The 123,018-nt window shown below is 45.8% G+C and overlaps 2 protein-coding genes across 17 annotated transcripts; both read right to left on the reverse strand.

The window, feature by feature from the left end:
- Positions 1–3,131: 3,131 nt before the first annotated feature.
- Positions 3,132–32,211, reverse strand: ZNF326 (zinc finger protein 326). Of its 2 annotated transcripts, XM_064515935.1 has the most exons (13): positions 32,056–32,209; positions 31,499–31,573; positions 24,292–24,418; positions 21,834–22,239; positions 18,879–19,077; positions 16,638–16,672; positions 14,310–14,397; positions 11,728–11,842; positions 10,552–10,699; positions 10,144–10,243; positions 8,656–8,786; positions 7,559–7,654; positions 3,132–3,859 (listed from the first exon to the last, which is right to left on the reverse strand). In XM_064515935.1, the coding sequence occupies exons 1-13, from the start codon at positions 32,069–32,071 to the stop codon at positions 3,695–3,697; spliced, it is 1,701 nt and encodes a 566-aa protein (XP_064372005.1). In that variant the 5' UTR covers positions 32,072–32,209; the 3' UTR covers positions 3,132–3,694. The 2 variants fall into 2 exon arrangements, with proteins under 2 accessions (XP_064372005.1, XP_064372007.1); XM_064515937.1 differs by lacking the exon at positions 31,499–31,573 and having other exon boundaries at positions 32,056–32,211.
- An 18,187-nt stretch (positions 32,212–50,398) lies between these two features.
- On the reverse strand, positions 50,399–108,245 carry LRRC8D (leucine rich repeat containing 8 VRAC subunit D). 15 transcript variants are annotated; one of them, XM_064515939.1, is made up of 4 exons: positions 108,139–108,214; positions 92,971–93,273; positions 91,404–91,538; positions 50,399–55,581 (listed from the first exon to the last, which is right to left on the reverse strand). In XM_064515939.1, exon 4 carries the CDS (start codon positions 55,577–55,579, stop codon positions 53,009–53,011), a length of 2,571 nt encoding a protein of 856 aa, XP_064372009.1. In that variant the 5' UTR covers positions 55,580–55,581; positions 91,404–91,538; positions 92,971–93,273; positions 108,139–108,214; the 3' UTR covers positions 50,399–53,008. The 15 variants fall into 15 exon arrangements, 13 of the variants coding, with proteins under 13 accessions (XP_064372009.1, XP_025972292.1, XP_064372008.1 ...); XM_026116507.2 differs by lacking the exon at positions 108,139–108,214 and adding an exon at positions 100,827–101,590; XM_064515938.1 differs by lacking the exon at positions 92,971–93,273 and having other exon boundaries at positions 108,139–108,245.
- Between the last annotated feature and the right edge of the window lie 14,773 nt (positions 108,246–123,018).

Genomic DNA, 123,018 nt, shown 5'->3' on the forward strand with positions numbered 1-123,018 from the left:
AAGACAGAAAGAAAATGTATAATTAATATTTCAGCAGGCTGAAAACTAATTTAATTTATTCTTAACTGCCTGCATAACAGGAAAAGCCAAGGCAGGAGAATCTACAGGCCCATTTCAAGACTTCAGTCCTCTCTGTAGCATGAAACCAAGTCAAATATCACATGGGTGTAATGCTAATGGTTCCACAGTTAGCCAGTGTAATCAGAAATGAATGTACACAAAAGCCCAGTGCATTTTGGCTGGAATATTCTTAAGACCATGTACATGTGGTAGTCTATCCAATGTACATAATTGACAAGGATTGGTGCCTATACTTCTTTCCACTGTATTCTACCACCTTGCAAGCTCAACTGTGAAATAAAGGACAAATATTTTTCAACATTCCTGAGAACAAAAAGATTTAACTTCTAGTTCCAGAAACAAGTAGTTAGAACATGAGGTGAGCTGTGCGCTTTCTTCAGCATGATGACTATAAACCACCACATCATGCAGCAAAGTTCCCTAAAGTGTTAAAAAAAAAGTTAGCAGATCCCATGCAAGGTGTTTCCAGCAGAAACAGAATAGCATTAACATCACTGTGCAAGTCAAATCTTTGCAATTCTTGTGCAGACTAAATCCTCACCTGAAATGTTCCATGCGGTTTGGCTACTCAGATCACAGCAGTAGTACACCATCTCAGTTGAATCCAGTTAAGATGCTAAAAAGAGCTCCACAGCTCATGCTCTAGAACAGGATTAGAGAAAGATCTTGCCCATGCTCTAGGGCAGCCTTTTTGGCTCCCCAGCAGATGTTTTTAAATATCTCCAGTTACTTAACATGACCACAGCAAAAATGGCTTATCAAGGGCCTCAATTTTGGCTCCAGGACAGGACCTATATCTACCAGCCGCCTAAACTGCATCCAACTGTTTTTCTCCAAAACAACCACATCCCCAAGAAACACTATTAGTAATCAGCCATCACCTGGAGCATGAATCATTAACTGCACTTTTAAGTCCAGTGGACCCACTAGTTTTCCCACCCTTCTTTCATTTAGTTCTTCTGGTCTGTAGTAATGGAGGATACAGTTATGTTCCCAAATCATTTGTAGTTTTATGAATAGTATCACTTTGGGTAGGCAACATTCCAAAAAGCTCCTTTATAAACAGATCCAGGGAAAGCCATAAGCCATTGCAATCTATACTTGTGAACAGAGTCAGGCAGTTGACAGTCACAACCAGTCTTTTGTAAATACAAAGGAAACTAGAAAGGTCTCTCAGCAGGAGTGTGTAAATGTACCTGTATGCTCTGGCAGGCACCTACATCCAAAACTGCCTAATATTTTCCAGTTTATCACTGAGATTCTGAAACAAATACATGCATCTCCACTCAGTTTGGAATAACTGGGCAGGTGCACAGTCAGCCTTCGATCACTCCCACTTCAGTTAATTCCATATTTTTTCTGATACAAGAATTTTTTTTAAATGAATCTGATGAAACATTAGCTACAAAAGGAACTCAAGGCTCCATTAAAAGCTCCTTCTAAGCCTACAGAAAAGAATAATTTTCTTCTCTGTATTACAATCAGCAATTGCCTCAAAATTTTCTCACCTAGGTTTAGGCTGTCACTTAACATATTTCACAGGTGAGAACAGTCTATTAGTATACAAGAGAAATCAAACGTGGTTTAGATCACCAGTAAAGCCAAGAACACCTAAAGTTCAAAGATCCTGAGGTCGCACTGGACAGTGACTACAAAAACAAAAATAAAATAATGAGATCTCAGGTAGAAGGGCTTATCCTATCTGCTTAGAGGCAACTTAATTTTTTCCAATTGGTAGAGGAGTCACCAGCAAAGACAAAAAAAACCCCAACACTTACAGAAATTTGGGCAGCATCTCAGTTCTCTTAGCTATCTCAGAACAAGTTCTAGCATGTTACTAAACTCTTGCCAGTTTCTAGAACACTGCTACAGTTCCTGTTAAGGTGTCCTGTTAAGCTTCTTCCTCTTGTAGGGCAAGAGATCTACAAACAGAACACATATAGAGTTGAGTGACCAGGTTGTAAGGCAGAAGGGAGATTACACCTAAAAATTAATGTATCTTAATCCTAGCCTTAAAATGGAGAAGAGGAAAGTGAACGTTCAGACCTCTAGGAAGTATTCTCTTTAAACTTATACATCCAAAGGAACAGAGTTCAGTTGGCTACAGGACTGACACTTTTCAGCCAATCCCTGCTAACTTTCAGTTCAAATCTAAACTACTTACAAGTATAACAGCTAGGTCTACATTGTGCTAGTTTTTTTAAATTATGCAGGAAACAAGAGGTCAAGACACCAAACCCAGTTTCCTCTCTCCTTCCTCACTGTGTTGTATTTTCAACTCTCCCAGCTATACTAAAAGGCAACAACAAAATAATTACAACACACATCATTCTCCAGAGCTGGCAGCCACTGGTCTTTTTGATGGCCTAATATCTAAATCAAGTATTTCCCCACAATACTCTCTTCCCAGTTCTACAATAGATCATCCAAAAAGTAAACTCATTCTCTTTTGAGGTGAGGAGTCTTAATTCTCTCTAACATCCCTCCACTCTCTGTTTATACCATCTGTATACAGTTATGGCTATAAATTAACACAAAGGCCCTCCAAAGGAAACGTGCAAAAATTCCATATATGATGAGATTTTGAAACAGATTGACTTTAATGATTGCAAGGAATTGTGTGAAGAGTTACTCCTGTTAAAAAAGTACCACATTTTAGTGAAAAATGAGGTAAGTTACTTATTGTACTTAAAAGAATTTAAACCAGACCTACTAATTCTCATTAGTCAAAAGCTAGATTAGAAGGGACTTTGAGGAAAAAAATGGTGCACTGATGTAATTTCTAGAATAGCCAACTGTAAACAGCATCTAAATATACTGAAAGCATCCTTCCTCTAGACACACAATGAAGGCTAAAGCACAAGTGTGTCCTTGTAGGTGGAATCTGAATTCAGCAGTAAATAACATTAGTTGCTAAAATAAAACTGTTTATTATTTAAAATAATTATTTAAAGTAATCATAGTATCAATCAAGAAAAATGTTGGAAACCAAATTTGTAGTCAAGTGTGGGGAAATACTTGTAACACTTCACTGTAGACACTTTAAACAGTAACATTTCTTAAGTATTTTATTGCTACAAACTGGTACATCTTATCACAAAAAGCTACAAGGCATATTATAACACATACTCTATTACACAGAGTGCAATGCAGTCCCAAGAACAGCCACACTCACAGCACAATTTTTGAAGTATACTCATTCTGTACTAAGAGGTAAATATTATAAGCTTATACCATAAAGCATTTAAAATATTTACCTCACAAACATTTTTCAAGTGATTAGACCAAAAATTCTTATTATATCCAACTTTCAATACACACACCAAAAAAATAGGATGCTTAAAAAAATATACAACACGATGTTTCAATAGGCTCTAACAGTCAGTTTGCTATAAAAAGCTCAACTAAAATAATCTTAATTTCATTTTAAACAAAATCAGAAACACATAGGAATTATATAAACAAGTTCTCCACAGAATGGAATGCATGCATAGGGTGGGGAATCTTACACAACTCTCATTTGAGACTGTTAAAAAGTCTTCGCCACTTTAGAACAGAAATAAAAAGCTCTTTCTCCCCCCCCCCCCCGATTTTTGTCTTCATTTTCTTGCACTTAGTTATCTTCAGTGTGGTCTAAAGTGAAGTCAGTTTGTTCTTCAGTTTCTTCTTCCTCTTCCTCCTCTTCCTCCTCCTCCCCCTCAACTGGCTCATCAGCTTTGTCTTCTTCTTCTGTCTGCTGCTCCTGAGCCTGATCACTAATTTCAAAAGGATTTTCACCCTGAAGCAGAAAAGCAAAAACAAATATTTTGATGTTTCAACCATAAAATAAAATAGTGCTTATTTCAGTGAATGAGAAGAGCAGCCACTGAGAAATGCTATGGAGAAAAACTCCTGAAATAAATGCTAGAAGCTTTATATTGCTCTTGTGACAAGAAATCAAAACACATTTGATCTAAAATTTGATTTAAAATTGATAACATCTCATTTTTATGCACACACATAGTCATACACCATTTTTCAGTGCTAGAAATCAAGATTCTAATGAACTGTTTTAAATGAAAGTAGAAGTGGCATTCAGAAAAATCCAAGATGCATTATACGCGAACTTCAGTTTAACTTGAACACTTGGTAAATTAAAATTGCATGTTTAAATTTCAACATCATCTTTTTTTCTTTAAGAATTCTAGCTGCTTCCTTTTTTTGCCCCTGATTAAAACTAATCGAGACTGAAAAAAGTTCTTCTGTTTTTCACAAAGTCAGTTTATTCATTCTGAATAATTCTGTCAAAAAAATAAACTCTTCAGTAAATTATAAAGCAAATTAAACTTGGAATCAAGTTATATTAACTAGCTTGAAATTCATTCCATTGGTGATTAAGAAAAATATCAAGCACATTTCTCAGAGTATTTTAGTATGTTGACACTCTAGTTGAATGGTTTCTCTAACCACTTCATAAGATAATTCAGCACAAGATGTACACCAGCTTTCAGTTTGTTTCATATGTTCAAGAATTAAGAATAATCAATAAGCAATAAAGAAAGAGTAAAATGAAGTACTGAGTTTCTTTCCCAAAACCTCTTTCATGTTCAAACAGCTGATGGAACAAGTCTGATCTCTCAACGTGACACTAATCACTAACCAGAGTTGGACTGGGTTTCCAAGAAAATTATTTAAAAGATGATCCAAAAAGAAAAACTGAATACTAGGCATCTCATCCTTTTTTGCTTACTTAGCAAAGAAACATCAACAGTTTTGATTTTATTTTTTGGGTAGGGTCTTCCAGGTGGCCTAAAACCACTGAACTATTAGAAAGCTGGGAAAGCGTTTAACAAATACTGCTAAACTCAAAGGATTGCCATCCTTTTTATTCTAACTTCAAAAAAAAGAAAAGGCATAAAACCAGATTTAAAAAGTGCCCCAAAGTGCGCAGAATTCTTTGAGACAATGTTATTCCAAACCCCATGATAAATCTGTGCGTGCACTTCACAACTGTCAGCCTACAGCTCTTATTAATGAGCATAATCATCTGATTGCCCAAAGTTGTAGCTACCACGTATACAAACCCCATGAATGAAGTAGTATCTTATAGAACCATAAATATTATGTTTGGCTTTTTAAAAGTAGATCCTCATACATAAGGATTAGGTATATGGAGAAGTAATACAACTTATCTGGGCCCTATAAAAACAACAAAGCCCCAAATCTCACAGTCGAAGTTCGTGCTTTCTCAGGTAAGGTGTTATTACTGTCAGGGTTCCAGTAGGCACCATGGGGCTGAGAACACCAAAGAGTACTTTGCTGAATTAGTAACAGTTCAGTAACATCTAATAATGAAATACCAAGAATATCTATTAGCTCAGTAAATTGGTTCATGAAAGAAGTGTACTGAAAGATGAGTGCCTGTGAGCCACTCCCTCATTTTCGGTCAGATATTAGCTAGATCCTTCAATCCGGCAAAGTCTTGCGAAATGCAGCAGGCAGCAAATATCCTTAAAAACTGAGCACCTACTATCTGTCAGCCAGCCAATCATCCCCAAGTACATTAATTTGTCATCCTCCAAGCAGTTACTTAGCATCTCCAAAAGGCAATCAAAATGGCTTGTGCAGAGTTTTTCCACAAAACACAGCAAGGAGGAGGGTGGGTCCCAAATTCTGGTTATGCCCTCTGTATCAGAAGATGGTACTTGCCCCCATGGAAAAAGAACTTTCCCTAATTCAACTTCAGTTGAGCCATGCATCTCTTCTAGACCACACATTTAAAGTATGAACTTTAAGTTGTGCAGAGAAATCCAGCAGTGTAAGAAGAAGAAAAAAAAATCTTGTTTGCCTGTGTCAAACTATCAGTAGGGGTTGTTAAAAATCACAAGTTGCAGACTTGCAGTTTTGTTGTCCCTTTGTCAAAGAGATTTGTGATGTTGATGGCCTGCCTTTGTAATTTGGTACAAACTGACACAACAGCCTTTCAGGTCTTCCTTTCCCTGAAGTCCTGCTGCCTCGGCACATGACAGTGCTTTCTGAAGCAATGATTCCCACCCTCCCTCCCCCAATCTCGTCTGCACATCAACTCAAAACAAGCCATTTTCCACCGTAACCAGGATCTTCTCTTCTCCTGGAGGACTTCAGGAACCAAATGTAACCATCACATGCACTGGTTCACCACATGCTGTATAAAACTACTGGATTCCTTCAATCTAGTCATACTGCATCATTACTTGCAGTTGATTATTCATTTGGATAAGGACTAGAGGTATTTACACAGCCAGAAGCCAGATACATTTCACTGACTAGGTGCTGCCAAAAGCATATTAAGTTCAAACCCCCCAAGAAATATCAATGCTAGGCAGTCTGAAAATGGCAACGGTCTCCCTGTCAAGACAATCTTGCAAATTCTGTTCCTCAGTTTCCCAACTAATGAACAGCAAATTTCTGAGTCCCCCTTTTTCCAGTCACCCACTAGGGGGCTGCGCTGGACAATGAACTTGAACAGCAGGTCATAAGGAATACTGGGAGAGATTACCAGAAATACATGCAAATATTCTATTTTGTGTATTTGGCCATTTGTCATTTTCTGTAAACACACAGGAAAGCTAACAGAACCTGATTCATGCACCCAACCATATGCACCTTTGCATGACGTGACTAATGTGACATTTAAAATCACAGATAACTGCTGCATCAACCCGTACCTTGCCATAGTTATACAACACAACTTTTTTTTTTTTTTTTTTTTTTTTTTTTTTAAGACAAAGCAAAGTATTGTTTTGACATCAGGCACAGGAAAAAATATAAATCAACTGAAGGTAACTGCCAAAAATAGCCAGCAATGGTACTAGACAGAAGTCTTCTTAGCCGGCCCAAAAGAAGAAAAAAAAATGCACATACATTTTGCAAGAAATACATTCACATGTATTTCTAAGTCCATGCATTTGCAACACAGGTTGTGAAGCCTTTTAAATTTTCTAATCATGATAACAACTGCCGCTGTAAGCTTCTATTATTTGTATGCTGTCATAACTTCTAAAAATCCTATGGAATAGAAGTAATTGAGTAGTCTGTGGACAGTACTTTAGTACAAAGCCACATGCTGCAGCCTTTGCTTCTAGAAATAAAGGTTGGACTCTACAGTTAACTATTATATATATTAATGATACTGCCAATGCTTTCCCAAAACTTGATCTTGTACAAGAACGCCAGATCAAAAACTGACCAAATATACATATGAAAAGAAAACCAAAAACGAAAGGTGGTAAATCTGAAGCTGGTAATTTTTTCTTCAAATGTAAACTAAGCTATTTGAGACACTGACACGAGACTGGCAAGACGTGTTAAAGTGAGAATATATTCTATGTGTTAGCCACCTAGAAGGCAGAATCAAAAGACAGAGCACTCAGGTTAGACTTGCTGTCAGTACAGAGGAAATAGCGATATCAGGAACACTACAGATGACAATATTCCATTTTTACCATGACCACCTTACCTTGACGTATAGTTCATATCGTGCCTTCACTATTGGATTATTCAAGATACTGGTAGCAGTAAGAACACTCTCCCTTTTTATTTGCTCTCTGTAGGCCTAGGAAACAGATTTTATAGTGAATAACTATTATAAACGTATTCCATTTCTCCCACAAATTTGAACTTACGATGTACTGGTCAATCATTTTCTCTAAGGCAAATTACGGGCAAATTATGAACAAATTCATGACATACATGACATACTCATTCTTGGCATTTAAATCCAAACCACATAATAAACTCAGTTAAGTCAGATACAGTTTATAGGTTTAATCTGACCAAAAGTTATATTCTGATCTCGCTTCTATAATGAACTACAACTATGCATCTCTTTTCTCCCATACCTATATTGAAACATATGGTGGCTTTCAAATTATATACACTTATTGTTCTCATCTACAGAGAACACACATTTTTTCCCCATCAGAGCCTAATAGATTCCATAGTTATAAAAGCTCATATATAAGTAAAACCTTAGTTTGGACATCTTATTTTATTATGACAGCTGGGTTTTTTCTACTCATATTACTCTACCAACTATTCTACCAACATAGAAGTTTATCATTTTAAATTGTAACAGGAATCAGTTCCACACTACCATTACTTCTAAACTGCTCTCATTTGTCTTCAAATTAAAGAGATAATTGAAATTGAAAGAGACAGTCTTGTTATCTTGCTGGAAATGTGTTATATTTTGCAATTGAATGACAAAATCTTTCTGACACTTAGCAGCAGTAAGAAAAAGAATTTCCCACCATTAAAAACTGAAACAAATCATTCCCAGTGACTTCCTCATGATTAACTATTGGCAACTATTAAGCACATCAACATTTCATTAACTGCGGGTACATAAGGGCTGTCTATTTCATGAGGCAATATTTTTGCAAAGTATAACAAGGACTTCCTAGCTTTCTAAAGAACAAGTCATACCAGTAAGAACTTAAAGATGACTTGCACCAAGTACCATAACATTTTTCACTTACTACTAGTCTATACCTTTAACACTTCATAGTACAATCAACCGATCGTTATGTTTTTTTATAATGTGCCACATCTTACTTGTTTTCCTTTTGTATGATCAGGAGATTTTAAGTGCTGCTGAACAGAACTGTGTAATGCAGGAACATATATGCTGCAAGCACTGCAGTGAACAGTCTCAACTTTCATCATATGGTCATCAGCAGTAACCCCTGCCAAAAAAAATGAGACATATAATTAACACAGAATGTGTTGTGGATGGGAGGGTAGGGGTTGTTTTGTTCTGGGGTTTGGGGGGGAAGGGGGAAGAGATTACAGATTTAAGTATTAGCTTGCCAACAGAACACACTGATTGTAAGCACAAACACAGCTTCCAATACTTAATAAAAACACGAAAATAATTCAGGAAATTGTTGAGATGTTGGCTGTACCTGTTTCTAAAGTAGCTTTTAGTGTTTAAATTCCAGTGAAGGCAACATTCAAATACAATTTTTGCCTAAAGTACATAAAAGATGTCCCTTCCGGCACACTCTAGGGCATCTTCTGAAAGCCCTCAAGCAAAGGACAAAGTTGAGAGGGTACAGCAAAGACCAGCACACACAAAATGCTGTAGTAAATTGCCTGTAGGGCAGTGAAGGGGAAGAAATTCAGGCCAAGCTGCACCTTGGGTAGCCAAGCACTGCAAAGTGCTCAAAATCCTCCTTTTGACGCAATGTCACCAGAACACAGCAACTATCCTCTTTATGCATCTAGATCATTGCCATCATCATAGAATCACAGAATGGTTGAGGTTGGAAGCCACCTTTAGAGATCATCTAGTCCAACCGCCCTGCTCGAGCAGGGTCACCTAGAGCACGTTGCACAGGACTGCATCCAGGCGGGTTTTGAATATCTCCAGAGAAGACGACTCCACAACCTCTCTGGGCAACCTGTTACTGTGAGGGTGATTGAGCACTGGAAAGAAGTTTTTCCTTAGATTTAGATGGAACTTCCTGTGTTTCAGTTTATGCCCACTGCCTCGTGTCCCACCACTGGGCACCACCGAAGAGAGTCTGCCCTGTCATTTTTACGCCCTCCCTTCAGACATTTATAACACATTGATAAGATCCCCCCTCAGTCTTCTTGTCTCCTGGCTAAACAGGCCCAGCTCTCTCAGCCTTTTCTCACATGAGAAACTGTCTGCCATTTAGACAGTTTTCAATCCACCTCACGGCCTGCTCATCGTACGGACCATTGTCATGGTACTGCTTTGTTACATGCTCTCTCATGGATTATGCTGAGCAGGACTGTGGCAAGGTCTTCAAAATTCTGTTTGTCAAGTACCTAGGATAGAAGTATCTTGTTCCATGACAAGGCTATCTAGATAGCCAACACATAAGGTTTCCTGCCTCCCACTTTGCTTTTACTCCACATAATATCAGAAATGAAGCACAGAATCCCAATCAGGTGGGGAAAAAGCAAGGAAACTAATCATTTTAAGGCAAGCATTTTATCCAATTCAAATAAGAATGGAGAAAAGAACAAGCAGAGCTCCACAGTATGAACTTTCACATAAGGAGCATTACTCACCTTCCATTATGTCTTTTTCAACAGCTTGAGCATTTTCTGTTTGGTTACTTGTCTGCTGCTTACGCATAGCTGTTTTCTTGAATTTATTCACCATACACTCCTACAGAGAATCAGGAAAAAATTATAACCTATCTTTGATGTATGATTGTTTATATTCAGATAGGAACCTACATGTAAACAACAGAAAACCAAAATACATAGCAGTTAATTGCTGTTACTTCTTAAGGCATTTGTGTAAAAGTTACTATTTTAAGGACTCTGAATTTGCTTCAACTTGTAACTGCATATACTAGGCCAGAAGATTTTTTCTGAAAGGAATAAGGACAGATTAAGCATATTTTGAAGACTAGATGGTACAGTAATTACATTCCAGTGTAAAATATATAAATCAAAAGTTTGCCAGCTTACATGAAGAAACTCCATCACCACTTTGTCAAATTTGGTTTGTTTTTGGATATGATCCAATGTTTCCTGGTGAGCTGCACTCTCCAGATGTGATTCAATTTCTTTTTCTTCAAATGTTCGAAACTTGCAAAATGAGCAAGTAAATGCCATTCTAGCAAAAGCAATACATTAAACAACATTACCATTTAAGAAACATTCCTCCCTCTCCACTCAAAATTAAGACTTGGCAACTTGACAAGCCTAATCAGAAGCAGAACAGGAAAAGCATTCCTTAAAGGAGCCTAAATAAAAGAAAGTTGTTTCCAGTATTTTACCCTTATGAAGCATAACTGTCACATAAACCAAATATAAAACAAGCCAGTCTCGGTCTGATTATCTGCACAGAAGATGAATATTGCTAAAATGAAAAGTTCAGCATTTGAAAACCACAGAATCTGCTTTTTGAGTGCATGTCTCACAGTGCTCTAGTTTGCCCCACCTTTTGTAGTACTCTTCAGAATCAAGATAGTCCATGATTTCCTAACTAGAAGTAATCAAGAGAATATATAAGCAGCAAGATGTCATTCTAAGTTAGTTTTCACACACAAAACAACAACAACCACCTAACACAGCTTCATAAGAAAATACTGGCCTCCCCAACACAGCTGTAGAAAAGGCATTTGTGCTATGATCATATATTGCACTGACCTAAGATAATAGTCCTGTACAGTGCTAGCCATTGGTCTGCTTGGCTGTGACAAGAATAATAAAAGTTACAGATCTATCTACTTATTCTTACTACAAAATAGCTCACCATACATATAAAACCAGAACAAGGTCAATTTCTGGCAGCTTATTAAGACAGCATGAATGTAAATCTGTTTAGTCAAAACGCGTATTATCAAGGTAGTACCATTCTAAAGCTGCTTCTCAAGTGTGCACTGATGCACATTCAGGGGAGAAGGAGATAACAAATGGTGTATTCTCTGATACAACACGAGTCCAGTGAAATATCCAATCCTTTAAAGCCACAGGGGGGTTGGTTTGGTTTTTTTGAGGTTGTTGGGTTTTATTTTTTTAAATCAGTCCAAAGGGACTTTCAGGAAATAGAGAATATACTTATGCAAGGATAAAGGGGGAAAAAACAGGGGGGGGGGGGGGGGGGGCACCCAGCACACAAACAACAGTTACAGCACAAACCTGTATCCATCACCATATTTTTCACTGTTTTTCTCCCTTCTGCGCCTTTGCTTCTCTCTTCTGGCCTCAATTCGTCGCTTTTCTTCTTCTTCACTTTTGACGTCTCCTTTGGCATCTTAACATACAGCAAAAGGATTTAAAAATGTTATGTTCTAAAAAAAATGCAATGTGACAGGAAAACTAATTTGTCTTTCCCCCTCTCTTCCATAAACACCTTTTACACTGTGTCAAAATGCAAAGAAAAAACATATCAAAATGGTTCAATGGCTTCTTTAAGTGCCACAGAAAGTTGTGAGGGTTTTCTCCTCCATTAAAAAAGGCAGATTTAAACACTTGCTTCAAACATCACAAATTTAGTTAAGGGGTCTGGATTACACTCATAGAAGTGAGGCAATGCAGAGTTAGAGCAAAACTAGCCCTGTTGGGCCTAGTTATTAAAGACTTCAAAGTAAGTGACCGGGAAGGGCACTAGGGGAAAACAAAAAACAAAAACAACAAAACAAAAAAATCCCACGTATAACTCTCCAGTTTTAGAGCACTGGTGCTACAATCCTCCTACTTAGAAAGAGGCTCTTTAAAGCCAGCTATTTCTTCTGCTGCGAGTATTGTTTCCAAAACCAAAATTAATGTAAAGGTTTTCATAAGGGAGACAAGGCAGTGCTTGATTAAGGGCACCTGAGCTTGAATTTTAACAAATTTCTTTCCCCCTTTCCAGCTTGACTTTGCTTAATTCCACACAAAAAAATCTTTCTGAGATTTTCTGCTGAAGAACTGAATCAGGGAAAGAAGAGCCTTCTGAGCAGAAAAAAATCTTTAACAAAGAACTTCCATTACATATCACCTAGCGTGTACGAGGGTACAAACAAGTAAATGACTATAAATTAGTTTTACAAGATCTAAGATTTCCAATTATGTTGACAATTTGCTTGCCTTTCCTATTTCTGTTTTAAAAGCCTATGGACAAGGGGAAATGCTTAGAATACTATTCAGCCAGTTGTTCTAAAGCAGGAAAAAAGGCATCACTTAGTCTTCCTTCACAGTTCAACCCTAGGACAAAGGTCAGCCTCAGTGAAAGCCTTCTCCATCCAAACAGCAATTGAAAGGAGCATACAGCACCATAATGTAAAAGGAAGTGTCACTGAGCACTGAAAATGTTTCCAGTGACTAACAGCTCACATTGAACTCCTGACGGACCCCAAGTTTTTTTTGATTTGTAGAAAAGAGTTCCAAAAATTACTCTGATCCAGACAGAAAAAAACTCCTGCCAAAAGACTTTTCTATCATTATTTCTTCATTAAAAAAAACTAAAAACAAACAAGCAAACAAAACCCCTCACACTTCCCACTGCTGGCCTCAGGATTAAAATTTCATTTAGTGCCCCATCTCCAAGCCTAGAATGGATAACGGATCCCTTGTTTAACTGCTGCAAAAATCATCCGGTATGAAATTCTGTGGAGTGAAATGGCCTGTACCTAAAGTGACACATTTTATTGCCCATTCTACTACAAACTGGGGAATGGAAGCCTGAGTCTATATATAAACTGGAACTCCCCAACAGGACTCTCACTTTCCTTCAGAGCACTTATGCGAATGCCTAAGTGGATACAATTTTCACATTTATTTATTAAATTGACATTTCAGATGGATCCAAAGACTTGCTTCCCTGACGCAAGCTTCACACAAGCTTCCCTGACAATGCGCATCTGCAAGACAAATTAATTGGCAATCTATTCTTTACAGTGTACTTGAAATGAATTAATAATTCACTCTATATTTTCCATAGGTTTCAAATGGAAATCTTAGAGTTCAGCAATTTCAGTTGGCCTTGTAATCAGAGTAACAGCACAAAGGGTGTGCCAGTTTAACACAAAGGCCATTACCCAACAGGAAGAGTGTGCTCGGTATTTCAATAAAAGGAATTCCAATCATTTGACTGCAATTTTCCAGCATTCATTATCAAACAAACCATATAAGCAATAGTAAGGCAAATAAGGAAAAGGCGACTAAAGACCATTTTGGCTCCAATACTGAGTTTCCTTTCTTATGTGTTTGAAATCACTACAGCTAATATACGCTTTAACTGGTTTTATGTAAACTAATAATTAACCTGTTTCAGTAAGACTGCATGTGAAATATATCCCCATTCTTGACAGCAACTTTCTCAGTTAACTAAATCCACTTTTCTTAAAAGTAACTCACCTAGAGTGAGGTTGATCAGCCAGTGGGATAACTGATAAGTGTGAGGAACTGGTGTGATAAACAACATTTAAGTGATGGAATGTCATTAAGTACAGAAGACCATTTACACTAATTTCACAAAAATTTTAACAAGTCAAACAAGTACGACATACAGAGATGATCAGGATGCAGAGACCTGACAAGCATATGAAGCAGAAGACAAGTAATAGATGCTTGTTACAGCCAGTCTCCTTCCTCATGCCCTAAGTTTATAAACTCTTTAAAAATGATACAATACTATGCAATTACTATTAGAAGTCATACACACAGGCTTACTAAATCTATTCAAAGTCAAACAAACACAGTATCTACAAAGTTTTACCTGACAAAGCAAACTGGCTTACCTCCAAAGGTCTGATACCCAAGATCATAAGCATCTCTTGTAAAGTCTTCATATATAACAACTGCACCACTTGTGTCCACTTCAATATCCTAAAGTCAAATCCATATATTTTGTATGAAAAATACAATATTGTTCTAAATCCAGGATGAGACAGTGCAAATTACTGTATCTCAATCTGTTACTTATTATTTTATTAAATATGACAATGGTAGAAAGTGAATTAAGTATCTAGTTAAGACTCCATGTATAAAACACTTCAAGTTATGCAGTTTCTCTCCAATGCCTCCAAGTCCTTGTAAGTTAGTTTCATAAGCAAAATTCTAATTGGCTTCTACATAAACAATCTGACTTTCAATTCAGACTTCTAAATGCTTACTTGAGAATATTTTAACACTTCCACCCAGCAAGAAGCAAAATAACATTTTAGTCTCTCAACATGGAACCAAGATTTATATGCTTAGCTTAACAGTTACATTTTTACATATTGTTTGCAACATTGTTTGAGACTGATCTTTCTGTAGGTGGGGACTAATCTTTGTATCATACCAGAAAACATCTGTTAATACTGATTCTTTCATTTACCCCCTTTCCTTAATGCCTCGTTTCTCATCTGCTCTCCCTCATTGCTTTTTCATAATCTCCCTCTCATTCTGTACTTAATTTCTCAAACCACACAAGCAAGTAATAGATTTACGAAATCAAGCTGATTGCCTATGACATGAAAAGTGTTCACATGACAGCTCTCTGTATTACAAAAATAGCTGGTAGGTCTACAAATACACTTTGAAATTAATTAAAAATAATTAAAAATAAACTAAATGTAAAACTGTTTTATAGCACTTCTAAGCACTAGGAAAAGGATTTAACTGGGAAAATAAGAGCTTTACAAAATTTCATCATCACAAAAATATATACACATTCTTCAACTGCATACTGAAAAAAAAATAAGTTCTAAAAATCAGACAGCTGGATAGAAAAAATAAGTTGGCCTCCTCCACAGTAGTAAAGCATTAGGGTTATGGTATTCACATAAATACAAGCAAAATCCTTCACTGCTGCTCTAGTTCTAACAAAGGCTACATGCGGGCCAAGATGAAAAAGTTGAAAATAAATTAAGCTATACTACTAAATTAAGCTATACTAAATGAAGAAAACCTATGAGATCTTTATAATTCACACAGACCAGTAGTTCCCAGATCACTACCCAGAAAACAAACTATTTTAAGATGTAATCCAAACTCTGAAAAATTCCAGAACTCTTGACTTTGGCCAAGTGAGTGTGGGTTTTAAACTGGCTCTGACAAAACACACTTATGAAATACACTCCAAATTATATATCAGATTATGTAGGATTTTTACATCCTGAATCTATATAAATAGTATATAAACACTAAAGCAACAATGTAAAAATGCTGCCTTCCCCAAAGAAAGTCCTTGGCTGAGTCAGATCAACATTTTTACCCCCTGTGACCAGCAAGATTTTAAAAAAAACTGTGATTTATTTTTTTTTGATCTACTAAACCAGTCAAGAAACAAGTGACAAGGTTTGTTTTCTATTCGGATCCTCAGAGTTGCTTGGTTGGTTTCAAGCAGCTGACCAAAACTATGACTGCCCAACTCTTTTACGAACAAGATACACCCAAGGACAAACTAGCAGGCAAGAGAACCGCACAGACAGTTTTCTATTATTGGAACAGTGAAAGATGAATTCAACAGTTTGACTCAGATTTCAGTTTAAATTTGCAAGGCTATAGCACAAAGTGATCTGTAAACAAGATACTCCTGACAGCAAGAAGTGATTCAAATACAGAATCCCAAAATATATTGTGATTTGTTGGAGTTTGGGTGTTTGGGGGTGTTTTTTTCTTTCTTTTCTGTTCTTACACAGCCACTTCATAAACAGTAACTGTTGCACTTCACAGCACAAGTTTGCAAGCTGAGTAAGAAACATGGACAATTAAACAAGCTATTAGTCCAAGTCAAAAAGGCTGGTCTCACTAATGAGACCACTAAACCAGCAAACTCTGTGTTCCAACATCAGTTGCTCTACTAAACAAACTCATCCTCAGGTGTGGGGGGGCAGGATGCCTATGAAGTACTTTTCACTTCATATCAGTAAGGATTTCAGACTGCCACCAAAATAACAGTTTTAGATAAAATGAATAAAATCAATTTACTTTAGAAACACTGAACTATTTAAGTGTTTAGTTTTTATAACTCTATCTTAATAACTCTGAGAAGAATATGTGAGAATTATTCATCTTAATATATACTGTATGAACTTGTCCTGAAACAATCAAACGGTATTTTCCAATACTGGGATCTTTACCTCTATAGTAGACTCCTGGAAAGACGTCTTCATGTCTATAAGCATAAAAAAAGGGAAGAAATTTAAATAATACAAAACTGCTCTCCAATATCACTGTCAATCCATTTTAAAGCCAAAAGATATTTGAGAAAAAGTTTTGACTTTATGTGCAGCTAAGACACTCTACATCTATGATGCATCATATCTTAATAATAATAATCAGACAACCTTGGCAATATGATTTAAAGTCTTTTATAAGCAGTCACTGATTTTTAATCTAACACCTCAAAACAAGAAAGTCAGTCAAAACTGAGAGGATACTACCATTTTCAAATATATTTTCATACATATATAGCATACGATTGCATCCAGTTTTGTTAGTTATTTTTGGGTAAGTTTTTAGCTTTCAACTGCATGATACTGCTTACAGCATTTTTCACTACAAATCTTAGAAAATTACAGTAAGCCACTCAACAGTTCTTCTTTCCCCCACTCAGAGCCACAGGACAGGCTGACTAAAAGCACATTCTGGTAGGCACTATCTACTCCACTTCTTGAGGAAACTTCAACATTTGGTACATCAGTCCCTAAACTGTGGAAATCAGTGAGGGGGATCACATATTAAACTAAAAATGTTCCATCTTAAGATAGTTTAGGAAAGGGGAAACTAAGTAATGAAAAAAGAAGTCGCCTTCAGGAAGCATTACAGTATAAGAAAGAATTTTCACTTCTCTGTGCTGAGCACTTCATTGTTCAGATCTTGCTACAACTGAAAAGAGACTGGGGGGGGGGGGGGGGGGGGAGAGGTGGCACCAGACTGGACAGCAGAAAATTTTGGAGGCACTTTGGGGGGTGGGGGGTGGAAAGAAGGAATAAGAAAGCTTTATGGAAATGAAATTGAAGAGTGAGATTAACCAAACATACAATACTCAGAGTAACAACTCTAGATTCTAGCTGCAATAACAGCACCTTACCAGTGAATTCAGAGAGGAATTACTTCCTTCATTGAGACTTTCAAATACAACAAAAACATTGTCTTATTTTCCTTAAGATCTATTAGCCTAAACCTGACTGAGCAAAAACCTTTCTTAAAGCACACATAGGAAAACAGATCTGGTAAGAAATGTACTACAGAGAGCATTAACAAAGTCCCTCCCCAAAAAGGAAAACACTTATTCTCTATAAAAGAGCAATAAAGGAAAACAGAAGATTCTTCACATAGAAGTCAAGTCTCTCCTTTCAGTCATTGGCTTGACTGGTGTCATTAAACTCATCTTCAAACTTAGGTAACAGATGTTTTTATAGCCCAAATAGAGTAATTTGAGGTAAGTTCTGTTTTAACTGCAAAAGTCTTCCTGTTACAGAAGCTGGCAATGCAACTGTCAGAAAACAGCACCAAAACTGAATGGATACAGAGACCAAACATCAATCCCAATATCTAAAGTTTGCCAGAGTCAGCATACCCCCCCCAGGTGTTTGCTATTTTTGCGAAGTTTCCAGCTACCCTTCACAACTTATTTTGCATTACACCTCTTCATCACGACATCTTTCACTTTTTAAAAAGGAAAGAAAACAACCAACACTTATTTCTACAATACCACTTATCCAAGAACATACTTTGTTTGAATTTCTAACAGCAAGTTGCCTTCAAAAATGTCTGTTCAGCACAAGTGTGCAGGGCAGCTAAGCAGATGATCTTTGAGCTGCAAGTCTTTGATATACCTGGATATGTGTTTTATGTATATGTTTCATAGTACCAAAGTTGGTGAGTAAAGTATTAAAACAGCCTATACAAAAGGCAGAGGAATGTCTTCTACACACTCAGTGCCTGAAAATTTTACAGTACTCTTAAAGTGAAAGTTAAGGAAACAGTTTTTTAGTACACAGTAGTGTAACTAAGATGACAAGGTTGCCCAGGAGAAGCTAAGAGACACCTTAATACCTTTAAAGTACATCTTCAGAAAGTAATTCCCTCAAAACTAACATGTATTACTTGAGTATATCTGGTATGAATTTTCCTATTATTTATTGATCCATAGAGCTAAGTCTCCATTCCTCAGGCTTCTCAGGGAAATAATCTTCAGCATTACATATTTAAACAGCTCACTATACTCAAACTCAGCAAGTTATCTTTGCAACGAAGGAGCTAAAAGAATCAAAACAGCGCACACACCCTTCTCTCTGAAGATTAAAACTAAATAACTTCTAATAAATAAAAACCAAATAAATTTTAACTAAACAATTTTGGCACCAATTACTTACTAGGTGATTTTTTCTGAGTCAGCTTCAAAATCGGTTTTGTCAGTTTGGGTTTCTTGATAAATGTCCCACCAGGTTTGTTATAGGGCTGTGGTATCATTTTTCTCTTTATTCCTCTTGCAGCAACTGCTGCAGGACTGGGTTTGTTATGATAGTCAACAACAATTCCAGGTCTGTGCATTCCTCCAAAGTCTCCCATATGCTGGAAATTTGTGAAATCAAGAAAAAGATATCAGTATATGAAATCAACAGAAATAAAACAATTACACTTTAGTACACACTTTTAAATATTTCACAATAAAACTGTAAGCTGAGCAAAATCTACATTCTGGAGCAAAATACAGGAAATTTATGCTTCCAGTGCTTATGTTGTTTTGTATAACAACTTTGTGAGCATTTGTCCAGTAGAACGAACATATACATACAAACTGTGTTTCTGCTTATTCAGAACCATTGTCCAGACGATGAACATGCCCAGAGTTCATACCTCACCCTAACATCTTGGCTCCTCTCTTCAGATTCTCTAGAGGAATGATATTTTTTCCTCTTTGGAAGAACAGAGCTCACCAACCAAGTTTTCTATACTTAGGGTAGTAGCCATGCAAACAAACCCCCCCCCCCCCTTTGCAAAAAACAGTGATTTTAAAATTGAATAAAGAAGGTTGTCCAGTGTGGAACAGTATTTAATCAAAGGAAGCTTGGTCTCTTTCTTTTAGTAAATCCTGCAAGGATACTGCGTGACAGTGAATTTGATAAATTCAGAATTTAAAAATTACCAGTTGGTCAAGGTAGGGTGAGAGTGATATAAGAACATGTCAGCAATAGGGATGAAAAATTCTGCTGAAAGACTAATCCTTTCCTTTCTATTATTTCTGAAATGCTGTACAGACATTTATGGACACCTCTTCATGCAGGTAGCCTTTCTAGAGGCATGGATTGAATGAGTAATCTGAAGAGGGAGAAGTTAAGTAGCCGTAATTTTTTCAAAAGCACTAACCCATTTCTTCATATTGACTTATATGATTAATACAGGGAAGAAAAGAGCCCATTGACTGGATGGGTGAATTGGATAAGCAGAAATATTTGTACTGCCACGAAAACAGCATTAGTATTATACTACCAAAGTTAGAAGTACATGAAAAGAACTTAGATGTACTGTGTGAAATGTATAATCATTTTATTAGACAGTTTTGATAATACCAGACTAGAATGTACTAAAATAGGCACTTTTTCAAATTAGAAGTCCATGCACAAGATCTCCATGTTAATTCATTTAGCTGAGATATAGAACTACCTAGCATGTACATTTACACTGTATGTATATAAACTTGACATGAAGTATACGCACTTGAATAATTTCAAGTACTTTTTCTTTAAACAGTCACTATTTCCACCATCTATCTATTAAAGGTGCAATGCATTTTAAATATGGTAATTAGCTTAGCCTTTACATTGTCCTTTATTACATGAAAAAGACTAAAAAGATTAATTTCAAAAGAAAAAAAATAAGGACACTCGGTTGAATTTCTGCACAAAACTTTCAGATCTAAATAAGTTCTGAAAGGAGGGCATCCAAGCTGAAGAACCTAACACTTTCAGCTTGTCAAGGATAGAAATAAAGATTAGAATCTATTTCCAATACCATGCTACATGCTAGCTAGTAGCCATGTGCAAATCTGCACTAAATTTGAATATGGCAACTACATTACCCAAGAATGCTGCACAGTAAGCCTTCTGAAACAAAACCACCACGCAATTAGGCATTTAAAAAGACCCAGAAAAAATAATCTTCATCTACACTTCAAGCTACAACCAAGTTATATAGTTTAATATTAAATAAACTGCTTCCCAAAGAAATATGGCACACTTCAGAATTTTAGAAGGTAAGTTACATCTAGAGGCATAGGCAGAAAAGTGTTCACTGAACTCTTCATGCTTAAAAAATAATAATAAAATAAGAGCTGGGATTATTTAACCACGGTAAAGGGACACCATCAACTTAAAGTTAGTACTTTTAGTAGTCAGGATTTCCTTATTCTCTCCTGCTACTTTTTCTTCCTAGCTCATTTAACATAAAGCATTACTTCTCCAAACTCTGTGATCCAGTGCTTTTTGTGTACAGTTACTTTTGCTCTTTCTTGTATATGTAGTTTTTAGATCCTATGCTGGAGAGGAAACCATTGAAAAGGAGTTAGAACATGTTTGCAAAACAAAATGAACACGAGTAACAGGACTAGGCACACTACCTGAAATTAATCTCAATTCTGTGACAGGACCTGATTTCAAGTTGATGATGTCCCTTTAATCATGCTTTAATTTTAAATAAGAATAACTGCAACTGCTAGCCACCTACCTTTGCCATTTCCTTCCCATCACCCTTCCATACACAAGTCAGTAAAAATTAAGTTTAAAAGGAGACTTGATGTTTGATAAAGCATGTGTTTAACATATTAAGGATTTAGCCAGAAGTTTTACCTGTCCATATGTAGAAAAACAAAACAAAAACTACTCTGGCATTCACAACCTACATTTTATTTTTACTTATACATTGCACCTTTAACCTACTCAAAACTTCAAAAGGGTTGGAATTAAACTTTTACAGTATTCAAAAATTTCCCCACCAGCAGCAAAGATGCTAGTGTTTACAAGGAGAAATGCAAGTCCTTTTAATCCCTTTTAGACCAAACCTATTACATTTATTTCACCTTTCAAACAAAAGGAGAGATTTAACAAACCTTATCAACTAGTCTTCTGTTACTCATTACTTTCAACAAAAAGAGGGACTGGGTACTACTTGAAGACAGCTTCAAGGGGATAAACAACATTGTCAACCATGATAGTTTGCTTGGACAAAGAAAAACACACTGTATTGAACAGTGTATTTATTTTAAAGCAGTGGTCTTGAAAGGGTTTAAAAGAGTGTCTAGTGAAAAGAATCTGAAAAGATTCTGTACTTACTCCTCGGCCTCGGCCTCTGCCTGTTGATGGTCCTCCAAAAGCATCATAGTTTCTGCTTCCAAATCCACTTTCAGGATAAGCAGGCGTTCCTCTCCCCCGAGAGCCTACAGGTGCAGGCTTCATATGGGGTGAAGAAAAACTGCTGTAGGAAGAGTAACTCTCTCTTCCTCTGTCCTCCATAAACCCAGGCCTCAATTTTGAACGGGAGTAAGGTGCTTCCCAGCTAGACCCGCCCTGGTTTCTACCTCCGAAAGAGTCAAGGCTATTCCGGTAGGAGTTGTCAAATCGACCACCATAACTACCTCCGAAGCGGCTTTGTTCGGGTTCATTATAACCATAGCCAGATCTGTACAGATCTCGCCCACCCAGAGAAGACCCGGAGTCGTAAGACTCATAAGGTCCAAACCTGGAAAAGTTGCACAGTGAGGAGAAAAAAAAGTAAGCTTACTAGTGTTATACATTTCAAAAGACAAGTTATCAGTTGACATTTATCAACTAAAATCAATTTATTACTATACTGGTCTGTACAGTTGCGTTACTGTTTATCTTGATTAGGGCTGGGCAAGACACACTATGACCAGATAGAAAGCTATCTGAGCCATTTTTGCTATAAATAATTCTAAAGTTCAGTATGCCTGAACTTTGTTTACTTAAATTTTCAGCAACGTTTACTAAAATATTATTAGAGCCCAGCCCTAGTCTCACAAAAATAATCACCTGCAGACATTCACAGGCTAGTCAAACTGTCCTTTCTTCAAAATCACGTCCTCATATTTTAACATTTAAACAGCAGTTAAAAGGCGGCTTAGTTTTCAACTGAGAAAAATTGGACTTTTTTTTCATAGTACAGTTGAGAGTCTTAAACACCCCACAATTCTAATCTTAAAGGAAAACATAAGTGCTCTACCATTCATATTTATACTTTCTGGAAAATTTCCTCCCTGTAAATCTCTGTCTCCCAATCAAAGAATTAATGTTCACGACCTGCAGTGTATCCATCTTTCACTTGCAGACCATTAAGTCTAGCAACTCGGAATTTTGAAAATCTAACCCAATTTGTGCACAGTGCATATGAAAACAGTCCATGGAATTTCAGAGTAGGGTAACACAGAGCTGAAATATTTAGTTATTTATCAAGAGTTTGCTTTGTTTTGGGGGGTAGAGGGACGTAAGGCTAGATATCAATGCAACCGCTTGGAAGGGAAACACATTAGTGTCCCTATAGGGTTAAAATAGGGTGATTCAGCAGGAGTTGGGAAAGACAACCCCTTGACTGGTAAAATATAACCTTAAGCAGACCTGTACCTATAGTAAACAAAATGCCTTCATTTTAAAAGAGATTACTCTCAGAAGACTCAAAACTACACAGAAGTGACACTATCTACAGAAAGAGTCCATGCACAATATTAACGTAACATGGCAAGAGACATTTCAGTGTTCAAGTAGACATTCAACCTCAATCATATGCAGATTACTATATGGTAGGTACAGCTCATTCCTGAATCTCTGCACAGACTTTTAAGTCAATCTTAATGTTCATCGCTGAGCAAATTATACTTAACTAGACGTTTAAGAGAACCGTGCAGCAAAACGCAACATTTTCTCCAGCCTCCCTACTTAGCACTGTCCTTATCCAGTGGCACTACAGTGGCTACAAACAATAATCATACAGTAGTCTGGCTACAGCCAGACAAGAATTCAAGGGCGCAAACAAGAAAACCAACAGATTATCTAAGTTTTCTTCACATTTTATTTCCTCCAATATAGAATCACTACTCTGAAAAGCATGCTACTTTGAATATGATGTTAAGGCCTAAATCAAATCAGTTGCTCCCTACTGTTTTTTAACTGAAAGAGCACCAGGAATAATATCCTAGCAGTAAATACACAACTTTAAGACCACTGCATCAAAATTTTCATTTTTAAACCAATCCATCTTACAAAGTAGCCCAGAACATGCACGCAATTTTGAGTGTAATCAGTACCTGCCAATGAAATAATCTGGACATGACTTTCAGATTCAATACCCAGGATCATATGAGCATTGCACATTCAAACCAGAGAACACATGCCCTAAATGTTCCTTGAAAACGGAATGTTGATAGATTCAGTCTAAGACACTAAACCAGTCAGGTCTAGTCTGCTATGTGAGGAATGATATGTCAGGCCAATCAGCTACAAATTGCTAACCATTACCAAAAAAGAAAATTTTTTCCATTTTCATTCAAAGACACACTGTTTCACTGTCAAACTTTTCTACAAAATTGCTGATTATTACAATAATCTAGCTCTTACAGTTTAATATTTGCCAGTCTTTATTGCACATGAAGACTCGGAACAAAAATGTTCATACAAAATCATAACAACATGCCTCAGGAACACTTAAGTTAGAAAATAAAATATTTTAAACTTAAATCAGATTTAATCAATTCTTGGGACAACTGAAGGATTATTTTACCTGTTACCACCACCACCACCTCCTCCGCCTCCACCTCCATGACTCTCCATCCCATAGGATTGGTTAAGGTAAGAGTCCATGGATCGTGGGCCACCATAGCCTCCATGTCCATAATCACGGTCCATGTCTAAAAAAAGAGCAGAAAAATGTTTATAAAGAAAGAAAGCAAGAACTCTTATTAAGTAATCTAGCTTAAATTCTTAACTTAAAAGTTTACTCTTTGCCACAAAACTTACAAACAAGACAAAATTCTCAGCTGCAGACCATTTTTGTCATTGCACTTAGGGAAGCGGTGCATCTTTGTCATCAGCTGAGCACCTCTTAATTGAAATCAAGCTTACATTTCTTCCCAGTGGTGGATAACTCAAGATTATTGTTCCAACAATTGGAATTCAGACCCAATTTAAATTAAGAGAACTAATGGAGAAGTCCTATACAGAATGTTAGAAGTTAGCGGAGAATTATGACCACTTGCCTCCCTTTAACCACTCACATGGCTCACAGACATCCTCCTTCTGTACCCAGTGCCACAAGAGATCTTGACACATTGACAGAGGCACTGGTTCAAGGTTACAACCTGTGTCATGTCACAATACATACACTGTATATAGGTTCCAACCAAATAAAAGTATTTTTCCATTCTAACACCAACAAAAATCTATGAAAATCAACACCGAGTTGCAGCTGACTAATTGCACTAGAATACCAGTATTTAAGAGTTGAACTGATAATTTAAAGATATTTCTGTATCTTGTAATGAGGTCTGGAAAAAGAATCAAGTTTTTTCTCAATGTTGGAAATTCTACATTAAAGTTCTGGTTAAACAACCACTTTCATAACTTCAAAGCACTAAGATCATGCATCGGATCTGCTTAACGAGTATGATCCACAGCCTTCCTGTAATACACACAATTGACAATTCGCCTGCATCCTAGTGACCAAAATTTTTCTCCCAGTACTTGCTGACATTAACTTTTGGGCAATACAAAGCCTGGCAAGTCAAACCTCATGGAAAAGTAGAAAGGGAAAACACAATGAACATTGCAAGGATAAAAATCTAACCAAATATTTCACCATCCTGATAAAGCATTTTATACATTTCAGAGTTTCTAAGTTTGAACCATGAACTTTCTCAGAAGATAATAGGAAAATAAGCTCCTTTGAAGTCATAAGAAATTTTCCTGCATAAAGAACATAATAATTGTGTGCATATCAGACACAAGAAAATAATTGCAGGAGGTGAAAATAAGTACACATACTACTTCCTGTTTGCAATTGCTTATTGTTAGCACCAGAAAGCCACTGTGATTTACATTCTTATGTCTATCAACAAAAATTCTGCAAATGGTATTTAACTATATCACTGTATCACACAGATGTTCTCAGCATGCCCGGATAGAGTCTTACAGAAATCAAGATCTCCTGCTGATTTTTATTTTTAATGATCCTAAGTACTTTCAAAAAGTTCAGGACAATATTTCTCCAACATTGACCACAGAAGCCATAATGCATCTTTCCACATTCGGAAGATACAGTAAAGATTCTGCATCAAAGTAGAAAAAAAAACTTTTCAAAATATTAATTATATAGCATCACATGACATGAACTTAAACTGCAAAAAGTTACTCTTTAAAGAAACTGCTCAGCCTTCTAATGAAAGCATCTAATATTCCTCTCTGCTGTGACCGAATGATCTACCATATGACCCAGGGGAAAATGCTGAAGATTGTCTACATAAAAATGCAGGCCAATAAAAAAAAAAGTAAAGTACTCAATAAAATAACTTCAGTTTCACAGAAATTAAGGTCACATGACCTCATGCTTAAGCTCAGATCCAAGTTATTTCTCTCAAACACAACAGATCAAAAGACACGTATATTCTGAAAACAGAAATATCTGACCTGAAAGCACTCAAAAATTCACACTAGTTTCTCCTGTTCCCTATTGTCCACAGACACTGTGATGGCACAGAAGTAATTAGACTAAGAGTTGAACAGGTGAATCATACCACTCAACAGGGAGTAATGCAACGCAATGACAAAAATCACTGTCATTGCAATTTGATTCTGTTACAGCATAGCAAGTAGAGGCCAGTGTTCTTTACATGCTAGTAGTTTGCTGTTAAAAAAAAAAAAAAAATCTTTCACCTTTACATGCCAAAGAACTCTTCCAAAAATGTTCTGAAGCATACTTTCGAAATAAGTTTTAGACTAAGATTTTTGGCATGAAACCAAATACCAGATGTTTCCACTCCCAGAATAACGTCTGGTATTCACTCCTGCACAATACTCTCCAAGGTTTATGTTAGGTAACATCAGCAGTGTTGCAGTAGAGTTGTCAGTCCCTAAATCCTTAAGTCACTGCCTTTAAGAAAGCTCCTCCTGTTCCATAACAGCAAACAGCTTATTCCTCCCCAAACTCCCTGCACTGCATTAACCTATTTTATAACACATTCCTGTTGGAAAAAGTTCAAACAGGAGACAAGGAGAGAGGGAGACATAAGGCACAAAAAAAGGTGAACAGGGATATCACTCACATGGTTTTCTAATACAAGAAATAGGAGGCAGCAAATGAAACTAGGAAGTACTAAGTTAAAAAATGAATCAGATGCTTTTTCCACAAAAGACACTTAAGCCATGGAACCTCTCTGTGACAAGTTGTTAATAAAAATTTACATATGTCTCACAAGGAACTGGATAAGTTCACTGACAAGAAATTCAAAGGATGCTGAACACAAAGATAATCTCTGGTTTAGAAAGTCCCCAAGCTGCAAATCAGTGAAGGCATATAAACATACCAAAGTAGTATCTCTGTAGGTTTCTTCTATTTTTGTTTTTCTTCTGCATTCCCAAATGGACAGAGTGGCATACAGAATATTTGCGAGATGGGAAAGAGAGGGACTTCTTTTATCTGACCTAATACAGGTGGTCTTACATTCTCCTTCAGACTATTTCATTAACTGTTCCAGATTGCTGAGCAGTAGCCTATCATCCCAGTTACTGTCCTCCCTTCCAGTCATTTTGTCAGCTCCAAACTTTACCAAGGATGGATTCTACATTCATGCCCAGAGCTTGACAAAGATATTTCTTCAGGCATAGAGCTTTTCTTTACTTTGGAAGTTGGTTTTCCAGATAGGCTTTATCCTTAAAAAGGGGAAAAAGGTACAAGAATCCAGAAGATATTCACTAAAGTGAACCAAAATAAAAGGAATTCAATTTTTGGATTTGGTAACTGAATGATAACCACTTGCAGAGTTTTAATTACATCATTCTCAAGGTAGCCTATTAGCTGAAAAACCTCACAATCACAGACATCAAAATCCTGCCTACACTGTCCTCTGGGAAAGTATGACATTTTAATGCTTTTTTCTACTTATTAGAGCAAGACAGACAGAGTACAAAACAGTTCACTTAGCCTGCAACCTGCTCCCTGTCCATTGTTACGTTAGCTCTGGCAGAAGCCACTGGTGGAGAAGCACAGAAGTTGATTATCAGCATAAACTCGCCAAACTAAATATGAAACATCTTCCACGCTAAGAGAAGATGTACTTAAGAGCTGGAAAACAACAGCCAGAAATTACACTGCAGTTTCTCAAACTGAAAGCAATGTAGTAGTTTGGATACATCAGCTTCATTTAAATTTACATAAAAACTGTTTATCAAACCTTTAAAGAGATATTTTTCATCCTTTTTAACACTGACCAAAATTATAAAAAGATATTACTAGGTTTTAGTCCTCAAAGTATCAATATGCATCTAAATGTAAAATTTAAAAAAAAGGGTTTATATAAGTTTTTCCATCTTTCATCCAAAATATTTATTTAATAATACCAAATACAATTAGAAGACCAGCAGCTCAATTTTTAAACTATTACCTGGCTTGTAAATGAAACATTCAGGTTTCAAGTCTTTCAAAGAGGACACCACTTATCCCCCTTCACATAAGCACAATTTATAAATAGTAATGAAAGTCTTGTCACCTTTTACGTCATTAGAGAAATGAATCACTTGTGTCAACACACAGATTCAGCTTGTTTTGAACCTCCTCTTTGGAAAGCGTGCATTTTATAAGGCATAAACACACAGAGACATATATTCTAACCTGATGTTGCTGCTGAATTATTTCTCTTCAACAAACAAAAACACCTATAAAATTCAGATGAAATAAGCAAGAGTTGCTCAACCTTCTTTCCTACAGTTGAGCAAGAACAGTTCTTGTTATATGTGGGGTAAGTCAAGATTAGAAAGAACAGACAGGAAAAGAAGAATATAGGTGTACAATGACCAGTGCTCCCACAAGATGACACCCGACCTGCAAGAGTTTGATTAGACTAGTGGTTTTTAAACTCAGAAAGATTTGCTATTAAAAATGATAACAACAAATCAAGGTATGATTTTTTTAATCAAAAAAAGATATATCACTCTTCACAAATAAATGAAATGAAATGAAATGTAAAATTCAAAACCTGATGTAGACCCTAGGCAGAGGAAAAAGTGGTTCATATTTGCTAAAGTTAAAAAAAAAAAAAAAAAAAAAAAAAAAAAGCAAGTCTCTGAACTGATGGAAGTCACCAATAAAAAACAAGAGCTTGTTGGAGGGATAAACCAGTTTTTGGTATCTATAGTCTCTTGCACGAACAGTGCAGATGAGTGAGTTGTCAAATTAAAGTACAGAAATAAAACAGCATAGAAAGAATTATCCTGCTTTTCCAGTTTCCAACTCATGTTTAAAGACTATTGGGGGGGAAGAGGGGAAAACAGTTATGACAAAGGGAAAAAATATATTACTTCTAAAATCTAAAAGAATGGGTGTCCAGAAGACAAGTTCAATTTACAGATTAAAATGTTAATGAATAAGTATCCTTTCAGTTTAAAGCTGAAAAAAGCTATATTTAGTGGAGAGATCATTTACAATAGCTGCAAAATGACACCTCACTATCCAGCAATAAAAACCACACTTTCCAGAGGTAGAGAACTGGGAAATTAAACATGTAGCAGATTTAAAAAAAAAAAAAAAAAAAAAAAAAAAAAAAAAAAAAGCTTCCCTCCACACAGAGGAGTCCAAGAGCAACAGATACGTTAAAAAAAAAAAAAAAAAGCTCAAAAGTAAAGAACATTGAAAACACATTCACAGCACAAAGAAACAAAACCATTTCCAATAACATTCTCCATGTGGAAGACACTGAAAAAGCAAGAGTATGAGGAAAGTGAGAAATATCTTGCAGTAATGAATAACTGAAAAAATTAACTTCAGTAAAATAATAAAAAAAACTTTAAACAAAAAACAGAAGTACAGGCTTGGAGCCAGCTAAGTTTAATATTTTTTTTATAATTTTTTTTATTTATAATTGACAATGATTATAGCAAGCTTAAGGATTCATTGTGCAACAGTAAGCACCATTTTTTTCCAGACAGACTACACTTGCCATAATACCTGTGCCCACTTTAAGACCGCAACCTTGTCATTAGATGTGGAAGACTTAACCTATTATTCAGTCCCTGGCAAAACAAGGCAGCAATCCAAAAATGTAGATGAACTTTAGGAATTACCACAATAGCCATTTCACTTCCAGACTAAAAGGACAATAGTTACAGTAATCAAAATGTTAACATGAATATATTGTCACAGAATTTATTCCGCAGGCCATGTCGTCACTGCCTCAATCCAAGTCATCAGCAAGGGACACTGGTGGAACTGGTAGCAGTCATCAGCTACCCAATAAAAAGCATGCTTCAAAATGGCTAAAAAGATTTCAATAGGAAGAACTTTGCCAAGAACTCGAATGAGAACTCAAAAGAAAATGCTCAACATTCATCCTCTGTTGCCATCTACTGGACACCTACAAAATAACATTTAGCCTGCTGTACAGAATTAAGGTAAGATTAAGCCTCCTTCATTCCCTAACGTACATACAATGCACAAACATTAACGTCAAATATTTCAAACTGCGTACATCAGACAAGCTTGTTTAATAACTATGAAGAACAGAAAGTATAGTTATTGAAAAAGGAAAAGAGGCTTACAGAGGCATATGAAAATAATTTAATTAAGCAATATACATTTCACCAGTTACTTGTCATAGAATGAGCTTGGATTCACTGCACTACTGTCATCAGCAGATTTCAAACAGCAGATTTTGGTTAATGGCTATAGCGAATGTTCCAACAAGATACTTAAAGTGCCACTTAAGAACCACCTTGTCTACTGCAGATCTGGGGGACGTTTAATTAGGAATCAATACAGAAAACTATAAAACAGGGACAGAGTTTTTATTTATTTATTTTACTATGAAGGAAGATGCATCTAAAACATTATTACTGGTAAAAGAGCTACAGACTCAAGAAGGGTATTATAAAAATAACCATACTACAATCAAAGAAGCATCTGTAATTCAACATGTTGTTTCCATATGATGGCCAGCAAGCATATTAAGAGATCCTACAGTTACCGCTTACTAAACAGCATCTCTAAATAAAGCTCATGGACAGTTTATGTTCTGAAATGTAAAGTTCTTATATTACTGTATTAGCATCCTTTTAGTACTTGCCTGCATGCCAGCAATACAGATGTCAAATCATTTTTTGAGTCTTACTAAACTCAGTCTTATTCATCTTAGAAAAAATAATTATGCATCATACAAACATGTATTCCTATTAGTTGCATCTGTGTGATACTTTTGATAGCATAAAAACAAGCACTAGCTTTTGCTGTATCGTATTTATTTTATATGCTTTCTACACCCTTTCCCAAACCCTTGCCTAAAGTAACTCCTAAAGAAAAATAAATAAATAAATAAATAAAAACACAGCACAGTTCCAGGTTCCAGTTTTCCAACGCCTGTATAAAACCTTATTTCTACTATGTTCTTTTGAAATAAGTAACAAGAAAAAATAAAGTAGTCCATACAAAAACAAAATACTGATTTATACACAAAGTATTAGCGTAAAAAAGTTTGTATTACCCCCATCCCCACTCCTTGAACATCTTATAATTCCGCTTTCTTTGGAACGAGCAGGAGTTCATGTTGACATGCCCAAGTTGAAAATCAAGTCTCACTCCCAACCAGTTACAGCTCCTCCAGAAAACAGTATGTGCAGTCAAACCACGTTATGTACTTTTAATAACCCTTTTTTTTTTTTTGTCAACACTGACTGTTCAGCCCCAACGCTTTTTTTTTTTACAGGTTAGATGTATTTATAGCTCATACCTGAGACTGACCCACTGGGCATGTTCACACCACAATGCATGGGGGTATCTGGGAATCTCCAATCTCTGTCTTCAGCTGGAGAGGATGGGTCAGTGAGAATGACTTAGTGCTTAGCAAGAGTCGGAGGGGAGAGACAGGGAGCCGCAGCAAGAGGCGGCTCTCTCTCCTGTCGGATCTCCAGTCTCCTGACACGATCGCCTCACGGAGCTCGCCCCGAGCTCCCCCCGTCTCTGCCGCGCCGCCCCCGCCCGCCGCCTCGCCCCTCGCCCCCCGCTCGCCCGCGCCCCAAGGCGCCTCGCCCGCAGGCCGCCCCCGCCCGCGCCGCCCGCCCGCCCCGCCCGCCAGGGCCCTGCTCCCGCGCAGCCCGCCCGCCGCCGGCCACCGCCGCAGCGCCCCGGCCCGGCCCGGGGGGCCGGCGCGGACGAGGAGAGGACGGGGAGGAGGGGGGGCTCCGTCCTGCGCGGAACAAAGCGGCCGCTGCCATTTTGAGACGCCGCCGGTCCCCGCGGCGGCGGCGGCGGCGGGGCCCTACCCGCGCTCTGGGGGGGCGCCCTCACCTTCCCCGTAGTCCATGGCGGCGGCGGCGGGGCCCCGCTCCCGGCGCGGGGGTGGCGGCGGCCGCGGCGGCACGGCGGCTCCGGCTTCCGTCAATGGCGCCTTCCACCACAGCGAGGCGGGGCGGAGCGCGAACGCGGCGGCGCCGCCACGCCGCGCGCCGATTGGCGCCGCGCACTGCGTCACGTGAGCCGGCCGGCCCCAGACGAGAAAGAGCCCGGGCCCGCCGCGTGACGCCGCATTAAGCCCTGGCGCAGGGTGCCCGGATCGGCCTGGTCACGGAGGGGCGGGGCGAGGGGGGGGACGGCGCGGCGGCCATGTTGGCGTCTGGCAGCCGCCATTTTGCGTTCTGGCATGAGGCCTGGTCTCACTTTGAACAGCTTCCGGATTAGCAGTGGCAAAACAGGCACACCTTTCTCCTTCCTCCTCGGGCCCTGGCAAAAACATGTGGGCCACTGTAAAAACACTGCTCTTGGTGCAGAAATACCAAATCTGCCCACGTGTGTGCCTGGCAGGAGTGGGCCTTTGGCCATCCAGCGCATGGGAGGGAGAGAGGAGGCCAGTCGTGTGTGCTGCACCAGCTCCCAGCAGGGCTTCCTTTCTTATCCCTCTTTTAAACCGTATTTGGGAAAGAGCTTCGTAAGGCTGCAGAATCAGTCAGCAGTGGGGCTGGTTGCACAGCCTGTAGTCCTCCTTCCAGCCCTGCCACACCCGCTGCGATCGCTGCACCTACCCCGTCCCCAAGCCCTGCCTCGCCCATCGCGCCAAGTCTGCGGGATGAGTGATCAGAAGGTCTCAGAATCCCTCCTTTCCCTAAAACAATGAATGCAAGTAAGCCTGTGCTGAAACATTGCCTTCCTTGGACAACAAAATGCTTATTTAAGCAATATCTTCCCTGTTAACTGCTTTGATGAACCTCATGTATTCACACCAGTTCATCTGTGAATCCCAAGACATATTATTTTAGTTTCTATAACAGATTGCATTAAAACAATTTGAAACAGGCAAAGGGTAAACACAAACTTCCATTTTAAGTTAGTTGCAAGACACCACTGTGCTCCTCTATGTAACCAAACGTTTGAGGAAATGACAAAATTCACCCCAGACATATCATCATGCAACAAAAAACAAAGACCTGTATGAGGACCACATGCTGACAAACACTTAATTCTTTATAGTTTCTTAATGTTGTATATGTACCTTAAAGGGGGCAGGGGGAGAGGGAAGGGAGAGCAGGGGATTTGGGGGAGAGAGCAGTAAGCAGAGATGACAGAAAAAGAACTGGAATATAGCTCTGGGGACAAGCTGTGGGCATACTTTTGGTTGGGATGGTGGGCAAAGGCACTGCCTTCTGTTTTTTGATTTTGTCATGTACGTGTTCAGGGAAACAAGACTTCTTTCATTCTTTGGTAACTGACAGGCTTACATCAAAAACACTGTCAATTTCTCCTCAGCTGAAAAGTTATAAAAGTCTCATTGCAGGAGAGGAAGATTTGACTCACCCAGGTCCAGAGTCCAAGTTCTGTATTAAACTAAAACCTAAGTCTGGCAAAGTAGTTAAACAATTTCCTTCCCCAAGCTCTGGATGGCAGCAGTTGAGAATGTACTTGAATCACGGTCTTTGGATATAGCTGAGTGAAGAGCGTTGTAGACTGTAGATTTTCCTGAGGAGCTCTCTTCTTTTAAATCTGAATTCCTTTCTCTCCCCCAGCATCACAGGAGAAATGCAGAGAAAATGGTTATTCCCTGCCAAATGGAATCTTTTCTTCAGCTTCACTACTGACTTCTCAGCCAAAGATACATTGTGCTTGGGCAGAGCAGTGATTTCAAGGGCCAAGTAGTCAGCATGCAAGCTTGTTTGTGCACCCATCCCTTAACACATGCACCTTTGTGCAGACCAGACAAGTTTCTTGCATTGAACATGAGACTTACACAGTAGGCATCTTCCTCAGTCTTCCATACATTCAGCGCTGTGTCTCTCATATGTGCAACATAGCAGCCTCTTTTCTACAGCCTTTTTTCTGTTGCTACATGCAGTGCTGTTCAACCTGCTCTGTAGTCTTGTGCTTGTGAACAAGGAGTAAGGAAGAGGCAGAGTGCTGCCCTGCAGATGGGAGTAGACCAACTTGTGGTTATACAGTCAGAGAAATTTGTGCTAGAAGACATCTTCCAGAGCTGCAGCTAGTACCGTGTCTATCTGCCCAGAAAGGCCTACCGTAGTCCTGCCCAACACCTCACCACAACATAACACAACGTTGCCTCTTCTTAGGAAAGAATACATTGGAAGATTTCCTTCGTGCAAGAAACACAGCTCTATGCATTTTGCTGTATGCAAAATAATACATAAATATGAGGAATTAAAAAAATAGCGTACATGTGCACAGAATCCAAAGGCTATATTCAAGTGACAATTCAGTACAAATGTAGTGGGAATAAATGGGATTTCTAAGGTGGCCCTAAACATGCACAATTCAAAATTGCTAAAATATCTTCTCTGCCTGAGAAATTCAGTGCATGCTTCAGGATGAGTTGCTGAGGATTGCACTAAGTGGATTCTCACCCCTTTCCCAATGCATCTGGGCTGGGCAAAGTGTGGTAGCTAATGAAAAAAGTTATCGAATAAGCTGCTCTGCGGGGAGGAAGCCATGCATAATATGTAGATTTGTGATCACTGTAAGGGCATCTGGCTAAAGGTTATTCAAATTAAACACATAGATCCAGAAAACCTGGTCCATCTGAATCAGCTGCTCTTAAGACTATCAAAGGTGAGTGATTTAGCTCTTGACCTGCTACAAAACCCACTGAGGGATTTAACAGAGGAAATTCTCTGGTAGACTGCAAAATAAGGGGACTATTGAATGAAGGAGTATAGGCATTATTATGGCAAGCTTGGGAGGGAAATATTGGGATCGAACAAGAGACTTTTGAGATGATGCAGGACTCACTATGGAATGTTTAGGAGAAGGGCCAAGGGCAGGGAAGGGAGGAACACAGGTAAATCAGGGAGGAACAGAAAAGACTGAGGTAAATTGGGGAAAATGGAGAGGAAGGGAGAATAAAAGAGGCCATTTGCACATAAGGAGGTTGCTGGTCAGCTTGCATATGTGGCTGAGCCCTGTCACTGATGACCACAGCCTGTCCTATCTTGTTAGATTCTATTTCTAACTATTTTCTGTGCAATTGAGTTCTCAATTCTGTCTGTGTGTGATCCATTCATGAACTTCAAGCTGGGCTGGCTGGGGAGTAGGGTGAGCCATCTGGGAGCAGGATACTGAAGACACCTGTGAAGGGTTTTCTTCCTGAGCATCCATCCTTAGAAATAGGATCAGGCTGTGCTTGCTGGCTGTGTTTTATGTGGGTGTCTGTAAAGGTGCTGTCCTCCTCTCTGTGCTAATCTGCTTGTGGCAGGCTGTGTCTGTACGGTGTGCGTGTGTGTATACGTGTGTATACGTGCCTATTTGGAATTCATGCTGAGCCTTGCTCCTGGCTGGACCTGGAGAGGGGTATAAGGAGCAGCCCTATCTCTATCCACCCAGGAGGGAAGGGATCGCTTGCATCCTTCAGTCTCTCACATCAGCTACCCTAAACAATCACAGAACCAAGAAAGGCTCCCAAATTCCTGGAACAGGTTGATAGGACCAGAGAGCACTTGCAGTGTCTGTCTGGATCACAGCAGGAACTCCATAAATACCTCAGGAAACAAAAGGAGACAGTACCCAGAAATCCAACACAACTAGTGCTAGGGCTTGAATTTAATTCCAGGAGTCACTTTCAGATGCACAAGGCTGGCCAAATTGTGTCCTGACAGATTGAGAACAGGCAGAAGCAGGACCAGAGCACCTAATGCACCCATCTGTGGGATAAGGCACTTGATGCCAGGAGAGGAATCTTTTTGTGATTTCTTTCCACTATTCCTGTAAAACGCATTTGTTCTGTGACTAGTCCATCAGCATATGCACTCATTAGAGCATCCTGGAAAATAAATGCAACAAGAGATGCAAAAACTGTCAAGGGAAATTCAATAGGACATTTACAGTAATAACTGGAAATGTCTTCTTTGACAAGTACACACACCTATCTTCTGCTTACTACCAAGAGTAACAAACCTCTATATAATATGTCATATTAAAAATCTGACTACAAAAGGTAAGAAGCAGCCCCTGAAGAAACCAGTGATCATTGAAATCAGCAGGGAGATTCATGCAGACTTCGGGAAGCTCTGAATTGGTCCCAAGCACATATGGCAAAGTTGCAGCGTCTCTTAATTTGTACACAACCCTCCTCCTCCCCACAATATTATGAGAATTACTGCTATCCCATAGGTCATTTCACCATTTGAAGAAGTTAGTGACAGCTGAAGTGGTTGTCATGGGGACAGCAATCTGTCAAATAAAAGAGGACATATGACAAAAAGAATATCCAGTTATGAAAAATGTGTTCTCATACCTATAAGCATTTTGAACACCAATCAGAAGAGGAGATGCTTTCATATGCAGCCCTGCAAGCACACAGATGTGTCTGGGCTTCTAAAGTTATTGTCCCAGAACCAAAAGCTCAAGGACGAGAAAGTGGATCTGGGGGCAGACCAAGGATACAGCAGGTATAACATACAATTCTTTGGATTCAATACAAACAGGTCAGCAAAAGCGTATTATTTTAGACTTAATTATGATCAATGGGCCACTGTTGGTTTGAGTCTTTTAAAACAAAGGCTCCTTCTTTTCTCCCTGCAGGACTGCAAAAAGGAAAAATCTAAGCTAAGCAAAACAAAACAAAATGGAGACATAAAAAGAGAAAGGGAACAGAACAGTATTGTACTTCATTAGTTCTTCATGATCCAAAACACGAGCGTTTCAGTTCAGTGTAGAACATCCCTATGCAATCCCATCCTGCTCTTGAATTTGTGTTTTGCTGCTTCCTTGGCTTTGTTTTGTTTGTGTGGGGTTTTTTGTGAATTCTTCTGAGGAGTACAGGGGTAGGAGAACAATCCATGATTTATCCAAGCGCACACAGCAGCATGATTATTGTAAAATACAGCTCTGTTGTAGGTTGGTACCATAACTACCCACGCTCTCTCCTCCTTCCAAGTACTGGGTTTTCTACTTACTAATCGATACATTTAAAGCACTGTCTAAAAGCTACGAAATTCTGTAAAATGAATGTCAGTTGCTGCTAACAGTGGTTAGCAACTGGGTACTAGCAACTGTGCAGATCTGACATTGACAAAGCCTCTGTATACAGTGCGGTTGATCTAAAGCTCATTGGCAGTAATGGGGGGGTTTCTCCTGTCCTTTGATCAAAGCTCTCTGTCTTTAAACTCTGTTTATAGGAGGTGCGATTGACATAATGTTCAAATTTCCAGGAGCACATCTCTGCAATCTACCCAGTGCTGTTAAAACAGTATTTGCAACAGTGGAATATATATATTCTTTAATTTTTAACATACATCTTCACTGACACCTGAAATTTTCAGATTAACAGATGGGGAGTGGGGTGGGAACAGGAAAATCACACTGATTCTTTCTAGAACATGAAATCTAATTGCCTTCGTTTCTTCTTAGATAACAACATAGAACCGGATCCTTCCATCTGAGCCTAGCAGAAGAACCATGGTAACCATCCAGAGCCACACTGATTTCAGTGGGCCCTTATGTCTGTCATCAGAGATTAAATCAGAGCCTTAAATCAGATAAATCATACGGTATTTCCAACGCTCAAATATTGTAGCTTTCATATGTATATACGATGCATCAAAAACACAAAAGCAGACCCAAAATTCAGCAGGAGAGCGTGGTAACATCCAAAGCAGAAAGATCCTAACTGTTATCCATTTCTACAGAAATGAAGCACTCAGAATATAGACAAAAAGCCAAATGAACTTTACAAGCTTCTTCATATAGCCGCTTTACGGGAAAACGTAGGAGCTTTCCAGCGCGCAGGCCCAGTAGCACCCTGGGCTGTGTAGCACAGAGCGGCTGGAGCTCACGCTCCTTCTGCCCCGCCGGAGCCCGCCAACATCGTTCCACGAGCAACAGCAGTCCCTCGTCCGTCCGGATGACGGCTATAACATTTGGGTCACAGTGAAACACAGAAGTGAGGGCAGCAAAGCCAGGTTCAAGCTCATTTTTGGTTTTGGCGTGGTTTCCAGGTGCTGGCTGGTTGGGAATAGAGAGAGGACATTGGCTTCATTATCTGTCTCACATCCCTAGAAGAAAAAGGATCTTTGCACAGCAACCTGTTAATAATTGGCAAATTACCAGTGATGTGCTATACTTTTGTTGCATGCAAATACTTATGAGCAATTATTGCTTTCTAGATTTACAACTTACTTTTACTTTCCACTCCTTGGAGGCCAGCTCCAGCTGTTATCTAATCTTGCAGGCAAGTGCTGCTGGAGGTGCGTAGGACTCTGGCTGGGCTGCCTGCCGTATTGCCTCCACACGGGGCAAGTCCCAGCCGTGTAGCTGCCCTAAGCAGAGGCAGAACTGGGCTATCACTGCCCACTGCCTTTTTACCACCAGCCAGCCCACCGATGTCCTGGAGCACTTCTTACTGTTGAGTATTACATGCCTATTTACTCCCATGTTAGAGATGTCTATACCATCCCCCCACCCACCCTTCCTGTGTCCTTCATAAAAGACGAGCAAGCCATATAACTAACACAAATATGCATAGTCATTGCAAATATTTTTCAAGAGTTCTATGTATGTATTATTGTATCATAAATGGCACAAACCCAGTTACTTTTCCCTCACAAGAAGCTTTGCATTTAAGCAGATTTTATGCACACACTGTCTCACCAACAAAGAGTACCTGAAAGAGCAATGCAGCGTTCACAGCATGAGTTTATTCACAATGTTTTCCTACAAAGTTTCACCAGTTCGTATATATTCGAAACACTTTTTAGATAGAAGGAGCATAGGCGAGAAAGTGTGAGGTTCCAAGAAGATAAATAACATGAAGATAAATAACACTTGCAGCACATAGCAGCAGACAACTTATTTCAGAGTATAAAGGCTTGTTTATATCTGTTTCCCTTTAAAATAAAAGTCACCATTAACTACGATACTGTTATTGTGACTAAAGACAAGAATGTCGAATGCAAGAGAAATGTAGAAGCACGTCTTCTTCCAGAGAAAAAATAAATAATGGGGTGGTTTTTTTCATACAGCTAAAGTGGCTGAGACTCTTAAGGCCAAAGATTTTGGTTTCTAGTCCTCCTTGTGAACATGGTTTTTGTATAGACAAAGCCATGAGTTTGTTACAGACAAAAAAATGAAGAAGTCTGAGAATACAGCCACAAGATGAGAAGGGACTTACTCCAGGCAATTCCCCACAAAGGGATCCCTTAGGAAGTAGAAAATTCATTACTGTCATAGAGGCAGAAGAAGACCCATAACAGGCTGCCTTTTTTGCTATAATGTCTGGCCTTCTCTGTCGCCCCATTCAGTGGTACATGTAACATATTTGTTACTGCTTTTTGTAAGGAAATGGATAGAAGGGACCATGTCTCCTTTTCTTCCATGCTGCAGTGAGTTTAAAAGAGATTAGGATGTAGGCTTCCCTACAATAACTGTTCAAAAAAGTTAGGAGGCTGCCGACACTCCTGTGCCTCCAGCCCCAAAACTACTTTGAATTCATGTGGAGTTTAAAATAAATTAAAAAAAAATGCTGAGGGTGTAATAATTTGCACTTGCATGCCACTTTCTGAGCCTTTGCCCTTGGGCTTTATTCTTGAACTTTTCTGTGTGACTCTGAGGGACACGTCTTCTCATTTTTAATTTATTGCTATTATTGCTGTTTAAAGCTCAGGTTTCCATGCTCTCCTGAGTCAGAATCCAGAGGGGCACAGCAAACACTAAGTGTTATAAGATTTGTGATAAAATCACCAAAATGTCAACATACTGGTTGACATAACATTTCAGACCTTTTTTCCTGTATTTCCAAAGTAGTCCAGTCCAGGAATAATTTCCCAATGGCCCAGTATATCCTGTCACGAGAGTGCTCAGCTTTTTTTTTCATTAAATTGTGTTATGGTGGTAAGTACTACTGCAGGAGCTGGTCTGCAGCAGGTATTATCCTGTAGCACAGGAGGGGAAAATTGCCATCTGATTTTGCAGATTTATGATATAGTAGTGTGTACAGTAGCATACAGACAAGCTTTTATGCAACAATTTATTTGCAGGTTACTGACATTTTATAGAGGAATCACCGCATAGTTTTGCCAAAACAGGGAACGTATGCAGAATCTTTTAAAATGTGTAAGAGAAGAAAATAGCCACAGTCTCTCTCACACTGCATGCACGCAGTCCCATTCACTTCAGGGATGACAAAAATTTCCACCGCACAATAATTGTGTTATTAAACCCTCTTTGGAGCCTTGGTCTTGAGGCACAGGGTGAGTTAATTCACTGTAAGAGGCCGCAGCACCGTGGTACCCCCCATAGCCTCCCAACCACACTTTCCACACGAGTTAGCAACGAGGGGAGCAACCTCCAGCGACGCATGGGGACGAGCCAGGTCATGACTGAGGGAGTGCTCCTATGCACCACAACCTCCCATGGGAAGCTTAACATCGAGGTGAGAAAAATGAGATCTGTCCTGGCACATGCCCGCTCTGCTCCACAGCCCAGCTCAGTCCTGCCAGGAGACAGCTGCGTCCACCAAGCCCAAGCACAGCGAGTGAATCTTGGCCGGGAAAAGATATGAAAGCCTCTGCGCAGTACCGGTTTTTGCTTCCTCTTCCTCCTCCCTCCTCCTCCTTTGCCCTTGTTACTCTGGATCTTAAATTCTGGCACAAGTGTAGAGATGGTATCTACAGCCTGAGTACATTAATTGAGGTGAGGATCACTGTGTTTGTCAGCATTTCCCTCATGACACTTGAGGACTGATGGGCTGGCTTTGTTCTGTGCTCCAACCAAAATCTTTCCTATGGTTGAGATATGGTCTTTCTTTCTCTTTGTCTTTTGTCAGTCATGCTTCCAGCAGCTACAAGGCAGCCAGCAGGGATCCATGAACACAAGGGATATGTGCTCATATATATTTTTTCCATGACAGGCACAAAAACAAATGAAAAAAATTAGGTCTGGCAAAATGTTAGGCCCAGATTTCCAGGGCCAGTTTCAGAGTGCCAGGACTCCACTAAGCAATCTGCATTGCCTTCTGCTACATACCTGTATGCCGAATACCAGTGGTTTGAAAATGTGCATACTGTGCCTAAAACCTGAAATTGGATGCAAGAGCTTTGGTTGCCTAGCTCGCACCCACGTACAGAGCCCAGCTCAAACTGCTGTGTGTTTCAGAGACCATGTGCGAGATGGCTGCCCCAGAAACTGATGTGCTAAGCCAGCTCTAGCTTTCTCTTCAGGAAAAAGGAAGTTTTCCTGTGCTGTGCTCCTAACAGTGGAATTCAGAGACTGAGCCAAAGATTGCTCCACAATCACCTCGGAAAAGCATGATTCATCAGATGGCACTGGTAAGGGGCCATCCTAGTACTACCTCTGGAATATCCCCCGGCCATGGTCTTCCTTCGGGGCTGCACATGACACGTGGGGGTGGCAGTGCCTGTAAAGCTTATAGTTTGGGTGGAGGGATTTCCTAGAAAACACTCAAATGATTGTATTGTCTTTTCAGTGTATGACTACAAACAGTTTGAATTTGCTTATCTAGAACAGGCTTTCAGCACTACAGAAAAAATTGGTTTCCATGTTATTTCTGGAGGCTTACATCATTTTGTTCCATTTTCTCCTTTCTTCTGTGCAGTGCCTCCCCTCCCCTTTGCATAATTTTGTTAAGATGTATAAACTCTCCAAGATACATGCCAGGGGATAAGAGAAAAAGCATCACTCACAGAAAAACAAAATACCACTTTGAATCCAAGTTGCACAAAAAAAATTGCAAAATTCCTCTGCACCAGAAGCATGAAGAATCCAGGCCATCTACTAGCAAACGAAGGTGGAGTTCCTGTATGTGTAGTCATGGCCCAGCAACACTAGTGAAGGTATTATTACAGGCACTTGAAAAAGTACAGAGAGTCTCAGCATCCCTCACTGATGTCCATCCATAGTCATTTAGTCCATTTAGTCAGACAAGCCAAATGAAAAGCAGCACTCGAACATCTCCCTGCATTGTGATCATACTCTCCCTTGGCATATACATGTACCTCAAGTGAAAAGGACAGAGATCCCCATGTGTTTATGTAAAGCACAGAAAACAGAGGGCTGTTAAATGTGTGTCAGGATTGCTTAGGACATCAGCTGTAGGATTTGGAGTTTTGACTCAGACCTTCAGGTCTTCCCACTTCACCTGAGGACTCAAGAAAGGGTGGGGAAAAATAAAATTAAAGTTGCCTATGAGGTCCTATACCCCTGCCAGGCCTGATTCCTCAAGCAAATTAAAGAAACTTCCTAAACTGACTGTGACAATCAATGTAATGTCCTACCTGTCCAGGATCAGTCTGGCCCAGTGAGGGCTGGCATAGAGCAACCATCTCTACACTATTTCTCACCTTGAAGGAGACACACAGGTTGTCCATTTAAAGCAATTTCCCAGATGCTCTAAGTCACAAGAAGGTCATAGCTATATATCAGCAATTGTGGATATGGCGCTCTCAGCTCTAGCTCCCAGGTTAAATCAATACTCTCACCATCTAACTGCTGCATGGGAAATGAAAATGAATTGATGGTCTTGGCTCATTTCCCCACAGGCTAGTGTCCACATCTCAAAGCCACCGCAACTAATAGCACTGTCTGTCTCTCTTCTTGAAGCTTCAGCAAAAAACACTGAATGGAAATAAAGCACGAACTGCATTCGTGGCCTTACACGTGGTTTCTCTCTAGTTCTGGATCAAGGCACAAGGGTAGGGCTGAATGGCTGGACACTTGCTGCCATTTCCCTCGCTGAACCAGATTGGCAGAGATAGGGACAGCATAAGGCTTTGAAATCTTCCTGCCACACGCACATTTCTTTGCCTGTTACTCATGTCCCTGTAGACACTTATGCCCAAATGACATTTTAAGACCCACATTCTGCACTACATTTGTATTTGCTCTTGGCATTCCTTGGGCAGTGGAAATCAATAGAGGCAGTTTCACTTGCAGGAGTTTAAAGCTCTGGTGTTTGCCCAGTAAACATCATATACACGCAGTCCTTCATTTCTGAGAACTGCAGCAAAGTGAAAAGACTGCGGGTACTTCTGCTTTTAGAGCTTGTAAAAGGATATTCTTACAGGCTCTGAAGGGCTGGATTGTGCAACTCTGACAACACTGAGCGTTTACCTGCACAAAAAACAGCCTATTGAAAAAAATCTGGCATAGCAATGTTCCCCACAAGTCTGTGGTTTCAATAAACCAGCAAATTAGTTAATGAAGGATGGCAGCACCTTCAAAACAGTTGGGATCTGAGCCCTGAATTTTAGAGGGGACCTTCTATAAAGGTATAGTAAAATTCTTTCAGGAAGAAAATTTTCCGCACAGACTGGTAGGATGCTGTAGTAGAATGATTCCTCTGAATCAGTGGAAGTTTTGCATCAGATCTTAACAGGGAAGAAGGATCAAACCAGACTCTTTACTGTTCCAAATTGGCAGGGGAAAAAAAAAGTGTTTACTGGAGTGATTTATTGCAGCAGCTCCAGGACAGCCTGTAGTTTCTCACAGTGAAATAACTAGAATTCAAAAATATATAAAAGACCACTCCAGATGCCATATGTCCTTTAATCCAACAAAGACACTGTAGGCCACTGTCAACCTAACTGTGACATAGAAACCTCTGCCAGAAAGAAACCGTCAAAAAACAAACAGAAAACAAGCCACATGGAAGCAAAAATAAAGACTTCAGAGATCATTGTCAAATTTGTTAGCAGGTTGAAATAGGAGCTGCTGTGTACAATGGCTCGAGTGTGCACATTTCTAAGAAGGCATCTGAAGAAAACAGAAACATTTTGGCTGTAAAGCCAAAGGAACTGAGAATAAACCTCTTGGGAACAGAAAAAAAAAAGAGAAAAAAAGACATGAAAATGGAGCAGGGGCAGAAACAGCTCAACTCTATACCCCAGCTTTTGATCAAGCTCTAAGCACCATCCCAGGTTTTTGGACGATGAAGACAACGGAGCTTATTTAGCCCCATGCTTTATATGCCAGAGCTTCCAACGCTCTGCGGCCGAGTGGCAGAGCAGCCTTGAGAACAGCCAGCACATTGAGCTGCAGGATTTCTCTGCTTTTCATGATGTGTTAGGACTCGTTCCAAACTCCCTGTAATCTTAGCATTAATCTCACAAGCTGTGCCTGATCTCAGCCCTACAACGCTAGAAAGAGCAAATTACCAGCCCTGAACTTCGCGGACTGCTCAGCCGCCGTCTTTTGCACGAGACCGCAGCAGAAGGAGCAAACAGCCGCGTCTCCAAAGGCAGCGAGCGCCCTGGGCTGGGGCCGGGGCCGGGGCCAGCTCTGCTGGAGCAGCCTGCAGACACCGCCGCGCTTCAGGGCAGGCTCCGAGCAGCCCTGCTCTCTCGGGCTGCCTTGAAACACACCCCCAAGCGCGCAGGCAAGACGGATGAGCCACGCTTGGGGCCTTTTTGGTGCTCTTAAGCATCCTGGTTTTAAAGCAGAAACCACAAAAGCCAAATTTTGTCCCTCCCTCTCCTCCAGGGGTCCTGGCCTGCACGGGCGGAGGACATGCCCCCATCTTCGGCTCACAGGGGCTCAGGTCACTCACCACAGCATCTGGCTCCTATTAACCGGACCAGGGAAGCAAACTGGAGAGCAGCATGTGAAAAAGAGAGCGGGAAAGCTTGTGTTTCCCACAGTGAGCAGGCCGGCGAGCGGCGCGGCGGTGGCGGGCCGTGCCACCCCGGACCCAGCTGCGGGCACCTGCCAGTGCTGCTGCGCCCTTGGGGGACATCCCGCTGCGCCGCCGGGACTGCGCGGCCGTTGCTCCCCCGTTGGAGCCGGAGGGAAGGAAAGCTGGTTTATTGCGGGGCTCGGGGGAGGGCAGCGGGACCGAGGACCAGAGGAAATTCAGAAGATACTTCCACTGTTTTAGGAAAGGAGACACTGGCAGGGCAGGCAACGCTGCAGGCTGCGCCGGAAAGGGCAAAAGGGGGTATGTGCTGTGGAGGGCAGGAGAACGTGGGGCACAGAAGGACAGAGAAATTACTTTTTTGATCACAAAAAGTTATCACAAGCAGCCTGTAGTAAAGCCGTCAGGATTGGGAGCCTAAATCACGTCCACGGCTAGCAACCGCACACAGCAAATGCTCTGGGGCATGACCGTATGCCGTATTAGCGAAGCATCCAGAGGAGAGGGGAGGCGCTTACAAATCACCCAGCAGCTGTGCTCTCCACAAGAGCATTTTGTCTGAGCGCCTCGAGGTCCTGACAGCAGCCAAAGGAGATGTTTCAGAAAATACAAAAAACAGCAAAAGTCAGGGCCGTGCCACACCAGAGGTGGTTTCAATGTATCCACCCTGGATTTTTCTGCCATGAATTTCCCCAGCACCTCCTTGAGCCTAGGAAAACTAACAGCATCCCCACTGTCCTGTAGCAAGGAGTTTCACAGCAGCAAACCTCCAAAATGACACCACACCAAAAGCCATTCCTCTTGTGCTAAACCAAGTGTTTGAGGTTTTTTTTCTTTCTTTCTTTCCTTTCCAAGACACGTAATTCACAGCTACCAACAGCAACAGAGCCGGCCCTGTAGGGAGCAGGGCTGAGGGCAAATGGCTGTGGCGTGCAAGGCATTCGTACCCCTGCTCCTCGCGAACCTGCCCAGGCAGCTCCCACCACATGGTGGCAGGGAGGTCTGCAGCCACCACCGTCTCCAGCCCTGGTGCACTACTACCGCAGACACCACCAGCCTCACAGTCCTGGCTCTCCCTTACACCTAGGAGCACTGACTCGCACCGCAGCCCATTAGCTACTGAGCAGAGGACGTGCTATGGGCAGGAGAAGGACAGCTGGAGAGCCAGTGTCCAAGCACCATTTCCCCCATCGCATAGGGCTACTGCAGTTCTGTGATACGCAATTAGTATTAGCACTAGTGCCTAAGTCCAGTCTGCATCCCTCTGCTCATCCTTTAGGCTTCTTTGAACTTAAGCTTGCACAGTGCTAATCACACTGCCAGCATGTCACTAATAATAGCAGCAGCTGTTGAGGCTTTCAGCAGCACTGCTCTACAAACTAACAAAACTGCAGGGCTTGCTGGATCTCCTAAATCTCCTCCAAGCCAGCCCTGTTTCAGTCTGCTAAGGGGAGAGCAGCAGACTGTATGGCTGAAGCCCTCCTTTTAGGAGCCTCTGACTGATCCGGTGTGGAAGGTCCGGACAGCTCAGTGGCACTCCATGTCTCCGTGTCTGCTGCAGAGCTCCTCCGGGTGAGTCAGCAATTAGCAGCCCAGTAATGGATGTTAAAAACATTTAATTAAACAAATGTATTTGGAGTTAAACATGTTGCTGAGGTTGATCAACACAAGCAGAAAAATAAACAAAGCCCCAGAGGCACAAGGACTTGTCTACATGCAAAGGTTATCTGGAATACCTTTCTTTGAAGACGCGCTTGTCTTTTACTGCAAGCATACTTCTTCTGTAGAGCAGCTCCTGCCGCAATACCCTGGCTGGGAATGTACTCCCCTGCCAGGGGAAGAGGTGGCCAAGCCCAGCCTGCCCCAAGCTGCTCACCTCTGCTCCCAGCTGCTCTTGCAATTTCTCCTTAGCCTAGGTCTAAACCAGGCTGGTTTAGCTTTTAATTTTAGCCCTCAGCCAGAAGAGACCGAATAACCTTCCTAGCCTCCCTGAAGAAGTGCGTCCACCAGGGTATTTCGGATGGAAGAGACACCACCTATAAAACCACAACCTGCTTTGTTTCAGTCTAGCTTGTCTGCACTGGGAGAAAGGGAGGTTTCAAACAGTGATGCAGCAGTGTTGTCTGCATGATAATTCTGCAGTCTTTTAATTACTTTAGAAAATGATTTAATTAATTTCCCTTCTGTACAGTTCTAGTTCAAAACTGCATCATGTTAGCTTTACGGCTCCTAAACTGAATGAAAGGCAGTCACTGAGAGAGCGTGCACTAAGGCTACTTACACGATACCTGTGTGGACTTAAGTCTGTGGTACCGCCTCTGTCTAGTAGCAAAGGCAATAGATACTGCAGTTTGAGACCACCAGCACACAGGCAAAACAGCCCTGGTCTGCGTGACAGGAAAAAATTGCAGTGAGAGGGACACAGACTCAGCCATTACATGAGCAAAAATAGCTTTGAAAGTCTGAGGAACTTTTGTAGGTAGGAAATGTGTGAATACTCCATCTACACTAGTGCTGTCTAGCAAGGACAGCAGGGACTTGCACCAGTTTAACAAACTCAATTTTAAATCCAAGTTACTTATCCAGATTTTAGTAAAAGAAGGCCTAGGGAAGTACCCCATTCTCCTAGGGTCAAATCATACAGGTATTTTCTCAGGTCTCAATTACACATTAACATCTATAATGTTGGGGATCAATTTACAACCGAGGTTGCTTTTGCGTTCAGTAAAGCACATTTCCCAATTTTCATAGGTTAAAACCTAAGGTCCTTAAAAGGCATTCTGTTTTCCAGCTATCTTGTGCTTTACAGTCCCGCAAATCTGGGTACATATCTAGAGTACCTACTTGTCTAGCATTTCATATCCATACCACATCTTTGCAGCTATGCTGCAGCTACATTGGGGAAGAAATCCATAAAACTGTTACGACAGACAAGAGCTAGGAGGGCTTGGAGACCACCACCTTCAGATATCTCCCTTGCACTTCGGAGAAGGCAAACAGCAAAACCGAGCAGCAGTCACCCGTCCCCGAGGGAAGGCAAGCTGAGGCTGTGCAACACCCTGGCGCTCCTCCCTCTTCAACCATCAGACAAAAGCCATATTGCAAAACTGCACGTGGCTTCCCTTCCTGCCGAGGAAGGGGGGCAGCTGGCGTAGCCAGGGTTTCTGCAGGGTCACCTCGTTGCCGATTCTGCAGCCCCCGGAGAGGCAGGCCAGGAGCCAGGGAGGGATCTTCAGTGCCCCTGGCTGGCAGGGCCGGGCCCCGCTCGGGTACTGCCTGCCGGCGGGAGGAGGGAGAACGCCTCCGAGCCGGGAAGCTGCAGCGCCGAGATAAGACCCGGACCCTGACAGCGCGGCAGGGTCCCCGCGGAGCGCTCCTGCGGCACAACCAGGCCCAGGGCAGCCGCTGCCGCGCAGCCACGCTGGGATAAGCACCGACGGCTTATCACAGACACTTGCGCACACGCAGAAGGCGAAGGAGAGCACGCAGGCACCCTGAGGCCATGTCTGGGAGACGGAGGGGACAGAAGGAAAAAATAGCAAAGACGCCTCTGGTGCCTAGAGGCATCCAGGCGTTAACAGCTGTAACCTTCATTCCAGATTTTATACCTCTTCCTAAAACTTGTGAAATTTCAGGGAGGGGGGCCTCTACCTCCTCTCAGGTTATTATTTATTCCCTACTTTTTTTTTTTCTCTTCTCCTTATTCTGCATTTTCTCCCATTATCATGAGTCTCATCTTTCAAAGGTAAAACTTGACAATGTGTGTTATTCAACAGCATTCCCTTGAGGCTGTAAGGACGGTCACTGGCTCTTGTGGCATCTCCCACAGATGATGCCTTAGGAAGAGCTAGATAAATCCAGCAGCCACCAGCAGAGGGGAGCCTTGGCGGGGGACACAGCACCCAGCCCTTCTGCCACCCCAGCTCTGCCCCGGCACCTCCAACAGCACCATCCGGGACCAGCCACCGGCCCCATGCCAGCAGCATTCGCTCAAGAGACACTGCAGAAGCAAAGGTCTTAAGAAAGTGTTTTAAAAATCCACCTGAAACAGAACTACCCAGAGCTGGTTATGGGAACAGCACGTTCGTGCATTTATTTCTAATGGTCTATGCAACCCAATCCCAAATCAAGTTTTTGTTGTTTATGGGCACAATGTGTCTTCAGTTTATGAGAACAGACCTGCTCTACGCTGGAAGACTTGCTGCAAGAGACTGTGGTGTTAATTTAGAAGATGGCATTCTTCCCAAGCAGTCATTATTAAACCAATAACCCTATGTTACCTCCAGCATCAAGGGGCAACGTGATGTTGGAGGCAAGACAGAACAAAGGTCCTGGCTCTTGTAACTGTAAAAGGGCTCAGGGGCTGTTCTCTTCAGGGAGGGAGAGATGCAGCCTGGCCCAACTCCAGGTCGCGTGGTTTTAAAGATCCTCACTTTGGCTGCATTGTGCTGATGTGCGCTGTGAGGGAACTGCCACTTCTGCACCCGGGTCGCACTGAATTACAGGAATTATTTTCATCGTCTGTCTGCCAAAAAGACATCTTTCATGACTTTTATCGTGGAATGGGTGCATGCTTGCAAATCAGCTTGAAAAAATCTATTTCTGAGCTTAACTCTAAAGCTCCATCTCTGCCACGGAAACAACTGTACGCAGTAACACAGCTTTCCCTCTCTTTAATAGCATGGGGAATGATTTGCTGTCCTGGGAAACTGGTCACAGCATAAGCCCTCGGGGTTTTGCAACATCAGTGTTTGATGACTTTCGCTTAAGAGCTGAACACGCTGTACAGGCACAAGTGGACAGTCTGAACTGGGAACTCTTCGGCAGTGCTAGAACAACCAATCACTTCGGGAACCCTGCACAAACTCGTGACGAGTTCATGCAGCAATGGTAACAATCCACAGTGGTAGGCAAGGGATTACAACCAAGGTTAAAAACAGAAAAGAATTTTTCTGGGTTCTCTCAGTTCTGGTAATCTTAAGGATCACCTTTTAACATGATTCGACAACAGACGTGCTTCAGAACCATTTCATTTAAATACCGTTGCAAAATTTCTTTCTGGGCAAACACACCACCCAGGCTCTGCTCAGCCATGTAAGGGCAAGAACGTCAACCCTCAGCCTAAGACGAGGTAGAGCAGCCATAAACGCACTGCACCGTGGCTGCAATGGACTGGCTCCTCGTCATCAGAGGATGCAACGTTTTGCACTGCAACTATAACAAAACTCTGATGCTAACAGTCCTTCATAGCTCTTTTCAAAGGAATCCCAAACTTCAATCTTCCAAAGCTGCTTGGGAGGCAATTCTCATTCTGTATCTCTGCAAGCAAATAACATTTCTAATCATTTAGTCTGGTCTAAGCAGAGCATTAGCAGTTGCTGCCTGGCTGCATTCTAGTTAGGAACCATACCTATAGGATTTACTAGGAGCAGCTCCTCATACCTCCTCCTTAGATTTATAGGCACCAGAGAGTAAGTCCATATAGGATACTTGAAATCTGAGACTTTACTATGCAAACACACTTTTTCCCCATAAAAAAACAGCATAGAGGAAGATATAACCATCTTATTTATTAAATCAAATATATTCTCAAAAATATGTTTCACATGCCTTACATGGAAGAGAGGTGAACTTCCAAGACTCAAAGCAGGACTGTGTCAGATGACACGCAGAAAACAGGAGCACTATAACAGTCACAAGGAGGAGGAAGGACTGCGGAGGGAGGCAACATAGGGAAGAAGGTCAGTTCCCCAGCACCAATCTGAAAAAGTTCTCCTAAAATCAATGGAGTTTATGCTGAGTGAGCATCACAAGCCCGAAATCAACTTTCAAATGCACTTGTTTCAGAGGAAGTTGACTAAAGTAGTACAGTTGGCTAGTAACTCGTCAAAGCCATGGTCCAAATTTTGCATTTCATAGTCATACTAAATAAACATGGATTTATTTCTGAACTGTAAATTGGAATAGTAGGAGCACCAGCAACACCAAGAAAAAGTTTTTAAAGCAGGATCAATCTCTGGCCACATTCTGTGCGACTCCACTATTAACATAAGAAAAAATAAGAAAAAAATAGCACTGTTTTTCTAAATATTTTAATTACTTTGTCTTCTTCCAACTCTTCCTCCCGCCTACACACAATTTCTTGGTAGCTGAAATGACGGTCAACAGCAAATACAGAGCATACACCAATAGTATATTCCACAGTTTTTCTAAGAGTCAATAGTCCAGCAATTTTAAAGTGATCTATGTGCAAAAATTTAAACACATGAAAGAGCTTCTTTAAAAAAAAAATCCACTGCAGTCTTAACAACTTTTACTTATAAAAAAAGAGATTTTGACTAAATTTCCCAGCAGACAACAGATCAGTAACTGCAATTATTCTACTGAACCTGTTTGGTGTTGCAGAAGTGCGAACATCCCCAACTTTACTAGCTGCTGGCAAAATGAGAACGAACAGAGCTGCATCCCCAAACAAGTGGCAAAACCACTACTCATAAATTGGTATTCTGATATACATAAATGTACGGTGCAGGTATGTATTTGGAGGCTGCTACCTACAGCTGAGAATAGTCCTCCCAGCATGATTAACAGTAAATGATTAACAATAAAATGTGCAACATTCACAAGAGCAGTATTTGAAATGCGCCTGACTGCTCAGTGCCCCTAGGCCTAAACTATCCCCTTGTTAATGGCGGAACAAGTCAGGGCAGCTCTGGTGAAGTTACAGTAGAAATCACTGTGCACGAGGACTTCTGTGTGAGAACAGTCCCTTGAACTACAGACTAGTTCAGTCCTGACCACACTACAATAGCGAATTGTGTTTAAACCATGAGTAATCATGTAATCATCTCCCAGCATAGTACTTCTTTTCTGCACACATGGAATGTAAATGGCCAAGATTTACAACTGATGATTTTGCAGATTTAATGGATTATATTTCTTTAATGATCCTGGCAATGCAAACTCAAACAAAACCAAAAAAAAAAAAAATCCCATGCTCACTGCTGTCTGCTTTTTTCTTTATTTCATGACTTATCTAGCACACATTTAGGGTTTTCTAACAGCGCATAAGTGATCAAAAACATCAGGTTACTGGAGCGTGGGGGAAAAGGATGATCCTACTGTTAAGAGTCCAGGTGTGGACGACATACTGCAATAGGAAATAAAGCCAAATCACTTTTGGGTAGATCATAACTCTTTTATGTCTCTGCCACTAGTCTAGAAAATAGAGCAGACACCCCCGTTCCTAAGTAAGGGCTGCAAAACAAAACATTCACCGACTCTTGTAAAATGCCTCGAGTCTCCCAGACGAAACTCTGAAGAGGAGCAAAACATCAGCAGTAAAGTACTTAATGTTTGCCTGACGACCTTTCAAAATCACCTTGTGAAACAGTTCAAATGTCAAGACTGTCACCGTTTGAAAGCCCGTGACAGTACTCTCCCTTTCACCACCCATCGCTGCTTGGGACAGAGGAGCGTTGTGAAAGCTGGGGAAGATCAGCTGTGGAAAAGGGATGAGTCTTCACGGGTCCGGAGGAGTAGCACACTGGATTGCAGAGCAAATCTCATCCAAAAACAGGAGGCCTTGGAGATGAAGGATGAGAGCAAACACACTTGGCCTTATGCAAACCACATACCTTTATGCAGGAAAATGGTGGCTTTACTGCAGTTCAAAGCACAGCCAAACTGGCTGCATTTGCTGAGAATGGCTAAACACTAACAACGCACAACAACATGTGTTTCAAGGGCTGTGAGAACCATACCGTATACAACATTTATCCTTGGTTTTCCCCCATAATGCACTAAAGTAAATCCAGACCTTAAAGAACAACTTGCATAGTAAGAAAAGGTCATCAATTTAATCATTTACTTTAAGCAGGCAAGCAAATTTGTAAACATTCAAAAGCGGCAGCATCCAAGTTACAAACAATTTAAGGAAAAAAGAATTGAGATTATTAAGGTTCTGTATCCTCTCAAAAATTTGGGAAATAATCTTTTAAAACACTGCAAACACTGAACACTCAGTTACACCTTTTATAACCCTGCTAGTAAGTCCTGCCTCCCAAGGAATTCCTGCTTCTAAAATGCATGATCTGACAGTACCCCCACTTTTTAGCATTTGCTGTTCGGAAGTCAGTAACTCGAGCATTTCACCTCCACTTAAATCCCGTTAGCAAAGGGAATGCTTGTGTCTTGATTCAATACCTCTTTAACTTCTGAGGGCAGAGTGTCAAAGAGGTGATCCTCCACAACAAGCCCGCTTTTCCTGAGAAGCCGACACTGCCCCAGCGTGGCCGGCAGACGGTCCAAGCAGTTTCCCTTCAGTTCCAGGTGAGTTAGCTGCAGCAGCTGACCGACCTTCTCTGGGATTGAGGTAATGCAGTTTTGTCCCAGACTCAAAGTCCTCAATTTAACACACTTAAACAACTGTTTTGGCAAAATATCGACTTTGTTTCCTGTGATGTGAAAATGCTGCAGATTTTGAAGCAAACCTATCTCTATTGGAATCACTGCAATTGAGTTGTAGCTTACATCTAAACATCTAAGTTTCTGTAAACTGAACACTGCGGCTGGTAAGGATTCGAGTTTATTATTGGAGAGATAAAGTGACTCCAAGTTCTTTACGTGGGTGATGGAGGAAGGAATGTTGACTATTTTATTGTGCCACAGCTTTAAACAAGTCAACCTTTTCAAGTGCTGGAAACTAATGATTTCTTCAATTGTGCGTATACTATTTGACTTTAAATCCAGTTCCTGTAAGTTAGAGAGACTGAAGATGGCATGGGGAATTCTCTCCAGTTCACAGTTCTGTAGTTCCAACTCAGCAACATTCATCATCTTCTTAAGGCTATTCAGTACCACAAGCTTAGTGCCATCATTATGAATGACTAGTTTTGTTAGATGTGGTGCCACATCAGTGATATTGGAGGGAATTTTGGTCAAGTTGCTCTTCACATGGAGAATTTTAAGATGTCTCAACTCTCTGAGAGATTCAAGCCCTATCATTTTATTGTTTTCAGAGTTCAAGTTGCCTATCAAGTACAATTCACGGAGGTTTTTTAGCAAATACACCCACGCAGGAATTTCTCCAACATCTGTGAATTTCACATGAAGGCATCTCAAGTGGTCCCGGAGGAAGCTGAAGGCAGTCTGCTCGACCTTTGCAGGGCAGTGGCACAGATGAAGCTCCTGAAGGTTTGTCATCTGGGAGATTTTTGCTGGGATTTTTGCTTCAGGAATCAGCTCCAGTTTCAAGACATCCAGATCAGTCAGATCAAACACCGCATCAGGGACCCCTGATAGCATGAAGAGGTGCAGCTCTTGCTTCTCCTGGGCATTACGGGAAACATGCTGCCGCAGCTTTTCAAAAGTCCATTCATGGTTTAAACTAATTTCCCGTAGCTTGTTCTCACTTACCTCTGACAAAAAGACACCAAACCGCTTAGAATACAGCTGGTCATACTGATCTACCATATGCAAAAGAAATGCAAAATCATTTTTGACATCAGGAATATCACTGAAGCTACTCTCTTCTCTGACCTTTTCAAAGGAATATTCTTTTAAAGGTATTCGAAACAGCCAAAAGAGCGTGTAGAGACAGATAAAACCATAGACACAAATGAGAGAAATATAGCTGATAAGCAGCTTCTTTAACATGTAAGCCATGTTATGTGTACACTCAAACTGTGTGTAGCCAATCAGGTGTTCCACTTTGGGTTTGCAGATGTGCTCAAAACTAATGGCGTTGACAAAGTTTGCAGTATAGCAGAGAATAAAGATGAACTTGACAGTCTTGATGACAGTCTGGACAACATAGAGCTTGTAAATCAAATCACTGTCCTCCACGTGGGCCCGGAACTTACGGACTTTCTCAAACAGCGCTTTGGCTTGCTCTCCATCTTTCTTATCCAGAATAGTCATGCTGGGAACCTCGATCACTGGCTTTTCAGCTGAAAATTTGAAGCCAGTCTTTGTTATCATGGGAGTGCTGGCACTTGGGCTTCCTTCGTCGCTGCTAGTGGAAACATGCTTGGGCAGGGACTGGGCACCAGTTATCCTCTGTTTGTTCTCCTCCGAGTCCTCACATGCCGTTTCAGACAATGCTTTTGTAGTCCATGGGGACTCGAAGCACTTCCCCAATATGGACACAAAATGCTCTATTTTTGAGCAAGTCTTGGGATACTTGAACCAAAAATTGCTACTGACTATCAAAATAATAGTATGGATGAGAGCAAGATAGGGAAAATATTTTGAATACCAAGGAAGAGCCAGATGATAGCACATCTGGTTAATAAATACATATTGCTGAAAATCCAAATTGGTTTTACGGCCTGAAGAATCTTTCTGCTCCTTCTTCAGCTCCTGACCTGATTCAGTGGGTTGATACTGAGAAGAGGTAGCTCTGCTCAGAGGTACGTCAGGTGTTACAGTAGGGGCACTTCCAAAGGAAACCGTTCTCATCGATGCTTCTTCTCTTTGACCAGTGGTTGTTTCAACAGTGGTAACGTCAGCCTTCCCTGATGTGCCGGGTTGTGCTTTTGAATTTACAGTAGACTGCAAAACTGGCAAGCAGACCACCTGGTCTTTGGTCAGCTGCATGGTTCCAGCAAAAATGGCAACCATTAACATAACGACGGCTAGATAATCCATAAATACATCCCACCATGGTTTCAGGATACGATAGGTTGGCTGAATGTCATTAAGCGATGCAACTTCTGCAAGGGTAAACATTCCTACAAGAAAACAAAAACAAAATCAGCATTGTTGCTTGGTGAACAGACTATTCTACTATTTAACAACAATCGCACCATGACATAGAGACCATCAAAGGGTTGTGTGTTCATTATATTCTGTTGCATGTCCCTCATTGCCCATCATTCCACTCAGGAGGGTTGTTTCGACGGTTATGTACTGAAACGATCCATTTCTTCAGCATCAAAACAGAAAGTTGTTCACTTCAGGCCAGATGATATTTATATACCTTTACCACTTCACAGTACAAGCACCAAGGCCTGCTCTGTGCATCTGAAATATCTGAAAGGTAAAACGCTGTAGGTGACGTATCTTAAGAACATGAACAGCAACAACTGACTACAATGCACAAAGTCAGAGTCTATAAAAATGACTGCTCGAGTCTTTGAAAATGTGAGACCCAGCATTAACATCGATTTTTTAAAAGATACTTTACATTTAAACAAAACAGACAACATCTGTTAAATGCTCTGCACATTGCTCATGATTTGCACGGCACGTTTTAGGTCTCCCGTTACACTACGAGAAAGACCTCTCACTTCTTTTTATTTAATATAATAACAATCAGTATCTCCACTCCTTGCTGTTTAGCATCCGCGCTGACTACCAGACTGCCTGGCTCCTCTCCCTCGGGCACCGCTGCACAGCGAACGTGCTGCAGTCACTACGCAAAGATTCTGCACAAAATGATTATTTTTCCATTTATGTATTTACATGTTTTACAGTGAGAGACAATTATAACCTATTTACTGGACCAAACGGTACTAAACAGAATCTTTTTTAATTCAAGAAAAAATAATCTGTCCTCAGAAAGACCCAACCCAACTAACCAAGAGAAAAAATAAAGGTCTATCTCCACAGCATGGGGGAAAACATTTCTCAGATTGTTATCACAGCCTGGCGATTGCAGGAAGCTGATTAGCGCAGCAGCAAGCTGCAAGGCTTTCACTGGAATTTAAAACTCTGCGCTGAGAGACAGAAGTGGCAAACCGATTCGGGAATGCGAGTCTCTCCTCGGCTTTAAATAGCTTGCTTTTCTCCTTGCTCCGACAAAATCTGGAGAATTCAACTTATCAGCTACTTTAAAAAAACCAAGCTTCCTGCGCAAGCAGGATGTGGTAAAATCGTCATTTTAGCTGCTGAACTCATGACCCAAATTTGCCGTTTCTGAAGCGCAGCGCACAGCCTGCGCGCGCCCGCGGGCCGGGGCCGGGGATGGGGATGGGAAGGCTCTGTGCGCGGGCCGGGGCCGCTCTCCGAGCGCTGGGGCGCCGAGCCGCGGGGCAGCAACGCGCACGGACCCGCGGGACGGGCGACGGCCGCGCAGCATGGGCCTTTCTCACCCCGAAACAGACCGTTAACGGACGCTTCCATGCGCAGGAGTCAAACGGCAGCCGGCACTGCCGGAGCCACGCGGCCACCCCCGAGGGCGACCGTGCCCATCCGGCGCTCCCCCCCTCCCTCCCGCACGCCTTCCCCAGCCTCGCGCCGGCACCACGCGGGATGGCGGACGCGCCCTCCATGTCTCCCTCCGCACCCTACGGCAAAGTGACGCGTGACCACGCGACCACACAGCCCCAGCGGAGCCACGGCACGGCCGCTGGGCCCCGGGCTGCTACCCCTGACATTTAAATACCACCAGTGTGCAAGAGAACAACATGAGTCACCGGTTCTCGTGTCAACACACGGCGGTGAGATGACCCCACCGTCGCGGGGACCCGCCACGCGGGCGCAGAGCTCCTGCTGCCTGGACTCGTTTGCTGGGAAGCCGTCTCCAAGCGATGCTCTCGCCACGGTCTCGGCCAGCTCGGCGCTCGCAGGCGAGGCCCCATGGCCGAGTCACCAGAGCGGCGTCCGGGCCAGCGAGCGGGTGCTGCACACCCGGTGCACACCTCCCAGAGCGGCGTCCCCCCACGCGGGGCTCGCCGAGGGCGGCGGGAAGGAGGAACCAGGAGACTCCTGCAAAGAGCCGGGGGAGCTGCTGCCGCCCGTCCTTCTGCCCTTAGCCTTTTCCTGAGCTTCGCACCAGCTAATTACGCTGGAAGTGACATCGCTGCAGCTTGGGGCACAACTTGCAAAAACGCCTTTCACAGGATAAAGATGGTTGTTTGCTTTTGCCATGCGAACGCTTGGATAAAGCGCTGAAACCTGAGCGCTGCCGACCGGCCTGCGCTAAGCAGCTAAAATAACGGAAAAGAAACGAGAGCGCACACAACGGTTCTAGCGACAGAACAATAAAAAAAGCTAAAAAACCAGCCACCTCTATCAGACTTCTGCCTTGCACACACACAAAGTGATTTCAAAAAAGGTTGGGAAACCTGAGAGCACCAGTGTAATCCTCTTAGCTAGGCTGCAGCCAGGTGATGCAACGGGAGCTTTACACTTCGACGTGCCACGGTCAACGCTGCGAACACGTCTTTTCTTTCAAGCTGTTGATGCCCACAGAAGAACCGCTGTTTTGGAGGAGATTAGCAGTTATGAAACATAAAAACAAGCCCTGTGTGGTACTGCTGTCGAAAACTGTGTGTCATCAAAGTGAGGCAGACCTTCTTCCAGCCAGCAAAATCAGTTCCAGGAACTGAAAACAGGCTTCCCTCCCCACACATCTGAAATATTCAAATGCTCTGAGCCTAAAAAAAAAACAAAACGAAAACCTAAAACCTACACACAGTGCAAGACACGTTCTGACTGACAAGCTGTAAATATATTTTATGTATTCTCTATTAACGCTGTCATTTAGTTTATCGGTCCTTGACTTCACTTAATTATTAACTGTAAAAGTTAACTTTTATTTTGGCAGTTTGGCTGTTACTCACCTAGGAAATGCCTGGGAGAACTCAAAATATTAAGAGTTACTCGGAGTTATTCAGAACTATCGATCTAATACAGTGCTGTATTTTTTGCTTCTTCCAAGGTCAAATTTAACTATTCACAACTTTTAAAACCTGCTTTTAAATCCTACTGCCTAGAATACTATTTGGATTAGATTGAAAGTATTTTCACCACTACTTTTTGTCTTCCTTTAAGGGTGCCAGATTGGGGTTGCAGTTCCATGGTAAACCCTAATGATGATTTGGTAGTAAGAGAAAAATTGTGTTTAAATTTCAGTCTGTGTCTAAGCACACAGAACACCAGAATCACTAACATCTGACTTTTCCCATCAAGGCCAACGTGCGTTTTATTCAGAAAAACAATGAAAATAGTTTTTAAGCAGGTACCTGAAGAACATAAAATACTATGCAGCTGAAAAGCCAAAACATCTACAGGCATTTATTTTATCCCTTACGGTTCAAAGGCGCCAAGAGGAACCTGTAGCTCAGTAGAACATTGTGTCTAGATCTCAGTGTACCAAAACCCAAACCAGGAAACAGTGGCTCTGCAAGAGAAGTAATTTGCAATACTCAAAACAGCATTCGGGGGACAGATTCTCCTTTTACAGACAGCATATTTTAGTTCAGGTTTAATAAGCACAGATTTTAATCCAAGCCTATTACAGTATGATATGCGAGGCTGCATAACGGCGCAGAATAAGGAAGTTCTTTCCTTTTACCAAACAGCCCTCACAGCTCCCAGCCCTTTTGGCTCCAGCCCTGCACCTTGGATGACTCTCTAGGATAACATTAACCGCTCCTAGCTCCAGACCCATTACCCGCAGCTATGGGCTGGGTGGATTCTCTCTCCTGGAAAAAAATCCTTCGGCCGGAACAAAGCAAGTGTTTCAAAGTGCCATTTTGTTCTTGCTACCTCCCAAGATCTTAAGAGGAAAAACAGTTAAATCCTGAAAGTGCAGAAGTACTACGTCCCTTTTCATTGCTAATATGATATGAAGGTCTAGAACCAAAACCACTTTATTTATTTTTCAGGTATATAAGGTAGGTCTTAATGTTTTCTAGCAAGATCCAATATAGCACAAATATGTGCAATCTGCTGTAAACGGGAGCGTGTTTTAAGGCATGCTTCCCTTAGATTTTAGTTCAAAAAGTGAAATGTATGACAGTGAAAACAGAATATAAAAACAACTGCAATTGCAATGAGCACTGACAATGACAACGTCACATTTGTTCCAAGTTACAGGCCCAAGCTAAATCAGCAAAAGGTAACCATTAATTTCATAAATCATACTGTTTACCAATTATAATCCTTTCATTAGTCTTAAAAAGCCTTAAAAAAAAAAAAAGTCTTAAAAAGTCATAAAAATACGAAGACCTCAGAATGTCATTAACCTAGTGAATTTTTCTGACATACTTCAGACTACAAATGCTGAAATGCAAAGTGGACATATTGGGGCATTTCCTAAGAAACTGCTCTAGCTTAAATACAGAAATTAGAGGAAAAGGAATCAGCAGATTGGTATGTCACTCTAATGTTTATTTACATCCTACTTCTTCCTGTACTTACTGATAAAAACTTCATCTGTATTCCCCCGTAATTCACTGGCCCTCCTGTTTTAAGAGCATATTTAAAGTTGAAGCAAATTCAAAGTTAAAACAAACAAACAAAAACAGGATCGCAGCACACGAATCTCCCATTTTACTTTCAGGTTCCCAGGACTCCGAACAAGCCCACTTTGTCTCAGAAAACAAAAAGATCCTTGACTTAGCCTTGTCACTGCAACTGGTCAAGAATTTTCTAAAAAAAACAACAAAAAACATTTCTAGTCAAAAAGAAAAAGTGCTGCTATGAACAAAATCAGTTTTTCCCTTCCCACAGGAAATTAACGAAAAAAAGTTTTCCCATAACTAAAAGGCTTTGCTTGCTCGCTTTTGATTAAGTCACCATAGGTTTAAGTCTATTTCCTCTGTATATTTTCTCTTTCCACTAATGATTTTAACTCCTTTGTTTTTCTACTTCTGCAATATCCTATTAAGATAGACAATTAGACCTCGATTTGATAAGAACGGATTATGAGATTCCTCCTACACAGGGCGCAGTGAATGTCAACGGCTTCACAGACAATCTGCAAAGATCAAAAAGACGGCACTATCTGTTTTTTAATTCCCACAGAACCTAACATAAGGAGAGCCCCCCAGCCCTTGCAAAACCATGCATGTAGCCGTTCAGAAAAGCGAAGAAATGAATGTATGCACCCTGAAACACAGAGATGGATTCATCACCTGCACTGGCTATTAAATTTCCGAGATTAACAGAAGTTTAAAACAAACAGGAGGAGGTTAACCAACGCACAAGTAGGTTTGGGAACCTAATAGTAATAGAGGGAAATTGTCCCTGCAACTGTAGCTAGGAAATAACAACTTTTCCTAGCCCAGTTTGCAGCTGCTAGTGTGTCGGGTGAAGCAGTGCCTCCAGACAGCTAGAGAGAAGCAGCAGTGTGTCTGAAAAAAGAAGTTAACTCTCTGCCACTTTATTCCATGGGGGATTCTTGGACGTTTTTGCTCTACCTGACAGGACTCAAGTTACCTATCCAGCTTTAGGCACAACAGAGGCTACAGCTTCTTTTATCCTGTGAGCATACTGCAAAGCAAAACCCAGAATTCGGCTAAACGTGGATTTGTGTGCTGAGTGCCCCTATTCCCTCAAAAGCCCAGATAGCATTTCGCAAAGAAATGCACCATACACTACTGCAGTGGCTGAAGGTATTGCAGAATCTATCTAGCGCCAGAGTGCAGGAACTGCAGTGAGATTTAGGGAATCAGATACTTCCTGATCAGTGCTTTTGTCTCGGGACGATCCCACACAAGTTCCACATAAAGAACCAGAAGGAAGACGACTTCCTCTTATTTTTTCCCCCCCCTCCAAATCAGAATGACAAGAATTTCCACTCACTGCTTCTTCCTTAAAACCACTGTCCAAAAGATTTGATAGCATCCAGTTCCATAGTTTTAGATCAATCTGCAAGATGTGGGCTGGTTTACTGCTCTTCGGCTACCCCTTGACTGAGCATAGCGTTACTGTTTTGGCTTATTAGATATTGTAGGCTAAGCAAACTTCTGTGGGGTGGGATATTTATTCCTATGATTTCACTTTCTCAAAATTAATTGCATGGCAACCTGCAGGTACTATTTCAGAGATGTTGTTATCGCAAGATACACTGTTGGCATAACGGTGCTAACTGAATAAGGAGAAAGCCAGTACAACAAAGCTGAAGGGAGATTTTGTATAGAGAAAAAACACTCCAACTTAGGAACTAGAGCTCCACAACAGCTTTTCTCTGTGCGTGTGTGTGTGCGCGCGCGTGTGTGTGTGCACGCGCACGCGCTTGCATGTGCGTGCATGCGTGCAGACAGAGAAGGAAGATGCTGTTATTTGATAACATACTTATAGGAGTAAGGAGGAGGAGTATGAACTGGCACCATTCATAAACTCGTTATTTGAAATAATAAAAAACACCAACCAACCTCCCATAAACAACCCTCCCACCCCCACCCTAGCCCCAAATTGCACAACTACAATTTCTGACTTTGCCCTAAAGGGAATACATAACCTCTCCGAGACATACTGTAAATAAATTCCCCAACCTGGGGAACGTACCATCTTTTTTTACGAACAACACTGACCAAACCGACAGTAATTCAGTAAATGACAAGCAATCAAACCTGGTGTCTCGGGCTGCACAGAGAAATGTTAGGCTTTGGTAAACTGCAGTCAACAATAAGATTCTTGTTTTATATAACCAAAGTCAGATTAGCATCCATTTACAAAAATTAGCTGCATAAAACATTTTTTTACCTTCAAAAATTCTGCCCATCAAAGTTGGACTTTTTCAGGTTGTATAATCCTCTAACCCACTTTTGGATCCTGCTATTTTAGTGTTTACACTGAATCTTCCCTGTTTACCAGCTCTTTGAAGCTCTGGTGCTATATATCACTCCTACACAGACGGTTTTGTAATCAGGGTGATGATATTTAAAAAACAGTATTAGTGGCCATAATTTCCCTAACAATAAACTCTCCAACCATATCTCATTCTTCCCTTGCTGTAAATCACCATCCGAGAGGTCTGTTTAAGGACCACTCCAGCCCAGCCTCCACCGAGCTCGACAGAGGAGCAACTCCCCCGTCGGACTGCTGCAGCGCCCTCGAGCAGCTCTGCTACGAGAGGGGCTGCTTCGACCACAAGCACAAGCTTAAGATTTTATTCATATTTGTCACCATGCTTCAGGGCGAAGTTCAGTATGTCCCCGAATACGACCCATTCAGTTTTTACCTAGGAAACAGGAGCAGACAAAGGGAGGTCCTTGTCCACCCCTCCGCACAGGTCTCCAGCTGGTAAAGAGCACGCTGCTGTAGCCCTGCGTGCTACCCTCCAAGCCAACTAGCCACGTGTCATTTTACGATTATAAAACAAACCACCCAGCAAGGCAACATGCAGGAAACCAGAAGACCCAATTAACGGGGCCGGACCCTCGCAGCAATAAACACTGAACTGATGCTTTTCATAACAGCAAGGATCGCTCCCTGAGTGCACAGAAACTCGACGGCAATTTCCCCTCTCTGGGGAAACGCTGCAAAGCGCGACTGCCTGAACCGAAGCCCTAGAGCAGCATAACAAGCGGGACTCGCAGGTGAAGGCGAAGAACGTGGCAAACCTCAGGCTGCCGCCGGAGCCACCCTTACCTCCACGATGGCGATGCCGTTCCCTCCTACCCAAGACGCAGCACCGGAGAGGGAAACAGCGGCGCTAAGGCTGAGACCAATTCCAAACAAAGGACTCGCTGTTTTATCTAACCAGACCAAAGCAAAAACAGTAAGTAGACACTTTGTAGCTTATTCCAGAGAATTCCTAAAACATGCCCAAAGCAGGAACACTGAGAAGACAGAGTTTAATTGGTACGTGCAAGGCCGACAGCTCAGCACCACGCGCTTTTACTCAAGTACAGACACAGCTGGAAGTTTCTGCAGTCGCTTTAACCTGTGCTGACACGGACGTACACTGTAATCCAAAGTCACGACCAGCCAAGAAACCACAATAGCTGCTCACGGTCAAGCATGAAACGGTTAATCCCTTTGCCATTTCAAAACCTGCTGCTCCCCTGTCTTTTTGACAGGGATATTTCGGCACTGTTTTCACCGCCATCAGAAGCTCAGGAACACACAGCAAACATCTGGTGCTTCTCCCGACCACAACGCTCGGGGAATTTATCAAGCTGCACCAAAATAAAAGCACGTCGGGTAATTCTCTTCCCTAGAGGTTGCTTTTTATCACTGAGAAGCAGAGATACAAATAAAAACAGTCATTAAAAAGATCGGAAGAGGAAAAAAAAAACTGTAATAAAATTATATATTTTTAATTTAGAAATCTGAAAAGCGGAACAGTTCAAAGATGGTTTAAACCCTAAAAAGTTATTTAAATTTGCTTTTACTGAAGCCCACATGGCTACGAAGTTTGTCACAGGAGGCAGCCTCGGCGGGAGGTGACATGGCACTGGGTGACTCACGTGAGTTCTCTGCAGAACACTTCCTGCTGGTCTACAGCCACGCGCTGCCCGTCTCCGCCTCCTCCTGCTCGGGACCCACGTGGAGCGGGGCACCTTCGCAGGCTGCACGGAAACGAACTTGGCACCGAGTTGCTGCTTTGGGGGTTTTGAGCCATGGCCTGTAAGTTTACAAATCTTATTACAGGAGACATCAGTACCTTTAACTACACCTTAAACGTGCATAAAGAATAGGAAGGAGAGTCTACCAAAGAAAAAGAAAAGCATCGCTCAAGTTCATCTTGCTGCAGGTTTTAATAGCCCCTTTTAAGAGCAAGTCTAGGTTTACTTAATTCCTAGACCAATTCACATCAGAACAATCAGAACGTGAGGAGGTTTACCAAGTCACTTCAGTTGTTTCAATGAAAATAACTTCTCTCCTCATCACTATTAATGGCGGTGCCAGTGACCCTGCGCTGGGATGTTGAATGCATCCTCCCGGCACCCAAGACCTTCACGCAGGGCAGCAAACACAGCCCCTCGCTGGGTCACACATCAAACTGTGGTTTCAAGTGCGAGACTTGCACACACCCAAAACGCTATTCGAAGTACCTGCAGCAACACTTCCACCACGTCCATTAGCTAAAAGCCATCTATAGGAAAGATCACGCTGGAATTAAACAAAACAACACAGCCCACCGGCACCGCAGCAGCGACCTACACACACACACATACACACACACCCCCTCCCACCCAGCTCCCCCACTGCTGCCGGCACCTTTCCCGTGGCCAGCGGGGCTCCAAGGGCTGCCAGGCAGCCGAGAGGCCGGCTCCAAAAGCGCGCTTCAACTCCACCTCCACAAACCCGCTCCTGCCTCCCCTGCTACCCACCAGGGAACTGCCTTGATAAAAAAGCAATTCCACAGTGCGTTAACCAGGCTGCATCCTCATTCGCCAACAAGCAGTGTCTCCAATTTGTAACAGGACAAAATTCAAGCTATGTTGCTGCTTAATCAACCTGCAGACTCCTCTCCCCCCGGGGAGAAGGGGTCACGGCCTCGCTTACGCCGTGGGCTAGCTGCAGAGCAACGGCTCGGGACAACTAGCTATAGGATAAGGTGAGCAGCGGGATGCCCCAGGTGGGCACCGGGGAACCTGCTCAGCAGCGGACAGCCCGCCCCAGCCCTACCTGCTCCTCATCAAGCGAAGAGGTCTCCTGTGCTTCAGCCGTCCTGCCAGATGGGCAACGACGATGATTTCCCACGCGAAGCCCTTCGTGATGAGCAGATGAAGGATGACTTATTAATATTACCGCACTTCTGCCAAGCTTCCAACCTCTGTTGGGTTCACGCCAGGAAAAATGCCTGCAGCTGAAGCATTTATCCTCAAAGGGATTTATTGAAGTTCACTATATTTCTTTTTCCTCCTCTAAACTTAAGCTGCATTCTTTAAGAAGTAAACTATTTACTTAAGTCCACCTAGTCCCATAATTGTTTGGTTCAGGGTGTGTGCTTCAATCTCAGTACTTACGCAGAAAAAGGAATTACATTACCACACATTTTTGAGTTATGAGATTTTGCTGATGGGCTCAGATCACCTCCCTTCTGTTTATGCTGTATTTTCTCAAAATCCCATTCAAAATGTCGCATTAAAGAACTGTTCTGAAAGACTTAGTGTCTTTCCTAAGATGGCAGCCTTCCTGCTCTAACAAGCAAGCTTCCAACTCTGCAAAAGGGTTTGGGTAAGGCTCGGTTGTGTTGCTTGCTGCCATTCACCAGCACCATCATTTCCAGACAGCCTCCAATTTAAATTTAGCAATAGCAAATATTTAAATTATGATTTGACCCCAATGCTCCAGCTGGAATTGTAACCTCTGCGCTGAGTGCTCTGCAGCAGAGAGCGGGCAGGCAACCCTTGCCCCATACGGCTTACTGGCTATAACCAATTATTTGTTAGGAATGACAAGTGTGTTCATCGCTGTAAAATGCAGAGCGAGAAAACAAAAATCATCTGGCCTCCAGAAAAAGATAGAAAAAGTAGAGTAATAGCATGATTAAGAGTATAATCAAACTTAACCTTTTTATGCACTGTTATCTTTGAAAAGGCTCAACTATGTCCAGATAAATCCATCTGTATTTACAACATTCCTATATATTTAGCCATACTCCTTCCCACGGGATTGAGGTTGATGCTATCTCAAAAAGAAGGCACTAAACAAACAGCTCTTGAAACCCACCTCTTCCAGTAAAATCTGTTTTAACAAAGGCAAGGAAGCCTTCTGAGCATGTAGAAAGGAGGAATGGTATTTAATCTCTTCTATAGACAGAGCTCATTCCCGCACCAGCACTAAATCCAGCTTTATGCTCTGCTCAGCAGCAAGTGAAAGCATCACGTAGGTGTCTCCTGGAAAAGATGCCCCCAGTGGAACGGCTAATTCTTTCCCGACCTTATCGCCTTGCTGCGATTGCTACAGCCTCAACAACGCGCCCGCAGTAACCTTTGTGGCAGCCACCTCCACAGACACCCTGTAAGGCTCCATGTCGCTGTCTGACTTTTACGACCTGTGTGCAATCTGCTCAGACCACAGGGGCAGCGCCTTTTCTCTTCCTGCAGGCAATGCTTCCCCTGACCCCACCTGCTTGCCGTGTGAACTTGCTCTGGCAAGTTACTCATCGTTTAAAGCAGCTCCCCAGCTGCTCCTGAAATAACAGAAGAAGTGTCCTCTCACTGGAGGAAAACAAATCAGTTGGGTGTTTTTTGTTGCCGTTGTTTCAATACGCAACCAAACAACATAATTTTCATATACTAAAGCAAGGCTGAGTCAGAGCCACAGAAAGGTTCCGGGCAAGCTCAGATAAGGAGCAAGATGAGATCAGGACGCAGCTTTAGCATCACGTTGACCTGGGAGAAGAAGGGTCCTTTCCGTTCAAATTACCTTCTAGTCCTTCCACCAGCATGCCAAAAGATTTCCCCCCCCCAAAAAAAACAAAAACGAAAAAAGGGTAGGGTAAATGGAAAGTCTGAGCTTGGTGCGAGCACCTCACCAGCAATTGCAGAGCCCTGGCTCTGATCGTGCCGTCAGCTGCAGGTAACACAAGGACCGCAGAAAGAGGGGCAACCTAGCCCCTTGCTGTCCTGGGCAGGACAGAGGCGAAGACTCAGGATTTCCCTCAAGGCAAACTGCTCTTTGACGTCACTTCCAGCAGTACTGCTATAAGCGTGTCCTGGGGGACAGGGCATCACCTATGCGTGTATGCAAAGCGGGGACAGGGGAGCAAGTGATGCTCCTTTTACCTTGTGACAGCTCCAGAAAACACAAGTACCAGTGCCGTGGTGTGGGGAGAAGAGGACAGCTACAGTACTCCTCTCCCACGAGCATGCAGAGAGCCACCTGCGGTCCCAGCCGGCACGGCCACCGGCCCAGCCCCAGCACCCCTCAGCTGCGGGAACAAGGAAGCTGGAGGCAACCTGTGACTCTCCGGGGACGCTCGGGTTCACCCGGTTCTCACCGGGAACACCCGGCTCTCATTTCAAACTCTTGACCCAACGCAAAACAAAAACACCAAATGGCCAGAAAGTGCCCAGACAGTGACCCGTATCACGTCATAGCTTAATGCGAGTGATCTTTGATACACCAAATCTAATCTTAAGTTTGGCACTATTTTAACAAGGATCTAGTCAAGAAACTGCATTAAGACAACTAGCCAACTGCTTTATTTATGTTTCTGCTATCTCATCTGCACACTTGGATTACTGCCTCTGAATGTGGGTGTACAGCAATAATATACATATGACTACATTCCCATAAACCTTCCGTTAAGAGTTTAGGATTTGTCTTGGCCAGACCAAAACATGAACAAAACCATCCATTTCATTTATCACAAAATTTTGCAACAGCCTGTCTTTGACCAAGAACTTTGCATGCCAAATTATGCCTCAAGCACATGGTTTTTCAATACGAAAAATGTTACCAAACCCAGAAAACTACCATAGTTTTTGGTTTTTTAAAATGCTAAACAGCAAATCTAACTTTTGTTTCATGTTCCTCAAAGGCGAACAATATAAATTCTCATCTCTTAGTTATTTAGATATAAAACTACCAAAAAACCTTGGATTAACAAAACCTAATTAGAACATGCTTTTAAACCTTCATTGGTTTCTACTCCCCCTCTAAAAAGGACTTGGCTCAGGAAGTCAGAAGGGCTGTTCTCCACACCTGTCACCAAGCCTGGGACACCCACACAGCAGCAGCAAGTGACTTCCCGGAACGGACCCAAACAGCGACCTGGAAGAAGGTGGGTGATGTCCCACTGCTGTGAGCTCAAAGTTTTGCACGTGGACACAGACATGTCCATGTTCACAGTGAATCAATTCTGGATCACAAGGCCTTTGCGGGAATATATTAGTTGGATGCTACTTTGCCACACACAGGCAGACATGAGTCGGCCATTATTTTTGGTTCGAAGCCAAGAAAAGGCAGAGCCGGCGCAGCAGCCGCTGGCGGTGAGAGCTATCCTTCCTTAGGCTCGATGGGAAGTTGCAGCCTTGCCCAGAACAGGGCTGATGGCTCGCTGCGCTGGCTGTTCTGACACGGAGCGGCCGAGCTGCTCTGGGGTTAAGCATTCGTTACGTGACAGACCACTACAGCAATCTGCTCCTGCCTCATCAGGATCATGCTTCTCTGCCTCACCGCGCTGTGCCTCAAGAAGGCTCTCCCTTTTCACAACACTTAGGTTGCACGCGCTGCGCTTGCTTTGTCCAGCATTGAGCTCTTGCCTCTTGATCGAGGTTCCTTGGTACTCAAATAGAAAAAGTGACTTTCAGACAAACAGCTAGACTCTGCTAGCACTTAATATTTGTATTACATATAGGGTTCAATTTCCTATTCTATATCAAGGCCTCATTGCATTATGCATTGTGTAATCCATGTATCCTGTCTCAAAAAGATTACAACCCAAAACTTCAGTTGAATTGCATCAGATTTCATCTTGTATAACATGGCACAGTGTTTGAAGAAGGCAACGGTTTCAAGCTTGACCAGTTGTAGGAGGAAGAATCTGCGAGTCTATGCCATGGGCTAGAGACAAGAATAAAACCCCTTTATTTTCTACATCAGCAACATTCTGACCACATGAAAATCACAAATTAAAGACACCCTAAGCCAGTTTGCAAGTATTAGCAGTACGTTGGAATGGCCTCTGTTATTACTTAGCATGCAACTCTATTCTGAAAGCAATTTAGTAAAGATATCACAGCAGAATATAAATTAGTAAGAAATTTTGCTATATTTCTCTCCGGTTACTAGAACTCTTCCTCGTACCGGTGAGCTCCCAGTGCCTCAAATACAAGCCCACAACAAGGCAGCTGTCACTCGCACCGGCCGAGCCAGCGCCCCACACGAGATGCTGCCCGTATTCCTCCACAGCATGTGGGGCTCGGAGGCTACAGCCACGCTTCCCTAGGGGGGAGAGGGGCCGAGGTTCCCACGTGGAGTTAGCTCATCCAGGGCGGACGCTTCTTCGCCCCGTGCCAGCCACTGGCTTCCAGCCCCTCCCCTGCCTCAGCACAGACTTACTTGCTGAAGCTGGCTGTATTCACTGACACTTGCTTTGTTAAGCTAAGAGAAACGAATTGTAGGGAAGTTTTGCTTCCATCCCTAATGGGAGAGGCTATAACTGGCTGTATATGTGCAAGAAACAAATGCAATGAGTAATCATGAAGTGTCTTTAAAACAAAAACAAAATCCTCACCAAAAATCAAAACACTCTTGGAGGTAAAGGCCAACGGGCTTAGACTACAGGATCTCAGTCGTATAAATAAGAGCAACAATGCAAATGTGACTCACTTCTTAAGAAATCTTTACCGTCTTCAGTTAAAAAAAAAAAAAAGTGTGTGATGATGGCACACTTGAAAGCATCCAGTTACATAAAATGACTTCTTATGAGCAGCTATGAAGGGTTGTAATTTTGAACAGAGATCAGAACAAAGATCCTCATACCCCCTCAGCATAATGTAGATCAAAATTAAAGTTTATCAGTGTTATGGCAGCACATCAGCAAAAGCATAAACACACTAATGTGAAACATTCTAACTGCCAGGCTTACACTTGCATTTATTTATTTTTTTAATTAAGAGCTCTACACCTCTATAGTCCAGGGCAAAGCTGAGCAAGTGACTGACCAATGGCAATTCAGAACCACCCTTTACGACTGGGTTATGTCGCTGCAACTGGCTGCTCTATTTTTTCTCGGCCTTCCTCTGAGATAGCTGGCACCCTCAAAGCCACAACAGACCACAGGTCTGATCCAGCAACTCCTAAACAAGGTCCCCCTGCCAACTGCAACACGCGCTTACCAATCACCACAAGACAAACTACTTTTTCTTAGTAATTTAAGTGACTGAGACCCAAAAGATATAAAATTATGAATTACCACAACCATATGCCAAAAACCAATATGGTCAAAATATGGTGCCAAAGTGCAGTTCTTTTTCTATAAATTAAAGCCAAGGGACTTCTAGTGTTTTCTTTCTTTTAATGCACAAAACCAGAATGCCAGCAGCAGGTTCCTTGGTAGAAGGCCAAAGACTGCTTAAAAGTCTCAATTTTCAAGATGTCTTAGACTAGGTAACTTATTTCATTATTTCCCCCCTCGAATGAAGTAGAAAAGTGGCTTCAGTTTCCTCTATGATCTCCTTTGATCCTTGGAGCTTCTGTGGGCAGACAAGAACACCAAGAGCTATGAATACAGCTTGTATTTGGCACTAACTGAACTTAGTTCTAATTTCTGATTTACAATTACATTGTAAAATGCATGCATACACAAAATTGTCTCGTACACATCAAGCCATCTTTCCACAGTTAGCAAATGATGCAATTTATGCAGTCATCACAGTCCAGATCAGACCAGTGACAATGTAGGACATCACGCAAGCAGTACAATAGCATGTACTGAGAAACTACTGAAAACTGATTCAGCAAATAAAATCCATCTCATAAAAGAATCTCACAGGAGTCTTTTGCTGCAGTTTATCATCTGTGTTTCAGACTGAGCATTCCAACATATTCAGCTTTTTCTGCAAAAAAAAATTAATCTTGTGTCAGAGTGACTGTTTGCAGGGAAAAATGCTGCATTCATACAAGAGCCACAAAATATCACACTTGCACACTGCACTTCTTGATGCAGGTCTTCCGAGAGAGCAGAGCTCTTCAATGCTTCATTGCATCTATGGCCCTGACACAGTATTTTCCTCTGTTCAAAGCTCCAGCATCCCTGCTTGATGCTCTGCCAGACTGGTGCTATGTTAAACTAGACAGGCAGCCCAGAGCAGTAGGACTAAGTTGTGTCACTTGTATCCCTGCACGTCTCTTCAAATGAAGTTCACTTACACTGCTGCTGACCTATCTTCGGACCAGGAAGGGCAGACAACACAATAATCATTCCCACTGGGGAGGATGGAGAAGCTAAAATGCTTGATATTATTTTTTGCATTTGCTGAAGTTTTAAAACTTCTATTGCATTAGCATTCTTCTGATGCTCTTGTTTCAAGACTGCAATTCGGCAGACTCCTTTTCACCAAGACTCTCGGGCAGAGCAAGAGGCGGGTCACAAGAGCCATGCAGGAGCCGAGAGGGTTTCCTTGAGCACGCACAGGCGTTTCCTCGTGGACACAAACGCCGAGAAACACAGGAGAGCTCTCTGCTGTCCAGGGGGCAACGCGGGAGCGCGCCGAGGCGGGCGCTGCCAGCGAGGATGAGCCGCCACCGCCCCACGCTTGGAGGCCAGGCAAGGGAAGCAGCAGCGCAACAACCACGTTACAGTAACGATGCCTGCACAGGTACCTCCCTGCCAAGGCCCTCTCTCCTCTAGGATCTACCAGATGCAGCTGTCGCACACACATAAAAGCAGCATGTGTGTATCCTTGGGGAAAAAAATATACAGAAATGAAGGTGAAAACATTCTCGATTTAAGGATAGAGGGAAGCTGTTTCCAAAACACGTCTGGAGTTAGTTAATAAATGAAATGGGAGACTTCTGCTTGTCAAGAAAACACAGCCAGACTTTCTTCCTCCCACATCTGAAGTTTCCTTGGTCCACTCCCATTCCCCTCTCCACATCTAAAGATATCAATCCTCAAAGACTGAAACTTTTTTTCTGCAAATCAATTACTTTATACACTGTCACTCTTCTGTTTTTTAAATAGGATCACTGAGAAGTTGAACATTTAAAGCCAGCGTGTTGCCTGACGCACATAGGCTGTTTGGATATCAGCATCTACGGTCTGTAATCAGAGGCACAATGACACATTTTAGCATGCAGGGCGCGTTCTCCCTTTATCACCACCTCCCCTCCTTACACACACCCTCAAGGTTACTTCAGCCAGGACTACATTCCCTCTCACATTAAATTTAGAAACGGACCTCTGAATCACCAGTTCCTGTTGTTGAAAGTAGCTAGAACCAGATGTTACTGCGAAAGAAGTTCCCCGCGAAGCAATTATAGAATAATCTGCCTGCTAGGTTAGATCCCCATTGGTACGAAATGCTTTTAAACCCTAGAACAAGAGACTTACTTTAAATATTAAACTAAATCTCATTCCCTGAGGTTCCTAATCCTTCCTAGAAAGCTATTAATCCTCACCCATAATGGTATCATGCGGCGGTGAGTTCCAGAGGTTAATTGTTCACCGCAAAAATCCTGCTGCTTATAAACTCACTGCCCTTCAGCCTCCCCGCACACTTGCTCCATTCCTTTCTACTCGCCCCGTCGCGTCTTCAGACACATCTTCAACAAGAGGAACAGAAAGATCTGACCCAGCTATTTTGCAAGAGAACTGCAGCACAAAGACACTAAAACAGCTTATACACAAGAAAGATCCCAGGAGGACAGAGTTCGGTCAGTGCTGCATGCCACCTCATCAGCCCTGCTGAGAGGAACCACTTCCCACTCTAAGCGTAGCAGAGGAGAAATGCCACCATACCGTTTCCAGGTTGGAGGTGAAGAATCCACAGGGAACCATATCGCAGGCTTAGGAAACTCTCTTGGTAACCACATGTGGACTTCCAATTTCTTTTATAGCTCTCAAAATACTTAACAGAGTAACTAGGAGCTCCAGACCAGGAGGCACCATCCAGATATAAGGTCCACAGATATACACACACACATATGTACATACATGTATGTATGTATATGTACACACACAATCTGTACTTTGCATCAGAGAGGCCAACTGGTGCTCACTTATTCAGCACACTGCACGTGAGAAACATTTTGCTTTGCAAGTCAGGACAGTTCATCTATGAACTACTGATGCCACAGGGGTACCACAAACCACTATACTCAGTTATACCTCTATTTAGCCCAGTAAATTACATGCAACTCTAAGCCAAACCTTTGTTTGCCTAACACAACACTTCCCGAGGCTCAAAGCTTTTCTGGAACATTGTGGGTGAAATCCACCTCTTTCCTTGGTCATTTGTTCCAGTGCTCACCCTCTAACCATTGCAAATGCATGCCTTATTTCCAGTCTAACCTTGCCTGACTTCAGCTCCCAGCCGTGACGTTGTGTCATGCCCACCTCCGCTCATCCTCCAGCGCCAGCCTGCTCCCCCCGAAGGTGCTTCTCCCCAGCTGCCAAGCCGTGCCATCGGCCTGACCCAGAACGAGCTCCTCAGGCTCTCGCAGCAGACCCCGAACACCACCCCACCTTCATGCATTTCCTCCGACTCTTTCCCGACTCGATCCTGCCTTCAGCAGGCTGCTCCTGACACGTCAGTCATGTCTGGCTGTTTACTCACTGCCCCCTGAAGCAGTCTGTTCCTCGGGCTCTTACTCTGTCGCTGCGTTGACACATGACACCTGCAGGCCCGGTGATCTTCCTTCTGACTGTTCAAATGCATTTTTGTCCAATACAACTCACCGGGACACCCAAATCACTCTGTATGACTGCCTCGTCCTCACTTACCACCCTGCCTAGCACAACGCGGCCTGCCAATTTTATCAGCAGAGATTCTGTATTCATTTCCAGATACTTGAAAGGGTCTCACGGAAACTGGCCTCTTTAAAGCAGATTGCTATAAGCATTCCCATTTGATAATGATTCACCACCAATGACTAACGTCTAAACGTCAGTTAGTCAGGTCTCAGTGCAACACCACATAGCACCAACGCCTCAGGACGGGGGCAGGGACCCAATGCCCTCGCTAGCTACCCCGATGCTGCCGAGCACGGGCGCTAGTGGCAGCAGACGGCAGGAGCGAGGGAGTAGCAGAGGACTGCACGGGTGGGCTCTCTCCCCGCACCCATCGGGCGTCTTTCAGAGGCACAGTGCTAGTACCTCCACGCAGGTCTCTTTCAAGTAAACTTAAGAGTTTCTAGAGCATCGTCATGTTTGCTAAGACATTCCCATGAAGTGATACAAACTGGCACTAGTGAGTCTAATTTTTTATCAATTTAGTATTGCATTAACTTTTCCAATATTCTGATGAGGATTAATGCCAGGCTAGCTGGAATATGCTCAAGTGAGTCATCCACCCTTCCTTCCTCTATTGCTAACACCAGTACTTTTTAAAGTCTCCCTATACCAGGGGTTATTAAAAACTGTTGTCTGCAGACCTGCAGTCTTTTCAGAAAACTCTTTAAAACAATTGAACTATAGTGCTTCTGATTTACATATGCCTATCTCTAGAAGTTATTAAATCTTCATTCATTATGAACAGATGAAAAAAATACATCATCCTCTGTTGGTGTGACTCTATCAGTCTGCACCTTCCCAAATGCAGTATTAAGAACCACTACTACTTTTTTCAAATCAACTATTTTATTATCTCCATCCAGCAACTTGAATTATTTGATTCCTAACATACTTAAGCAATAGAAAATATGGGGAGTTAATTTTTTTTAACTTACTTCCTAACTTTTAAATGTGTGTTAACTCTCATGTATCCATTTCCACCTCATTTTTGGATTTTGCTCTGAAATTTGTAGATGCATCCTGAAGCCAAAGAAGGCTGTTAAAAGAATGTCAGCTTTTTCTTTTGCCTATTCAGTTTCTTCTTACAGAGACTCCATTCACGTTTTTCTTCCTACAATAACATTCACTAAGATCTCCTCAGTGATGACAAATGTGCTCTTTTGAAGTATGTATTTCTTTGGGGTTGCTCTCCGTTTCCCTGTCCTGTATGTAACAGGTCACACGTGGCTGTCCCATGGCAACCACCAACTTCCAGTTGTGCGATAACAAGGTCCACAACAGCTATCGCTGCTGAAGGGCAGAAACCGGGGCTGATCTGCAAACCGAGGCACCAAACACGTTTTCCATGACGCCAACGGATGTTCGGCACCTTGGAAGACACAAAACAAAGCCGAGTGCGCAAAGGGAGGCTAGCTGTAGGTTTGCTGATGGGCCATTTCAGACACCTACAAAAAGCATGTGAAAAATCTACACTCTCTTCTCCCGTCCCTCGACTGCAGCAGTGAGGCACTCGCCAGCGTGCCCGCACCGGTCAACGAGCACCTACAGGCTCCTCGTCGCAGCTTGACTCTCTGCCAGGTTAATAGCTTTTGCGTATTACCAGCCATCTGCTCCTTGTTTGATGAACGAGGCAAAACGAACTGACCTCAGTCCCATTCCCAGGGTGGCTCTATCGCAAAACTACAGTGCTACGCGGCAGCCTGAGCGGAGACGAAAGGCAACGCAAAGCGCAGGCGCTCCGAGCAGAGATACAGCAGGCCTTATCTCACCCAGCTGGGAGCATCCGTGCTACACCTGGATTTGCACATGCAGCAGAGAAATCTCAGTACAGAAGCAACCTTTAGCCTCTAGGACCAAGTCTTTCAAAGGGCAATAAAACTTAAAAGCATTCAGCAAGAAAACCACAAATTTGGTTGTGTAATTGCTATAGAAGCAGGAAAAGCATTCAGATCCTACCGATATCGAGCATAATTTGATTTAAACAAGCCTGCTAACTGTTCATACGCAGTGACCTGTTAAATGTCCTAGAAGCACGGTGGGGAACAGACGACAGATGCAACTGTGCAGTTCAGCGTGCATGATGCACCCTTTCCGCATTGTCAAGAGTCCCACGTGGCTCCTGAAGCACACGCATGCACTTAGTGACAGTGGAAGTATGGCATGTTTAGCAAGACAGTCTAAATTCAGTAGCTGAAAAGGAGATGACCTGGGTACTTGCTGCACATCAGAAACTGCAACTTTTTTTGCACAACTCAAAATGACTAAAGAATACAGAGTATTTCAGTCTTCCACTCTTCCTTTTAAAACAGCAAAATGGGAGGGAAGGTAGTGGAGGGAAAAAAGACTGTGGCGATACATTAAAGAGCAAAATTAGAGCCCGATCCATGCCTTCTGCAACAAATTGCCCCTAAATTAGGCTGCAAGTATTGAAAACCATCAATCAGGACAGACAGTCTATGAAGCGTGCACTCCCTGTGTTAGGATTACTGTTCCCTGCTCTCCGGCTTGAGGGTAAATATAACTATGCAGGTTGCCAAAAGCCTCAGATAGTGAAACCTTCAACTTTTTCCTACCACCCAGATTTCGCAAAACTTCTCCTCTTTGTACACACATATACAAAGGGATGGGAAGAATCTCGGTTTGGGCCAGAAGTCCAAGATTTGCTGGGAGGGCTCATATTCCTCTTAAACTGCTCTCACCTTCCTCCCCACCAGCTTGGAAAATCTTACAAGAAACCAGCTGACAGGCTTTACCCACCTAAAATATGCATTACATTCACTATCATAGATTAAATATGTTAACTAATAAATTTCTACTAAAACTATCAGTGATGATACAGTTAATGACAGGTTTAAGATGCCATAACAATGTTTCAAAAGTGCATTGCAAAGACTGAAGTCAGTCCACATTCCTCTCATAATTTCTGTTTAAGGTTAGCGGAGTCTGAAGGAATCTGTGCTCGAAAATTAAATTCAGATGAAAGTACAGAGTGACTTTAAAATATAAGTGCTGTTCCCAAACAGTAACACATCTTGTATCCACATAAACTTCCCCAATTTCTTAAGAGCAGCCTTCCTATTTAGCATAATCTGCTTTGAAGCTTTGTCTACACAAGGCACTTTGGATTACTTCCAAAAAGACTAAAACTATAAAAATTAAAAAGGGAATTGATTAACTGCTTTACGCCCCTCTTCACTCACTCTTACTCAGAATCTGAGTGCCTCTTAATTATTCTGTCTCAGCGGTGCAAGGCAGTTTAAGCAAGCCACTTCAGAGTCACACCTTCAGCTGCTTTGAATCATTCCTCCCTGGCATGTGAAGACCAGCCCTGAGCTCCAGAAGGACACACAGGATTTACTCAGGAGTAACTGTCTGGCATATCTCGTTGGGATGACAAACTCAAGCAACCCAACGCAGCAGGATGCTCGTTCAACCCCAAACTAGAAGAATGTGAGAAACGGCACGATCATAAAAGCTCAAATTCTGGTAAATGACTTCATGACTGTCTATTTGCCAGGTCTGTTTTAGGAAAGCATTTCCAACAGGCACCTGGTCTTAGTTTTAAAAGCTTCTTATCCTGACACAAGTTTCTGAGACTTCTCTTCGTGCCCTCCTCCCTGTGCCTGCTCCTCCTCCGCAAGCTGCGCCCCGCGGCTCCTCTCTCGTCCTGCCCGCAGCCCAGCCTGCCGCCCTGCACGGCTGGCGCACGTAACGTAACAACGCGGCGTGATGCAAAACGTTGCTTATGACTTAAGCCCCTCGCTTTGAGACTTTAAGCATCACTGGGAATACAACAAAGAACAGAACAGGAACTCCAGGTGTAGATCCAGAAGAGGTGGCGAAGTTGCGTCCTCCCCACCCTCGGGCAAAGTCCTCGGTTTTTTTCTGGGGATGCTTTTCCAGATCATAGTGACTGTCTCTGCTGCAGGTCCAAACCAGCTTTGCTCATCCCACAGTTGTTTGTCACTGATGAAAAATAGCTCTGGAGGGAGAGGAGGAGGTTTTCAGCTGTTTTCCTCTTCACTCCTCTCCGGCTGTATTCACCTAGCTGTTTCATCTGTCTTTGTCCTCACCTTCCAGCTTTTATGCCTAGTAATCAGAGACAAGCCCTTTTCTCATGTTCATGGCTTGCTGTCATAATAACTGTTTTTTCACTAGCCTGTAAATCCCCACATCTGCCTTTAAAGCAAAATTAGTAACACCACCAACGGTCCGGCAGCACCCTCAACAACACGATCACCGGGTTCTCACGGAGGAGCCGAAAGCAGCAGGCTCCTGCTTGCTTCCGCAGCACCGGCAGCCCAGAGAAACCGCTGGAGCCGGCCAGGAGTGGCCTGCACGGGTGCCCCTACCAGGCACCACTGATACCCGACAGTTCAAAACAACAATAGGAGAGGAACGTTTTCCTAGAGAGGATCAAAACCACATGGTTTTTAAGGTGTCTGGAAAGCATATAATGCACTGTTCTTGAATTTTCTCATAAACAGCAACCTCCTTCTTGAAACACTGATCAACTGTGAATGGGTGTCCAACATTTGATCCTGTCGTGAACGCCGCTGAGGCCTCCCCCGCAGAACATCTCGCTGGATCGCATTAGAGATGTTCCCTTCTCCTTGCCGCTAGCGTATTCCAGACATGTAAACAACTCTGCTGCGCATCCGAGCAAAGCTACAGCTAGCCGGGGAAAGCTGCAGCACTAAGGGTGCTACAGCAACCAACCCAGTCGTAATAACCGATTATTTTCAGGGGGCACTGTATTTATGAATTAGAAGCAAACCGATATTAATGCAAATGTACAGGTAAAAAATGATCCTACTAGAAACGGCAAAGGAATATTTTAGAGCATTATTTTTCATGGATGAAGTCATGTTTCACAGGCTTTGTTACCCTCACAACCAAAACATACAAGAGCAGTCAGTTCCAATGATCATCACAAGAGGTTTCTCACCACTGCGACTGGAAGAATTGGGACTAGCATAGCAGAAAGGCAAGTGTTCGAAACCCAGGCAGACTGATTGTCTGCAGGTTTCCTATTTGATGTGACACCACATGACAAGTTGTGTTCTTGTGCCCAGGCCTGAAAACCTACGTTAGACCATTTCCAGTTCAATAAAGAAAAAAGGGGGGGGGGGGGGGAGAGAAAGAAATCATACTTACCACCCAGTCAGAAGTGAAGTATTTAGAAGGAGATGTACTGTTGCAAAAGTTTTCAAGGTTTAATGCAAAAGCATTGCCTAGCCACACATTTTGTTTTTGTCAACTTTTGCTTTATATACTCTTGACCAAGCACAGCAGGAGAGCTGCCCTGGTGGTATCTGCTTCTCAGGTAGGAGCATCAACAGCCAGATCCACCCATCTTGCTGGAGAATCCCCTTGTAGCTCTACTGCTCAACCCACAAACACCTCTCTGCAGCAAGAGAGCGGGAAAAAATTAAGGTCCAGAGGAAACGGAGGTCATCTCTGACCCCTTCTCATCCTCCCTGGAGTTGTATGGTGATTCCACAGGGAAAACGAACAGAACAGCAGCCACTCTGCATTCGGAGGCTCCCGCAGCAGGAGTCCCAAACGAAGCAGCTTGGCAGGTGTGAACCGAATACAGCAGCAACGCAAGGCCCAACACCAGCATCTAGAGCAGCCCAGGGTGCCTGCTGACATCTCCTCTTGACCAGGGCACTCACACAATTTTTTTGCCTCCTAGGTCACCTTGCTGTCCATCTGTTCACACCTACTTGGCAAACTGGAGCAAATCAGTTATGGCCCAGCACCCACCAACTAGCTTCCTTCAGCTTACGTTCAAAAAGTGTCAGACCATAAATTCCAGACCCTGCTTCTTCCTTCGATCATGCAAAAATCGCCCCAGTCGCACATACCCTTCTCCTCTCCCACCTCCAGTCAAGTTTCCCTGCCCGCACTGTCACCAGAGCAAGTTTTGTCTACCTGGAGCCACAAAACCATCCACTTCTTGCAAGTGCCCCTGAGGAGTGAACTGCTTTCCTGTCCTCCTCTCGCTGCTACCCGCCAGGTGAACATCCACGCCACCCTGCCCATGGCATTTATCCAGGGAGGCTCTAACAGAACAAAGCAAGCATTCAAAGCGGTCTAGCTTCACAAAGCTGCGTATCCTTCCCTGCGGCTAAAATTTCTTCATCATCCCCACATTCCCCACCTTCAATCCATTGAACCCAAATTAAAAAAAGAAAAGAAAAGAAAAAAAACCCCACAACCCTTCCTCTCTCATACGCTGTGCCAAGGGAAATGTTTATTTTATTATAAAAGCCAAGCAATTCCTTTTACAAAACCAACTGGAGAATAACTCCAACGCTGTGCTTGCACAGCAGTCCTGCATGCTCTTCTGCTCCAAAAACTCTAATCACGGTAACTCCACACCACGCATAAAAAACAAAAGTTGTAAGGACTCATACTGCACTGCAGCTAAATCTTAACTTCTGACTAAGGTAAATTTAAGTTCATGGTTAAAGCAGGCCAAAGTGTATCTCTCTCTGCAAACTGGATGACTTAGATAACTCTTGACAGGCTCGGGCCTTGGAGAGTGCAAGGTTTTTAGCTGCTGCACCCCTGTGTACCTGACAAGATGCAGTGCCATAAATACCAACACCAGAAGGTTGCAGCTGCATCTCCGTGCCAAGTATCTGACAGCTAGCTCCTTTTCAAGGAAGCCTGATGAGAAGACCAGAGCCTAGCCATAATTCATGATTTAATGACTGAAGGGACAGTTAAACTGAAGATGTGGAGCATTTCAGATTTAAATTATAAACTATAGTGACACCCTAAATTAAAGTTACTACACATTTTCATTCACCTTTAACCCTTTAAAATAAAAATGAAAGAAAGGTCAGAGTGTGTTGTTTTGTACACTGTCAGCAAAAAAATGCCTTGACCTATATGCACTATGCAATAAACACATTCAAGATTCAATATTGAAAATGCTCAGGACTCCACATAGCAGGGTTTTAATTAATAAAAGGACAAAACCTAGCTTATTACCTCTTCCAAGATCAGAGCCACAACATGTACTTTATATCAGAAATCTACCCCAGACAGGAGCACTCAGAAGGTATCGATTTGCATCAAAAGCAGGCTGAAGCTTCTATGCTTTTCATTGATTGGTTTTGATTGACCCCTTGTCTTTGGCCTGCTACAGTTGAAAAACTACTCAAATAGACATTATTTATGCTAATTAAACTGGATTCAAAGGTCCAGTTTTGAGTCATCCCTGCAGGGTCACACTGCAGTTTGCAGAATTCTCCAATTTCACAACTAGTTCAGCATATGCAAAAAAGCATCATGGTCCTGGGACTTCCCAGCAGATACCCAACGTAAACACAAACCTGCTGAAATACAAGGCCTTAAGAAACACTTATTGAGGAAAAGCAAATGAAGCTGTTATGCAAATGCACAGAAGCACCAAAAAATGTCAGCACCTTGATCCCTGAAGCACCTAGTATGCAGTGCAACCCAGAACAGTTATGAAGCAAGTACCATTAACCCTCACACCAAAATAATGGGAATATTTGGATCTTTCGAAGTGCCAAAACGCTCTGATTGAATCTGACATTTATATCTCTATAAATAACACATAAACAAAAGCAAAGAGAAAGCGACATTTGCAGTTTAGGAAGAGACATCAAAACAAACCTATCCCTGGCACTCAAACGCTGAACTAAATGTGAGAATCTGATAACGTTTTGAGTGGTTGAAAGCCAGGACATGAAGGAAAGGGCTTCTTGTTTTAAAATTAATTATTTATCAATCCTTTCAGCTACCAAAGCTCCTGCAATGACTCATCTGCTTTTTTTTTTTTTCTTTTTTCCCAAACCAAAGTCTAAATTGCAAGAGAAGACTGCACCTCCACTGGAGCATTACCCTCCCGACTGCAATGTTTAACCCTGCATACAAGAAAGGATTTTAGTAGCTTCGTATCACCTTTCCATTGTGCCTGAGAAGAAAATCAGAATAAATCACAAGGCAAAACGAAATTTATAATTTGTACATTAAGAGAAACAACAGAAGACAAAGTCCACCTCAGCTGTCCATAGCAAACTGCATGTTCTCCTGGTGGCAGTACAGACTGCAGGCAATGAGAGGAAGGTCTGTTCAGACCACCAGGACTCCTCAATAAATACTCCACTAACTCATCCAGTGCTTTTACACCCATGCAGCCCGTTCCTACTGTCCGCACAGGAATTTGGTTTTACACAAACACGCCTGGATAGGAGTTGCCTTTTAAGCTTACAAAATTAAGGACTCGCTGCTACGCCCCACATCCATGGAAACCTCTTTTCAGAATTAACAACACCATTAAACAAACTAAGCGGCAAGACTGGAGCGCAGTTTGTTACATCTGCGTGCAGAGCTCGCTCTTTTCCGGTGCTAAAATTACACCAGAGCGTTACGGCACATTTGCATATCTCCCACGCACGCAACTTTTTGCCGGCAGCAGCAAGACGACGGCCTCCAGGCCCAGCAAGCCCGGCGGAGCGGCCGGCGCCGCGGGGAAAGGCACGGCCGCCGTGCGCGGGAACGCCCAGGCTGAAGTCCAGCACCGCCGGGAAGGTGCCGCCTTCGCCAGGCGCCTTTGCCGATGGGTGGCAGACAGGAAAGTCCCCCAGGAAACGAAAGGCTTCCTGCTGCTTGTCCCCCCGCACAGCCCCACGGCTGCTATCAGGGAAGCAGCGGTATTCCCCCACCCCTTCCCGCGAGAACGGCTTCCACCGTCCCCTGCTGCTACGTCCAGCCTGGCGGCCGTGGTGGAAGAGGAGCAAGGGGAAGGAGGGTCTCTGCCAGGCCACCTCTCCCCTCATCTCTCCCGTCTCCTGGGAATGTTTCCACGGGAAGCCTGAGCTGCTGCCTTCAATTTTAATCACGCAGACCTAACAAGAAATTCACAGCAGTCTTGTCAGTTTTACAGCCACAGGAGTTTTGCAGTAACTTCAATTAAAACAACCAGGCTTCTAACTTTATTCCAGCAAAGCTATTAAAAATAAATAAATAAAAAAACCACAGAGGTAGCAGACCTGTTGGAAGAGTTTGATTTACACCCTGGTGTATGTGTGCACAGTTATTTTCAGAAAAGCTTTTATTTAAAAAATAAAAATGATGACAGTGCTAAAGATTTCTGGCACTCATCCTTCTCCCAAGCTTCCATAAAAAAAAGAAAACTAAATTGATCCAACTAAAAGGAATTAAAGTAATAAAACGTTACAATCAATCACAGGAAGATACCTGGGCTGCCATGAATAAAGTGTTACACCAAGCTGTGGGAATAAGTTTAAGCAACTTGGAGAGTCAGTAATGTCACCTGGTGCCGTAACCCAAGGCGTGCTGCACGCTGGACACCGCAGCCCGCGCGCTCGAGCCCCACCAGGCCTTCGCCGTCCCTCTGACCCTCCAGCCGCCCACCTCTCCCGGTCCCACCCCACCCTGGTACCCCAGCAGCGCGGCTCAGACTAAATACAAACTGAACAAGTCAACACGAAACTCAAGTAAGTCTCAATTATTGTGTAATAACGGGAAAAACTGAGAACAAGCCCATAAAAGTGAACCAGTACAGCGACAGCAGACTAAACACAACACCCCGACGCGATCAATAAGCACGGGTTAGTCACGGTGCCACACGGCTGCAGGGAAGGTGCCCTTGCAGCGCGGCGCAGCACCACGGCATGGCCAGAAACAAAACAACCCAAAACGACGTCTGCAGCATCAGAGCAGGCCGAGCGCAAACCACGCGCAGGGGCTCCCACTGCTCCAGCGAGCCGGCTTCCCGACACCGGCACACGCGAGAAAACGACGTCTGCAGCATCAGAGCAGGCCGAGCGCAAACCACGCGCAGGGGCTCCCACTGCTCCAGCGAGCCGGCTTCCCGACACCGGCACACGCGAGAAGACCTCGGCTGCCACGGCCTGGGACCAGGAGGAGACAGACGCCCAGGGAAGGGACCCGCAGCGAGGCAGACTTTCAGTTTTCTTTTTTTTTTAAACCCTACACAGACTTTTAATATGGTGGATGACACTCCACAAAGATATCAAGAAACATCAGTAACACTGTTATTAAAACCATTCAAACCTTGGAAAACACTCTCAACCAGCGCTGATTCACACGCTGCCCTTTAACCCTGGACACATCAATCCACACTCAGCACGCACGAAACACTCATCCCTGGCCTCGGATCAGTCAGATTAACTTATCTTGGGGACACCTCCAACTCAAAAGGGTCATCAAGATATTTTTAAGAGAATCTCTTTGTAAAACGACATGACCCTGCAGCCTGCCCAGCTCCAGCACCTCCAGTCGGACTAGCCAGGAAGCCGAGGAGGAGCCCCAAGGCCTTTCGGGACGAGCTGCAAAACTCAGCCGTTTGAACATTTTAAGTAACAACACGAAACAGGACTATTCAGAGCATTTAGCTGGAGAACACAGCCGCGTTCGTCCTCGTTCAAAAATCAAAGCTCGCCATCAGGTTTCCAGGAGCCGCCTGCCCCCGAGCAGGGTCGGCAAGCGCCCTCGGCCGCTCGCAGCTCCCGCCGCGGCTGGGGAGGATCGTTTGGGGGCTTCTTTGGTTTCTCTTTTTGGTTGTTTTCAGATGTTATCAGTGACTGCAGCTTTTCCTGGTATATCGACCCTTTCTGAAAAATGAATATATACGCTCAGAATTTCTGCAGCACAAATATTCAGAACAAAAAATAGGTCAAATAAGGCAGCCCCAGCATATTGCTTTGCTGACAAGCACTCGAGGAGGGTGCTGGCCACTGCCTCGGCTGCGAGGACACGCTGGCCAGCGGCACCCTGTCCAGCCCCTGCCGAAGAACAGGAGCCTTGAAACGGCCCAGCTGCAGCGAAGGGATTAAAGGTTGTTCGAGGTGTTGTACCTGCGCGCCGAGTCCCTCTGCCAGATATTGAGGTTTATCGCTGTTAAACATTTATATCGCAGAAGGAGCTAGAGGCCCCAAGTAGGTCAGGGCCTCCGCATGCAAGGCACAGAATACATACATAATACATAACAGTCCTCGTCTCACCGTTTTTTTCTGTTTCAAGTGTTTTTCTCTTCCCACCAACACTGCTGTGTGAGCAACCCGCACCAAGGCAACTCAGTGACAGTGCAGAAAACCACCCCGAGTTCAGCCAGCCAGGGATGCAAGTGCTACCCAGCGCACTGCGTAAACAAAAGTAATTCTTCCCCCAGTTAGGATATTACATATAAAAATTAACTAAATTTTAAAGTAAAGCAGGTTTAGGTCTTTTTAGGTGGCCAGAGCTCCAGTAATTACAAAAAAGCTAGACGTGCCAGTTGAAATAAGCTTTGGTAAATGCTTATGGATGAGTGCTCCAATTCCCATCCCCCACAATCCAGACACATTGTTTTACTGAAAGAAATCAATTTTCTCTGTTGTTTTCTTCAGTCTGAGCCCTAGTTGAGATAGGGCAGGGGTACAAAACCAACCAACCAAATAAAACATCTACAAGAGCTGTGGGAAAATACAGACAAAAAGAGTGCTAAAAGCCATGCCTGTATACCTTAAATCAGATGAAGCATTAGAGAGAGACAAACATACCATGAATCACAAAAGATGCTTGACAAGATGATAGAGGTCTTGGTATCCTGATTATTTTACAAAGCTGCTTCTTGTGTCTATCCGCAGTCCCGAATTACACTTCTCCCTCCACATTACTCCTATCACCACCACCTCCGCTGCACCACGGGAGCGGTCCTTCTCCCCATCGCTCCTACTGCCACCACCTTCGCTGCACCACGGGAGCGGTCCTTCTCCCCGTCGCTCCTATCGCCACCACCTCCGCTGCACCACGGGAGCGGTCCTTCTCCCCATCGCTCCTATCACCACCACCTCCGCTGCACCACGGGAGCGGTCCTTCTCCCCATCGCTCCTATCGCCACCACCTCCGCTGCACCACGGGAGCGGTCCTTCTCTGCCCTCGGCCTCCGGCAGCCAAGGCACCGTTGCTGGCTCACCCCAGAGGCGCTGCGGCACGGGAGGCAGCGAGCACAACGCGCACAGCCCAGCAAGCGAGGAGCAGCACTGCCGGCAGGCCACACTGCCGGCTGGCCACGCGGCCGGGGCGTACGCCGTGCTGCGGGACGCGCAGCCCTGGTGCAGACAGCAACCTGACTGTCTGTATCGACCTTTGTCTCTGAAGTCCCGAAACATCATGCTTCCTCCACAGACAGGACTCAAATAAAAAACAATGACATTTTGCTTAAACTACTGCAAGACTTCAAAACAACACATCCAGGGGGGTTCTGGGATTTTGGTATTTACAGAATTACTTTTCATGGACATTGATTTTATTTTTTTTAATTTAAACATCATAACCCGTAACAGTCATAAGTCCCTTACAAAATTTGAACTGCTCATAAAAATGGCTTTGCAGCCTGCTTTGAAAAGTATTTTTACTTCAAAAGGTGACAGATTCTGTTTTTGAGCAGGAAATAATTTTATTGTCCACCTCCTGCAGAAGATAAGAGGTAAGGGAATAGGAAAAAGACTGATGCCTTGTTGATCCAATCAATTCTAATTATGCGTAGAAAACTTTTCTACAGCATCCAATAATATGGTGAGCAAGAGCTAATTCATGAAATGCAAAGTCAAGTGAGTGGAAAGTTTGTGAGGTGATTGCTCAGCAATAAAGGCCGAGTTTTACACATTCGATCACCCAAGGCAGTAGAACGGTAGAACTGCAAACAAATCCTAGCACTTGAAATAATAAAAAAGCTAGAGAAATGTGTTATTTATTTAAACATAAAAATTCTCTAGAAGAGGCCCATAAAAAGCAGTGGACAAAGTAACATGATATTACAGCATTAGATATACTATAACACAGCAGCATTAAGATAATTGGGCAACAAAGAGCTCTTTGTTTGCCCCTTGCAAATCTCTCTCCATCTTTATTGTCTGAGGTGCCAGACGATATGTCACCAGCTTCTTAGAGCACGTGCTTTTCACCACCGAGGGGTGCAAACACAGCATTGCCAGGCAACGCGCTGGGCACCTCTACCCAGGGAAAAGAGGTCTTGGAAAGGCCACCTCCCCCTACAACCTCTCCCCCAAATCCTTTCCCTGGTTCTCCGTTCCTGGAAACATTTCACTTCCCAGCTGGACTAAACCGGGCGCTGAGGTGGGCAGGAGTGGACAAGGATGGGCATACCTTACTCTGATGCTGAACCTCACCAAGCTGATTTTGCTCTCCAGTGTTCACAACTAACCTCCAAGAGAATACACAGCGATGGTGTGGCCTTACTTAAAAAAGCGTCATCTACCGAACACAAGGGATGAAGCTTGAGGGAGCAACTGTGTGTTGAGAACTTCTCCCCATCTATCCAAAATATACCTCCAGAAGTTCCAGTGGAGAATGGACAGCAGCTAAATATATCAAAACATCATATTGTGTCAAAACATATAGCTAAGATTACTCCAGTCTGCTGAATTTGGCATCTATCGCACAGGAAACAGGCCCGAACACATGAAAATAAGCAACATAATATTTTTCCGGTGTAAATTTAAATGAAGAACTGCTACATTCTGACCTTGGTCACATTTTTGCATGCTACAGCAAGTTTGCTGACAAGCACCTGCATACTCTGTGTCTTTCCTTACCCAGATGTTGCAGTCGATACCCAACCGCTGGGTTAGATCTAGGCTTACAGAAGAACTAGCTAGCTGGAAGAAGCTCAACTCACAGAAGTTTTGTTGTGGGGACTGGTTTTTGTTATTCAGTGATGGACAAGTCTTCCCTACCCAAAAAAGCATGGAAGCAAAAACAGTGAAAAATAACCAAAATAAGGCTGCTTTCCCACTTCCGTATCTAAAGTCAACATTGAAAATTCTGCATCACAAATATAACTTTACTAGGAAGAAGGGAAAAAAGAAAAGATGATCTCACATGAAAATTGTAACCTTGAGGTGGGTGCGTAGAAGTCCTTTTTATTGCAAAGTAGTAGTCAAAATAAAAACTCTATACCCAAGTAAAAATTTACCGCTGCTTTGAGGCAGCCTTGGCAATAACATCAATATAACTGTCTCAATATATGAGCATGCAGATCTGCAGGGAAGCCAATCCAGCTCTAAAAATCAACAGGCATTTTCTATAGCGGCAGCTTGTTTTAATATTAAGCTAAAAGTCTATCTATAGATTAACACTCTAAAAAGCCCATCACATGCAATACACTTGGAATTGAGCAAAGCTCCCCCTCCCCGAGACTGGAGGACACTTATAAATACACAGCTCTTCAATACATCCATCTTTTTTCTTCCCTTTGGCAGCCACCATCAAAAATATTGGTTGCAGCACACTGATTTTATTTTCACAAGCAAGCTATTTTTTTTCCTGCTCTTACTGTCCTTTTCTGCCACAAGTTCACATGGCTCATACATATGAAATACAACGGACCATCAATACAGATTAAATCCGACACTCCATAAACAGATTAGAGCAGGCTGACTCATGATACCTGCTAACCTGAAGTCTGATAACAATACATTTTTATAATTTACTCATGAAAAGAGCTGAGTTATTAACAAGTAAATCTGTTAGATTTACCTACCTCTGGAGAACGAATGCTCTCTCCTACACTGCAAAGGGGTTTCAACTACATGTTGAAATGCTGATGAGCAGGATGCAAGGAACAACGAAAAAAATAACTAAGTAAATTCATACCTTCCCTGTGTCCTCTTCTTTCCTACTTCCAGTAGAAGGTGGGCATTACTGCTTACTATGTCCACATAGTAAAGAAATAGCTTATGCAGACAAGTTGTTTTTAAAACAAATTGAAAGCACATCAGTGATATGTGATTTTAAATAAACCAGCTATGTTTGAGGATATCACTGTTTCCCCTGGCACTTCACAACTCCGTAGCTGCAGAAATTCCTCTTAAAAAATTCAAAAGTGCTTAAAGCTTATGCTCTTACAGAAGAGCTTTCCAGACATACATAAATTATATATATATGCATACACTCCACCACTGCAAGCAGACCAGAATACTTGCACAGCAAAGCCCCCAGCCACACTTAAAAATTTTGCTGATTTAGCTATATCAGTCCCCCCTCCCCCCCCCCCTTTTTTTTGGCTTCCCAACTATGCCAGCAAAGACCTTACTGCAGAAGCCCTTCTGCTGGCAGAGACTCTTCTGCCAGCTCAGGCTGCTCCTCTCTCAGCACCAGGTCTGAGCAGCACCAGCAGAAAAATTCCTCCGTGAGCCGTGGAGGCACCTCGGGAGGAAGCAGCCAGGCAGGGCACCAAGAACACACCCGCGGGAGGGTGATGGAAAAGGAGCAGAGCATTGCATCAGTGCAGCTTACTTCTACCAAGGAAGGGAGTAAGAGGCTAGTGCCATCACACCAGGCTTGTGCCGGCAGAAACTGAACTGCAAAGTCACAGTCGTGCTACAAGCAGTTACAGGGGCACAATCCTGCATGCAGGTCAGAACCAGCGGCTTTACTTCAACCAATGTGGCATTTAATTTTCTCTTTGGATTTTGCTGTCATGTTTGTCAATATATATAATCTTCCCAAATGAACAGACAGCCTGTAAACTTTCTGTTAATGTCAAGGGGATATTAACTCCATTTCCCCAAGTGATGACCAAGGGTCAGTTCAGTTAACCGTTTCACTGCTGAAAAGAGATGTATTACCATTTATCTCCTAAAACGCGTCTTGGCTCCAAACCATTGCTAAAAACCTCTTACCGGTAAACCCACCCGTATGTTTTCCCATCCGGCAGAGAACCACCTCTCCGCTCTCCCTAGCGAGAGTGCTCACGGCGCACACGCATCCTGCCTCCGCGGGAAGGGCTCAACACAAAAATACAGAACGACAGGCTACAGCAACAACAACAAAAATCCCCCACCAACTTTTAAGAGAAATTCAGTACAGTCACAAAAACTGCACTGCCTGCGTTCCTATTTCAATATAAATACCTTCTCTTCTCCCCCTTTCTTTCTTTTTTATTCCCCCCCCAATGCGAGCGTGCCGCAGGCTGTCCCGCCTGCCACACCACACTGCACCGCAGCGGAAACCAGGCGGCCCGGCGGCAGGATTGAGGTCAGCTCGTCTGCGGAGCCCACGGGGCCTGCACACAGCCACGCATTTTCTAGCAATGCTTCATAATCCCTCTTCATCCTGCTACGCAGCTATTTAACCAGTAGCTACCAGCTTTCCTCAACCCCCCAGCACTGCGGCGGCGGGAGGGATGTTTGCCGGCGAGCGCGCCGCTCTCCTCCCGCGGGCAGGAAGCCGACTGTCGAATCAAACAAACGCCGATTCACATGTCCCCAGACAAAACAGCGAGGCTTCCCCAAGCGTGCTGGAAAAGGACTTCCCTCTCTATAGCCACACAAGGAAAGGTTCAATCAGACTGAGCTGGAAATTACCCTGCAAACGCTAAGAATAATTTTCATAACAGGTCATCTAAACAAAAGCCCACTATTTCCACCTGGGTCAATAAATAAGAAACAACATCAAAAGGAGTCTGTAATAAATTCAGACGACCTACGGAAAAGACGCTGGTATTTTTGGAGAGAAAGTATCACTTCAGGTGGAAAACACTAGGCCTCTTCAAAAAATCTCTCCCCCTAAAAGTAAATTGTGGGCTAGCACCATTTCAAGCGCTGTACGGGCACGGCTAGGGAGCCCGGCCTTGAGGAACCTCCACGGTACACAGAAAATACGCACAAGCCTTTTCAGAACCTCGACCTCTGGCAGGAGTTACACATAAACTAAAAAGTAGTCACATAAGAAAAAAGATACAATTTTAAATTAATTAAATAAATGGAGATCTCAAGCCTTTCCTGACTGTTTGCATGCAGCAAAATGAACCTAACTAACCAACTCTTCCGGACGCATGACAATGTGAAAGATTTGTTTGCAAGAACAAATACTGGTTACCAGAGACAGCTATAGGAATCTCAGAGGAAAAAAACCACACAGTTAATAAGCCAACACTTGGTTTTGTTTTATAACCTATCAGCCTGCTCCCTTTCCGTCCCTATGGCTACCTTGTAACGTTACGTTCCTGGAAAGCTGGCGTGTGTATCTCCCTATTAGAAAAAAAGAACAAAACTGAGGAAAAACTCTGTCCTTCAAGTCCTCAGATTGCTCCTCAACAGCCATTAGGAGTATTTCTAGCCAGACTCTTTGCAGCTCCCACGGAGCCCGCACACAGCATCGGCAAGCGCTGACCGGGCTGCGCTGCACACGGGGCGTACGAACCAAACACCCCAGGAAACGCAGAGCTGCGCTCGTTCACGGTTACTCGGCTCTGGCGCAGAGCTCCTGCGCGCAACGCGCACCTCGGGCAGCCCCGCAGAGCGTGCGGGCGCCTCACCGGGTCACGAGCGCTCCTTAGGGTTTTCAAGGAACAGAGCTCTGTTTTCACAGCTACGCGCGTTCCCCACGTCCGCCCGGCAGCAGACGGCTCGTGGCGCTCGGTACCTGATCAGGCTGTGCTTCTCCTCCCTGCTCCTCCGGCTGGGCTCGGCCGAGCGCGGGCCGCGGGGCCGGTGACGGGAACGCCGAGCCGGGCGCCGACGGTCACTCGCTCATTCCGACGAGCCCCGCAGACGCCTCCTGCGTGGAAACAAGCCGCCGTGAGTCGAGGGGGTGACCGAGGCGCGGGCGCGAGCGGGGCGCCAGGGGAACACCGCTTTCGCTGGACGGGGCAGGACGCCAGCCCCCCGCGCCGCCGCAGCCCGGTCCTCGGGTAACTCCGGAGACGCTCCGGGCTGCCCGCTAAGCGGCGGAGACCGCTCCAGCCAGCGAAGTGCCGTTCCCCGCCTGTTCTCTTAGATACCCCGGGGCAGGCAGCAAGCTCAGCCAAGCGCCCCTCTCCCCGCGCCGACCGCCCGCGCAGCGCCGCCGGAGCCCCCCGCGCCGCGTTACAGCGCTGCCCGCGGCCCCGCACCGGCAGCCCCCGGGCCCGCACCGCCTACCGCAGCTCGCCGCTCCCCGCCGAGAACAAAGGCGGCCCTCTGCTCCGCCCCAGCGCCGCTCCGCTACCGCGCCGGCACCGCCGACCGACCCGACCCGACCCGACCCGACCCGCCGGGCCCGCAGCGAACGGCGGCGGAGCGGGGCGCCACGACCTGCTCGGGCTGCGCCCTCCGCTCCCCCGGCGCGGCACGGCACGGCACGGCACGGCACGGCACGGCACGGCACGGCGCGGCGCTTCCCCTGCGCGGGCGGCAGCGGAGCGCAGCCGGGCCCGGCCCGCCCCGGCGGCGGCGGCGCGCACCTCGCTGGCCGGCGGCGGCCGCCGAGCGCGGCCCCGTGTTGGGGCGTCCCGCCCCCGGGCAACCCCCCCTCCGCCCCCGCCCCCGCCGCGGGGAGCCGCGCTGCAGCCGGTCTGCGGCAGGCCCGGCGCCTGGACCGCTCCCCAGCTCCTGCCGCACAAGCTGCTCCCGGCGGCACCGACTCGCCCACCGGCAAGCGAGGGCGCAGCCCCGGCCGCACGGACGCGCCCCCACCGCGCCGCCCCGCACACCGCTCCATTTCTGATTTACTTCCCTCTTAATTTGTTCTCCCCGGACTGCCAGCGCCGGGAGCCGCCCAGCACTGCCCCGGGTCACGCTCGTCTCCCCTTAGCGGCAGAGACCCAGGGCAAGGAGCTGGCGAAGGCGCTGCCAACCACACTACCAGCAACGCATTTTAAAGAAGCACAACTGCAGAAGTTGCAGAGGCTTCCTTTTTTCCTCCTTCAAAGGGGCAACAGCAAAGCAGCACCCAAGTCTGGGGAGGACGAAATCACGTCACAGGATACTGCACCCGAACCGCAGGCTCCTGAGACCGCTTCTTGGCTCTTAAATACGCAAAAAAAGCTCCGACCAGAAATTTTACAGGGGTCTGTTGTGAGCAGATTTCCGAGCAGACCTTTGGATCGTACTTGAGCTCTGACCGAAAATGCTCCAGCAGCCGCAGGGCCATTCACCTGCGCTGTTTCTGTGACTTTTCCTCACGAGCTCAGAGGCGCGCGCGAGAGGGGCCCGGGCAGAGCGTGCCGTACCCTTCCCCGCTCCTCCGTGGCCGTCCCAGAGGCAACAGCTTCTGCAAGCAGATGGCAAAGGCAGCTCCCACTTCCAAAGTAGGAGCGCTGCGTTTATGGAGACGGACCAGCCTTCAAGGAAGGGTGTCAGGAGACGGAGCTCCTGGTTTCTGCTGAACGCTACCGCCACGCTCAACACGATGCTGAAGGCCAGGAAGAACAGCTCGTCCCCAGGGGCTCCTCTCAGCCCCAAAGGCTGCTGAGGGACGGAGGCGCAGCACCGCTGTCCTCGCCTTTCCAGGAAGGGACTGAGATGGAGCACACCTGGAGGGGAGGCGGGGGGGGGAAACAGATGTCAAAAATCATTCATGAGGATAAAGTTTAAAAAAAAAAAAAAAGGCTAAAGCACACATTTGCATATGAATCATATCAGTGCGTAAGAGCGCATACATATCAGCGCTCGGGTAAAGCCAAGATCAGTGGAGGCATTTTCCCTGCAGTTCCTGCCACAGAAAACCTCCTGCGTTTTGTTCCCCATACCATATGAAAATGCCTCTCTCTATATTTCTGCCGTTAGCTCCCCTTCCCATTGCAGAAGTGGCAACTTCCATTTCCTAAAACAAAGCAATGTCTTATTTACAGAAACATCTGCACTGATACAAGGAATACACACCCACTCTTTCACAGCGTCAGCACGCGGAATAGCTGCAATACAGGATGTCAAATAAGGAGCAGATGCACCAAAACGCTTATAGCCAACTCTCCTCTGGCACCCGTTCTCCTCAGTCTTTCTCTGTGCTTTCAGGCCCCTCTGGCATAGGCAAAGATTTACCATTTATACTGGGGCGATGGCATCAGACGCCAATTTTATCTGAACCACAGCCAGGCATTTGGCACTTGAGGCACAACACGTGCAACCTCCAAATGGCCATGTCCTATATACTGTAGCCTACATGTGCCTGCCTTCATCTCTATAGTCAATCAGACATTTTTTCCACTGATCAAAACACTACTATTTCTGCTGTGCTTAGCAGGGAAACAATCACGGCTAACGGGGTGAAAAATCGGATGACATGCTTGCGGGCCAAGTTCACATGAAGTCACTGTAGAGGAAGGACAGGGAGGGAAATCACAGGATTTGGGGACGTAGTAGAGAACTTGGGGGGGGATCAGTTAATAAGATAACTATAAAATTATTGGTTTCACCCAATAAAAGTTTGATTTCAGCGCAACTGAATTATTCTCAGTCCCGCGCTTATCCCCAGGGGCGCAGCCAGCAGCGCACGCTTGACGCTCGCTTTGGTTCAAACGCCACCTTCCCCCCTCGCTGCAGCACGGGAAACCCCAAGGCAGCACCGGAGCGTTACCAGAAGCACATCGCGCCCTGACCAGGTGAGCTGCAGGTTTTGCTGCCTGGAAAGCACGCTGCCGGCAGAAAGCCCCGCGGGCGCTGCCCCGCGCCGGCATCCCGCACTGGGCGGCTGCTCTCGGCAGAGCCCGGGGGCCGCCGCGGCTGCAGCCCTCCCCAGCCCCCATCGCCCCTCTGCCTCCGGGGCTCCCCGTAACCCTCCCCTCCTCGTCCCCTCGCCCGCGGCTCGGTGCAAACCTCTCCTGCACTTCCCAAAAGCCTGGAAAGCAACCAAGACGTCGACGAACCGAACGGCGCTGGCGAGCAGGCAGAGCTGCCCGGGCCGCGGGAGATTGCCGTGGCCAACGCGTGCGCCCAGGGCACGGGCCCGCACTGTTTTGCAACGTGTTTTCAAGCTCATATTAAACCGGCAGGACTCGGCCACTGGGGCGCTGAGCACGAAAGCCTCCTCTGCAGGGACGAGGCTACCGCAGAGGGGCAGGATTCACACGCTTCGCACGGGCAGGACAGCACATACAACTCACTGCTTTAAGATTTTACATTTACTCACACTTATCTCAAAAAATTTGTTATCTCCTTTCACTTGCCACAATGTTACTATTTTCTTCTAGCTTTTTGCATGCTTCCTCCAGGTTTTTATTTTCTGGTTTTACTGTGCACTTCTTCACTTTTGTTTTCCTGTAACTCCGGCCCAGACAGTTTTTTTCTTTAAAATCTGCTTTGGTTAAACTGGCTGATGCTAATCAGGACGCTCAAATTGATCTTTCAATACAGGTACTTCCTAAATCAAATTACACTAAAAACAAACACATGCAAAATGTAACCACAGATATTAACCAGTAGAAATAGAGTCTTGCCCAAACCACCTCATTTTTTTCCTGTTTTATCACACCCACCCACTTCCGTCTCTTTCTCCGTCCACTCCTTTTTCTCAAGGACAGCTCTTCCCCTCTGGCTCTTTCCTACCCGCTTTCCACAGGGGCACTAGCACTGCCTAAACGCGCAAGTGCTGCGGCACCCACCCACGCTCGCCGCCTTCCGGAGACGGGGGCAGGGGAGACACAAAGCCATGGAGCCCGTCTGCCCTTCCCCTCCGCTGGCAGTGCCAACGTGGAAAACAGTGAAGGAGTTTAGTAGGCATTATTAAAACGGCAAGTGTTACATAAAAAATATAAACCCAAATGCCCCCAAAGTTGCATTTCCCTTTTGTCAGTTCCTCCTCCAGGCTAAGGGAGTCGGGCTTTATTTCTCACTTTGGTCACCGACAGAGAGCGCGGACCTGGACACCGCGGGGTGGCAGCCATGCAGAGGAGCTCCGTACGTACGTCTCTGCGTTTGTATTTTTAAGCACCGGTTAGATTAAGCGTGCAGTCTGCTTCCTCCGTGCAGCTCTGATGAAGGCAATTGCTAACGCACGCGGAAAGTGGGCGTAACCACGCTGGCGCTCGGGAACGCGACAGGGCAGCGCAGCACCTTCCACGCGTCTGCCCAAGCTCTAACGCCGAGACTGTCAAATCGACACAGCTCCCGCCCTCCCTGCCAGTGCTCTGTACACAAAGCGCTGGGCGCAAATATGCAAGATAGACATTTTTTAATCATTCACTGACATTTGCACTGGATTAGCAGACAAATTTATACCGAACAAGCCAAATGACATGAGCTTGACAACGTGCTCCTCCGCGCAAGACTGCAGGGAAGACAAAATGTCTATTACATAATACTTTTGTATAAAATATTAATATTCACAGAGGAAGCTGTTGAACGGAAAGGTTGTTTTCAACGATTAGCAAGTCAGTGTTGTATAACCTTGTTTTTTTAACCAGTACACTTGGGATAGACAACAAGCTGTACTTTTTGTTGATAAAATATGACAAAACCAACTTTGTATGAACACCCATCAAGGTGGACAAAAAAAATCTCCTCGGAATTTCCAACTTCTCTTCTGACCTTAAGGCACTGCAAGAGCGTAGGACCGTCTCCTTCCGTAGTGCACAGCTTCAGCGAGCGGGTGCAAGGGTCCTTCCAGGCCCGGGCACTCTTTATGCAAGATCTCGCACTACCTGAGAACGTACAAATCCCCTCTCCTTCTCACACTGCGATGGCTGAAGAGCAGACAGTGCTCTTATTTATATGCATGTTATATGCATCTGTTTTCTCCTTAGAGCTACTGTCATAAGTTGCAAAATCCCTGCAGCAAGAATTAAGTTCTTCAAATCAAGTCTACCCAAAAAACAACACTGCTTTTAGCAGGCACGTTGGTATCTGTGGCATCAGCCGGGCAGGGGTGGGGCAGGCCCAGCTGCAGCAGAAACCAAGAGCAATCAGGAACACCTTTTATAGAGAAACTTATCTCAGTGCTGACTTCTAAAGAATGAAGTTCAAGGGGGGAAAAAAAACAGCATCTTGGCTGTGGTTTTGCAGCTATGGGTTGCACTGGGGCAGGCTCCTGCCTGCCCCATTGCTTCACTGCAAGGGCCGTAAGAAGCCCTCATGCTCACTCCTTCCTTGTGCGCACATCTTCTCACCACGGGCCCAGGGGTGGGTCAGTCCAGGGCATCTGCTGGGGACCAGCGATGCTCCGGGACACAGTCTGCGGTAGGTCCTGTCACATTTGCCAGCTCCACATGGGTGTCACAGATGAGACATCTAAAACAGCAGTAGACTTCTGTGTTTAGGCAGCCCCATCCATGGTTTTTCCCAACACATGGGGAAAAAATCACCAGGAGACATGACTCAGATAAAAATCCTGCACCAGTGAATCAGGAGGGCTTTTTATTCCAACTGCTTAAAACTCTACTTTGGGGATTGTGCAATTTTTTAAAATTTAAATGCATGGCAAACAGTTTGAAGAGTACTGTAATAAGGGAAGTAGCAATTGCTTTTAATTGTCTATCATGCCCTCTCCTTGGTCCAGAGGGATCTTCCACTGCAGTCTCCTGGTCTTCCAAGGAGACCTTTGTAACAGAGGACACCTGAGGTGCTCAGCTTTCAACAAAAAGACCATATGTAAAAAGGGCTCTTTTTAGCACTAATGGGGAGCAGGACAGGTCACACGCACTGGGCCATTTCTTCCTCTATTGACCAGGTAACACAAAATGTGGGACCGCAGTGCATAGAGGCGACTGCTCTCCTCTGCTGCTGGCTGCCAGGTGCTTCCAGCCTGCTTGCTCTCTTCCCCTCTTCACCAGTTACCTCCTCAGACAAGCAGGTCTTAAAAGCCTGGACGACAAATGGCATGCCTGCTCCTTTAGGGGAGCAGCATTTTATACCACAACTGTTGCTGATACCTTGAATTTCACAGCTACTTCAGCCTTAAAACAAACCAACTCTGAGGAAAGAAGAAGTGAAAGGAAGGAAAACTAGAGGTGGCAACAGTTTGGGGATTGCACAAACTACAGGTTTGATATCCCAATTTATCCACGGAAGAGGAAGACGACGACCAGGGAAGGCATTTCTCTCACAGCAGTGCCAACCAACGGGCCTTTGGTGCAGCCACGCTCTGCCCCAGCCCCGCTTCCCTCCGGAGCGCTGGGCAGCACCGGCATTTCGCTGGCTTCGCTCCAAGCAAACAAGCTCCCTCCTGCCGGGGATCCCGGCCGAGCACGCCGGGAGCTGCCGCGCAGAGGTCCTCCGAGGCCGCCTTCCCCGAGGGGACGGGATCCCGTTCTGGCAGGACTGGGAGAATATGGCTACAAAGAATATAGAGGTAACTGAAAAAAGCCTTTGATTAAAGAAATTTGTGGTGAGAGAAAGACTGAGGTAGCGCCAGTTAAAATTAACCATGTGGAAACAAGCGTTACTGATAGTATTAGAAAGTGCCAACTTGCCTTGTGACGCACTCGGCTTTTTAACCTGCCAAAACCCAAGACGATTCTCAACAAGCTCAACACTAGCAACGCTGGCTTTGGTCTTTACTAAGTTTCCTTGGAGTCCCTGAGGGGAAAAACGGCCTGGCAAGCAATCGGCACCCACTCTTCGCTAAATGGTTAAAAGGGAATTGCACTCAGCTCGCTCAGAGCAAGAGCTCTGAAGCCAACCCCATCCCCAATAAAAGCAAGTCACGCTTTGAAAAAACCTGGCTCAGAGTGTTCCCAAGGTAAGAGGCGCAGAATTGCTTTACAACAGTAATTACAATTGGCTTTTAGAAATATAACGCTGGTAGTTGCTGGAACACTGTGCCTTTCACAGACTTCCTTCTCAATATTTCAGCCTTTTTCTGGCAAATACTCACAAGCATAGGCCCCTAGCAACTCAGCAGCACAGCCGAGAGATTGAGCACACTTGCGAGATCGAGCACCAGCACTCGGACCCCAGCGAGCCTCCTGCACGCGTGCACACTCATGAGATTGTGTGTGTGTGTGTGTGTGTGTGTGTGTGTGTGTGTGTGTGTGTGTGTGTGCAGGAAATTAGTCATGTGCACAAGTCTCTGCACGGTGAAGGCCACCGACTTTCACTGCTTGTTAGAAAAAAGTGCTTAAAATGTCAGTTATGCAAAAGTACAGATAAATTTTTAACCAAATGCAAGTCTTCTGGGGAAAATTACTTCAATTTTTCTTAACATATCTTTTCTTTTTTTCCCCCAGAATGTAATCTTCCAATTACCAAAGAAAGAAAAAACAGAAGGGAAGGAACAAAAAGGAGAACCGTGTAGTCTAATTTCAATGCTGGCAAAAAAAATGGAAAAAGTAGAATAGCAGAAACTGAAATATCATGTTTTATTCGGTTTTATATAGTAACATTCGAGTGTAAGGTAAAGACTGATAATTGTGTTTGCCAAATATTTAAGAACTACAGGAGTTGTATGAATTGCTTACAAGATACAAATTGTTCTTTTGAGAAGAAAAAGGAAAAAAAACTTCCCCGTTCATCATGTGGTAAAAGAAACACTAACTAGCTGCAGCTCCCTTTGCACCCAGCTGAGAGAGGAGTGCACTGGGTTCCCCGCGACGTCACCTGTGACTCAAGCTTCCTCTCACCCCCAGCCGACATTCTGATTAAATTCTTTAAGCCTTAAGACTTAATCCTCGCTGATTAGTCAGCGCCCACGCACCGGTACGAGTAACCTCTCCTGGGGCTCCTGGGGGTGCAGGAGCACGCCAGGGCCGACACCCGGCCGCAGGGCCCCGGGGAACGAAGCACTGGAGCAAACGACACAACCGCCAACACGGTCAGGGAACACAAGCTGGGGGAGGAAAAAAAAAAAACCCAAAATCAGCCAGTGCTACAGGACCTGACTCAAAATCCACTTGTTCCCACTGGCTTCAGCAGGCTTTGAACAAGGCCTTGACACGCTGCGGAGGAGGAACGAGAACACCTGGAGAAGTGTAAAGAAGCAACTTCAAGGCAGGAAATCTCAGCAGAGTCGCTTCTCACAGAGCTGCACGGAGCCGCGGCACGCGGGGCTGCACGTGCTTTTGGACAAAGGCAGGCATCTAGCATTCCCCCCCTTGCATTTATTTGCTCATCCTCCCGTGGCTGGGAGGACCTCCTGAACGCACACCACCAACTGCACGAGCTTCCTCTTCCTCACCAGGCACGCGGTTAAGAGCAGGGTCCGCACACGGCACTTGCAGTCCCTGCACCCCCAGGCTACTACCTGCTCTCACAGAAGAGAAAGGGGGTTTTGGCGGTGACGGGAAACAGGACTGAGAAAGGGCTGGGATGAAAGAACCGTATTTCACACGTTCGGTTACACGTCAGGGCAACATACTCAGTTAATCTTTTTGTAGCGAGCATCTAATTGTTCGGGCTCTCCTCGCACGGCTGGAGAAACGCACAGGTTTGCTCCTATTAATAATCGCCCTCCCGTGCCAGCAGCACACAGACTCCCTCTGCTCTGAGCGCTGCTGCTCTGTAATTCCTCCTCCAGGCCTGGACACGCCGGGCAGGTTACTGTGCCCCCAGAGGACGCCAGGACCGGTGTGTATATCTGCAGTGTGCATGTCCGGATCTTACAAAATAAATTACTGCTTACGCTGCTTCCTTCTCTGTGTTACCTCGTGTTGCTTTTATAAACTTTGGAGCTTTATCAAAGTAACCTTGACTGCAAATAACAGTATCTATTTAAATATTGCTGGTTTATTATGTGCAGGAGAACGGACATGGCAAACCTAACAGGCAGGAGCCTCTCACACGGAGAGAGACGCAGGCAAAGCAGCAAGTGAGCTTGCTGTGGAAGCAACGCTTCCCGAGAAACAGCTGAGAAAATGGTGTGCAGCACAGAAAATATTACCAGAGTAGCATATTCCTAGGTCAGGACCTCATAAATCACTTCCAGCCATCATAAAAGGTTTATAGGGGATTTATAAATCACAAAGAACGAATACAATCCTGGCCTCGGAGCAGGGCTTGGCGAGCACATCCAAGATGGCAATCCAGAGCAAATAGCACCACACTGGCTCTGCATCCCCCAGCCCCTCGCTCCCGGGCTTGAAGGAAGGGGGCTGCCCCTGCCACCAGAAGGGCAGGAGGGAAAGAAAAAGAGACAGAAAGGGACGTGGCTACTTACGCAGCCTGCCTGGGATGAAAGCGCCTTCTCGACGGCTCAGCTCGCCGGGATGGAGACCTCCGCGCTGCTCCTGCCAGTTGCCCGCACGCCTCCTCTCCCAGGCGGGGGGCCATGCCCGCTTCCCGCCGGCGTTTCAGGGCGGGAAGGCCGTCCTCTCCCCCCGCGGCGCCGATCAAACACTGCTCTGAACGGGGGGCGCAGCTGCGGGCCCCGGCGTTGCCCCCGCCCGTAACACGGCCCCAGGCGCCGCGGCGGACGGACGGCTCCCTCCCCGCAGGGGCACCGCCGCTGCAGCGAGCGCCGCCGGGCTCGCTGCCCCCGCCCCGGCCAGCCTGCCCCCGCCTCCGCCAGGGCAGAGGGCCGCTGCCGCGCACCGGCCTGGCGGGAGGCGACGCGCCGCTTTCGGGCCCGAAGATGCGCTCTGCTGGCTGATTTGGGCCCCCGTGGTCTCGGCGCGGGGCGACGCCAAGGGCCGCGGCCCCCCCGGGCCCAGGCAGCCGGAGCGTCCCGCACGCACTGCTCCCCCGCCTCCCGCCGCAGCTGCGCCTCGCCCGCGGCGCCAGCGCTGACACGCGGAGCGCGCCGCCTCGCCGGCCCCGGCGCAGGGAGCTCCGCGCGGGCGCTCGGGGGCTCGCGGGGCCGCGGAGCACGGCGCTGCCGCCGGGACACGAGCAAACCCCGGCCCGGCTCGCTGCGCCGCCGGAACCGAGGGGAAAAAGGGGGGGGAAGGGGGGGGAGAGGGGGCACCCGAACAGCAAGCCCCGAGGCGGGGCAGGCGGGGGGCTACCGCCGGGCACCCCCCCCCCCCGCCGGGGCCGCCTCCCGCCGCCGCCGCGGGGACACCGACCTGCTCCGCGCGGTCACCGCCGCCGCGCTGCCATGCGGACAGGGCCGCACCGCTCCGCGCGGGGCTCCTGGCTGCGCCCCGCGGCGCGCTCCGCACCGCCGGCACCGCGACCGGGACCAGCGCCAGGGCCGAGCCGGCCGCGCAGGCCGCCGCCAATGGCGCCCGCGGCGCCGCGCATGTGAGCGCCGGCGCCGGCCCCGCCCGCAGGTGCCGCGGCCCCGCTGCGCGCCCGGCCGCGGGGGGAGGCCGAGCCCCGGCGCCCCGAGCGGGGCCGCACCGCCCCCGGGCCGGGCCGGGGCGAAGCAGCGGGCGGGGGGGCTGCGCTGCGGGGCCGAGCGGCGCGGCGCGGCGTAGGTGAGGCGGGAGGAACGGGGCGATCCCGAACGCGGCGTGTCCCACACACACACACACACACACACACCCCACCTCCAAACAGCCCCTTTGTCTGCTCTTAAGCTGAATGGCAGCTCTGGTTGGACACTGACCTGAAAAGCGATCAGACCTACTTTTTTTTTTTTTTTTAACGAGCTGGATGTGACCCATTCCTTCGAATCATATTGAACTTGATCAAGAATTTCATTTAAAAAATACTGGTTTATCTCGTTATTCCAGACTTTACTTCATCCCCATAATTTCCAGGAACTGCAGGGGATGGGAGAGGATCCTTAACTGCTCGTTTGGAGTAGCTTTATGGCCCTCTAAACATGAGGATCACCCCTTTACAGTAGCGATGCCTTTTAGCCAGACCTTCTTCTCATCTACACGCTTACAAGACACATTACAAGTTACAAATGCAAGCCCTCCTCGGCAGCACTAACTTCTGAGACCAAAAGAAAAGCAGGCCAGCCTGTCCTGCTCTCAGCTGTTTAGCACTATTTTCATACCAGCATTTTCCTCTGGTACAAAATTTTAGCAGAGTTCCGATTTAGTCTAATGAGTTGTCATTTATTTTAAGCTTTGGTTTGTAATACCTTCATTTGGGCTTTTAGCTATTTTCCTCTCCGAGATCATCAACACTTGTGTTATTTTTGGCCAGAATTTTAGACCTCACTAAGTGCTTCCTTAGCAAGGCGAATTTGTTATCTATTTATTTATTTGTTTTTGTTCTGGCCCAGCACCCAGGCCGCATGGGGTCTGTGACACCAGGGCTCTACACTGATGAAAGATTAATCGAGTTAAAAGCAGTCCAATCTGGTAAACATCAAAGGAAGGGAAAGCAGATAATAACAGGAGTTGCTGGCTGGGAAATCCTGACTCGCAGGCAGCTGGCAGCGAAATTCAAGCAGAAAAAAAAGGTTTTTTTCAAATGCCAGAGTTGGTCAGAACCAGCTGAAGCCGCCTTTGCTCAGCAGCGGGAGCCACCTTGCCAAGCCGAGGCGCGCACAGAACGGATGAGTAATGCTGGGGGCAGGAGGCACGAGACACCGGAGCTGGACAGATGCAGATCCAATTGCAGTCCGTCCCTGCCGGGGCAAATGCAAGTGCAAAAGCCTCGCCTCCCACGGACCATGTGCCGCACTGGGTTTTGTTGCTGGGTTTTTTCCCCCTCACTGGGATATGTATTTAAAGGTAACTCAACCTTTTTTAATTTAAAACTCTATATTCCTCCTCTAGTGTTTCTATCAAAGCCTTCCCACCCTGCCTCAGGTCTGGTCTGCCCTGGGCTCAAGCCTCAGTGCTTTGGGCTGCCCCTTCCGGCGCCGGCACCGGCTTTCTGGGACATGCTGATGTGGGATGGGAGAAAGAGGAGGGGAGTCACAAACCCGAAGGAGCTCGGGTCAGGATAAATCTATGTCCCAGCTATTCTGTTTTCCTGTTCTAGTCTATAGAGTTGTTCTGGCAGAAGTACAAATTAGCCAGCTTCAAGTTATTCCATATAATAAAAGAGATACGAGAAAAACACACAGCGGAGGAGAAAATGGCGTTCTTCTGCTCACACAGGTTTGGCATTGGCGCTTTACAACTGTTGCTTTGCTCTGTGGCTCAGAGGATTGCATTAGTGATTACTCTCGCAAGCAATAACAACGCAGGCATAGTGCCTCGCAGGGCATCTTCCACCTATTTACTTTTACAACTGCAGTTTAGTTTACATTTTGCAAATTCCCTAACCCTGATTACCCAAGAGATACCAGGTTTTTCCACCTTACCATTATCCCCACGCCTGGGTCATTAAAATGTTTTAGAAAATATTAGTCCTCCGATGGAGTTCGGTTTTGGCCAAGTTGAAAAAACAACAGCCTATTCTGAGAGATTTTCCAATCCTTCCACCCAAAGGCTTGTCTTTCGAATCGCTATCCCGTGCATCTCAGATATACCTGCCGGACACGGTCCAGCGGGTGCCCTGGGAGCCCAGGCCAAGGCAGCCGTCAGACACCGCAGACGGGGAGCGCAGGGGAGAGCCGGTGCCGACAGCAGAGGATGCCAGCGGCTCCTCGGGAAGCAACAGGGAAACTCCGCACTGGGAAATAGTTCAGCCCCAGCTTCGAGTGGGCTGACAGTTTTTTCTCCCAAGCCAAATTTAAGATGAAAGGGAATATTAAGACTCTGAAGAGGGTAGATGGGGTAGTTGCTCAGTAGGGGATGCTGATGGCAGCGCACATGAGAAAAGCAGCCGGAGGGTCAGCTTTTCCCTCCCAGAAACAGTAATTCGGCTTCATGGGAGGTGCAAAGCTTGAGGGGGAGCACTCTGGTTTAGAAAAGGGGGAGGATGCGTATGAGTCACTTTGGTTGGCTCCTGGCCACCGGTTCCCAGAGAAAAAAGCGTTTCTAAGCGCTGAACAGCTCTGCTCGTGGTGCCCACCCCGGCCAGGTGGCGGGAGGACAGGGCCACCGGTACAGCCACCCTTCCAGCCGGGCCGCCCAGCCGCCCCCGCGCCCTCCCGCCGGGCGAGCCCGACCTCCTGGGCAAAGTTAGGCAACGGGCTGGGCTGGCAGCCCTTCCGCTGCCCCGCGGCCGGCTGAGGCTGGCAGCGGCCTGCGCTGCGGAGGCCACCGGGAGAGCCGGCCCCAGCGCGGGCAGCTCCAGGCGCTCCCCTTGCTCCGGCACCGTCTGGCACTCCTGCCGCACGGCCGGCCCCGCACCCGCGACCCTGTGCCAGAGCTTCCAGAAAGTCTGCTAAACTATGCCAACCACTTCTCCTTTAGCTGCAATCTTATGACAGCCTCAAAGATGTCTAAGCAGCTCAGAGAAGCGTAATTTTTCCACTCTAAAAGTCATTGCAAAACTTTGTCCTTATCATTCTAGGTACATCTACAGTTTTAGCAAGTTTTTTTTACTTCCTGTCAACCAATTTTCTTTGCTGCTTTATCACTCCGTCCTACACGATCACCCAGGCCCACGCCTTGCTTCTGAACGTCCTCTTTGGACAAAGACGCCGTCTCACTACCTGGCCTTCGTGCTGGAAAGAGACGGAGTCTCTCTACTGTACAAAGTGAAAATGATTGTTTTAAATAAAACACAATTTCTTCATCCTCCTTATTACTTCCGTAACTCCACAATGGTCTCGCCAATTCTTCTGGTTCATTTGAGACAGTAAAAAGTCATTCGCTCAATGCGCAACGTAGCCATGTAAAAACAGCACGAGGCGTTTGGAGCAGGAGGCCTCATCCTTCACGACGACCACAACCTGCACGTGTTGAACAGCAAGGGGAGCAGCCGTGCTTGTGTGTACGACAAGCGGCGCGTGTTGGCCCGCTGCAGCTCAGCAAAGCTTTTCGCGGGAAGGCAGAAGCAACAGCACAGTTTGGGCTTGCCGCTCCTGACTGCACAGGAGATCGAGTTTGCATGAGTTTTCACTCTCCATCCAGTGGAAGCACCACCAGATGGCCAATCTCCCTCCCTCTGGTACTTCTCAATACAGGACTATAAAGTCACAAGATATCCGGAGACGACCCGGAGGTTCAGCGCTGGCTGCTGCTGGCAGGGCTACGGCGTGCGCAGGCGTTAGGGACAAGGTCCGTCTCGCGCGGCCAACCCGAGATGGAGCCTGCTGCAGAGTCAAGCGTCGCCCCCTTAGCAGGGCACCCTTGCACCGCCGCCAGGCCCCGGCTCAGCAGCGTGCAGGCACCCCACCGAGGCGGCGCGTGCCTTCGGCCTGGGCGGCCTCAGCTCCCCCCCTTCTTCGTTTTGCACCCAGCAACTTCTGTGGTCTCTACCCTTCCTGCTCACCCTTGTTTCCACAAATGCTAAACACTGAGCATGGGGTAGGAAATAACAGTTAAAAACCTGGCATGCCCAGAATTAGCAGGGTAAGAGCAAAAGAGGCCTTCAGCTGTCACAGCGTGTCCAGCCCAGTTAGCTGGAGCTATTTCCCGGCCTCCCCCCGGGACATTTAAGTCTGTTATTTTCTTCCTCAAATCATGCTGGAAAATCTTTCTTCCCTCTTCAGACTTTGACTGACTTTATAAAATGGCTCTGGCACTTTCTGTGTACAAATGACACGATACAACATCTAAGTGCCCTACCTGGACCTAAGAAAGTGGCGGTCTTTAAAGAAGTGGCAATCTTCAGAGTGCTTAGCTGTAAACCCCGCCAGCACTTCACCTGTACTTCCCCAGTCCAACTTACAATAGTTAGAGCTTGCTGATTTTGGTATTTCTTTAGAAGTTTTCTTAAAATAGCCTGGTCACAAGGACAAAATGAGGTGCGCAGCTGGGCAAAGCTTTCTGAACAGCAGGAGCAGAGAGGCGAGAAAGAACATATGTGGGCCCAAAACGCCCTGAGCCTGCAAAGAGCCATTCGCATGGCTGAAGATTAAGGACTCACCCAGCTGGACCATAAAAAACCTGAGCTGCAGAAGGCAAGGCAAAAACAGCCAAAAAAATGGGGAGAAGGGGGAAAATATATCATTTTATTTCTTACATGCTGCATCTCCTCTTTGTCTCCCTATTTGCCCATGGGGCAAAGAAACCACCACTCCTTCTGTAAATGGAGAGTGGAGAAAGCTTATCTGAAAACAGGGAGCCTTAATCAGGGGCCTTGGGGCTGTTTTCCCACCGCGACACCTGACATGAGGCTCTGTGGGAGCCTGCAGAGTCCCAGGCCTGCCAGCACAGCACGAAGAGAAGTTGCTTTTGCCTGAAATGGCTAGATTAATCTTTCCACTATGGCTGCAGCCCCTTCTGCTAGCTCCCTGCACGTATTACAGATCAAACAAAACCACTCGCTTCATTCCAGCGTCTCTACCCAGGGGAAAGCATAGCAACAACGTGATATAATTACACCTCTGAAATCCTCTTCCCAACGCTTCTTCAAATACAGGGACAACAAACAACAGCACTTGGATCCCCAAAGCTTCTCCAATTAGATAGCCACGGCCCAATTAGCACCACGCTACCACCCCCCGGCAGCACAGCACGCGCTGGAGATCCCGCTGCTCCTGCGATGCCCGTGCACGGCCGCTGTGCAGTTCAGCACGCCCGTTTGAACCTGCTCCATCCCTGCCTCCAGGGCGTGTGCAAGGGAGGAGTGTCACACATACGTGCTGTCACAGGGCAGCAAGTTACCTTAATCTCTGAATGCCTGAGTATGTTCTGTCTCCTCTGTGTCTGCCTTCAAAATGAAAGTTATTTGGAAAAAGCACCGACCATATTTTCAAGTATTACACAGCAGTGAATTCACTGCCAGGGCTGTATAGCCACCAGAATGCAACAAAACGTGTACCTCCTGCAACCCCAAACAGCTCCAGTGTGTTTTATCGCCATACAAAAAGAGGTAGCAGGAGAAGGAAGGTCTGATCATACCTTAATCCCGAATAATATTTTGGTTTGTCAAGTTAATAATACTTTCTGACATAATAAACTGAAATTAGCAGGTGGTTTCCCCTGCTTTGCACAGAGGCTGTACAGTGATTCATGGCTGATCTTGTGCTGCACCCAGGACCGCGGGGAACGGGTGATGGAAAGACCAGAATAGTTTTATTTTTCTGCTCATATCTCTATGGCTAAAGATTCATATCTGTGCTCCGGCTCTGCAGGAATATGATGCAACTGATTGGAGTTGCCACAATCCTGAGCGTGGCAGAAACAGTCATCGCCTTCCAACATGGTTGTGTTTATACGGCCACGGAGGCACATTCACTGCTTCCCTTTGATTTTGATGTGAATCTGAGTTTCCCCAAAATGTCACTGAAACTTTCTGAAATGAGTTTGGCTCGAGAACAGTGCTCACTGCAAAGGGCTGTCCTTGAAAAAATACATGTGGTAGACCTTTTAGACATTTAAATACACAGAAAATGCTCTTTTAGTAGCTATGTCCCCACCTCCCTCCTCTGCGCTATTCCGCAGCAGACACCCCGAGCCCTTCCTCTCACATCTGACGAGAGAAAGAGCGCCCGGGCGCTGCTCTCGCTTGGCCTCTTCCACGTCTTTCTATACCCCAAATTCTCCCGGCGCTGGGTCTCCCTGGCCGCTGCTCCCCGGCCCCCCCGCCTGCCCCCGGCGCCCCCTCCCCCGCCCCGGCCTTACCTGCTGCCCGGGCTGCGCGGCCGCGGCCGCCCCGCCCGCTCCGCCTCCGCCTGCCCGCACGGGGCCGCGCGCTCCCGCCGCCGCCTCCCCTCGGCCTCCTCCTCTCCTCCTCCTCCTCCTCCTCCTCCTCCTCCTCCTCCTCCTCCTCCTCCTCCTCCTCCTCTCCCGGAGCTCCCTCTGCTGTCGGCCGCAGCTGCGCTCCCAGCGCGGTGTGAGGCAGCCGAGGGGCCCCGGCGGCGCGGCGCGGTGCGGCGCGGCGCGGTGCGGTGCGGTGCGGTGCGGTGCGGTGCGGTGCGGTGCGGCGCGGTGCGGCCGGGGGGCGCCTCGTCCTGCGCCCGTCGCTGCCGGGCCGCCCGCGGAAGCAGGAGGAGAAGCGTCCTTGCTCGGCGGCCGGCGGGGATGGCCTTAGTGCTGGAAGCGTCGGCGCTTTAGGAAACACAGCTTTAGCGCCTCTTGGTCGGGCAGAATTGGGTTTTCCACCCCATCGCCGGCTGCTGTTTCGCATCGGCCGGCAGTGCAATGCCGTGGCGTAGCTGCACACCCGAAGCACTGATTAATTACAGCAGCCATCAAGGGAGAGGAAGGGAAAATTCAGGCCCAAAATGGTCAGGAGTGAAGCATTTGCCCCTAGCGCGAAGCCTGTGCAAATTGCCGGGTGCCGGTTCCGCCTGGGCGGTGAGCGGGCCGGGCCTGGACCACGCCGGGCCCCTCGGGCGGCACCTCCGCGTCGCAAAGCGCCCAGCGCCGCGGCCTGCAGTGCCTGGACGGCGGGCCGAGCCCCTGCTGCCGTTCGCGGGAGGGGAGCGCGGGGGCTTGGCGCTGCGGGGAGGGACGCGCTCTGCCGCCCCGTCCAGGGCCACGTGCGGGCGAGCTGCCGCCTCGCCGTGGGGCAGGTGCACCGCACCGCTGCCGAGGTGCTCGGCGGCTCTCATTCTGCTGGGATTTGTCATCTCTAACATCCAAGAAAAACCGTGTAAAAATCAATTTCTGAGCAGTTAGGGGGTGCGTCCTGCCCAAAAGGACACAGGTGACCTGTGCTGGCTTAAACCGCGACGATGCCCCAGCGACGCAGGTCGGATGTGCTGCTCCGCTCGGACGGCGAGGCGTGTGGCGGGGAGGCCTGCGGCTGCCCCTGGCCAAGGCGCCGCGTTCGCACACTTGTTGCATGCGCCCGCCTGCGTTGCCATGGGAGCCGCAGCCCCGCATCTGCTGCTGCTGCGCTGCTGCCGCGCGCCCCGCGGGCTCAGCCCGCCTCTGTCCCTCGCCCCGCCGGCCTGCTCACGCCTCCCCCTCGCTCACCAGCTCCCAGCACCAGCCTCTTTTTTGGGCGACGATCACATTACTGCTCCACCAGCCAATTACTGCTTTAGTTATAATTCGCCTATCCATCTCTATCTCCCCCTCCTTCCCACCTTGGAACGTCTCCATCTCTCCATCCTTTCCAGCTTCACACCAGCTCTCCCCCTCTCTGCCTCCCTTCCCTTTCCTCTTGCACTCCTCAGCCACAAAAATCCTTGTCACACTGCTGTACGCTTTTCTTCCTCCTCCTCTTTGCCCTCCCACAATGTCCCCGTGCTTACCTCTTCCCTGCTCTTCCCTAGCACCACTTGTGCCCCTCTCACTGCATCCTCACTCCCAGCCCTTCTCCTTCTCTGTCCTCCTCCGCAGACCCTGCTCATCACCTCAGGCTACTCCCTCAGCCCTTCTCTTTCTTCCATCCCCAGGCAGGACATGCCGGGACTGAGCCGGGTTTGCTCCTTTGCTGCACCCCCCCACCCCATTAACCTTTCCTGCCCGCTGTGCCCATCTGTCCAGCTGCCCCAGAAACGGCATCTCCTCCCACCTCCTAACAGCTTGTACCCCAGGCCTCACTGCATCCGTTAGCTTTCCTCTGGACCCCCACTTTCTTCCAGGCTCCTCCATCAAGCCCTCTAACACAAACATGTTGTAATTTCCCACTGCCCCCAAATCCTCTTCCTCGTCCTCTGACGGGGAAATTCCAGCCCGTGCTGCAGCCAGCTCCACCCTGCAGTCTCACAGCCCTGGTCTCTGCCCGTTTATACACGTGCTTGCACCATAGCCTGCCACAGCCTCTCCAGGGCCGGGTCTCGTCTCACCCCTCCACCCCATCCGCCTGGCTGTCCTGCCCCTTTTGGTGCCGTTGACTGCAGCTGCCCTTTGAAGTCCTGTTCCCTCCCCTCACTCTGATCAGCTTCTCTTCTCTGCCACTTTCTCCCCTCCCCTTAGATCGGTGCCCTCCCTCCATCTCCCCCCGCAGGCACCCTCATCATCCTTCCTGGCTGCCATCCGTGCCCCTGCCCAATCCGTCCTCCCATGGGAAGGGCCCAGGCATCTCCCGCGGCGCCTTCTGAAGGCTGTCTGACCCACCTGGAGGGCTTCAGCTAGCCCCTACAGCCGTGCTGAGCCCCCCGGCCTCCCTCCACCCTGTATCTCAGCCAGCCTCCAACCTTTCCTAAATAAGCTGCGTGCTGCTAACACGGCCCTTACTGATCGCCCTTTCCTGGCGAGTCACTTCCACTTCCCCACTCTGTTTCTCTATCGAGAGTATCACTCTTGCTTGCTAGGGTTCTTCCTCTTCCACTTCTCCAGGCTGGCCTCATCCCTGCCCCCCACCCTGCCAGCGGTCCTGAAATCGGTGTGTCCAGACTCCTGCCACCGGACACGCAGGAGGGGGGCACGTGTGCTTGCAAGGGAGAGCGTGTGGCCCATACGGGTGCTGTAAAGTTAGACGAGGAATTTCCTACTTCTGTTATATTTTCATACATATTTCAGACCATCTGTGGAAAGCTGTCAAATGACTAGTTGGAAACGTATAAAATCTTGTTATTTTACTTAAAACACTAATTTAGCAGGCTCACATCTGAGAACTCAGTGAATTGCCCTGAAATGCTGACAGAGTTTTACTGTGCTTCCTAATTTTGCTCTTCTTTTTACAACGAGAAGGCCTCATAGCCTACTGCTGCCCAGCTCCCTGGGTTGTCAGTTCCTTGTGTTCCCTGCTTCGTACTCCTGATCCCGAGGACTCATCCAGATTTCTGCAAGAGGGCAGCTTTCTCCTACCACAGGGGCAGTTAGTTCTTGGTTGCTTGTTATCACGTTAGGTTCTTTAGTATCAAAAGAGATCCTATCTGTGCACGAAAGTGAAACATGTTTACAAAAGAAATCTAAAGATGCCGTGATCTTCCTGGGGTTAGGGACAAGGCGAGGGGCCTGTCTTCACCTCTGGGAAGTTCATTGCTGGTGCCGAAAGCAAGCTCTGAGCAGAAACGTTGCCTGGGGGCCCTAGCTCCTCCAGCTGCAGGCAGTGCTCTGAGACTTGGTGTTCGTGAAGGTTGTCTCGCTGGGAAATATTATTATGGACCACCATCAGTATATGAAACCCACAAAATGTGCATGCTCAGCTGGTGTAAATTGGAACGGCCAAACTGTTTTTAGTGAATTTACTGTAGATTCAGTAAGATTTCATTGCTATTTTACGTATATTCAGATTTACTGATCAGTCATCTGAGCAGAGGAGCTTGCAAAGGAAGCAAATGCAGATGAGGGGGCCGATGTATCTGAGTGCCAGCACAGCTCGCTTCGCAGCAGCACCAACCACAGGCTCATGCCATCCGGGGCGGGAGGGTACCTCTCTCACTCTCTGTGGCACTACCTGTCATTTGCTTTGCAGAAGAGCGTGTGCAGGGAGAGTCTGCCTGGCTGTTTTTGCAGAGGAAAGACAGAACTTGTTGATAGCACAAGGCTGAAAGTGCAGACACCCCAGAGAGAGAGGGTATACAAGGAAAATTTAAAAATGTGTTCGATGCTAGATATTCACGTGTGAAGAAGAGATTCTGCCATGAGCACAAGTAAGATTCTATACAGGGAAACTCTAAGAAAAAATGTGAGCTGAGAGCAACCAGTACAGAGAGCCAAATTTGTCCAGAGATTTGGAACTAAAGTGGAAAAATTCGATACAGGGAAAACCAGGAGACGTAGAGCTGGCAGTCTCCCCAGCCCAGTATCACCACATGGGCACTAGATAGATACCAGAAGTTCTCAAATACTGGGAATCAGGAGAGCGGTATTCATAAAACTAATTTCAGTTGTATTCAGGATGATGGTTCAGATGGAGAATGGGGATACATAGCTGGAAACTGGAGCCCAAATATATGGCCAACAGGACAACGCAGTGTGCAAAAGCACATAATGAGCATTGCGAGCAGGCTCAAAAAAGGCTTAGTCCCTTACTGATGCTGGGGTGCTCAGGTGCCACCACAAAATAACGAATTGTCTCACTGTTGCTGGCTCAAGGGCAAATTACTCCAGTCTGTATTAACAAGCACATGTAGAGCTGGGACTACAGCAGTGCATAACATATGCCAGACTAGCAGGCGTATGTGGGCTAAAGAGTGAGGAGAAGAAGTAGGCAGAGGGTATAGAGGTACCCTCCCCGAGTCCAAAAGCCATTCAGATTTAGACATGGGAGTTGTGCTGAGAAAGGCTGATTCCAGCCAGAACTGGAGCATGAGGAACCAGATAGGTCCTTAGAAACCCTGCAATTTTCCTATTATATTTTCCATCACAAATCCAATATTTTCATGTACGCTGGCCAGCCTGTTGCGGTAACATCAGACATCAGGCAAATGTTTCCTTCTATTGTCTTTGCATCTCCCAAAGGACCCTTGGCTTGAGTGTCCTTGCCAAGAAATAAGAAGTAGCAGAAGCAGTTGACATATCGAGATCAGTGATGACGGTAGAAATGAGCTGACCATGATGCAGGTTGCTGTTTACTCTGCTGAACAAAGTACAACCAGCCTGCCCAGCCCTGCATGAGCAGGAAGGAAGATGGCTATGCCTGGTTAAGCATGTAATGATCTGGGGTGAAGTCCCACCTTGAGAAACTGGAGGGGAAGCTGAAGATCCCTTTGGTTTAGCCGTGTTGCACTCTTTGTGTATTTTCTATGCGCAGGTAGAATTCCCAAATCTGGGCAATTTCCCTGCTGGAGCAGAGTTGTTTCTCAGAAAGATCGGCTGGTTTGTGGGGCTGGGGAGGGGGGAAGGACAAGGTGAGCTCCATATCGCTGGCACGAGGGCCGTGGGAGTCCGTGCTCTGCTCCCTTATGTGGGGGTCGTGTGCTCACCTCGCAGTTTCACTTACCTTCACATAGGGGTGGGCTGTTCCCTCACCTCCTCTTTTGGGCTTGGAAGGAATGCGAAGAACAGGAGCAGAGGGCAGAGAGTCTTTCCACTCCATCTGTGTGGCAGAGCCATAGAGTACAGCAAAATCCCCCAGTCATTGAGCTGATGTCAGTGCGAGACCCTTAGGTTTTCCTTTCGCAGTGCTGGATCACTTGGAAAAGAGCTACAAGTCAGCGTATGCATGGACAAGCTCACTGTGCTCTCAGAAGCAAGTCTGTAGCTGGTTTGCAGTTTGTCTCAAAGCTAACCCAAAATCTATCATTGAAGCATGGTGTGTCACAACCTACCGTACAGGGAGTGCTTCCAGCTCACACCTGCGATGTTAACACACTGGACCTGAGCTGGTCTGGACACGGCAGCTGCGCCTCTGCTCGACGTGGAGCAAGCCCTGCCCATTTTTAGAACTACTCCAAGCTGGTGTTAGTAGCACATGGAAAAGCCATAGAGTGGATCAGACTCACACGTTCGCTAGATCTGCCCTTTTCTCTTTCAGGATTTTTCTTCCAGTCCATTCACTTAAGTTTTATAGATGTTTTCTTCCTGTTCCAACTCAGTTGTGCACAGGTTTGAAAAAAGTGAAGTGGTGGTGCAGGACTTTGAAAACCCTGAATTCTGCTGATGGAGACACTGAGCTCTCCCACCTGGACAGGCAGGCTTATGTGATGACACCTGCAGAGCCAAAGCTTAAAAACTCATTTTCTGTCTTTAGGAATTTTAAAGCAAAATGCAACATTTTATTGTGCCTCTGATAAATCAGCACTTAGCACAGCTTCATGAAGGACACCAGTCAGCAGCCAGCAGGACACCAGTCAGCAGCCAGCAGGGCCTGCAGGTGTGAGCCAGGACCATGGGAGACCTCTCTTCTGCTGGAGTAGCAGCTGGAGGTGAAGCATGATATTGTTGGGCAGCTATGATGCCACTGGCTGCCTATGTTTGAGCAAAGGAAAGCTTTTGGAACAGGAGTAGGAGATAATCTGATCACTTGTTAAATCCTACCTTTCACAAACAAAGCATTGCAACACATCATTAACATTGTACTTAATGGTCACCAGATCAGTTGTCTTTGGCCTTTGAAGGCCACTGAAGTCAATGACAAGACTCCCATGGTTTCTGCAGAAGCAGAGCAGGCCTTCAGTTGCTCTGAAAATGTCCCGTAACGTTGCTGTTTAGGAACTCTAAGAAACATGACATTACATTTATTATTAACCTGGAAAACCCCATGTTTTGAAAGAATATCTCCTTTCATGTTGAAAAAGCAGGGAGACTTACTTCCCTCAGTGGCTGGCTATATGCAAAAGAATCACATAAAAGTCCGTGAGTGCATAACCCAGATGGTTATCTGGGGAGCCCTGAAAGGAAATTTAGGCCTCCCTTTTTTCCCATCATTGTGTTTGGAATGTGTTTCCAATTGCACTAGTCGCAAGGCAATCCGGGAAACTCATCTTCAGTGGCAAACTGACGGCATCCTATCGGACCACATTACAGGGAGCTGCGCACTATTTTTCTGACGCTTAGTTGAGTCAGAAAAAATAACATCCACATGGATTCAGAACATACTGCAGTCTATTTCCCTTCAGCCATATGTCTTAACAGCAAAGAGAGAACAAACCTTCAAAGCAAGCGAAATGGGTCCTCGCAAGGTGCCTCCTGATGCGCGTTTTCCCCGCCACCGCCTTCCCCTCCTCTGGCGGGCTCTCCTGGGCCGCAGGAGTAAGCCAGCGTCTTGCTGCTTTGCTGGTCAGGTTTTGAGTGCGCTACATCTGCTGTCCCCAGGCTTGTTCGGATCACTTGGCACTATCCGGTGGCTTTAACAGGCCCCGTGAAGGAAGACAGAAGTGAAATACCCAGTGACCCTGTTGCGGCATTACGGCAGTACAGCACTGGGGCTGGCCACTGGTGGAGAGCGCAGCCTGCTAAGGAGGCTCAGGACCTGCCGTGCTCGAGGGGAGCCCGGGTCTAACTCGACAGCGGGTTTCCTTCGTTCTCCCAGGCAATGGCCTCTGAAATGAGGCAGAGAATTGTGGCTGTAGGCTGGTATCTTCCCATAATTAAGATAAAACGAATGCTTTATTCAAGCACCAGTGAAGCATTCTTTTCTTCATGGGGCCATTCTCACAGTGCAGCTGGAATAAGTAAAGTTACCCAGGAGAGCTATTTACTTTATCTATCACTGAAAATATATTTTAAAGATGATTGGACTTCAAAGTTGACCTCTTCTCAAGCTATAACTATCCCATGATCTGGGTTAGGGCTCCATGCAAATTATCCTGATGAGTTTCTGCATAAAACCCACTCAGTGTGGGGGGAGGCATTTATGCAGTCATTTGACCCTTCAATTAATGGGGCCGATTCTGAAGAAGTTAGGTGGGCAAAAGTCCCACTGAAACAAAAGAATTAGGTTCACAGTCCAGTCTCTGTCCTATAAACATCTTTTGGGCTGAGTGAAACAAATAGTCCCTGACACACAAGAAGACAAGCGTTACCTTACAGCAAACGTGCACCGGGCCTTTCTGAGACAGTAGCTGCCGAATACCCGGCTGGCAGCTTTCCGTCCGAGGCATGGGCTGCAGCCCCCAGGCTGGGTGCCGGCCTGCGTGGGGCTCCGAAATCCAGCGTTGACTCGTGCACTTCGGCGTTGCTGGGGCGAGGTAAGGAAGCGCCCGCGGCCGGAGGAAGCACCGGCCCGGAGGAGAGACCTGTTGCACCGGCGGCAGCAAAGGGCTCCCAGCTGCTGGGGGGCTCGGCCCATCGCTGGGGTGCCCGAGGCCCCCGGCGGCGAGGGGACGGGCCGAGGCGCGGGCAGAGCCGCGAGGACGCTGCCGGCCCCCGACAGCAGGTGCCACTGTGGACCGCAGCCGCGCGGCGCACAGGCGGCTGCTGCGTGCAGAAGCACCGCGCCAGCGCAACGCCCCGTCCAAGGGGGCCGCTCAGTCTGCAGGAGCACAACGGGCTCTGTACGCTTCCTGCTGGCGCCTGACTCGGGCGGGTTTGGTGCCGAGCAAACCAGGCCGGTGCTCCTGCCACGGCACAGTGCCCGGAGGGTGCTGCGGCTGGACACAGCCCCAAGAGCCCCCCCGAGCAGGGCTGCCATCTATAATGGCATCTATAATGGCACGCTGCAAAGCAGTGTGCTTGGACGCTTTCTGGAGCGCAGCAGGGATCAGTCCGTTGGCGCGAAGTGCCTGTGTGCTATGTGAGGTGAACATCACGAGGAAAACCCCCCTGTGCTGGCACGTGGCAAAATCGCGCTCCTTCAGCCTCTGCATGGCTTGAGCTGTCCGCAGCCTGCTCCGCCTGTCCTTAAGGCTTGGCCTAGCTCAGGTAATGATGTTAGAGCATGTGAACTACCTGTGTTTTAAACTTCTGACACTTTAGTGCATGGAAAACTTAAGCTTAGGCTTTACCCTAGGACTAGTCCTCACTACTGCTAAGGGCACCAGCCAGAGTGCCCTAGGTGGCCCCCTCCATCGCGGCAAGCAGGCTTCAGACCTTTGAAAGTCACTGACACAGCAGCCAAGGACCACTGCTGCCCTGAGGATGCACAAAATGTGCTGGAAAGGGCAACATCTTCTGCTTCCATTACTGATAAGAGAGGCAGCCACAGGAGAAGATGTTATTCTTTGTTAAAGCTGCGCCTGGTTTATGCCCATCTCGTGAATGAGCTTCGGAGTGACGTCAGCCTTTTAACTTCTACTTTCTTTCTGGCTGACTTTTGTGAATAGGAACTCATTATACACCTAAACATTTTAAAAGACTGGGAGGGAAAAGAAGGGAGAAGGAAAGGAACAGAAACAAAAATACAGTTAATGGGTGCATTTATCTTAAAATTAGGGATGAAGGAATTTTCAAGGACTTCTCAGCTCGTGCAAGTCCTTCACTCACAGGACACCTCCCTCTGGGGCCATGCCAGTCCAGTCCCATCCTCCCTTGCTTGGGATGCCACTGTGGCCTGGGTTGAAGCCGAAGAAGGAAAAGAAGGAAGGCCCCACAGGACACGGGGAAGGGCCCAGCTCACCACAGGCTGCAGACAGCCCTGGCCCAATTCACCTACCTGGTTGTGGGTGCTCAGCACCTCTTTGGGCACCCGCACATTTCTGAAACAGAAAAGAGAGGCCAGGCCCAGCGTGGGGCCTCAGGAGGTCAGTCCGCGTGGGAGCAGCAGCCGGATGGCAGAGGGGGCACCTAGGACATCAGAAACGGCACCAGACACCTGCATTTCCCCCTGGAGATGGGAGCGGAGAACAGGAGATGGCTAATTCAGAGAACCAGCGGGGAGGAGAGGAAAAAAGTGTAAGCAAATGCTGTGATTTTCTTCTAGTGAGTTATAGCTCCTAGATCCGTTATTTTATTTTGTCTCTTTAGGATCTCTACATACTGGTGCCTTCAAAACTGACAGGTGAAAATGGGATGCAGCTCAGCTATCAAAGGCGGGTTTGCTGTCACTGAACAGAGCAGCAATGCCACCCCCGGTGCTGCGTGAGGGATCTTGGAGACAGCACTTACCTGCTTGGGGTGCTCAAGTACTACCCACCTGCAGCTCTTTACTATGGTGTTTTATTAATGGCACTCACCCCAGTTCTCACCAAGTGCATTACTGTGCCTGCAAGCCACCACACAGACATCCATCTGTCTCTTGATGGCAGCTGGGGGATCACTCAGTACTTCTGGACCTTAGGGTCACTCATGGCTCCAGCTCCAGCTTTCCCAGGTGCTTTCTGTAAAAGGAACAGCACCACAGGGGCAAAAGCAGCCTCCACTGGATGGGCCTAAGAGGGAGCCCCCCCACCTCCCTCTAGCACCATGGCCCACTGCTTATGCCCCTATCCGACAGCAAAACTGGTCCCCAGCTCCCCTGAACCCTCACGGGCTCTTCAGCTGCTCAGCACAGGCAGACACGGAGGGGACTGCGCTGAGCGGGGATGGAGCGGAAAGGTGCCCACTGCGGGCACAGCAGCTGCTGGTGGTGGCAGGCTGCAGTGGCTGTGAAACCGTGGCCTGCCCCTGGCACAGGGGAACTACCATCCATGAGAAATGCAGGTTTATCCACAACGGGGCCTTGGGCAGCACAGATACATCAGAGGTCTTTAGTCTCTGAGTGGTGCATCCTGTTGGCAGGAGACAGAGGAATCTGGCCTCAAGTACTGCTTTAAACTAGCTGACTCTGTGTGGTGGCACATATTGACCCTCAATAAGCTTAACTTGGTTTAACTTGCTCCTCACATCCATGCAAACAAGCTAAACAGATAGAAATGGCTCTAGGTGATATAAGTGTATCCACATGAGATTTTGCACCAGTTAAACCGAAGAAACCCAAAGGAGTGCTGCACCATGAATGTCTCCTATGGACCTTCCAGTCATTCAAACGTCTTGTCTCAAGGTCTTTCTGGGCATCATGAAGATACATGCTCACTCTTAAGAAGGGGAAGGTTTTTCCTCTGCAGTGATCTCTCTAGTTTTCCACATGTTGCTGCTAGAAAATAGTGTATTCCCCAGAATGAGTGACTTCATCTCACACTACTCCTTTTTTTGCAGTAGTCAATGAAAGTCAATAAAAGATGCCCCTGTGATATAATTACATATATAATGAAAAATAATTACTGAATGAGCCTGTTCCCACTTACTGGCTACATAGACTTAGTAGTGTGGTAAGTGGGACTACAGAATTAGGGGACAACTGTATTTCCCCCTGTGTTTCCAGAACAGTATAACAGTCTCTGCCATGTCACCTCCTCTATACGTTCCTCTATGCTGTCCAGCTGAGAAATTTTCTCTGGTTCAACCAGATTTCTTTCCAAGTGGTTCAGAAAGCTTCTTCTGTATTCCAATTTATATTCAAAGTTGGCTGTTTTCTCAGACAACGCCATCCTCTTTATCTTCCGTTTAGAAGATTTTACTGCTGGATGAAGGACCCCCAGTTTTTCTTCAGACTCTGATTTGGGTTTCTGCTTTTTTTTGCTGGCTGCTCATTTGGACTCCAAATCTTCCTGCAATTCAGCGATCTGAGAGTCCAGGTCACCGTTTCCGTCAGAGCTGCTTCCTCCTCCACCAAGTTGCTTGTGGTTCTTCTTCCTTCCCGGGCAGGCTTCGGCGCTCTTCAAGCTGCGCATGCAGCACGGTGCCTCCCTCATGCTCTGTACAGGCTGCCTCCAGCTCTGGCCACGGTTCCCCTCCCTGAACTACAGATCAACAACTACGACCCAAGGCTCAGTCGTGCCCATGGCCAGGCAGGGGCAGGGCCGTGGCGGGGCTGGAGCCCAGGGCCAGCAGGGCAGCAACTGACAGCCCCAGGCTGGGCTGAACTGGGGGCTGGGCAGGGTGGGGGAGGCCCAGGGTGGGACCTCAGGGCCCTGGCAGTTACTAAAGACAACCCCTCATCTTTTCTGAGGGAGGTCAGAAAACACCTTCCTTCCTGGACTTCTCAGCCCAGAAACCTTCTTGTTTGCCCGGAGAAGCTGGCTGTCTCTTTGTCAAGCCATCATTTTGCAGTTTCGGGGTTTACACTGGTTCTACTAACAGATAAAGTTATTTCACTCAGGCTCTAGATGCCTTTTATGCCTTAACATGCAACCTGCTGCCCAGGTTGCTTGAGCTTGTAGGCTCCTAACCCCATAGCTGGCCTGTGTCCAGCCCCACAACCAAAACAGCCCGACCGCTCTCCTTTTTACCCGAAGCTGTATTGCTGCAACCACAAGTGGGGGCTGCACAGACTGGTAGGACCACCCCATGCTGCGTCCTCCACCATGGCAGGGCATCTTCAGTGACCCTGACACTCTGCAAGTGCTGCGCATGGATGGGCAAGCACACGTGGCATTGCCCATGTGTTCCCACGCATTGCAAACAACTGACCAAGCCTTTCCTTCCCGTTCCCTCTGATGCTTGTGTCAGGCCCCAAGCACACCGATAGACCTCACCTGCCCCTGCCTGTGGCCCAGGAGCTCCAGCTCAGCTCCAGGCCCTCCAGCAGGCCTGAGCCACACTGCAGGGAGATCTGTGTCCAGCCCTGTCCCCATCGGTCCTGGCTCACTGACCAGACCTCCCTGACTGACCTCAGACCTCATTACCTCACCTCCAGTGACCACCGATGTTTGACAGAGCCCATCACCATCACCAGACCTGCCCTGGCCCTGAGCCCTGGTGCTGCCCTGCCTGCGGTACGGTCACCTCTGCTCCCGGCTCATCCCCCTGCCCATGTCCTCCCTGCTCTTGCTGCTCCTGGACAGCCTGCAAAGCCCAAGTCTCCCAGCTCCTTACACCTCCTGCCTTCATGCTACTCACACTACTTCCTTCAGCCATTTTGGACACAGGAACTGTCATGGGGGAGTTTCCATGAGCCAGGAGCTCGTGCAGCCACACCAGCCCACCCCGCTGCATCCTTCCCCCAGCACGGCCGATCGCCCAGGCACCTTGTGTGGGGAGGACGTGCCCGCACACGGGAGGCTCTGTCTGCTCCTAAGCCCTGGTCCTTGGGCATGTTCCCGGTCCCAGATGCTCCATTCCCTGGGGCAGTGGCTCCTGGTCCTTGGCAGCCTCAACATTTCCAACAACCCTTCTTTCAGCGGTGCCCCTGGGAGACCCAAGAGCCTCACAAGCCATTTCTTCTGACAGCAGCACAACAGTGTCCCATCACAGCATCTGTACTCCAGGGGGTACAGACTTTGTCCCGGCAGCTGCTGCACGTTACAGCTGCGCCTTCGGGGGGGTTTTAATCTCCCTGCATTTACGAGGCAAGAAAGAACCTTCTCTCTTGCAATTCATCCACTGACAGCTGCATGGTAAAAGCTGGTTCCTAGAGGAGTCTGCTCCACACACCTACCTGAGGCTTCCCCATTAATAATTACTCAAAGTCTGTCAGCCAGTTTTTTTAACCTACAGGGTGTTTCTGTGTCTTTTCTACTTCTCTCTGTTTTTAATGTGATAGCATACACAGGCTGTGCTGTGAACAAGTGAAATTGCATGTTCAAACTTCGGAAGAAACCACTGACAGGCTCTATATTTTATGATTCAAAGATATTTATAATTCAGCAGGAGGCTTTCAAAGTGCATACATATGTACATACATTCTCCTTTTCCTTTGATTTAATATTTTGCCTGCTTTTCAGAGAAAGTTGCTGCTCATCACACACCTGAACCATTACCATTTTTAAAGAACTGGAAACCTGAAAATATATTTGCATTTCTTTTTCATTTTTCAACTTGCCTCTTTGTTAAGTTACATTCCAAGGAGCCTGTTAGCCTGTTCTTTCTTCTATTCCTTGAAGGCTCCTGGACATCTCTCGTCTGCTCCTGATGTATTTATCTGTATCCTCTGCTTGATACCTAGAGTCCAAGTCTCTCCGCCTGGAGAGTCTGAAGTCAGTGTAAAACAGGTCTGACCTCTGTTCCTTAATCACATTTACATTCTGTGGTTTTTACAGATGTAGATAACCATACAAAAAGAGCAATCTCCTTTCTTAGGCCTTGTCTACTAACGTACATACTACCGTAGCCTCTCTACACTAAAGATTTGCAATAGTACACCTGACAAAACCCACTCTGCACTAGAATTTATTCCCTGGGATTCACAGACAGCTCCTATTAGCATCTCCTTTTCTCGCTAAGGAGAGCACGTTTTTGCTCGGTCAACTTCTGCAAGCACAAGCAAGTTACTTTTTCAATGTCCAGGAGAACACAGCTGGCATCTCCACAGGTGGGAGCCCAGGAGCTGCAAGGGGCAAGGCCCTACCGCAACAGGACCAAACGTAAAAGTCCCTTTGACAGTCACAGAGCAAAGCAAACCAGTGCATGGACCAACTCACTGAAGTAACACCAGCAGGTTGCTCTGGCCACTGCCACCAGACCTACTTCTCCCCCGCCCACAGGAGCTCAGCCCCTCGAGAGGCGTCACCCCAGTTGATCCTTGCTGCCCAGCCGGGTGTCCAAGGCCCTTTGCTCCCCAGGAGCATTTTCGCATTCCCCAAGGCTCCTTGCTGGCGCCCAGGCGGCCCTCCTTACTCCAGACTCGCACGCAGCCCACCAGCGGCCAGGACAGCCCCGAGGCCATGGCGCCCTCCCCTGCCATGGGGCTACGGTGAGGGGCCCTGGGTGCCCTTTGCTGCACCGCAAGCAGATCGGGTGCGTGGCAGCGAGGGAAGGGCGAGGAGGCCAATACGGGTCTAAAAATCCCTGCCGCTCCCTGGATCCTGGCTCTCCAACACGCAGCAGAGCTGCCGCAGGGCTGGTACGGTCTGTGACTGCCCGGGACGGTCAGGGCAACGCGACTGCTGCAGGCCATGTCCTAGCTGCGGCTGCACGCACTGTGGCCCGTGGCTCGTGCCACGGCGCTCCGGGGAGAGGAGCGAGCCCAAGGCCGGCTGTGCCACGCTACAGCACAGCCATGTCCGGCAGGCGACGGGGCTGGTGGCTTTACAGCAGCTCTGGAGGGCAGCTGGTTTCCGGGAGCTGTAATCCGCACGCCAGGAGAGATCCCACGCCAGGACTCCTCCTTGGGCAGGCAGGCGGCAAGTGCTGCTCAGGAAGGAAACTCATCCGTGCCCAGGAGGGGGCCTGGCCTGGCCTGGCCTCCCGGGACGTCCCACACGGCACTGGCACCGTCCTACCGCAGCTCATCGCACTGGGGCTCACGGGCCAGCTGCAGGAAAAAGTGCCAGAGAAAAAAAAAGTAAGAGACTTCATTTTGTG

Source organism: Dromaius novaehollandiae, chromosome 8, assembly GCF_036370855.1.
Source record: "Dromaius novaehollandiae isolate bDroNov1 chromosome 8, bDroNov1.hap1, whole genome shotgun sequence".
NCBI lineage: Eukaryota > Metazoa > Chordata > Aves > Casuariiformes > Dromaiidae > Dromaius > Dromaius novaehollandiae.

Coding starts and splice junctions, on each gene's coding strand:
- LRRC8D (XM_064515938.1), bottom strand. CDS start 55,579: ATGTTTACCCTTGCAGAAGTTGCATCGCTTAATGACATTCAGCCAACC.
- ZNF326 (XM_064515935.1), bottom strand. Junction 10,700..11,727: donor AAATATGGTGATGGATACAG/GTTTGTGCTGTA, acceptor TGCTTTTGCTAG/AATGGCATTTACTTGCTCAT. Junction 10,244..10,551: donor TGGTGATGGAGTTTCTTCAT/GTAAGCTGGCAA, acceptor GATTCTCTGTAG/GAGTGTATGGTGAATAAATT.